General features: G+C 32.6%; 4 protein-coding genes across 6 annotated transcripts; 2 read left to right on the top strand and 2 right to left on the bottom strand.

Moving 5' to 3' along the window:
* Window positions 1-20,666: 20,666 nt before the first annotated feature.
* On the bottom strand, window positions 20,667-22,707 carry LOC132749954 (uncharacterized). Its single transcript, XM_060739898.1, has 3 exons — window positions 22,665-22,707; window positions 21,614-21,758; window positions 20,667-21,062 (listed from the first exon to the last, which is right to left on the bottom strand). The coding sequence occupies exons 1-3, from the start codon at window positions 22,678-22,680 to the stop codon at window positions 20,900-20,902; spliced, it is 324 nt and encodes a 107-aa protein (XP_060595881.1). The 5' UTR covers window positions 22,681-22,707; the 3' UTR covers window positions 20,667-20,899.
* A 5,031-nt stretch (window positions 22,708-27,738) lies between these two features.
* LOC132749955 (receptor-type tyrosine-protein phosphatase F-like) lies at window positions 27,739-59,717 on the bottom strand. Of its 3 annotated transcripts, none has more exons than XM_060739899.1 (22): window positions 59,372-59,717; window positions 53,963-54,143; window positions 52,922-53,052; window positions 51,768-51,868; window positions 51,224-51,318; window positions 50,284-50,480; window positions 49,679-49,757; window positions 49,161-49,266; window positions 47,303-47,386; window positions 46,440-46,589; window positions 45,206-45,322; window positions 44,154-44,233; window positions 43,268-43,334; window positions 42,122-42,318; window positions 41,503-41,572; window positions 39,627-39,778; window positions 38,948-39,017; window positions 37,992-38,092; window positions 36,747-37,383; window positions 36,092-36,245; window positions 32,058-32,183; window positions 27,739-27,939 (listed from the first exon to the last, which is right to left on the bottom strand). In XM_060739899.1, exons 1-22 carry the CDS (start codon window positions 59,566-59,568, stop codon window positions 27,834-27,836), a joined length of 3,198 nt encoding a protein of 1,065 aa, XP_060595882.1. In that variant the 5' UTR covers window positions 59,569-59,717; the 3' UTR covers window positions 27,739-27,833. The 3 variants fall into 3 exon arrangements, with proteins under 3 accessions (XP_060595882.1, XP_060595884.1, XP_060595885.1); XM_060739902.1 differs by lacking the exon at window positions 27,739-27,939 and adding an exon at window positions 34,478-34,512; XM_060739901.1 differs by lacking the exons at window positions 27,739-27,939; window positions 32,058-32,183 and adding an exon at window positions 30,751-30,971.
* A 13,008-nt stretch (window positions 59,718-72,725) lies between these two features.
* On the top strand, window positions 72,726-94,494 carry LOC132749956 (probable ATP-dependent RNA helicase DDX31). The gene is made up of 18 exons (XM_060739903.1): window positions 72,726-72,906; window positions 76,353-76,463; window positions 77,522-77,655; window positions 78,390-78,465; window positions 79,415-79,526; window positions 80,361-80,470; window positions 81,183-81,224; window positions 81,582-81,646; window positions 82,324-82,443; window positions 83,805-83,911; window positions 85,032-85,294; window positions 86,330-86,503; window positions 86,945-87,093; window positions 88,126-88,227; window positions 88,536-88,617; window positions 89,830-89,932; window positions 92,502-92,691; window positions 94,301-94,494. Exons 1-18 carry the CDS (start codon window positions 72,811-72,813, stop codon window positions 94,419-94,421), a joined length of 2,157 nt encoding a protein of 718 aa, XP_060595886.1. The 5' UTR covers window positions 72,726-72,810; the 3' UTR covers window positions 94,422-94,494.
* A 6,876-nt stretch (window positions 94,495-101,370) lies between these two features.
* Window positions 101,371-107,786, top strand: LOC132749957 (ubiquitin-like protein 5). Its single transcript, XM_060739904.1, has 5 exons — window positions 101,371-101,394; window positions 102,610-102,676; window positions 104,446-104,529; window positions 104,908-104,945; window positions 107,363-107,786. Exons 1-5 carry the CDS (start codon window positions 101,391-101,393, stop codon window positions 107,404-107,406), a joined length of 237 nt encoding a protein of 78 aa, XP_060595887.1. The 5' UTR covers window positions 101,371-101,390; the 3' UTR covers window positions 107,407-107,786.
* The last annotated feature ends 1,688 nt before the right edge of the window (window positions 107,787-109,474 follow it).

Genomic DNA, 109,474 nt, shown 5'->3' on the forward strand with positions numbered 1-109,474 from the left:
TAAGGTGCTCAAATAGGGAACTTATGTGGCATAGTTTTGCCATGTACAATTTCTCTTTTTTTTTGCTGCATGGCAGGTTGAAGAAGATGAAAGCCTAGAACAGGAAAATTCAAGGACATTGTACGAAACTGTTTGCAGTGTTTTTATAGCTCTATAGTGTTTATTTTGTCGAGACAAAATTGTTTTGAAAACAATGTCAGTCACTTTAATCTGCTATGTTCGCAGCCTTTCACTCTGTAAAGGCCAAGTAACAAGACATATGGCAAATATAAAAGTGTAATTACAATACTTAAAAGTTTTGTTTTTGTTCACCTTACATTCATTGTGACTGTCGCTTTGCCAGAGCTTAGTGACTTGTAAAAAAAAACAGGATAAAAATCACTGTTTGTTGCAATTTCATCTTTTACGTCATTTTATACCAGCACACAAAAACATAGTACATTTGAGCCAGGTCATGACATAACCAACATAATGGGTTTGCGACCAACATGGATCCAGACCAGCCTGCGCATCAGCGCAGTCAGATCAGGATCCATGCTGTTCGCTTACAAACCCTATTACAAGTAGAGAAACTGATAGCGAACAGCATGGATCCTGATCAGTCTGCGCAGAGGCACAGGCTGGTCTGGATCCATGCTGGTCGCAAACCCACTATGTTGGTTTTGTCATGACACGGCTCCTTTTTATCAGTCATCCACCGTAAGGAACCTTAGTTACATAAAGTGCTTGTTGTTAAGTTACGTTCTATAATCATGTATATAGTCAAATTGTTATACTTTGTCTTCATTGAAATATATTCCTATGACATCATTTTGCATCAGCATCGAGTACAGATAGACGTGTTAGTATTAATGTTGACCCAGTTGATAATAATATGAGCCGCGTCACGACAAAACCAACATAGTGTGTTTGCGACCAGCATGGATCCAGACCAGCCTGCGCATCCACGCAGTCTGATCGGGATCCATGCTGTTCGCATCAGTTTCTCTACTTGCAATAGGGTTGGTAAGCGAACAGCATGGATCCTGATCAGACTGCGTCGCAAACGCACTATGTTGGTTTTGTCGTGACGCGGCTCATATTGTGTTTAAAAGGCTTGCATTTTTAATTTGATTTTTGACATTTATCATGTCTTCACTCCAGGATACAGATGACAACATGTGTGGTTGGTATTATTGTCTGTCATAGACTAGTTTAGAGAAGAGAGAGAGAAAGAAAGAAAAATTGCCATTTTTAGAATTTATCTGTTTATTGCATTGATATAGATATATATGTATGTATTAAATTATGTTTATATTTTTATGACGAGTATTATTTTGTGATGAATATTTTTGCTATATTGTATTTAAGAGAATATTTGGTGTACATATCCATTATTGTTAGAGACATGCATTACTTGTTAGGATGATCTTTAAGCAGCACATTTTCAGATTTTTATACAAATCTTCATGAATTTTAAGAGACGTCCATGGCCGAGTGAGTGGTTTAGGGTGTTTACTTCAAATCACTTGCCCCTCACCACTGTGGGTTCAAATCGCGCCAGGAACAATGGGATTCTTTCATGTGAAGAAGCATTTCAGCTAATTTATGGACAGTTAATGGTTCTACCTAGGTCCTGGCCCACTTATGAAGTCCTCCTTCATCAGCAAAGCTTGAAAATTGCCTTTTATTGTTTTTAAAAATCAATCATAAAAAAGTGTTTTAATAATAAAAATAATGTTAAGAAATATATTACTAAAGTAACTTAAGTTGGCATAAGATGATAACAGTGTATATAATTAATTATAATTAATACTATTAGTTGGCAAGTGCTAATCTGTTTCAGTTCAGTAAGGTTAAACCATAATTATCAAAAATTGACAAACATACTTATAACTAAAGACATGTAATTTTTTTTTAAGATTGTAATTTTCAGATGTAACTCTCATTTTTTGTGTACACGCATTTGTGTTTTTATATATAGTAAATAGACATGTTTAAACATTACTGTTTTAAATGGCCTAAAACTATTAATGATGAAATAACTGTAACAAATTTCAAAAACTCTCCGGTCAAGTTCTTTTCATATTATTATAGTCATGTTTGGGGAGAGTATTTTGCAAGATATATCTCTGGTTATTTAAGTTACATTATTTATGTAACAACTTAAACAGAACAGCTATTTCAGAAGGTCGATGGTTTAAGGGAGAGTTATTGTTCCGAGCAACCCTTGTCCTATTTGCGCATTGTTGTTTTTTGTGTCCAATTTGGTTTCTTCATAAGCACTGTTATTTTGGGTATTCATTGGTTTCTTCGTAAGCACAAAAAAATATAACAGGTCAAAAAATGTAAACAAACAGCTAATTCATATGATCTCTGAAGTTTTTCTGAATCAAACAAACTCTTTACTTATCATAGATAAGGTAGTTATTTTAGATTATAACTTGTGTAGATTTTTAGGCTTAGCACATTTTAGTACGGTAGATTCAACTGTTCATGAGATTTTGTAACCATAGAGTTTCTAATATTATTGTTTTTTTATCACAGTATTTTGCATAATACCTTGAATGAGATGAATTTTTTGGGTCCAGTCTAGTTTGTTTTCAACCTGTTTGCTGCCTCTACAACATTGTTGACTGGTTCCCTCGTATAACTGTATTTTTTTAAGACTGGTTCACCTGTGTCATTAGAATATGATCATGACTGGTTATTAATTTTACAGATTTTTTTTTTTAAGGAGATTTTTTTGTAAGGAGATGGGGGGACAGATGATCTTTATTGTGATTTTGGTTATGAGTTTGGACATAAGAAAAAAATCATTTTTATCTGAACTTTGTTCATTTTCTTCTGTATGTGTGTTTGAGTATGTTTACCCTCGCCACTGGAAAGAAACCATATGGGCGAGCATCATTTTCTTATATTTAAGTGTATATTTTTATATATTCTACATACATGTACCTGAACTTAAAATCTAAGCATCCATGTTCTTAAGTACATTTCTGTAATTCTTAGGAATATACAAAGGAAGTATCCTAGTATACATCTCTTGCAAGGTAATGGTATATTTCAATCTTAAAGGGACTCCACTGAGGTCTTCTGACATGATGGGACTCCAAATATTTTTTCAAGATAAATATTCCATTTGATGTAGGTCTAGACCAATAACTTTTAAGTAAAGTTTCAGATCATTTGCTTACTCTGTTTATTCAGAATAATTATTCTAATTGAGAAAAATGACCCAAATTTGAAAAGCATTGCAATGCTTTTCACTCAATTTAGGCTAAGAATAGTACAAAAATATGATTTTCAATTCATTTCTTAGTATATATCTTAATTATCGTTTGCTAATCATTTTTGTTTTAAATGCCCAAGCTGATCTAAACAAGATTTGTAATTTGAGTGACTTTTTTGCGGGGGGTGGGGGTGGCTTTTTTCCTCAATGGAGTTCCTTTGAAAAACACTTGTTTCCACATTTTTTTTAATGCACCCACTCAACCCCTCCACCACCACAAAAATGTTATTTTACCATATCTATGGTTGTAGACTTTTGTGTTAATATTATGTTTAAGCCAGCATTATTTTTCTTTCTTATGTAGACAACATCAACAAATACTTTTTTATAAAACCATTCAACTGTTAGGATGTGTTTTGTGCAATACATGTATTTATGTTTCTCAGACTGTTACATTGTAAAAGTAATGACATTTTCTAGTCTTGGGTTTCATACATTGGGCATGTTCACTAACTTGACAGCTTTATCCCTGTTCATCGGGTTGCTGCAATCCATGTTTTGAAGGCTTTGTAATTTGACAGCTTTATCCCTGGTCAATAGACTGCTCCAATCATGTTTTGACTTCCTTGGAGAGTATTTTAATTATGCTTATGGTAGCCAATGGTATGTTATAGTCACTTGGAATTATTCTGCCCTCTCAGGTACCCACATACATAAATGAAAGATGTTGATATTGAAAGATGTTTATTTTCCCCTTACCATTGTCTTGATTTAACTGCAAGATTATATACAGTTCCAACACTTAGTATCAGGGTTTTTTCTTGCCTACAAGACAGTTTTCTGGTCCTACTCAAAGTTACATTTATTTACCCTACAAAACAGTAAACAGTAAACCCATCTAAGTCAATGTAACATTTATTTGCCTTAAAAGATGGGTATACCATTCCATATCATAGTATCATATTGTTTTGCATCATATTATTAAAGGGGGGATTTACCCGTCCCATTGACTGTTACCATTTATTTGCCTTATAAGGTAAACCTGTCCAGCTGATAGTTCAACATCTACTTATCCACTATCCAACTCACTGTACCATCTTTTTGAGCTACAAGACCGTATACCCCTTCATCTCATAGTACCATTTATTTGCCCTATAAGATGGGGTCATCTTGTAGTATCCTTTGTACTTATTTGCCTATGAGGGTTTTACCCATCAGACTCCCTGTACAAATCATTTGCCTTAAGGACAGGTATGTTCATCCCTTTCATAGTATAACTTACTTGGGATATTTAACTCACTACAGTGTTGGAGCAGTACCTACAGACGCTTGCAGAAATCATGATCACAAAATAGAAAAATATCCCTTTTTAAGCCGATTTTTACATCTTTCATTCATTATCGTATAGAATTCAGTGTGAACAGATGAATAAGGCATCTTAAAAATGCATTTCGATGGGTGAAAAGGCAAGATTCTAAGCATCAGCTCAATCAATATTAATTTTTTAAGTACATATCACATCATATTCAACAACTAAAAAGTCCATATTTGTATATTATTAAAAACATATTAAATATCATAATTGATATTATAATGATTTTCTTACATTTTTTTTCTTCTCTTTTCTGAGGTGTGAGGTTGAAAAAATTAATTTTGTCTTTTCTTTTTTCATTTTTAGCTAGTCTGTATCAAAGAAAAAGTTTAGCTCATAAAGTCATTGTGCAAAAACTTTAATCTAGCCCATTATTCAAACATTTTAAAGGTATCAATATGAAACTTGGTGTACTTGATTATCATGACAAGGTGAAATTGTCCACAAGGGACATAACTCTGAAAGGAATATTTTGTTAGTTATGCCTCATTTTAACTTAAAATTTTTAACAGATTAACACCACATGTAATGCTCTTGCCCTTCTTAAAAGTCTAGATTTTAGCTCTGTAGATAAAAATGATAAGTATATGTATCTATTTGTGAATTCTAAATACCTGTTAAGTAAGTCTTACTGTAATGCTTTCCCGCCCCCAAAAAAATCTTACATTGGCCAATATCGTAGCAAATCGGTTAATTCCGGAATGTTATTTTTTCAAAAACTTGGGCATTTTACTATTAATAGTCACTCATCCTTTAACGCTATGTACTAAATTCCAGTTATAAACAGTTAAAATTTATTGTTGAATGCTGATGATTGTGAAAAATAACGTTCCAGAAATGACCGATTTATTACGATATTGGCTGATGTTTGAATTTTTGGGTGGGAAAGCATTGCAGTAAGACTACCTTAATGTTAGAAATGTCACAGGGAGATACAATGACAGTTCTGGCTGCAATAGGGTTTAAAAAGGTACAATGTAAATTAGTTGCACATCAGTTTAACTGTTGGTGTGGGGATTGTTTTAACTTTGAAACACATGTTCATAGGTTCATACATATTTTTAAAAGATTTGTACTATGTACATGTATTTATGTTTAAAATAATTTATTGATTTTTTTTTCTGTACATTTGTGAATTTTTAATGGCATTTAGTTATGTTTTGAGTGATGTGATTTGAATGTTATTTTTGAACATTGTATTGCTGAATTGAATAATTGTTAGTTAATTACCCAGGTACCTTTTTAATACAAAAATTAAACTGCCAGTATAAAGACGTGCTAGCATTTTGGCTGGACCATTGGTTGCTCAATTGAAAAAGTTGTAAAGCTGTAATTTTTGATAATACATAATGTATAAGTAAACATTTTAAAAACTAGGGCATTGTTATATTTTCGTTATCTAATTTGAAACTCTAAAATCAGATATTATTGTAAGGTCAAAGTTCTACAAGACCAACTGTACATTTCATACTGATTAAGATTAGATTTTCTACTTTCCGTTACATCTGTATCATAGTTAGATATTTTGCAAATATTTACAAAAATATTTTAAAGCAGCACGCCTCCAGATTCATGTTAAATTTCATGAAAATTTTGATCATGTATTTGACAGTAAAATATTGTGAGGTGAGCAAATAAAGTTATTTACATATTGCAATTGGCACTTACAATCCTTGCAAATAACAAAAAAGAGGTCAAAAATTGCAAAAAAGCCCTTACTGCGTTAGTAACGCAGTAGAAATATGGTGATAAAATACTGCAAAATCAGTCTTAAATCACAAATAACATGTAAACTTTAACATTGTTCTTGATTGTTTTTACCATTCTTGAAATATTAGACCATTTTTCTCAATTTTCATTTTCTTGAAATATTTTGGCTCATCTGGAGGCGTGCAGCTTTAAAGGCCCATTATCCCCCAGAAATGCTTTAAGTGTTATATCTCCAACAGCTTTTTAATTTTTCATGTCCAAAACCTCGAGTTTCCAGAAAGTTACTTATTGGCCACAATAGGTACACCATCTTTTGCTTTTGTGGCTTTTTTTGGTAATTTAAGGACAGTTATAGTGATTTAGTATTTTATATGAAAGTCAAAATACTATTTTGTTTAGATTTTGTTTCTTTCATGACAAATAATTTCACATTTAGTGCTACTTTTTTCATGTGATAAGCATCTAACATGAAATTAAATTAACAGGACACTAAAAATAAAATTATGTAGCTAGACTTAAATTAAAGCATTTCTGGAGCATAATGGGCCTTTAATTAAAAGTGTGTATGAATTTAGAATTATTGTAACAGAAGTTTTGTTTTTAGAAATCCTGTAGTTTTGTTTGTGAAATTGACTTTATGTATTTTTTCATTTGGACAAGTGCTAAAGACCACTTATGAAGAAAGGTCCCCATTTTATTTTTGTATTATGAACATTACCTAATGAATAGTGTGGAATAATTATCCTTTTTTTGGAGGGAACATCTTTAATGCCTTTCTGTGTATTAGTTAAAGGGACATTGAGCTTCAGAAATCAATATTTTTTTTAATTTTTGAGAAATGTCAACATGTGTTTAATAATGTTTTAATGATGGATTTCGAGCGTATGAGATGTAACAGTTTTAACAACTGAAGAAAGTAGCACAAATGTGCAGTAATGAGTTGCAAAGGTGGCAAAATGTAAACAAATTAGTTTTTTGACTTCCATACAAAATACTTTCTCACTGTAAGTATACTAATTGCAAACAGAGCAAAAGAAGCTAAAGATTTTTCCTAACTATATGGTTAATAAGTATTTTTTTAGGATACTGTAACAAGATACCAAAAATAAAAAAAGTTGTGGAAAAATAAAAATGATAGCATTAATGAAGCATAATGGGCCTTTAAGTAGTACAAAAGGAACCCCGAGAAGAACCATCTACTTCAACTTGCTGGATTTTAAACCACAGTGTGGAGAGGCAATTGAACTGACTAGTCTTAACTGTTTAACCACTGAGGCCCTGATTGAACTGTAGTCTTAACTGTTTATCCACTGAGGCCCTGATTGAACTGTAGTCTTAACTGTTTAACCACTGAGGCCCTGATACTCTTATAAAACAAGATCAATATTAGTTACACCTGTAAATAAAGACCATCAAAAATAAGAATCAGGCTCTATGATTAAAGACGGTCCCCCCCAAAAAAGGATAATGATTTTAGAAGGAATTCGGAAATGTTTGAAATGTGTGAATGCTTGTTTGCCTTTAGATTAATTAAATTATGTTTGTACAGAAACTAGTTGTTCCCTGTTCAAAAATAAATAAAAAATGATATTTAAAGTTTTATAGAGTTACCTTTTTAATGTTACCTTTAATATGATATGACAAACATCTACTCTACGAGAGGAAAAAAGATGACAGTATATCTATATCCCCTAACTCAGCTAATAACTGTTTGAGCGCAAAAATCGCTTCCATTAGTAGGGAGAAATCAAATTTGTAAGTTATCGTTGGTTGGTCGTTGATAGGAAAGACGAATAATTTCCGTGACATTGAATCTAATGGTCATTTTACGAAAGACAGTGGGGACAATTCAACTTCATGAATTCCCGATTACAGCTTAGTGAACTAACGATTTCAACTTCATGAATTCACGATTTCAACTTTATGAATATATTATTCACGATTTCAACTTCACAAATTCACGATTTCAACTTCACGATTTCAGCTTCGTGAATTCACTATTTCAACTTCACGAATTCACGATATCAACTTTATAAATTCACGATTTCAACTTCATGCATTCACGATTTCAACTTCTTGAATTCACGATTTCAACTTCACGAATTCACGATATCAACTTTATAGATTCACGATTTCAACTTCACGAATTCACGATTTTAACTTCACGACTTCACGATTTTAACTTCACAAATTCACGATTTAACTTCACGATCATGTTCCAACTTCTACTGGCCTTTCAAAAATCATGTGAGATAAGTAGTCAGTCACTTAAGAAATTGTGTACTGTCTTCTGCTCACTATACACGTGTATATTACATTTTAATTTTCTTCTACAACTTTTGTCAAGTCAGCTTTCAAGTGGTTTCTTTGCTTCGTGTTAAGGTGTTTAAGTTAGGATTTTATTTGATTTTATAACCTTATATACTGTAGTTAGTTGGAGCTAGAAGTTGATCTATAGAGCCACTTACCAAGTCTGATTGTAATCAATGTGGATACGTGGCACCGCAATGAGATCGACCATATCAATGCAAGTCAAGTGACACACCCGCCTGCCCGAGCACAATCATGAAATTAAGTCTTATGGCACCTCGATCAGCCGGAACATATACATGTGTAACATCAAATTCAATTCTAATGGTCACGTGACATCTTGATCGGATGTAAGTCACGTGACACCTTGATCGGCTCGGACTCTGTAAGTCACGTGACAGCTCGAACGGCACGGGCTTACACCTTACATTTCGATCGAACCGAACATATAAGTTTAAATTGTTGTAAGTCACGTGACAGATTAATCGGTTCGAACATATATTTACAAATTTGTATTTATAAAATGTATGTTGATATATTGACCTTGAGGTCTCCGATCCCCTGATAAATTAACATTATTAAATACCATTTAAACTAATTATATGTGAATTTATTAGGTAGATTCCATTAGTAATTTCGAGTGTCTCCAAAAACCATTTCAAATAGCACTTGACGCCTATATTAATAAAAATCTATTCGAAATCAAAATAACAAAAGATTGAATTAAAGTAAATGCGGAGAGGGCTTGCATAATAAGTAGAATGAACATCAATATCTAAAAGAATCAATATTTACAAAAGGAGGTAGTATATTTATAAGATCGAACTTAATCCACGACTAGCAATGTAATAATGAGTGAAGGGGTTCAACTAATCCCGTTAATTCCTTTTACTTTATACTATTTTTCATAATGCTTTAAAAGGCGGAAAATTAAAATTTTGATATGACTGAATGGCGGGTCATTCTTATCATAACTGTGTTCGACACCGGAAAGCATTTAACATGAAAACAATAATAGAACGAGAAACAGATTATGGTCAATCACAAAAACAAATATAACCCAAGTGTTAAACATGATTTTGAAATTAAAAGTGGAAAATTGGTCGAGGCCCGGATAAATAAGTATGTTATTTGAAACTTTTACCTCTATTCGTTTCTCACGAATTCAATTATAGTCTCACTTGAATTGCTGATACTGATCTTGACCCACGTTACGGTCGAACCCAGACTCGAACCCAGACTTTTTGAACCATCCTTTTCTGATATCCCAACAATTGATCCATCTCGGTTTCGCAAGTAGAAAACTTCGGAAAAATTATTTTTGGTATAGTTTTTTTTAAAGGATTAAGTAATAACATAGCATTCATTTATGCCCTGTGCGTAACTCTAGGCCTTGACTATCCCAACTTAACGACCCCACACGTTGTTTCATGGACTTTAGGTCTTATTGATGGGGAATGTTGTAGAATTAAATTAAAGTCATCCGTTTGATCTTAGTTTTCTTTGTGAAAAGCTTTTACAGCATATAGAATGATGGTTGTAATAACAATGAAGATTTGAATTTACAATAATGTTTAAATTATAAAAATCCCTTTTGTTTGGGAAGTAAGTGGGAAAAATTTTTCTTTGTTGGGAGGGGTGAGAGAAAAATGTTTTTCCTGTTGTAATTTTAAGAAACAATGTCCCTTTGTAAAAAATAAGAGAAACAATGTTCCTTTGTTGAAAGTAAGAGAAACAATGTTCCTTTGTTGAAAGTAAGAGAAACAATGTTCCTTTGTTGAAAGTAAGAGAAGCAATGTAGCTTTGTTGAAATAAGTGAAACAATGTCCCTTTGTTGAAAGTAAGAAAAACAATTCTCTTTGTTGAAAGTAAGAGAAATAATGTACCTTTGTTGAAAGTAAGAGAAATAATGTCCTTTTGTTGAAAGTAAGAAAAACAAAGTCTCTTTGTTAAAGTAAGAGAAACAATGTGCTTTTGTTAAAAGTATGAGAAACAGTGTCCCTTTGTTGAAAGTAAGAGAAACAATGTCCTTTTGTTGAAAGTAAGAGAAACAATGTCCCTTTGTTGAAAGTAAGAAAAACAATGTCCCTTTGATGAAAGTAAGAGAAACAATGTCCCTTTGTTGAAAGTAAGAGAAACAATGTCCTTTTGTTGAAAGTAAGAGAAACAATGTCCTTTTGTTGAAAATAAGAAAAACAATGTCTCTTTGTTGAAAGTAAGAGAAACAATGTCCCTTTGTTGTAAGTAAGAGAAACAATGTGAATTTGTTTAAAGTAAAAGAAAAACAATTTTCCTTTTGTAAGGGAAGGATACAAAGTGTGAGAATGGTTACAATGGTAAACATGGATAGCCTGTCAAAGAGTTTTATATCCCCAAACGGAACTTATCCCTCGTTACATCAAAGTATTCTCAGGCACTCGCGACATTTCATACTGATTTAAGTATGCTATTTACATATTTTGATTTGATGGGGGATTTTTTTTCTGTTAAAAATGAAAGTGTACCAAAACGATGTTTAGTAGTTGTATTGGATGTTCAATAGATTGTTTAATTGTTGTCTGTTTGCTGATTTGTTTTGCTATTGCTGTATTTTTGTTTAAACATATTCATGTATTATATCAAGATACATTTCTAGGAGATTAGCACAACGAACATACATTTTATACAGTTTCATGATTGAATATAGTGGATTAGTGTTGTTTTTGTTTTTGTTTTTTTTTTGTGGTTAGTTGGTTAGTAGAATTTGTTTTGATTAGTTTGTCCGTTCTTCGTATATTTCTTTGTTTGCTCAATCATTCATTCATTCGTTAGTACGCAACAGGGATACTATTTTTTAAAATATAATATGTTTCATACGTTATTATATATAAGAAAGAAGAGAAAAAAACGGGAAAATAAAAGGTTCGTGAGTTTATAAAAAAAAGTTTTAAAGCAGCATGCATCCACATGCATAATAATTTTCATGAAAATTTGGAAAATGCATTTCAGGTAAAATATTGTGAAGTGAGCAAAGAAAGATAATTTGCACGTTGCAAATGGTACTTACAATCTACGTAAATTACAAAAAAAGCCAAAATATGAAAATATAATCTTTATTGCATTAGTCACGTGCGTAGAAATATGGTGATAGATACTGAAAAATCACACATAACATGTAAATGATTACTTGAATCTTTAATCATTTTACTTTTTAAACAATCTTAATACATTTTGCTCAAGTTTTAGTTTCTTAAAAAAGTTTGGCTCATCTGGAGGCGTGCAGCTTTAAACGTATTAGTACTGAATAACCAGAGTTGTTTAATCAATTAATTACGATCTAAATTTTTTTTCACTTGGAAAGTTAAAATTTATGATTTGCATATTAACAGTGCACTGAGTTTAAGGAATGAAATATACTTTATAAATCTTTTGCTGTGTAAATCAGTCAATGTATTTTTTTCTCTCTCACAAAACAAAAAAATTAAGTATGAAAAAACAATGATGAGTTTACATAAGTGTGAAATATAGATACCTGTCCGTCACGTGTTACATTTTTAGTTACATTATTTAAGAAAGATTTATCATTTTACAATAAGAAAAAATTATTACATAGCAGTTTAAACAAATAATGGACCGCTATATAATAATTTTCTTCTTTCATATCCAGCCTTCAAACGCACTTTCATTACGTACAATGATTTAAGATTGCGTTGTTTTCTATGGGCTATGGTATTTGCCAGCTTGGTTGGTGGTAGACTATTTAACCGCCAAAACAAATAATTAATTATATTTAGATACAAAGTCACCCTTCCAGGGCCTCAAAAGAACAATTGTCATCTACCGAGCCAGTACGTAATTTGGTTTCCACAAAGCAAATATTCACTGTTCTCTCTGATGTCTTTATGAAACGCCTTAACGAAAAGATAAACATTTAAAAGTTTGTTTGTAACAATTGCTCTCTTATCAAATTCGGATTTGCATTTTAAATCTTCGATTTAATTTCGATTGTTGATTTAAATGCAACTAAATCTTGTCGAGCACGTAGCGTTGTGATTCATTCGTGAAGAAATGATATCGTAAAGTTTTAACATTTCGAACTAGCCCTAGAAATTGGACTTTTGTTTTGTTTTTATTTTTGTGAAGTTAAGGAGAATTTTTTTTTATAAAGAGTGTTAAACGTGTGGCTCAATACCAGGATTATTTTATGCACACAAGGCTCGTTCATGAATAAATTACATCACAAAAAAGATTACATTTTCTTGCTAGTTATCCATGACGTAAATTGTTCAAAATATGAATCAACAATTGTATAACACAATGGACTACAGAAGACCGAAGTCCGCCCCTCCGGAAAACTTTAAAACGCGAAATCTTGGACACAGAAGTCAAGACATCTCTAAAAAGGATAATATAAGCGAAAATTCTAAAGGCGATTTCAACACATTACAAGATAGGATGAATAGATTTCACACAACAGAACGCATGCTGCATAGAATGAAAGAACGCAGACGAACGGAAGCGGAAATTGTTGTAAACGAAACACCATCCGGGCTACTCGCGATGGAGCACCCTTCAAGAAAAGTCAGTCCTTTAGAATTAGAAAATGTTGTAGCTAGGGTGTGTCGGCCAACGGCTTCATATTCGGCCAGGATTTCTTGCAACCGCCGGATAAACGCAAGGGACATTTATGTTCCACCTAAAGTAGTTCGGTGGGAATATTACAGCCTGGAGCATGAAAGATTTAAAGGTAACCGTTCTTTGAACGATAAAGCAATGAAAGCGCTTATAAACAGACTCTCCAATTATGACTCCGAGCGTCGGCCGCCGGAATCAAAGCGCTGCAAAACTCCCGACGAGAGAAAACGGCTGGGTCCAGTTGCAAGTTATCGATGGTTAGGTGTCAAGAACTGTTGATATACAAATGAATTGTTAGTACTAAGATTCTTTAAAAAAACCATAAAAGTTTATAGAGAATCTGCTTTTCCATTATACATGTAGCAAAGCATATAACCAGTAGCAAACGTTAAGTTATAGAACGGCACAAAAATGAGCTACAATCAACAACCAAACGCACATCAGCATTAAAATAAAATATATCGGAATTGTTTTGTTTCAAAACTAAATGCAAAACCTTTTAATGTGAAAGTTTTATCAACTTGTATACTTGAGTAGGTGGTTAATGTTTTGGTAAGTGCTATATATACATGTACATTTAAACTAAAATTTGCAATATATATCTGGAAACTATATGTGAAATTACGGATTACCAGAAGTAAAGTGCCATAAAATTGTTACGTCTTTTTTTGGATTTTTAGAATACTAAAATTTAAAAATTTTTAAAATCTACCCAAAAATGTTTATATTTAAAGTTTTTATTTTTCCCTTTTGAATCATAATACCCACTTAATAGTTAATAATTAATACAAGAATTTAAACTCCCGAAGTTTGGAAAGTTCCTGTTTTAAACTTTTTGACCCTTGGGTTTTTAATGCGAATAAGGGACATGAATGGCTTTTTCACAATTTTAGAAATAAATTAAAATTTAGTACTATTTTGAAAAAAATTGAAATTTTATTTTTAACAATATTGCCCAGATTTAAAAATATGAAATCTTTTTTTTTATATACTATGAATAATAAATGCTTCAAATTTCGTATAAATTTTTCTAAAACTTGTATGTGTTTTTAATTATTTTTTCCCTTTTTAATTTTCGTTTAAATTTTCTTTTAACAAAATTCCATTCTTAACTCTTTTTTTTTTTAAAACGTTTCGCTGAATTGAAGTCTAATTAGCATAATGGTAATTTTATAAAAAAAATTTTCGCGTTTAATTAAACCCCACTTTTTAAAGGTTTAGAAGGGGGGGTTTTTTAAAAATTTTGGTTGCAGAAATAAAATAATGTATTTATTAAATGAAAAGTAGGAAAAAATGGAAACTCAAGATTTTTCTAGAAATTCTATAAGAACTTAAAAATTTCACTACCGAAATTAAAAGGACGAAACTTAATTCCAGCTTGATTTGCGTTACTTTAATTGCGTACACACCAAAACCTTTCCTTGTTAATTATTATAAAGTAATAGCATAATTTCATAGTCTGGCCTTTGTATAGGGGACGGACGGACAGCGCTCTGTCCCTTTTCTCGTTTGTGAATGCGCGTATGTGGTCGCGCGGACACTTTCCCGAAAATCTCTAACAAAATGGCAATATTTTCAGAAGTGTCTTAGTAGTATTTCCAAATTAAAATATACATAAGTGTTTATGAAATTAAATTTGTAAGTGCTGACCACTAATTAATTACGTATTTGGATTTTTTACTAGATGCAGGGTCTTTCAAATAAAAGACCCTGCTAGATGTGACGATACACTGATTTAAGGTTAGCCGTTTAACTAATTTAAAAGAGAAGTGTTATATATGATTCGTTTGAAATACTACAACCCTACAGGACAAAAATAATTTCAAACAAAAGTTCTATAAAGAATTAACTTATAATTAGGATTTTATAAATTCCTAGACGCGGGAGAAAATGATAAAATATAACCTACATATTACATGAATTATGACAAAATGGAACGCATTTATAGTACTTCGTATACTATAAATAACTGCACGAGACATGAAAAACTTCTTTAAAACGCAAATATTTTGTCAGCATTTTAAGATTGTAAAAGCATAATATGCACACTTTTTTCACAACAGAGGATATATATTCAGAGAGTAATCCAAGCTATCGTCTAGCCTCCCTAGCACCGCCTTCAGCAGTATTTAACATTGAGATGAAATGATGACATTTTGACTTTAGAAACATCCGTACTCGACAGCGAATGCAGCTTTTGTGCCCTACCGGGCGAATGGACCCTCAATAAACACAGACTTCGTACAAACCACCTTTCAGATTTCCTGCATTTTACTTTTTCCAAGACCGTGGAGGAAAGTTGGGGACAAACACAAAGAATTCAAATTTTCAGTTTTCTTATATTTAATAAAATGAGCATCTTTTATTACAAAATAATTCATCAAAGAATAATGTAAACTTTTATAATATAAGTTAAAAGAGGACGGATTATAATGTATAACATCACAGAAAAATTGTACAACATTAAAAATACCTCTACATGCATTAACAGTATCAATGTGGCAAATAGTAAATCTTGTTTTGGCAAAAAAAAAAAAAGTAATCAAAATGTACTAATAGATATCCTGCAGAAATGCCCTAGGGTCTGTTGGTATTATTTGATGACACTAAATTACTCGCACTGACAAAACACTTGTTCACTTTCAATAAGCTAACAGTTAATCACACACACTAAATCACATGCACTGAGGCAACACTATGTGACAGTATACTGGCACTGAATAAATCACATTGACAGCACTAAGTTCACTTTCAATATACCAACACTAAATCACTCGTACTAGGTAGGCATTAAAGGCCACTACTAAATCACTTACACTAGGACAGCACTATATCACTTAAACAAGCAGTTTATAGAAAGACAGCTTAAAAGTAACATGTAATCTTTCACACTCCTTGCTTAACAGCTTAACTGTATACCTGTATAATATTCAACACTCATACTGAGACAGTAAGATACAAGACCACTAGGTTTATTACCCAGTAAGTTACCGGACCACTAGGCCAATCACACAGTAAGTTACTGGACCACTAGGCCAATCACTAGGCCAATCACACAGTAAGTTACCAGACCACTAGGCCAATCACACAGTAAGTTACCAGACCACTAGGCCAATCACACAGTAAGTTACCGGACCACTAGGCCAATCACACAGTAAGTTACCAGACCACTAGGCCAATCACACAGTAAGTTACCGGACCACTAGGCCAATCACACAGTAAGTTACCAGACCACTAGTTTAATCACACAGTTAGTAACCGGACCACTAGGCCAATCACACAGTAAGTTACCAGACCACTAGGCCAATCACACAGTAAGTTACCAGACCTCTAGGCCAATCACACAGTAAGTTACCAGACCTCTAGGCCAATCAAACAGTAAGTTACCAGACCTCTAGGCCAATCACACAGTAAGTTACTGGACCACTAGGCCAACCACCCAGTAAGTTCTTGGACAACTAGGTAAATCACCCAGTAAGTTACCGGACCACTAGTTTAATCACACAGTTAGTAACCGGACCACTAGGCCAATCACACAGTAAGTTACCAGACCACTAGGCCAATCACACAGTAAGTTACCAGACCACTAGGCCAATCACACAGTAAGTTACCAGACCACTAGGCCAATCACAAAGTAAGTTACTGGACCACTAGGCCAATCACACAGTAAGTTACTGGACCACTAGGCAGTAAGTTACCAGACCACTAGGTTAATCACACAGAAAGTTACCAGACCACTAGGTCAATCACCCAGTAAGTTACCAGACCACTAGGTCAATCACACAGAAGTTACCAGACTACTAGGCCATATATATAAATCTTTCAAACATTTGTTTTAACTTTCTTGTGTAAAATTTAATGAGGTTTATGCTTGTTATACATCTGTTATAAACAATGAAAAATCTATAAATATAAAATAATCACTGACATATTAAAAATGAAATAGCTGTAATTTGCATATTGCAAAATAAATGTTAAGAAATGTGAGAAAAAGAAAACAAACATGCCATAAAACTACTAGAACAGCATATATATAGATAAAACTTTATAAAATGTATAACACAGAGGAACGAAAGCTTTATAAAGCATGACTTTATCACATGACTTAAATATAGTACTAAAAATAAATATCTGTAAAATACAAATAATCAGTGATGGATATATGCTCCCCAACACATTTCCAACACAGCTCACAAAAAATTGCGAGACTTCATGAAAAAGCTGAAAAATGAATTTTTAACCTTTGCCCTTAGTGATCTTAACCACGCCACTTTAACCTTGACACTTTACTCTTAATGACTTTGACCATTTCACTTTAACCTTAACCATGTCACTTTACCCTTGATGACCTTGACCATATCACTTTAACCTTAACCATGTCACTTTAACCTTAATGACCTTGACCATGTCACTTTAACCTTAAATACTTTGACCATGTCACTTTAACCTTAATGATATTTTTTGCTTATTCGTAACAAAGTCATACGCGCTATTTCGTATTCGTTCGTCAGCACGTCACATTCTCTGATAGTATCAGCGATTTGCTGAACAGAAGCACATAAAAACATAAAAATACAAGACTGGAACCCAGGTTTATCGACGGGAAGAGTTTCCATAGAACAGTGACTACATTACCAGATATAAAAGTGAACATTATTGAAACACACATGGACAGACAAACTATCGACTATTATGCTCCTACATAATTTTTTTTCCTTTTGGGGAGCATTATAAATAATCAACAGTAAAAGGCATATCACAGCAGATTTTATAATCTTAAATGCACACAAAAAGAAAAAACAGGAGCAAAAATCGACACAAAAACCTGTATGAATTTATATCTACATTTTAATGACTAACACAGTTATGTTTTTATGAACTTGCAAAAAAAAAAGGGAACAGAACATTAAAAAATTATGTTGATGACTTTGTAAAGTAAACTTGTTTTTTTCAAGTTTTCTAGTGAAATGAGATAGAAATGTATTGTAGAGTCCTAATTATCTGGAAACAAATTATGTCAATATATATCCATGAATTTCAAATTTTTCAGCGACTTCATTATACTGCATCACAGCAGTTTTAATGTTAAGTAATTCATGGCCAAAAAACGGAAAGAATTTTAACATTCATTACAAACAAGAAGCTGTTAATAACAAAGAACCACAAACATTAAAAATATTTAAAGAAAAAAAGGTTTAAATACAAGAATCTCTGAATGAAAAACATGATTTTTTACCCTCCTTTAACACACCAGCGAATAACAAAAAGTGTTCTACTCGTATTAACATTCAGTAAAGTAAAATATTTCATTTTCTTCACATTCAATTAAGCTACATTGACAATAAGTGTGAGAATAAAATCAAAGCAAGCACTTTATTCTACATTGTCTAAAAATATCTCAAACAAAAACCTGAATCTAATATTCAAATCCAAAACCTAAACAAAGATCTACAATAAAAAAATCAAAACCATTTTGACCCACTGAGGTAGATTCAGACACGTTTTATTTTATCCTACAATTCCGTGTTTTCTTGAAAATTTGATAAAACTTGGTGTAAAATATTGTGCACAGTAATTTCTAATTTGATGTGTTGTTCTTCATACCTTCCTTGATTATTTAGTTAATTTCTAATTTGTACAAGTCAGGGGAAATAACTCAGTTCTATAATTTCACAAAAGCTGAAGTTTTTGCAAAGAAAATATTTTTTTCATTGTACATGTGTTACAAAAATATAATGTCTTTAAGCCTATGGCTGCCAGAACTGTAAATGTAAAATTCTACTGCATTTGCCTATGAAGTTTTTATATAAATTATGTAATAGTTAGATGGTAAGAATTAAACTATTCAACACAGCTCTGTATTGAGCGACATACAAGAGACTGAAGCTATTTAATTCTTTTCTTATTTGTGACTTACTAACTTTGTCAATGACCTACTTTTTATATGCTTGCACTTCATTTTTTCAGATAGACACAACATTGAAATAAATGGTGAAATAAACGCTTTTTGAAAACAGGTTTTTTTACTGAATGTATTTGTGTATAATTCTGACTGAATGTATTTGTTCATAATTTTGAATGAATGTACTTGTGCATAATTTTGACTGAATGTATTTGTGCATATTTTTGACTGAATGTATCTGTGCATATTTTTTTAATGAATGTACTTGTGCATAATTTTGACTGGCTATTCTTATGCATAATTTTTAATGAATAAATTTATGCATAATTTTGACAGAATGAATTCATGCATAATTTTGACTGAATAAATTTATGCATAAGTTGGAATTAATGTGTATTTGTGAATAGTTAAAACTCAATGTATTTGTGTGAAATTTTGAATGGATGACTATTAGCATGATTTTGAATGAATGTAGTTATCCATGATTTTGATTTGTTGTCTAGCATGCATGCCTCTTTGTAACTGAATGTATTTGAGAATGATATTGACTGGATGTCTTTAATGCACAAATTTTACTATTCTCTCATGCTAAGCACGATTCCAAATGAATATCTTTAATGCATAAGTTTACGTGAATGACTGTGCAGCACAATGCATAACTTTGGCAAACTCAGAGGCTACATCATCCATTAACAGTTGAACCAAACAAACATGACTAATTACATTGTGAAAAATAAATGACTTTAAAGAATTCAATACAATTCTACAAATACTTTTGAACAGATATGAAAATGAATATTCTACAGATAAATGCTTTTTATTTCCAATTTATGTACAATTGAATATCCCCTAATAATGCTTATATCAATACAACAATAACAACAAAGTAAACATTAAGAAAAAAAAACAAAAACACCAAAACGAAAAAAAAAAAAAAAAAAAAAAAAAACCCGACATGGTTTTTCCTCATAAATTTTACATCAATATGATATAATATAAAGGCTGTATGATATGTGAGGCATTTCTTATTAATGTTATATAGAATATATATGATATTTATTTAAGGCAACTTTCCATTTCACAATGCAACAATTTTAATGCTTTACTCATTTAGACAAGGGAGGTAATTCATTTCATGTCATGCTAGCAACAGGGGAGGTAATTCATTTAATGTCAAGCTAGCCATGTTGGGTTACATATAGAGGATATTGAATAAGTGTCGGTTCAATACTGAATTTATTGCAGGAGTTGAATAAAATCCTATTATGCAGGTCTCTGATGAGCATAATATTGTATTCAAGGAGTTCAATAAATTCAGTAAATGAACCTGCACCAATATAATATTTTATTTATCACATACCCAAAATAAAGACTGTTTTTATTTATAAAGAATCATTTTTACATTGATGTGCCTGAATTTTAATGCTAACATTAAAGTGTCTTTGCATTATGTTTCTATAGCATCAATGGCGTCGCATCAAAATATATGCACGGCCGTGCAATACCATTTTTACAGAGTTGCACAATCGGCACGGGTATGTGAGATATTATGTCACTATCTTGTTTACCATTATCCTGAATATTTAAAATGCATTTGCCCTGCTTAAAATTTGGAACAGTCCATTCAAAGTTTAACGGATTTCAATATAAAATTACAAAAGCAGAGCTACCAATAGTACTATAGAGCCTGGTCAGACTGTACAGATGTGATGGCTGGTCTGCATTAACCGGAGAACCAATATAGGTGCAATCAGGCTAATGGTTGATCAGACTCCTTAGATTATCTGACATTCTGTAGTGCACCAAGATCTGGTGAGCCGTTTATACCCCAGGACTGTTGTAACAACATTGAGTCCGGCTCCTTGTTCCTCTGGTGTGGGCCTACAGCAGACCCGCCTAGTTTGTGCGACTTTCCCGGTGACCCGCTCATCTTCCTTGTAACTCTATAGGAAAGACAATCAATTATCTATGCAATATGTCAACTTTCCCTGTTACTAATTACCGCAAAAACAATTATAGATATACAGTGAATCATCCAAATTAAAGTTAATAGAAAAACAAATTAAAAGAAAAATATTTTTCTAAAGTACATGTAGGTAATACACATCATTAAATTGCCTATATTACAATAAAATTATGACAATAAATTTTTTAATTTCTAGTTTCTAAAGGCAAAATAATAAAAGTTAAACTCCCAATATTTCGTCATCCAAGTTTTATTTAATAAATCAATTTCTGTTCTTAAAATATGGAAAAAATTATCTTCCGATAAATACTTATAATTAAAGCCTACATCGCGCATAGTCACAGGGCTTTATTCTCTAATTGCAACCTCAAGAACCACCATATATACCAGATCATGTTTATTTTCCGTCTGCCAAGAAATTGAACTATCATTTCATTAAATCAAAGGCGTTGTACCTATTTCTTTCTATGGTCATAAAGCCCTCTGTTTCAGTAATATAAATGTATACAATTTTCTTTATAACAGTACCTGTCTTTGTGATCTTTATTCAATGGTATACCAAGATCTCTTCGATTTTCTGGAGGAATCTGGAACTGTGATTGAGGTTTGAAGTCTGTTTGAGTATGAGACCTTGTGAGAGCTTCCACACGACGAAATGAAATACTGTTATCACCTGAAATAACCAAAATATTGAATTAGAAAATTCTCACCTTACATTGAAAGTATTGAATTTCTATTGTTATAAACTGAAATGAAATACTAACTGAAATACTGTGTAATCAATTGAAATATCGAAATATTGAATTTATACTGTTATCACCTGAAATAATGAAATACTGTTATCACCTGAAATAATGAAATACTGTTATCACCTGAAATAATGAAATACTGAATGAAATACTGTTATCGCCTAAAATAACGGAAATACTGTTATCACCTGAAAAAATGAAATACTGTTATCACCTGAAATAATGAATGAAATACTGTTATCACCTGAAATAATGGAAATACTGAATGAAATACTGTCATCACCAAATCTAATTCAAATCAGATCATCGTTTTTCGCTCCGTTACTCTTTGCTACCTAGCAAAGGGTAGTGGAGCAACAGTTAGAAAATGATTTTATGAGATTGTGTTATCATCTGAAATAATGAAATACTGAATAAAATACCATTTTCTCCTGAAATAACAAAGGACTCAAACTGTAAATTATGCTACAACAATGCACTCAAAATTGTTATCTATTTCCCATATGATGTCAACAACAAAAAAAACACAACAAAACAAAAAATGATGTCGGGAAAATTATTTCAATGTAGTTCACAATATCTTTATCAAATCTGTTTTTTATTAGCAAGATTAGATGGAAATAGATATTAATGTTTCTTGCATTTAAGTATAATAAAGCAAAAGTTTATCTTTCAAATGCTTTGAAATTATCACTCAGGTTTATCGGCTTTTGTGATAATATTCCTGCGCATTTGAACTTGAACCATGAATTATTCTACATAGATGCCCTCAAAAATTATAATCTTTTTCCTAATAAGAGTATTATGTAACTACATGTATAAAACTTTACCTGTTAAATCTCCCATCAATGTTGTATTTACACGCTGAAGTTGCCCTATTTCCCCAAAATTTGGAAATTTTTTTGGTTGAAGTAACCCCAAGTTTGGAAAAGGGGAATTGGAAAATTTTTTTGGGAAGTTTAATGATGAAACAGGAATTATCAAACTCCCAAAATTGGGCTGACGGGCCGGATTTTGGAGGTCATCCGGGGACTTTTTTTAAACCCCTTTATTGGTTTTTTTTTTGAAAGTTTTTTCCCCGCGACCTTCTTCCCCCTGGGTCTTTAAAAAATTTTTTTAATTTTTTTTATTTTATATTCGCTAATTTAATATATTTTTTTTTATCAAAATTGGGCAGCAATTCTGGGATGAAATTTTTATCCCAAATTTGGGCTGCAAATTAATGAAAATTTTTATTACAAAACTGGGAAAAAGGGAAAAAAAATGATATTTTTATCAAAAAATTGGGGCAGCTTTTTTGGGAGAAATATATTTTAAAACCAAAAAAAGACAAACAAATGTAATGATTTCCCTTTTTTTCAAAATTTAAAAGGCCCAAAATAAAAAGCCTTTTTTTTTCCCCAAATTGACCCGCTTAATTTGGGGGTGATAAAATTTGATCCCAAAAATTTACAGCTATGGGAAAAAAATACATGTAATTTTTTTGATTTAAAATTAACCAGCAAATGGGATGAAATTTTTTTAAATTGGGCAAATAAATTTTAAAATTTTAGCAATAAGGGTGGATTCGGTTTTGTTAACTATTTTAAAAAGGGAAAAACAGTAATTAAAAGTTTTTAAAGACGGTTTAAAAACATTCATATTTTAAAAATAAAATTTTTTACCCGAAAAATTTTGGGGAAAAAATTTTTCCAATTTAAAATTTTTTCCAAGGAAAAAAATTAAAAAAGGGAAAAAAGACAATTTTTTAAAAATTTTTGATATAATCCCTCATTGTCTAATTATTTTAAACACTTCTAATGCATAGATGCCTAGAATGTGTTTTCACTTTCAAAATAGTCCATTAAAATTTTTTTAGCTAAAACCTATGAATAATCAACAGTAAACAGTTATAATTTATATCAACAAATTTTAATACATGGTTGAAATTTTTTATGTCACATAATAAAAATGGTCTTCTGATTATGTTTTGATTAATCTGCCCTCACATATAAGCACAATCCAAATCTGTTCAGAAACTGCATGTATAATATAAATACAAATCACCACAAAAACACAGCACACTTGATCTTAAAGCAAAACAGCTTACATTATCATATTAATATTTATACACATACAATATTATATTTATTTTTTATTATTTACCCATTTCATTAAAAAAACCCCTGCATGTATGTAAAAGTTTACTTTTTTTGGGGTAATCGGGGACATTTATATATTACTAATTATACATGGCTACTGTCCCAAATTTTTGAAAATTTTAAATTTTTTATTTTTTCTTTGAAAAAAGGGGGGGTGGTTTGCCCGCATTAAAATTTTTTTGTTTAAAAATTTTTGCCCCAAATTATTTTGGTCCCCTTTTCCTTTATATAAACCCTTATTTTTGGGAAAAAAACTGTTTAAAAATAAGGCCATATAATTTTTTCCAAAAACTTTAAAAACTAAAAAAATATCCCATTCTGTACAATAAAAATTGTTTGTACCTATACATTAAAATTTTAACCCCACAGGAATTTTAAAAATTTAACTAAATATTAAAAAAATAAAAAACGGGAAAAAAAGAAAAAAAAAATGGCCATTTAAATTTTTAAAAAAAGACCCAAAACTACTTTTATTTAATTTTGGGGTTTAATCATTTTTTGGTTTTAAAGTGAACCCAAAATTTTTTTTAAAAGTTTACTTTTTTTCAAAAGGGGAAAACCCCGAAAAAAGGTCCAGGGCTTTTCCCCCTGTGGGTTTTTTTAAGGACTAAGTGGAACATTAGTCCCAAAGTAGCCCAAACCCCTTTTTTAGCTTTAAAAAACGGTTTGAAAATTTTTTTTTTCGATATTGTGGGTTTGAATTTTTCCCGGGGTTTGGGAAAATTAAAAAATTAAAAATCAAATCTTTTTGGGTGAGACTTTAAACAAGGTTTCCAGTGTAAAGAGTGGGTTTTAAAACTTTCCCTGTTAAAGAAAAACCCGGGGAAGCCCTTTTGGAACTGGAGGGATTTTCTGTTTCTGTAAACCCTTGGAAAAAATTTTCCCCTTTTTGAAAAAATCTAAAAAATTGATAAAACCCCTTCTGGAGGAAATCGCCCATATGGGCAAAAATGGTTTGGCGAGTATAAATAAAACTCAAAATTTCACCCCAAATCTGAGTCAAAGTTGAAAAATCCAACCCTTTAGTTTAAAAATTTAAATGGGGAGACCTCCAAAAATTTGGAAAAAAATTGAAAAAAATAATTTTTAAAAATAGATTAAAATATACAATAAATGGGTCCCTTGTGGGGTTAAAAACATTTTTGGCTATCAAGAAAATTTTTTCAAAAAAGCCATGGAAACAAAAGCCTGTTTAAAAACCCCTTAAAAGAGTTAAACTTGGGCCAAGGGAAAATTTTCTCATTTAAATTTTTTAAAAAAAAACAATTTTTTCTTTATTAGGTAAAAATTTTGGTTAATTTTTTAAGTACAGAAAAAACAAAGATATGTTTGTAAAAAATGTATGCCCCCCATTTCCCCGCCAATGTCATGTGAAAAAGGTTATTATGCATGACTTTCTGACCCAGTGATCAAAACAATTAATAAGGGTTATCAAGTATCTACTGGTCATAATGACCTTAACCTTTGATCCCTTGACCCAAAAACTCAATAGGGGTCACTGCTGGTCACGGACCCAATCATCATACAAAGTTTGAATTCCTAGGCCTAAGCGTTTTTAGTTAATTGATTGGAAACCCCATTTTTTTTTTTTTTGACATACAAGGTCAATTTGACCCTTGACCTTTGACCCCTTGACCCCAAATCAATAGGTAAATCCTGCTTGTCATGACCAATCACCATACCAGTTTGAAGTTCCTAGGCCAAAGGGTTCTTAAGTTTATTGATTTGAAAGCATTTTTACCTACAAGGTCAAATGTGACCCTTCAAAACCTTTGACCCCTTAAACCCCAATATCAATAGGGGTCATCTACTGGTCATTGACAATCACCAATACCAAGTTTGAAGTTCCCTAAGGCCTAAGGGTTCTTTAGTTATTGATCAGAAAACTGTTTTTACCTAAGAGCGTAAATGTGACCTTGACCTTTGACCCCAAAATCAATAGGGGTCATCTACTTGTTCATGACCAATCACCAATATCAAAGTTTGAAGTCCCCTAGGCCTAAGGGTTCTTTTCCCGTTACTTGATCGGGGAAACCGTTTTTACCTACAAAGTCAATGTGACCTTGACCTTTGACCCCCCTTAAACCCCAAAATCAAGTAGGGGTCATCTGCTGGTCATGGACCAATCACCATACCAAGTTTGAAGTTCCTAGGCCTAATGGGTTCTTTTGTTAATGATCAGAAACTGTGTTTTTAGCCAAGAAGGTCAATGTGACCAGTTTGACCAATTGACTCCCCTTGACCCCAAAATCAATAGGGGTCATATACTGATTCATGACCAATCACAATACCAAGTTTGAAGTTCCTAGGCACCTTAAAGTTCTTTAGTTATTGATCAATTAAAACGCGTTATTGCTTACAAGGTCAATGTGACCTTGAACCTTTGACCCCTTGACCCCAAAATCAATAGGGGTCATTACTGATCATGAACCAAAATCACCATACCAAGTTTGAAGTTTCCTAGGCCTTTAAGTTCTTAAGTTATTGATTGGAAACCGTTTTTGCTTACAAGGTCAATGTGACCTTGACCTTTGACCCCTTGACCCCAAAAATCCAATAGGATCATCTACTGATCATGGGGCCAAAATCACCATACCCCCAAGTTTGAAGTTCCCTAGGCCTTAAGGTTCTTTAGTTATTGATCGGAAACCGTTTTTGTTACAAGGTCATGTGACCTTGAAAATTTGACCCTTTGCCCAAAATCAATAGGGGTCATCTACTGGTCATGAAATCACCTTTACTAAGTTTTGAAGTTCCTGGTTAGGCCTTAAGGTTCTTTAGTTATTGATCGGAAAACCGTTTTTGCTTACAAGGTCAATGTGGACCTTGACCTTTGACCCCTTAACCCAAAAAATCAATAGGGATCATCTACTGATCATGACCAATCACCATACCAAGTTTGAAGTTCCTAGGCCTAAGGGTTTACTTTAGTTATCACTCGGAAACCATTTGGTCTACGGACCGACGGACCAACGGACCGACGGACCGACTAGTGCAAAGCAATATAGCCCCCTTTTCTTCGAAATGGGGGCATTAATAAGTAAAAGAGTGAACTTATTACTGACAATAATATTATACAAAGTACATGTATTATTTTAAGCTATCATGATGTAGTTTGAACAAATTAATCTACAGAAATTTTCTTGTTTTTTTCTTTTTTTTTTTTTGTTTCCTTTTTTTTTTTTAAAAGGGGAAATAAAGGCTTTTAATTACTACAAGAAAATGTTGGATTTTCTAAAACTACAACATTAAGAAAGTTAATTGAAAATTACAAGGAACAGCATGGAAAAACTAAAGATATGAAAATATTTTTATACCATACTGTTCTTATTGAAGATAAGTCATTTATTTTATAATTTGTACAGATTACAAACTAAGCTGATGTGCATTAAAGGATTACTAGTCCTTATCTAGAAATTTAACTAAGAAGAAAGTATTTGTTGCTTTTCTAAATTTACATGTAATAATGATTACAAACTAAATCTCAATCACATAATATGTTTTCTTACACTATTTATATTTCATTACACTATTAACATATATCAGATTATGTAGAGATTAATTATTATTTTAGTATAATAATTAAGCAAATATTAAATATATTAATGAGATAGTCAATTAGCGTCTGCCCGCCTACCAGATTAGAATACATCACAGATACCATAAAATTCCTACTAAACACCCCTCTCCTAATAAAAGTCCCCCCACCAAGAATCCCCCAAGATAAAATCCTTTTTTAACATTAATATGAAAACCAATGCTTAACAGTCCAAGCATATTTACAATGATTTTTGGATTTAGGACCTTATTTAAAACTGTGTTTTAATAAATGCCCAACCCCACCCCCTTTAGATAATGTTAGGTTAGAGGTCCCAGGGGGCGTTTAATAGGAATTTGACGGTATATAGGTACCAGCCTTGTGTCGGATTCTTTACGCACTACAAACGGTCGAATTGTTTTATGTCTACAAAAATAAAAATATTAAAACAAAAAAAAAATTTAAAAAGGGGGATTTCAAAAGTATTAAACATAGCATAAGTTACCAAGACATTTAGACAAAAATGCCAAGTTTCAGATCACTGACAGTGCCAAGTTCAATTCAATTCTGATTCTAGTAGAAAATTAGATTTTAAATGTCACAAAAATCTGACAACAATGTCCGAAAAAAGGTTAATAATCCCTCACCACAGCGTAAAACTTGCATATAAATATAGAAACAGATGAAACCTAATAAAACAAGAATAAAATGTGTTTTCCAGATAAATAAACATAACATAATTATTAAGAGTATCAAAAATCAACTAAAAAAAAAATAATAATAAGAAAAAAAAATCATAGATTTTATACAGAAGTACCATGGAAAATCAGTTCAAATCACCATAGTTATATAATCTAGTAAAAGAATTCTTACAGCCTTAACCAAGGTTCTGAATGTTTCGTTTTTTCAAAGACTTTGATAAAGAAATGGTGTATAACTTATAATACAGCCTACCTCTCATCTGCAGACTTGACGCTAGAAACAGTATATTTTAAATAAAATTATATAATAAAAGTTTTTATAAAATAGTACATTGTATAAAATAAAACAGATTATCACACACCCGTGCCGATTTTGCGACTCCGTAAATATGGTATTGCACGGCCGTGCATATATTTTGACGTGACGTCATTAGCGTTACACAAACATATTGTAAAGACGCGCTTAATGTTAGCGTTATACTACAGGCGCGTCAATGGAAATTTACTATTATTTCACTTTAAATGGTCTTTTTTTGGGCATGTGATAAATAGAATATTAAATTCGTGTAAGACCATTACAGAATTTATTGCACTCGTTGAATAAAATAATATTATGCTCGCCAGAGGCTCGCATAATATAATTTTATTCAACTCGTGCAATAAATTCAGTATTGAACTTACACTCATTCAATATCCTCTATTTATTAGAACTTTTATCTTATTTAATATAAGCAATCTTTTCAATAAAAACACAAAAACTTTTCTAAGCTTTTAGCATTCTTAGCTTTCACCATTATAAGTCTCCTTCAAAAAAAAAATAACGTTTATAAAACAAGAAATGATGAAACATCCGTTTTTTTTTTTCCGTTTTTTTTTTACAAAATTTAAACAATTCTAATATATTGACGCTGTTTGTTATTCATGCGTAACAGTATACAAAAATTTCAAAATTTTTCCAGTCCTAACTTTCCATTAGTGTATATCAATTAAAAATCAGTCAGGGAAATTTTATTGTATCTAACAGGTCCCTCCCCAAAAAATTCAAAAGTCTATAGATTGAAAGCTTTCTCCAGCTCTTGTTCAAAGTCATGTTTTTGTTACATATACATACCGACATACATGTTTTGAGCAATATAGACTCACTTCTTCAAAGAAGGACAGAATAACTTTCATTAAGATATAAAAAAAATGCATTTACTTACACTGATAACATTTATTTAACTCATTATTTCATTAAAAGTTCAAAATTACTCTTTTTCCTTGGACATAATACATTTATATAATTTGCTTGAAAAAAAAAAAAAAAACCTCTCTAAAAGCTCAAGCAAAATCATCTGCGAGTATAGTCACATAAAAGGGTGCAAGTGCTTTCATAGTATTCTTTTAAAATTTCATGCCATTAAAATTTATATAAAAAAATCTCACTCTATGCTCAATTTATGAGCTGATCAGACTATTGAACTCTTAATAAAAATCATGATGAAAACCAGACATATTTCTGGCCATTAAACTGTTTCAATCAGTCCAGTCTGTAGGTCAATGCAGTCTTAACAGACCCTATAAAGTCCACAGTAAATAATTGTTGCCTAATAGTAAAGTATATAACACTTACAACATAATAAAAACATCAAAACTCCATTATTCTGATTAAAAAACATACAGTTAAACTGTTAGTATACAGCCATATGATATCACTTTATATACAAGATATCAAATTATCCTCATGTATATAAACAAACAAAACTATTCTACAGTAAAACCACGTGCTTGAAGACCAATTGTGGTAAGGAATTAACATCTTTTCTTCACAGCAAAGGTCACTTGGTGATATGGTAGTTTTAACTGTATAGGAGGCTCTAACTGGTGCCTCTTACTGTACAAATGAGTAAATAAGTAGACATCTTCCTATTATTAAGTTAGCTGGATAGATCCCATCACAGCCATGAAAGAATTCAAAGTCCCTTGCATGTGAAGCAAATACACAGTATGGAGGGACAAATGAAAGTCATTTGATGAATGAGCTTCGGTCCCCCACCCCCCATCTCTAGGAGAAATAAAAGTAGCTTCCCCACCCCAACCTCCATCTTTAGGAGAAATAAAGGAGCTAAAGGAGCTTCCCCACCCCACCCCCATCTCTAGAAAAAAAATAAAGGAGCTTCCCCACCCCGCCCCCATCTCTATGAAAAATAAAGGGAGCTTCCCCACCCCACCCCCATCTCTAGGAGAAAAAAAGGAGCTTCCCCACCCCTCCACTTTCTCCACCATGTGTATACATGTATAATCAGTTATAGTATTTGAAATGTTTTATTTGTGAACAAAGAAAGGATACTTCAAGAGACCACTGCAATGGATCTCCCAGAGGTGATCTAATAAGACAGGTTTGGAAGAAATATATCAATACAATCATACATAGTCAATATAACATTGTTTTCCAAATCCATATCTATTTCTAATATTATAATATCTTTTAACCTCTGAAATGATCAAATTACAAATTATTTAAATCAAATATAAATTGACAGAATTGTGCAGTGTGCAAACTAAACATTTCCCCCTTTGAAGCATAAGATCAAAGTTGACTTTATATGGCTGTAAACTATCAGAAATGTATGTCCGTATGTGTGTCTGGCTATATAGATCACTCTGCTGCATGCAACATGCAGTTACCTCTTGCGTTCTGACCAATGTTCAAGCTGCGTCATAGGCACATCAACAAGTACCTCGTTCAGCTCCTTTAACGGCTGTAGGAGCCGTGACCTGTCATAATCGGGGAATCATTAGCTTGTATAGAAAAATCAGCAGGAAAACATGATAAATGTTGCAAACATTTTAAACAACAACAAGAAATGAGAAGTTCGGGAATCATGCATGTCCTGGGGTGACCTACACCTACACAACATGCAAACAACAACAATAAACAACAATAACAACAACAACAAAAACACAGCAATGCCCCTTTCATCTCTATGCTTAATATGTGATGACATGACATGAAATGTTAATGATTTGAGTCATATAAACAAATTTCTTCATAAATTTTCAAAAAAAAAAAAAAAATTCTTTTTTAAATAATGATGATTTTTGTATGGTGTTTATACACTTGCCAAGCCTTTCAGATAATCATATAGGGTTTTTCAATATGTTCAAAATGAAAAACTTCAACAATTATGTGCTTAAAGACAGCTATATATATATATTAAGTAGTTAAATTTTCGTACAAAACTTTATAGTCCAAAATGTTACCCCTGTTAGCTCCCCTCCTCTGTTCACTGAGTCACAAAGAACTTACTTCCTGTTAAACTTTTAAAACCACTTATCAATGTTACACACAAAAGAGTATCACTGTATTATATAAGTATAACCACTGGTCTCTGGATTGCCGGTCCAGTATGCTAACCGGCAATCCATAGACAAGTTGTACGACTCCCGGCTGTGGTGTGCCGATTTTTTGTGAAATTGAGCCATGGCATTTGATGAAAATAGTTCTGTGGCAGTTTTGCTCAGAGCCTATCAGAAATTTAAATGACATTGCAAATATAACAAAATGTTTATTCCCAACTTCCTGTTGAGTGTTGACAGTTCACAAATTTATCATTTAAAAGTCAGGAAAAATCAGCAATATGCTTAAAGCAGAATGCCTCCAGATGCGCCAAAATATATCAAGAAAATTTAACTGAAGAAAATTGTACTATCACACGAGGGAAGTAAAAAGCATGGCAAGTGTTCTTTGTGAATTTGTTAAACAGTGGTACATATACATTTAGACAGATATACATATATATAAGCATAAATGATGAAATGGCAAAGACATAGCGTTGTGTTTAACATGTGCTCGACATTTACCTGTGTGAAGATATATAAGTGTTAGTCCTTTGTAAAAACTGTGAAGGGTCAATAAAATAAGTGCTGTCAGCAGGGTTCGATATGGCATTAGGGTGAGCAAAAGGACGGGTATAACTCTCAGAAACACTGTAAAAAGAAAACATTTGAGCCGCGTCATGACAAAACCAACATAATGGGTTTGCGACCAGCATGGGTCCAAACCAGCCTGCGCATCCGCGCAGTCTGATCAGAATCCATGCTGTTTGCTTACAAACCCTATTACAAGTAGCGAAACTGATAGCGAACAGCATGGATCCTAATCAGACTGCGCGGATGTGCAGGCTGGTCTGGATCCATGCTGGTCGCAAACCCACTGTGTTGGTTTCGTCATGACACGGCTCAATTATATTTATACATATTTAACACAGTTTTCAACCCTCATCCTGCAGAATATCTTTAAAGTGTAAAAAGTAACATATTTGGCTGACAGTCTTATTGGTTTTGTAAAATTAATTATATATTGTGATTAAAATTATTGCAGAATGCCAAATATGAAAGATTTTTTCACTTTATTTTTTGAAAGCCGAGATGGGCATGTGTGTCAAATCATCACCAAAACCTCGGCTAAGAATAGAAACATAATACATATATTTTGCTCCGGAACATTTTATTCTGTTAACGTCTATATCATTCATGTATATTAATTAACTACTAAAAAAAGTCAATGTAACAAATCTATAAGGATGCGACCAGAAGTTTATGAAGACATTAAGTACTTCATTTTAATATTTTTATAAAATATTTCATCAGATATAGCTTTATACACTTGCATAGTCTTGTCAAGTTTTAATTTTTGAACAGTCTGTAAAATATCAATATATCAATGGTGGTATCAAGGTGAAAATTTGAAGTTATTCAGTCAACAGTGTAAAGCCTGGTCAGACAGCATGGATGTTTGGACTGGCCTGTGTCCTGGCTCTATACTGGTGACAAAGCCTAATCACTTTAAGTTCCGGCAGGGTAAGGGTTCAAAACATTGAAACATTGAACATTATAAATAACATGCTGCAATATTACATTGTATGCAAACCTAATTGGTAACATTTTTTATCAGTTAATTATATATCAAAAGAGGAAAGAGGCATAAAGAAGTGGCATTGCCATAAAGGATCAAATTCATACATAAGATTTTACATGAATATATCCTAGTTTATACTAATTTATTTTAGTCTGACTGTGTCTGAAGCTGTTATGTGAAGCTTATTGAAACACTCATGAATTTGTTCCTGGAACCAACCAGTCCTAAGCAGCAATGAATGTAAAGTTTCTTGCTCATGGAAACAATGGTTTACCCACTACAGGGTTTGAAACAATGTGGCAAGCAATTATTAGATTACTAGTCTGACGCGTTAACCTCTTTCCCATGCTGCCACTCAAATGTGTACATTTTGTATACTCAGATTGAAACTGATTAGATTATATACTATTATACTATTAAATGGAGTAAGATTTTAACCCATACCTCTCTTCAATATTTCAGACATAAATGGGGACTGAGTAGAAGTTACTTTTACTAAGACAGTCTGAGGTTCCTCACAAGAATGCATTATGTTATTTTTATGAATCAAACTCAAAGCATTTGGAGGTCATCACCTAATCAACCAATCACCTTCAGATCCTACTGTAGAACACATAATGGTAAACTTAAATGCACCAGGGCAGCAAAAGAAAATTTTAAGTCTTTTTATTTTATTAGCCTTATCACATCTTTTCATTTTATCTGTTTTATCTGTTATAACTTTTGAATTACGGCATGACATTTCAGTGGTATACATTTTGAAATCATATGCATGTGTATGTATATATATATGTACATAATTTCACAAGTAAATGGAACACCTAAAAGAGCCAAGTTATGACAGCGATCATCACAACAAAAATTGGACCACATGCTTGACTATTCTCAGTGCTAGCTAGTGAAACAATCAACAACTACAAGTAGGTATTTTCCTAGTTCACAAAGGGGGGATAATTTCATAAAATAATTCATGTAAGAGTTATGGGTCTTGGTAATGGACCTCATGTAAATGCCTTCAATTGTAGGAAAGATCATCCGATTAAGACAACTTAACCTTACCCATGAATTTTCTAAATTCAGGGCTATAATTCTGTAAAAATATCCATTCTAGAATTAAGGGTCTTGGTGCATAAATCTGCAAAATTTATATATGATTCCAGAGACATGTGTGAAGTTTTTTTTAAATGAATATCTTCAGTGAAGAATGACACATAAATTTGCATGCAAAACTTTAACATAGTGTCGGGGCCAATGCCTAAGTGAGTAAAAAGTGAGCCCCACAATTCCTCAATTATATTCAAACTAAAAATATAACACAACGTTAACAAGCACTTTTAAACATACAATACAAACTATTATATACCATAATCTTGATCCCCATTTATTCCTCATTCAAAACTGATATAAAGCAAAACAAATTGTTTAGACATTTAAATATTTCCTGGCGATTATCATAATAAAATTGTTTATAGGAAAATGAAAACATTGATAAAAATTTGAGTTCAAATAATATGTAGTTATTATTTCAACGTATGTTTATTTCCGTATTAAGCACAGGCACGAGTATCAGACCTGGCAAGAAAATATGACCACATGGATAAAAAAACCTCCGTGTTCATCAGAATGACAGTCAAACTATTAAAATGTGCTTCATCAGACAAAAAACTTGCTTGCAATAAATTTCTTATACAAATCATATCAATAAAGCATTTGACAAACAAATATCTTGAACCCATTGAGATACACAAATAAAGCTTTAGACAGACAAATATCTTGAACACATTAAAAATTAAGACATACAAGTATAGCTTTAGATATACAAATAATGTATACATAATATTGAGACATACAAATAAAGCTTTAGACAGACAAATATCTTGAATCCATTTTGACATACAAGTAAATCTGTAGACATACAAATAAAGTATACATATTGAGACATTATAACAAATAAAGCTTTAGACAGATATATATCTTGAATGTATTACCCATTTAGACATACAAGTAAAGCTTTAGCTATACAAATAGTATATGAATTACATATTGAGACAGTCATAAAAAAAGCTTTAGAAATATAAATATCTTGAATCCCTTGTGAACAACAAATAAAACTTTACACATACAAATATCTTGAACCCATTTAGACATACAAATAAAGTTTTAGACACACAAATAGATAGGACTTATTCAGTAATTATAGTTTAAGACAGGTAAATGACTTGAGCCAATCAGCAGATATAGCTTTAGACATACAAATAAATTGTACTTATTTAGTAAATTTATCTTTAGACAGACAAAACATTCAGTAAAACAGCTTAAGATATACAAATATTTTATACCCTTTTAGCTTTGTAGCTTTCTACAGACAAATTAACAATTCAGTAATTGAAGCTTTAGACAGACATATTAACATGTAACAATTCAGTAATTGAAGCTTTAGACAGGCAAGTGAACACATAGCAATTCAGTAATTATAGCTTTGTCCAGTAAATATAGCCTTATACATACAAATAATTTATTGTCAAGCAATATTGAGACATACAAATTATTTATTTCAATTTGTTAGTTATAGCTTTAGATAGACAAATGATACCTATTCAGTTATTATAGATTTAGACAGACAACTGTTTTATACACTCAGTAAATATAGCTTTAAACAGACAAAAAGACAGATCATTTAAATATCTGTTTAGTGAATATTCAAAATAAAATACCAGCACATATTATTTCAAATTCAATCACAATATTGTATTATTTTCTTAACTTGTGAAACAAACCAAGGCTGTGCTTTTAGTTATTGACAAAATAGAAATTATATAAGCATATAAATATATGACAGAAGACGGAAAACAGAAGCACTTTTTTTTTTGCAACTTAAATAACCACTTGTTTATAAATGTGACAAAATACGTAAAAAAGTGAATTAATTGAATAATTATCTGAGAGAGGATAGATTGTAAACCAATTAATTATATACCTTTTAACTTGAGACAGCCAATCGGAGTCCATCATATTACCATCTTTAGAAGATCTTGGACTAGGAACTGTACGCGATCCCCACGGTGACTCATTCTGGGTGTAACCTTCAAGGTATTTTTGACTAGGGGGTGCTGGTTTTGGCAAGGCTGCTTCTATGAAAATAAATAAATGAATAAATAAATATTAATGGCGGTTAATACAATAATATTGATTTTGTGTTATGTATGGAAGTCAAAATACTACTATGTTTACATTTTGTTACTTTTGTGACAAATTATTTCACATTTCGTGCTACTTTTTTAGGTAACAAGCATTTAACATGCTCTTATACCATTATTTAGATGTTATATATTTAATGTTTGCACTTTCTAATAAAGTAAAAATTTCCTTCGTTTCTGAGGCATAATGTGCCTTTAATGAAGAAAGAGTTTCAAAAGCTATTAAGAAATCTTTACGGAACATTTCATGTTAATTCATTAGCAAAGCATTAACTTTTGGTCAAATTGTCTTCATTTTTCGTTTTTAATTTGCATGTTTGATAAAAAGCCAATGAGCTGTTAATTAACCTAAAGATTCAGTGTGAAACAGCAAGTCTGACAAAAATGAGTTAGAAATAAGAAGGATACTTTTCCTATAGTTTTCTCTGTCCTTACCTTTAGCTCCCTTTTGAGCGTCTTTATTCCTATGTCGTCCAGTTGAGCCTCGGACGTGACTTGACCGCTCTCTTGAACCGTTAGTTAATAACCTTGAATCTCTTGAATTTGAATTGATATTATCATCACTTAATCTAAGATTCCTACCATCTCTAGTAACACTTATTCCTTCTTTGTCATTAATTATAGGTTTTGGTTTCTCTAGATCATATTTATACGAGTCAGGCCTGTCCCTGTCAGTCTTGTCCGACAGTCTGTTCTCATTATCTACCCTAAAAGCACTAGATTTCCCTTTTCTTAAATCCTGAGAATTAACTGTGGTCCTTGATCTCTCCATTTTATAGCTATTATTCAAAAACGGCAAGTCTTTCTCTGGTTTACTGTCTATTTTCTTTCCTGTCACATTAGCTTCCAGAGTCTTAGAACCATTTGTTGTATTTTCTGCATTTTTATTCTGCATTGAAACAGTACTTAAGGCAACTGGTTTAGGTTTAGATGAAGGTATAGAACGTTCTGGGCGAACCACAGTCCTTGGTGTTTTTGGTTTAGGGACAGGCATTGGCTTATTGACTTCAAATTTTACTTCAGCAACAGGTTTCCCTATTGAAGGACTTGGCGTAGACCTGCTTACTGGGCTCTGGAAAAAAAAAAAGTTTTGGAACAACCTCCCAGCACTTAATTTATACAAAATTGATCTTAGTTTCATTGTGTAGGAATCTATAAGAATAAAAGCACACTCCCCAACTCTCCCCTCGACCAACCAGTACTTAGCACAATAAGTGTTTAGGTTTTTAGTTCAAGACCAAGGTTTCCATTGGTGTTGCCAAGATCCTTTGGCATTATAATACTTTAAGAATTATAACATAGTGGCAGCCAACCCATATAGCTTAACCGGTTAGAACCCTAGACTTGTAATCTTGACATAATGGGTTCGATTCCGGAGATGGCCAACATAAATCACCAATCAGTCTTTCGGATGAGACTTAAAATCTAGGTCCCGTGTACAAGTGCTTAAACACTTGGAATGTTAAAGAACCAAGAGAAGCGTCTGGAATAAGAGCATCTTTCTGTATCTTGCACTATCCTCCAAAAATATAAAATGACTAAATACTCTTCTGGAGGACTCGCCCATGTGGGCAACCGGAAGCAAGTTAAATAAACTCAAATACTACTACTCATAGTGGCAGTTAATATAACATTATAAAATACATACAAAATAATATGCTAGATTAGGTAAAGACTCACTGGTTCAGATTGTTGGGGTGGTGTGGGGTCTGCAGGCTTCTCAATAGGCTTTTCTTGTACTTGCCGAGGTTCCAGTACAGTGGTCACCACACTGCTTGCTCCTGTAAATAGAAAATTATCTCCATTTTGATTTAGGACTTAAAAGATCATAAGAAACTGAAGTTACAAAGTTCACAAGACATAGGGGCTGCATAATGTAATAGGAGGCCACAAAAATCACAGTGTAATTCCCCCCCCCCCCCCCCCCCCACATTTCAATCATATTTCACATTTCAATCATATTTCACAGATTTCACATTTCACTCATATTTCTCTTTTCACTCATATTTCACATATCAAATCATATTTAACATTTCAATCATATTTCACTTTTCAATCATATTTCATATTTCAATCATATTTCACGTTTCAATCATATTTCACTTTTCAATCATATTTCACTTTTCAATCTTATTTCACATTTCAATTATATTTCACTTTGCAATCGTATTTCACATTTCAATCGTATTTCACATTTCAATCGTATTTCACATTTCAATCATATATTACAGATTTCACATTTCAGTCATGTTTCATGTTTCCATCATATTTCAGTCACATTTCAGTTTCTATCATATTTCACATTTCAATAATATTTCACATATTCCACATTTCAAGCATATATGTCATTGTCTATAGTAGTCCTGAACTTTTGCAGAATTTCTCAAATGGACTTATCCACCTCCAATTTTTGGAAACCATTAATAAAAAATTTAGGAATATCAAGATGGAAAGTAAAAGTTTACCACCCAACAGTATAGTCTCAGCCTTGTCACACAGCATGGACATGCAATCTGGTCAGGCTCTATACTGTTGACAAAGGCTTATCACTTTTGGTTCCAGCAGGTTAAGTGATAAAGATATCAATATATATTTTACATTGTGCAAGGTGAAATATAAAAAAAACAACTTAGTACCTGACTGTGGCCTTGAATCTTGATTTATACTTGAACTGCTTTTCACTCTCTCTTTAGCTGTCCCTACCCTCTGTAAAATACATTTAAGTGATTGTTTCAAGAATTATGATATCATATCCAAGAATTTATTCTCATTATAGTTACCAATATAAACTTTCTTCTATATTGCCAGAATTAAAGGCCACTCCCCATCCCCCGACAGAAAAGTGAGTGTTTTTTTTTTCTTCTTGTACATGGATCCCACAAGGAAGGTTTATGGGCATCAGTAACTTTTTAAAAACTGGAGATAGAATTTTAGAGAAGAACAACTTGGGATAACTTGCATTATCATGGTACCCTTTGAAAAACCACTTCTGATAAAAATTCTAAGAAAAAGAGGGGGGCATACCTACAAAAAATATGTATAGCTTTCAGAAAAATGCCCCTTGTCTAACAACTTCACCTTGTCATGATAAGCAAGAATTCCAATTTTCATGTTGATACCTTTTAAAATGTTTGAATAATGAACTATATTAAACTTTTTGCATGACAACAACAACAACAACTACAATGACAAGGACGCAGCTCATTAAAGCTTCGTCGAAACAGACAAACTAAAAATAATAATTTATCAAACTGCCATCTTTATAGTTGTCATTTCAAACAGATACAATAAAAGATGGAATAAAACATAAAATACCTTCACTGTTTGCTTAGCACTTGATACCCTTCCACTTGATTTTCTCCGTTTCTGACTTGGCTGACCAGTCGGAGTTTTAACGCCTTCTTTCGTAACCTCTTCAGGACTCTCCTTTTTTGGAGGCTGATATAGAGGTGGCCTGGCTTGGTCATCTGTAAGTGAACAGTTTAACTATCGGTGATATAACAATTTTAACTTTCATTCTGCATTTATCATATTGTCACCTTAGTGCAGTAATGGTTTAAGTGCTTCTAAATTTAATAGGAGTTAACCAGTTATTGCAGTAAGATGATGTAACATATAATGGGAGAACACATCTTAATTATCATAATTATACATGTATGTGTATCATTCGGTGAGTTCAAAGGCTCCAACAACGTGGCTGAGTGGATAAGGACTTCAAATCATTTGCCCCTTACTGAGGCAGGTTCAAGTTCTGTTGGGGACTTTGTATTCATTTATGTGACAAAGCTATCCAGCTAGCTCGCAGAGGGTTGACAGATCTATTCAGGTGCCTGAAGTTATGCACGGAGGGGCACCTCAGGTATCCTCAACAATCCCAGCTGGACGGAACCTTTATCACTTTTACAGTTTCATGCTAAGTGAAGACCTAAGGAAGAAATCTGTGGGTTCAAAACCTGCTCAAAATATTGAATTCTGTAATGTGTAGATATTTCTTAAACTACATGCAACATTCAACTGCAACTCCATTACTTCAAGTAAGTTAAATTGAAGTTTTACTGAGTGCTCAATATTTGACATTTGACGTCTAAAATCGTTGGAGTACTCGAAAGATAGATAAATCAAATATGATTCATTAAAGCGGCATGCCTGAAAATTTGTGTTAATTTTTTTATAATGAAAACTTAAAAAATGTTCAAATGAATAAAAGTGTTGTTACGTATACAATTTAAGCCATTTCATTCAGCCTCTGGGACTCAAAATATGATTTGACAAATTATGCAGAAAATCCCTTAAGATTTAAAAAATGATCACCAGTAACTATATTTTTGTGATCAAATTATTAATTAAATCATATCATGTACTATGAAATATATTGTGAATTATTATATATTTCTTAAACTTAAGATATACAGTAATAATATATGTCATATGTTGTGGTTCGAATCAGAATATCGGTCCCGAAGGTACCCCAGGTTGTTACCCGAGGGACGGATATTTCGATCTGAACCACAAATGTATGTCAGATATTTTTTCCTGCATACTCTGCCATATTCTTTCATATTTAAAATGGTTAACCTCAGTAAGATATTTGTTCATGGAAGATTATAACAATTCATCCATAACTATTTTCTTACAATAATGTATGAATTTACAACTTTAATAACAATGACAATATGACATCATCCTTAGCACATAGTTCCCTTCTAAAATGACATTAATTTGAGGTGGTTCATTCATAAAATACTCTAAAATGACGTTGTTGTATAATATGCGACTCATCTGGCACCCCCATGTAAGATAATATTTCCGGCATGGGTAAAATTAAAGGAAACGCCAGTCTGCTTTGCAAGAATACAACCTTTGCACAGCAACCCTCTTTGATAGAAGATATTTTGGTTGTTGTTGAGAGGTGCTGCTCTAGAAAGGAGAAATATATTGTGAAGTCATCTTTTGGGAAGAAATGATATTGTTGTTATAAAGAGGTTATTTCTCTACAGAGGGTTGGTCCTCCCCAAAAGATGTTCCACTGTAGTTTCTGATTTCTTTTTTTTTTCCTAATTTTTTTTTCTGATTTTTTTTTTTTTCAAGATTTATTCAACTCAGCTGGAAGCATCCTGTTTTTATACAAACATGATATACAGTAAAAAATAATCAGATGTTTATGCTCTTTAAACAATATCAAATTACTTACATTCATCTTTTGACGTTCTTTTCTTTGTTACTTTACTTTCGAATTTCCCCTCGCTTGTTAAAGCAACAACCTAAAATTATATGTCAAAGTTTTCACCTGCTTAACTCATTAATTAGTACATGTTATCTAGTATATTGATCCTACTGTTGCTTTACTAAAGACAAATTACTATGTTCATATTTTTGATCTTTTTTCAAAGTTCATATATTTCATAATTATCATAAAAAAAATAAAATAAAAAAACTTCTCAAAAGGAAAAAATATTTGCAATTGAGTTTGAAGGAGATTAATTTTAAGATTTAAAATCTAGGTTACTAATATTTTTGTAAGGTTTAGGTGTTACTGTATATTGTTTATCTAAAAGAAAAACTAAATACACATCTGTACAGATTGACTAGGCTCTATAACGATGGTAGCTCAATTTTTGCATTTTAAAATTAAAATCGCTTTAAAATTAGAATGGACTGTTCCAAATTCAAAGCAAGGCAAATCCATTACAAAAATTTAGGAGGTTATAAGAAATGTTAATACGCCCAAGCAGAAATGGCAGACTGGTCTGGCAACTACTCAAATAGGTACACCAATTTTTACCAATAGAACCGAAAGAATTGTAACTTACAACAAAGGCATATTCTGTATCTGGTACAAGTCTCCGTACAGGGAGATTCAGATCGTTTCCCGAGTAGATAATCTTGTCGTTCATAATGACATCATATCTATTAAGTCTACCAAGTGGTACCTCCGGTGGTCCCCATGATACGTACAACTCGTTACGTCCTATTACATTAACATGAGGCTTGGACGGGGCATGTGCACCTATATAAATATAAATAATTAAATGGCATAAACCCTGCTAGATATATAAATAATCAAATGGCAAAAAACATGCATATATAAATAATCAAATAGCAAAAACCCTGCATAAATATTTAAATAATCAAATGGCATAAACCCAGCATAAATATTTAAATAATCAAATGGCATAAACCCTGCATAAATATTTAAATAATCAAATGGCATAAACCCTGCATAAATATTTAAATAATCAAATGGCATAAACCCTGCATAAATATATAAATAATCGAATGGTATTGTAAAAAGAGGAAAAAATCTATTTTTAGCACCAGTAACCTTGACCATGCCCCAAAGCCTGGTCTATGCAAGCTGTCTATATAATTTCTATTTATATCACACTGTAAGGTCGGACACATTCAACAGTAGACAAAGTATGTACATGTATATGGTCAAATTAATTCTTATTTTTCTTTCTTTTTTTAAGAGCCTTGCAACTGGTACATTTACATGTGGCTAAATTTAGACATGCTTTATTTTGTACTTGGCCTTGATGTAAAAATATACAAGCACATACTCTTTTACAAAATGATAAAAAAGAAAAGCATGGAAATAGTCATGAGATTTATTTTGCTGTTATTTCTTTTATAAGTTACATGTTTAAGCTACTACATGTATCATGAATGTTTTTTTTATTGTTTTGTTGGCTTTTAAGGTCAAACCCCACACTGTAGAGGTCATATGGGGACTTTCCCTTTTTACTGCTAAATGAGTACCTCAGGTGTGCTTCAGTGCATTTCCTAAGGCACATATCAGGCACCAGAGTAAAACCATTAATCTTTCATAAGCCGGCTGAATAGTCCATTCAGGCATTTTTCGGCAATGTTGTAAAATATATTATAAATGCTATTGTCACAGGTTATGAATATGTATAAAACAAGATTGACATAGAAATATCAGAAAATGAGTATACCTATTTCTGAAGTTGTCCCTGGTGTACCTGACCTCTCCCCACGACCTTTTGCTGTGGCAGCACATACCTTTATAATGTAAGATAGAAATTATGATAAAATCTCACTTGTAATTATGACTATTATGGTGAACATTTTGAATGCAAAATTTATGAACTGTGAATACACATGAGCATGCTTTTCATAAATTTTAAAATATGTGAATATGTTAATATGTGGCAGTATGGTCGAGTGGTTAATGCAACAGACTAGTACATGTAATTTAAAGACCTCTAGTCAGCAGGTTTAAACCCCGTCAGGGGCAAACCGTTGTTTCCATGAGCCAGAAACTTTGCACTCATTGCTCAGTACTGACTAGATCCAGGAACAGAATCGAGAGTGTGTCTACAAGTTTATTGTTCCCTACACAAACCAAAAATTAAATCTGAATTTTAAAATAGTAGGAAAGCACTCTAGAGTGATAACAAAACATTTCTTATTCATCCTAGTTTGGTGAATGTAGCTTGCAGTAAATAATCTGTATTTTTAGGGAATATAAATATGACAGCAGATTATCTCTTAAACATCAGATATAAAAATTGTTTCTTTAATTGGTTTTTACGTCACACCAATACAGTATAGGTTATATGGTGACATCCCAGCTTAACTGGTGGAGGAAGATCTCAGGTGCCCTTCCATGCATAATTTCAGGCATGAACGGGCATCTGAGTAGAACCATTGATGTTTCATAAGCTACATGTAACTAGATAGCTTCCTCACATGAAAGAATCTGAAGTCCCTGTTGGGATTTGAACCCTCAGCATTGATGGGCAAGTGGTTTTAAGTGAACTACCTTATTCACTTGTCAACGAGGCCCCTATAAAGATTGTGAGTAATCACATAACTTACCTCAATGTAATAAGATGTGTTTGCACTGAGTCCGGTCAGTATAATGCTGTTGTCCATAGAATGCTGTACCTCTTTGTCATCTAGTAATATAACAATCATATCTATCACTATATATCTTTATATGTTTGTTAAAGGGACTCCATTGAGAAATTTTTGATATGATGGGACTGGATTTTTTTTTTGTTTTATAAGATTTGTGTACAATTTGATAAAAGTCTAAAAAAAAATCTGTGTGCAAAATTTCAGGTCAATTACTCACTTATTTTTTTCTTTTCAAAATAATAATTTATTGTGCAAAATGGCCCAAAAATGAAATTTTAGGTCTAATTTACCATTATCTGTGAGCAAAATTTCAGGTCAATTACTCACTTTGTTGTTTTTTTCAAAATAATAATTAATTGTGCAAAATGGCCCAAAAATGAAAGCTTTTAGTTTAAATCAGACTAAAACTAGCATTAAAATTGTTTTATCATATATTTCTTACTTATCTTTTGCATATTTGTCTTTGAAGCCCAGTTAATAAATGTAACAATTTTAAATTTAAAGTTATTAGATTTTGGACCTCAGAAGACCTTCTTGAACACGGAAGACTTTCATATCAAATTTATATCTATAAATAATTAAATGCAAGGAAAGTGTAGGTATGAATTCTGGTAAAATTTAGATTTCCTCTTGAGCAATGATAATGAAAATCATTGAAATACAAAGACCTGTCATTTTATAGAAAATGTAATATCTCTGATGCTTCGTTCCCCCCTTCCCAACACCCCAGCACTGGGGCTTTTGTGAAATTCCATCCTTAAAACTTAAAGAATTGGAAACAAAATGATCTATATCAGACTCACACTTAAATCAAGAGATGCCAATGCAACATTCCAATTCTAAGAATGCAACAATTATGGCTACCTTTATAATAAAAGAATTTTATCCAAAGAGACATTATGTACTTCAGCCAGTTTTCATTGAAATCTAAACATAATAAGATACTCTTGAGTAAACTTTAAGATGAAATTCTTAAGGACATGATGTTACTGATGAAGAAGAGCACTTACCAATAAATATATAATATCCTTTGAGCGTGCCATTAATGTCCGACGGAGGATCCCAGCCTATCTTTAGTTGAGTTATTGTAGCTCCTAAAACACGAACACTCTGAGGTGGCCCTGGAACTGTAAAAAAAAATTAATTTTATAAAAAAAATTTTCATTTGATATAGCTATAACATTTTTGTAAATTTCTCAAAATCAAAGTATAATGCAAGCAGAAAATGTTTATGCAAATATAGCAGATGTCACACTGATATATAACAAACACGTAGGAAAAATTTCTGAGCACAGTTTTTTTAAAATCCATAAATCTAAATCAGTTGAATGATTTTTATGCTCTGAAGTCAAAAATAAGTAACGGTTATAGTTAAACCATTAAAAGGATATTCAGGCAAAATAATGACAAAAATATTAAAATGATCTTTTGTACTCAACTCGCGCTAAAATGACATTTCTAAAAGTTTCAGCATGAATTTCTCTTTGAATTCTATATATTTTGGATTTGAAACATAAATATATCTATACATGTATATGTTATAAAAAATTTAGACGCCAATAGAATCACCAAGTAGCTTTAAAACAAGTCAGGTGACTTGAACAACTCCTTGAAGTTACAATAACAGATACTGTGGATATTGTATGATTGAAACAAGTAAAAATTATTCATTTGACATGTACTTTAACGTTTCCAGAGTTCACTGTGACAACTATTGTGAAATCCTAGCACTCTAACCTGACCCATGCGGGTCAGGTTAGGAAACCACCATTTTATTCTTTATAAATTATGGTGAAAAGTTTTGTTCCTTTGATTGTCTAATATATTCATTTTGAGGGCATTTACAGAATTAGGAATGAAAAAATTCAAAACTAAGAAATGAAAATTTTGCCTGTGTCTCCCTTTAACGTTCTATCAGTTTACTTAATCACTTTTTGTTAGAAACGATTGTAGTTCCTAGTAGAGTCCTGCAGTACCAGGATATCAGAAAAGCAATTAACTATTTCTCCACATGTGTCTGACCATATAAGTCCAGATAAGCCCTGGGGTCAAAATTGGCCCGGCCCCAGGGGTTCATTGATTTCCCTTATATGGATATAGTAAAAAAAAACCAAAAATCTTCTTTTAAAAAACCCAAAGAGCTAGAGCTTAGATATTAAGCATGAAACATCTTCTTATGAGTGTCTTCCAAGTTTGTTTAAATAAAAGCACTGGGGTCAAAATTCTTATAAGAAACAAACTTACCGGATTCATCAGTAATTATTGAAACAACATCACTAAACGGGCTCTCATCCCCTTCAGTATATGCACGAAGTTTATAGATATATGGTGTATTCGGCTGTAGACCCAACACCTCACACTCGCATTGCTTACCAGTATACACACATTTTGTGGCTGAAAAAATTATGTAATACGTGTTACACTAGTGATTTTTCTCACTTTCTCATATGAAAGAATCCAAAGTCCCTGTCAGGATTCAAACCCACAGTGGTAAAGGGCAAGTGGTTTGAAGTCAATAGCCTTAACCACTCGGCCACAGACTATTCATGAAACTAATAGAATGTCTATGTCAAAGTCTGATGGGTCAAAATAACTTAACCCTTCTTCCAAAGGTTAATTACCAAATAATATTGCAGCCACTTGGCACATGTTGGCCACATGCATACTTGTGAACACTCCCACTTTTAGTGAGAGACTCCCACTTTCTGCAGCCATATTTTCAACGATTTTTCTTAAAATAAGGAGTATTTTCATAATTTAAAGAAATCTCCCCATTTTTGATGTCAGAACTTCCTTCTTTGTTTATTGCAAATTCTAAAATCTCCCTCTTTTTGAAGAAAAATCTCCCACTTGATCATCGAAAAAAGCTCACATGTATGCACATGTTGCTAAGGAATTTAGCCGCATCTGAGTTCATAATGAAAATGTTATATGTACAAGAAACAAATGTTTTTGATTTTTAATATACAAATTAGAATTTTACCACAACTTGTTACAGTCATGATTCATTGGTAAAGAAGTATGCAAACTAAATAAGAAAAACAAATCTTTTATTTTCAATGGAATATTATTTCTTTTAAAATATTTTAAATATAAAACAAACTTACCATCAAAAAGCTGATATCGCACTTGAAAGCCACTTTTGGTAACAATAGGATCCCATGTGGCCTTCACCATGTTAAATGATATTGCTGAAACAAATAAAACATAAAATTAGTGACTGCAATATGTGATTACACACCCCTTGCTGTCAATAAAAAATTAGGTGTGTCAAGTTTAGAAAAAATGCTAACCGTTTAAAGGGCGACATAATAACCGTTTTAAACATTTAACCAACCAGACTACTTAATTCCTTAGAATTTTAAAAATTCCTTAGAATTTTAAAAATTCCTTAGAATTTTAACATAAACTTTGTTTCTTTATGACAAGATATGCCATTTTGTTTATATTTTGTTGTACTCAAAATGATTACAACACATATATGAATATGGAGTAACTTTATTTACCACTAGGGTCGTACCATATTTCGATCAGATCGGAAAAACACATCGTTAAGTACTTAAAATACAAACAATGGTCATATCTTGTAATAAAAAAACTAAGGTAATATTTAGATAAATTTCAAACTTTTCTAGGCCTTAGTCAAATACTAACTCGGTTACCAGTTATTGAAATTTCTAACCGGTTGTTAGCTAACCGGTTTCAGCTAAAAACCTACCGTACCCATTTAAACAGATAAATATGACACCCCTAAAAAAACAGGCCATTGCAGCCTGCATGTCCATGAGACGTCACCAGACTCTATACTATTACTTTTCTTAGATTCTTTCATCTTATTTGACATTCAAAGGAAAATAAAAGTCTATTTCAGTAAAATTATGATTGAACATATGTCTGACAATCATAATCCATTTAAAAATGCTCACTGATGTACAATTATAACCAAATCTGAAAAACAAATGTCAACAGGTAGACAATTTGTACTTTTGATTTCCAGAACCATCATAAAAGTATATAAATAATGTACAGTGTTTACTGTTATATCTTTAAATTTACTTTATTCAGGTGATCTTTTAATCAATATATTTGTATAAACATCAGGGATTGAAAATTCCACTGGTCTGCTTGTATTAACCAGTAGACATCTTGCAGGAAGAGTAAAAAATCACTGTTTTGTTTTTTGGGTTTTACGTCGCACAGACACAGTATAGGTCATTTGGCGACGTTCCAGCTTTACTGGTGGAGGAAGACCTCAGGTGCCCTTCCTTGCATTATTTCAGGCATGAACGGGCACCCGAGTAGAACCACCGACGTTCCGTTAGCTAGCTGGATAGCTTCCTCACATGAAAGAATCCAAAGTCCCTGTCGGGATTCGAACCCACAACAGTGAGGGGCAAGTGGTTTGAGGTCAACGACCTTAACCACCCGGCCACGAATGCCCCTAAAAAAAAAATCGTTGTATGCTCCTCCGTAATATAAAGCTAGAATTCTACAAAATCATTATGTTTACATTTCAAGATGAGAAAACAAAGCTTGTGTTATAGGTTATGTATAATTTGCGCACTTTATAAAGAATTTTGATCCCTGAACAAAGTCTTCAACTCATAGCATTAAATTACTATTTGTTTACATGTTTAGTTTCTTAGGGTAGGTTTGACTGAAATAACGTATCTGTTCTGTGTATTCACGCAATTGTGTTCGAGGTCCTTATCCGGAGACTGACAGAAAGGGCCGCAAAGTTGCGATTGATAACAGGTAAGTGACTTTTACTGGATATATTATAATCAAAGTCTTCTAATCCTAGCTTTAAATTACTTTTTGTTCCCATGTTTAGTTCTTAGCATAGATTTGACTGAAATACCGTACCAGTGTTCTGTGTATTCTTACTATTGTGTTTGAGGTCCTTATTCGAAGACTGATGGATAGGGCCGAAAAGTTGCGATTGTTAACAGGTAAGAGACTCACCATTAATAATTGGAGGACTAGGTTTAGGGAGGCGTTTGAGTATTTCTAGGGTAATTATTGCTTCTTCCTTTAAATCTGCATTCACATCATCTTTCACTTCAACACTCTGAAACAAAACATTGTCAAATTTTATCTCAATCATTATGAAATAATTACAATATACATGTATGCATGTGAAGAGGGCGGGACAGTGGGAATCTTACAAACAGTGAAGCAATATCCCCTGAAATTCAATCCCTAGGGAGGCTATGCCTATAAACATCAAGGTGAACAAGACAGTCATGGTTGACATGACGATGTTCAGATGCTCTATTCTTTGAACAGTTGCTTTAAGAAGTAATTTACAGTTTTTGAACTTTTATATATTGAATTTATTTAACAAAGAAGTATTGCACAAGCACATCATACAAAGAAATGAATTTATTCCATGTATGATCGATAATTGTTGTGCTTGTCAAATACATGTATTTTAAAATAAGAGAACTTTACAAATCAATGAGAGAAATGTGTATACTTACTTTTAGACTAGGAATCACATGAGGGTGTTCTCGCAAGCGTAGACAACCTTTAGGTTGACTGGCAAGTGTACGTAATGTCCTGAAATAATAGTTAATATTCTCAATAATATCAAAAGGTAGTAAAATCACTAACAAAACCTCAGACTTCCTAAAAATGATTTATACATATCATAAACTGTTATCACAAAAAAAGTTATTAAGTTTATTAAAGAGCAAAGCAATTATCTGTTTTTTTCATGCCTATTTATTGACCTAAATATAAAATAAAATTTTACATGGTAGCAGTGATTTAATTGCCCAATTAACTGAACACTCCTTTTGGTTCAGTTGCTTTTTGGCATTTATCAATATATTTTGTATGTAAGTCAAAATACTACTTTGTATACATTTTGCTACTTTTAATCATAAATAATTTTACATTCAGTAATCCTTTTTTCAGGTGATAAGCATCTAATTTAAACATTATAAAACTCAAGTTTAGCCTTTTTTAAGACAAAAATTATTTTTTGTTTATAAGTCAAAATTTGCCTTTAATAAATGTATTACCCCTGATCAAATTTTAATAAAATTTTTATTTTTCATATCTAAAAAGAATGTGAACGTACATTGCAGCAAACCAGCCTGTTTCAGCATCCTCTGCATTTAGGAGTGTGGACAATGTCCGTAAAATATCTTCCGAATGAATATTGCCGAGCAGACGCGAGTGACCTTCAGAATTTGTTGCTAGGCAACTAAGTGCAAAGCAAGCATTTTTGCTAGCACCTGTGTCACTGCAGCTCAACATCTTCGCTAGGCACGATATCTGGAGAAAATATTTATAACATGATACCTTGATGATTATTAAGGTATAAATAGTAACTAATAGATAATACAAATTAAAAAGCTGTCAGTCACAAACAGCCTATGTGACAGTTAAACAAGGGCCATTAAATTTACCAAGGGGCATACTTTTGTAAAAAACAAAGTTATGGCTCTTGATCAGTGACCAACAACAATGAATCCTCATATATGTGTAAAATTTCAAGGGCAGTCCAGATCCTGGACTTGAACATGCAATGTTAGTCTGGAATTTTTTCATTTTACAAAGCGGTAGAGCCACATTCCATACAAATTACTATAGCAACAGTTATTACATAATAACATCTATACATGATGCTGCTTAGCAATCAATTCGATTATGACTAGCAGGCACGTTACAAGAGAACTGTTATTCCTAAATCAAATTATTAATAGCACCCAGAAACAGATTGACTACATTCTACCAACTGAATAGCTGTTCCAGTCATTGTTTTGTGACAGAAAAAGTGACAAGAGCTGTCCATAAGACAGCAAGCTCAACTATTTTCACTACATGACAGTAAGAAAAGGGACATAACTCTGTAAAAAGGTTACTGTGATAATCATACAGAACGAGTGTGTGATATAAGCTCTTCCTATTCTTTGAAAAGTTGAGCTAAAAATGATCTTAATTTAATATCACAATATGATAATAAACAATTATTATTGTATACTATAATACAAATGTACTTATTTAGTTGGACATACCATACGTTCACTGTCGTTAAGTTGAAGGAGACGTTTTCTACCCTGATCCATGTCACATAGGCGACCAATAGCAAATGCTGCATTCATGCCGCGACCTTTATATATAACATCATTTTTTAATAAAGTTACTCATACTTTACAAAAACCTTTAGATAAACATTATATGATAGAAACCAAACAAACCAAGAACTCTCTGTTGTTAAATGTACTTATTTTTTTTTTTTTTTGGTTGGGTTTTATGTCGCACCAACACAGTGAAGGTCTTATGGCCACATTCAAGTTTTACAAGTGGAGGAAGACCTCAGGTGCCCACTGAGGTGCATTATTTCAGGCACAAGTGAGCACTTGAGTAGAACCATCGACGTTTGATAAGTTAGCTGAATAGCTTCCACAGATAACAGAATCTAAAATTCCTTACAGAATATGAACCCACAGCAGTAAAGTCAACAACCTTTACCACTTGGCCATGGACGCCCCGTACTTCAAAGCTCTGAGTCTAATAAAGTGGAGAAGAAAGATGAAAACCAAAATAAAATACACAGACCTGCTTCATCTATTCCCAGAGAAAGGATAAGTTTTGACAGGATATGTTGTGAATGTTCATGTTCCAGCATTTTTAAGCAGCCAAATTCAGATATACTCAACCTGTAATGAAAAAGATTACAGTTTTTTTTTAAACATTTATATACATTTATTTCAATTTGATTGTGTTGCATTCTATTAGCTTATTTAAACACATTTGAATCTGTTTCTGGAACCAACCAGTACTATGCAATAAATGTAAAGTTTCTTGCTAGGAGAAACAAAGGGCTTGCTCCTGACAAGATCTGAACCCGTGTGACCAGTAGATTTATTAGTCTGATGAGTTGACCTCTCTGCCACACGTAGAAGATTATAGGTTTGAATATCCTTTACAAATATCATACAACTGTATTTGTTGCATAATCACACAAAGAGTGAAACGATTACTTCCATGTATGCTGAACAGCTTCAATCAAGGTTGTAAATTTGTGTGTCAAATCAAATTATCTGACCTTCATTTAGGTCAATTTCCATCAATAAGTGTACTTTAATTGATTTTGCAGTCTTGCATAGCTAATCAAATTAATGCAGCAATCTACAAATAATCAGATTATTATAATGTGAATTGCTATTAGTCAGTCAAAATGTATGTAATGGTGCAAAATTACAATATTCAGATGAAGTTCATGTGTTGTTTTTTTAGCAAGACATTTTTTAAATTATTCATTCCGAATAAATTTTCAATTTGTTTCTTTGTTTTTCTGGTTTTTACTCCAATTGCATCAAAATTATCCAAAATGAAAGTAATATTAACCATTTAACACTGAAAAACAGCTAAAAACAAAATGAAGACTGCCAATGCACCCCTGAAACCGCAACCTGTATGCCAGTCGAGCTCTAATAAATATCTAAGCAGAAACAATTTTCATCGCAGATGGCACTCTAAGTGTTAATCACAAATATTTGACCTACTTCCTCATTTATTATTAATCAAAAAATTTAATGTTGTTTCTTAATGAATTTAAGACCTAAAATTTAAAATCTCTTATGAAATACTGTCATGAAAATAGATCAAAATGGAAACACAAAGATTGCCCAACATGGCAAAATTGAAAGTGATGTTTTTTTGTAAAAGCTACCTGTTTGCATTGGAGTATGATATATAGATTAGATTACCTTGCTAAAACCAATGCAGCATTGCTTGCAGTCCAGAGATTTTCTGAATGTAGCAGTGCTGTTACATGGTCTAATGTTTGTGGTAGACATTTCTCGTTCAGAATCCATTCTCGCCCCTCGTGACTTTCAGCCTACAATATTCATATGAGCCGATTACGACAAAACCAACATAATGGGTTTGCGACCAGCATGGATCCAGACCAGCATACACATCCACGCAGTCTGATCAGGATCCGTGCTGTTCTCTATCAGTTTCTTTACTTGTTATAGGGTCTGTAAGTGAACAGCATGGATCCTGATCAGACTGCGCGGATGCTCAGGCTGGTTTGGATCCATGCTGGTCGCAAACCCATTATGTTGGTTTTGTCATGACGCGGCTCATTTATGATATCTTATAAACATTTGCATTTTATTCAGTTAATTAAATATTTGACTGACTAGCCTATATCTACATAGCAAATGAACATTTCTACCTGGACAAGTTCACAATATAAATCTTGAGTCCATTTACAGGGAAATCTATAAGACCATGAAATCCATATCTTTATAATGATTTTGATTAATTTTCTGATTTGTGTAAATTTAGATAATTTTATAAGAAATACCGCAATGTTCTTTTTTCTCAGTCTTTTGTGAATAGAACTAGGGCCCTTTGAATTGTGAAAATTAGTGTTCTTTTGCCTTTATTTGTGAATATATCCCTGTTTTATACTGATAAAATTTAGCTATTTAACTGTCTAAAATCAAGACACTGTTGTCAATGACTGCTATCTAATAATTAATTGTGAAAGAAACCCAACCTTTTTGGCTATTGTGAATCAGGAGCCCTATTTCGGCCCCCATAAATAAAAAAAACCCACTGACCTGTGTGAATGTCGAAAGTCCTAAAACTATAAGTTACCATTGAACAAAGTAAAGGTGAAGTTACACCCAACTCCCTCCCCCACCCTGCCCATATTGAAGTGCCTTTAGAATAACAGTGAGTTTATCGTTTAGAATATTGGCTAGATTTATAAAACACAATATAAAATCAAATCCTACCAATGTTCCCATTGTACCTGCGGCATTCATCACACTTTCTGAATCATCAAATGTTAACATACGGGTTAGATCTTGTAGAATCTTCTCACTTGACCCATGCTGTACCAATGACAGAACTCTGGTACAGCCAAACTCTGATTCTGCCAGGGTCCCCAGAATATATGCTGCATTGCCAGCCACTCTGTTCAAATTAGATAACATTTATTGAGATTGACAGTTAGACTTCACTTCAATGAAGAATTTGAAACAAAATCAGGCTGTTGATGATATAAAGCTGGTTTATGATACAGGGGTGAATCATCATAACTGCTCTTGAAAAATCAATACTACCACAGTAGTAATGAGCATACAGCATAAAGATAAACGTCAAGTATCTTAAATACTATAAGGCTATTTTCTAAGCGACTGCACCCGTCAGGCTCACGGTTAAATTGGTTTTTGCGCCAGCAGTCATTTTAGGAGGTCAATGGCACACTCTTGATTGAACATTGCACAATCTACTGAACGATAATTTCTAAAACAGACTTCAGATGTTTGCCTCTCAACCCAGGGATCAAGGGTTCGAGCACTACCAGGTCACTATCCTGTTTCTTCATAATTATGACACCAGTAGCTATCAGTTTCAAGAAACCGACTCAAGACTTGTTCAATTAAGATTTCTTCACAATCCACCTTAATTAAACAATGCTTTAACTTAAACTGTTTTGATATTTTTTTCTTATCGAAGGAGCTATCCCTTCTTAAGTTTAAATTTCTAATTACTAAATAAACAATTAAAATGATATAAATTTCTGGATTAACAAATATATTACTGATGACTGATAACAGAATGCTTACGATGTCACGGACCCTTACAACTAAGCATACTGAAATCAAATGCTTACTGTCAAGGAACCAATGGCAAGTTACCAATCAAAATCATCTGTTTAAAACCATTGTTAACAATCTAAAAGACCAATATTAGCAAAACTGGCCATCATATCTCAAATAAATACAGTGCAACTTCTGCAGTGTGGTTCTCTGTAAAGCAATTACCTTTTTAAAACAACAGAACCAGTTCTTCCCAAGTTCATACCCCTAATAAATCTAACCTCTTTACAGCAATTCCTCTCAGCAACAAGTTAAATCTTTGCCTTCTTTAACTTTAGGTTACATATGCATGTACTATTTTAATTATTAATATGAAAAACATCTAAGCCTTGATTATATAAATTATCAATTTTTTTTTAAAACTTTTACTGTAAAATAAATTGCTTTGTTGAGACATTAAATGCGGTAAAAAAAATCCAATTCTATACAGCTGTATACAAGGAAATTATTAATTGTATATTGTTAAACTATTTTTTTTTTTTATTAAATGCATCTACTTGTCAAACTTACTTACTTTTTCAACAGCTGCTTTTACTAATCTTTTAGTTATGTTGTATATATCTCATAACCTGATTTTATTTGTCAGTAAATAGCTTACATGTATAGCCAATTGTCACTCACATGTATATTCGTGGGCATAAAATTTCGTGGTTTTATCAAAATGATCATTTTCCTGGGTTCATAACGTTGTGGATTTACATTATCCTCGGAAAAGAAAATACAAATACTCTAATGCAAAGTAATCTTACAGCAAGCAATATATCGAATCTTGGCTCTAGCAACTGGGTTATTTGAACGAATAAATCACCTAAAGTTTCTGAAATTCACCAATTATATACAATGTTTAAAGAACCTGTAACACAATTTTTTTATGGTTTTATATCATAAATATGATGCTCAAATTAAGATTTATCAATTTTGTAAGTTATAAATATATTACATAATCAGTTCAATAAAAACAAACGCTTTTCTTAAGCTTTTGACGTTTAGTCTTCTTCAGAAAAAATTGACGTTTTTTTTTTTTATAAATATATTACCAAATTTAACATTTCATGTAAATAAAGCTGCATTATCTAAGCATGCTTTATTTATCAAACTTTTTCTTAACATTAATTCATAGGAAAAAAATGCTTTGCTTTTGAATTATAACTTACATTGTATTATAAATAGATAACAGTGTATGAAAATAATGCATTACAAAACACATTAGTGTTAATATCTTTAATTTTCATTGGTTTCAATAAAAGGAACAATTTATAAATGTATATTTAATGTGTTTGAAATAATACATCTTAGTTCTTTAATGTATAAACATTTACATAGTACTTTGATTTGTTTAATTCAATTTCAAGTATGGCTTCTTCATGTTTTGAATTTTAATTAACTACATTATGTTAATGAAATTTCAATAAACATTTACTTAAGAACCGTTTTGTCTATTTTAATTTGTATAATAAGTCACATGATGTACACATAGTACTTAAATGTTAAATAGAGGTTTTTGTAGGTTGATCTACATTAATCTTATTCTGGACAGTTCTTTTGTATTATAAACTATTTTGAGAATATTTTGTAAATGGGCATTCTTCATGGTGACTCATATTATTCCAATAGAGATAATTCAGCATTAAATATTGGGTATTAAAAGATGCTATTAAATATAATTCAACATTTACAAGCAAATCCTGATCTCTTTTTAACATTTAGTTTTTCCAAGCTGCCTTATAATATAAAATACTTTTTTATTTGGAAAATTTCAGCATAGTAACCATTGTAAAATTGGGAAATTTTACGGAATCCATGATCCTTAATTTAAATTAAAACATTCAATTCTTAGGTGATAGCATAAAACAAGCATACAAATATTGTTGCTTTTTATATAAAATAATAAAATACCAGTATACCTGAAGGCTATGGGCTGGCTGGTTGAATTTTTTTACAATATTTTTAGGGAATTATCAAGCTAGCATAAAATTTTGGGAATTTCAACAGACTTATCAATACACTGCTTTACTAGGACTTTTCAAACTTCCTGTGATTGAAGCTCATGTAACTCAAAGTGTTCTAAGGGAAGACTGCATGTATAAATCCTGGATTCTTATCATATGTATCATGAATGTGAGTTATTTTTATGGGTATATCATTGGAACAATTCACAGCAAGGTGTCAATTTTATTAAACATGTAAACCATTCTGTGCAAGTGAGTTTAATAAAGTTTAGAGACATGGTTGAGTGTACACCTTACAGCAACTGTAACTGAGAGGTCTCGGATCAAATTGCGGTCAGTGCATGAGAATTTTTCAGGTTTACAATGATGGCATATTTAAAACATAATGACAATGCTTCTATTATGTCATTTGGGGGTATAAAGTCAAGAACTGGCTAGCAATCAATTACAGACTGAGAGCTAGTGCTCAGACTAGCATAATCATCTAAGGGAAAGGCAAATTATAAGAGTTGATGATTTTTCAGGTTAAGACCTGGGTAACAATAATGTATACCATGCTACATATATTTGCATTGTAGAACCATGAGCCTAAAGTGTCATGATTATTGTACATGTACATGTGATATCAGGGGTTTAAATTGTATAATAGTTACATCCTTAGCTTTTGTAAGTATGATTCAATGCTATTTTACAAACATTGTATCAGACTATCAGTTTTAAATTTGGAAGTGGCTAACCGTACGGGCCCGTACGGCTAGCCAAAAGTTCTAGCCGTATGTGAGTCACGTACGTCTAGCCAGGACTCACTGTATTGTCTAGCCATCAGCAATTTTCAAAATTATATGGAAGTCGAACATGCATGTTATTTTGTGCCTCATGATTTGTTGTTTTATTTGTATGAAAGATGAATTTTGTTAATTAAGCACATGGATCGAATAAATAATGATCGAAGTGGCATAAATAAAAAGAATTAACATTGAAAAAAAAAAAAAAAAAAACGGTGAAAAGAAAAAATAATTGTATAATTTTCAAATACAGTAGATAAATATCGAACATAAAAGCACAATCAATTAATTAGCTATTACTAAAGCCTACCCAAGCCTACCCAGGGACTGACAATAGAATTTTAAAGTGCGTTTTTACGGAACATGCAAACTTCCCTTATATTAACAAACTTCTATACAGTACTGTCGTTAATTGACGCAATTATCAGAGCCCAACAAAAATAATTTTCTTTTTTTTTGTTTCATTTTAAAGGTGTTGAAAATTAAACTTAATGAAACAAAACGAGGATTATCATAAAAATTTTGTAAACTTTTTCAATTGATGTAATTTCTCTGCAACCAAACGCTATTTTTTCTCAACATCTTGAGATGACAAAGATCGATATTCATACTTTTTTTACTGTAGCCAACACTGAACAAGGCGATTAATCTCCAAAAAGTAAACAATATGAAGACGGTTAAAATCCTCACTTAAATTCAGAAAATAACATATGCATTATCGACTTCCATATAATTTTGAAAATGCCGTACGGCTAGCCAATACAATGTGTCCTTGCTAGTTGTTACGTACGTGACTCACGTACGGCTAGAACTTTTAGCTAGGCGTACGGCTAGCCACTTCCTTTAAATTTTGCAGTGGGACAGTTCAATCTTAGATGTAGGCTGATATTCTTTAACCTGTCAGTTACTAATGGAAAAAAAATCAGCAGCTGCCTTCAAGATGAAACAAAAACACAATCACAGTACAGGCCGGTTTTTTATTATTTACAGGAAAATTCTTTAGAAATCATGATGCAAATTTACCCTGAATTTCATTCAATTAGTTTTTAACCCCCTTTAATATTGGGCTTTAAACCTGTGTACATGTTGTATTTCGCAAATTTCATTGTTTAGAGAAGGGCTCTTCTATCTGTAAAAACTGAAATAACATCCTACAATCTATCTATCTTTCATTAATGTCAAACCATCACGGGGGCTTAGACATGACTCTAGACTAAGTCACTTCAGAGAAAGCTATGAGATACATGTACAAGGGAATCCAGGGAACCAGTCCCTGGCTCTTATTGAAAAGACCCCTTGGTTCTTTTACATGCCAAGTGTATAGCACTGATACATGCGAGGATTACCTGGATTTCTTACCAGTACACCTCTAGTTAGGTGGGAAACACTGAAAGTGTCTCTGAAAAATCCAAAGGGTGTAACCCAGGATCGAACCCGGAACCTCAGGAGTGACAGCCAGTGGTCTAACCAACTGAGCTATCGTGCCACCTACACATTCATGCTTCAAGAAACAGTAAAAAGTAAACAGACACCCTGGAACCTGGTCAGACTTAAAAGGCCAAAAGGTGAAGTGAGTGTAAAGGTGAAGTGAGTGTAAAAGAAAAACAAAAACAAGAATAGTTGCCAGCAGAAGGACAATAACATTTGAGGGGTAGCTCAATGTCATTTTGTGTCACAAATTTTAAATTGTACAATGATTGAGTCTTTTCTGTTTACAAATTCACTTTAGTCTTTACCCAATTAAAGATCTTGAAGAAGCACCTGTTCAGAAAGAATAGTAAATATGGGAATCAAAATTTAACTACCTTGGTGTGTCATTTCCAAGTAAGCGAACAAGACCCCACAGAAAATCTTCTGACCCTGAGTGACACAGAAACGTACTGACAGTTCTTTCTTTATCAGCATGAAGATCGTCCACTAACATTTCCAGAGCTGTGAACGACCGTTTGTCGTTGCACATCAACGTGGAGAAATAATCCTCTTTTTGCCATGAGCATGGCATTTTTATATTTTATCGGGGCAAAAAAGTTATTTTTAACGTTGCATTATATACTTGATTTTTAAATCTAACCATAGCACACACAACACGGCCTATTCATTAGAAATCATCACATGTTTACATTAATTTGGCGTCCTTTGTAACCAAACATGGCGGACAAAATGATAGTCTCGCGAGATTATCAGATTTCGTCCCTAAATCCACTCGCCCTATTTTATCGTGTTAATGAATGTCCGCCAATGAATATGCGTATTCAAGATTAATTTATATGGAAAACATTTATAAGCAGTAAAACAATAATGAAATAAATGAATAAAATGATAAAAAAGCCCATGTGAGGAAGCTATCCAGATAACGTAAATTAATGTCCATGGTTCTACTCAGGTGCACGTTCATGCATGAAATGGGGGAACCTAAGCTGGAAAATCGCCATATGACTTATACTGTGTTGGCGCGATTTTGCCCCGAAATTCATGCTAATTTTCGTGAAATATTTGAAAATGTAAGTAAAATATAGTGAAGTGAACCAGAGAAGTAAATTTCTAAAAAAAAAAAAAAAATAGCAAAAATAGATCTAGCATCTAGCATGGAACTTTATTTATCTGTAATAAAAGTATATCCCCTAGGTACTGCTGCAGTACTGAGAATTATGGTGATAAATACTGCAAAGTCATTCATCATAGTTGCACAAATTTATTAATTTATTATCATGTAAATTACTTATTACATGAAACACGAATTCTTTCAAATTTACGTTTTTTATAAAGCGAGTTTTTTTCTGTAGTTTAATTTACTTAAAATATTAAATTTTGACGCATCTATATAGGCATATGCAGCGGGTCTTATCCTTTTTCATCATTTTATATCCAAACATGGAATACATGTAATTACAAACATGGAATAATTACATCTGAAAGGATATTAGGCGTACGTTGAGACATAAAATAATAATTTATTCAGGGATGCATTTATAATTAAAATATTTATAATTAAAATATATAATTTAAAATATTAAAGATTCCCGATTTTTAAGTGTCAAAATATATATAAGTAAATATAGCTGCTAAAGTGCAATGTAATTAGTAAACTTCAGCATGAGGTTAAATTGAGGTTTTATCCGATGGCATTTTAAGCTCTATATCAGATCTTGTTTTAATCTTGTTGGGTACGTTGTTCCAAATACTGCCTACTGTTTAATAATCATTAGGATATTTTGCCTGTATTTTAAACTTATGTTTTTGACATCCATCCTATCTGTGGAACGCAGGCTTTAAAACTATTTAAAACATTTATTCTCTTTAGCCCATTGTTTTCATTTGGGCACACATATTTTTACATAGTCAAATATGTCTCTTTTCGTGGAATGGCACAAAAGTTTCAGTTAAACACCATGTTGATGTTTAAATATTGAATACTACTTATAATGCAGTCGTCCATGAACATGCACAATCAAATCTAGCGTGCAGCATTGTCAATTTTACCTACAAGACATATTCCTATTTCATAATAATTGTATTGCATTATCTATTAATCACCCATAGAATATAATTTCTAAACTTCTGCGGATGTTTCTAAATCAAACACCATCATTATATTTAAATGACGAGGTTTGATTAAGCCGATGACAGGGGGACATGGACGGAAGCTTGCATAAAGTTTATCTCTACATCACTTGAACAGACACCATCATACTTAGCCCGAATCATTTTTAGTAGAAATCAGTAGTGTTAACAACGTTGCAATTTTTTATTCCTGAAAGTTTCTCTGGTAATTGCTTCCTTTATATACGCAGATATAAAGTTAATGAAAAAAAAAAAATAAACAACATGAAACTTGAAAACATACTTCCTGATCGGGAAACAAGGGGATTTTTCTTCAAGGCTTCCCGATCAGGAAGTATGCCCGCGACTGATGAATTACAAACAAATTCTGGGTCATTCCACATATGTCTTAATCTGACACATATCCTAGAATATTGAGCAAGTACATGTATATAATTGCGTATTAGAATGAACGTACAATGTAGATTAAGGCAATAATATATACATGTATGTTTGTATGGATCGTGATTTCCCTCTGAAACCTTGTGGCGCTTCTGTTAGACCTAGATTTTTAAAAAAAATCTAAAAAAGTTAATTTGTATTAACTAGATTTGCAACGGATATAAAACATAATTTCTGACATTCTTGTTGAAAAATGTCATTTTTTCAATGTCTAAACTTTTACAAACCAAGCTCCAGCAGTAGTGCCTCGTCCAGATCGAGAACCATAAATATACATTTTCATTGCTTATACATATTGCTACCAACAAAAACGTAAATTGAATTTTTCACCCAAGACCAGACTACCAAACGTGCCGCTGCGATAATTAATTCTAAAAAGTTTCTTTTCGCTTATAGCTGCATGCCTCCAGATGAGCCAAAATATTTCAAGAAATTCAATCTTTAGAAAAATGTATTAAGATCTTAAGAAAAGTAAACACATTCAATATCTAATTAATTATTTACATGTTATGTGCGATTAATGACTTCTTTTGCAGTATCAATCACTATAATTCTACTGCGTTACTAACGCAGATGAGGTATTTTTGTATATTTTGACCTCTTTTTTTGTAATTAATGTGGATTGTAAGTGCCGATTGCAATGTGTAAATTACTTTCTCTGTTCACTTTACAATATTTTACTTCTTAATACATTTTCAAACTTTTCTTAAAAATAAGCATGAATTTGGAGGCATGCTGCTTTAATGTCAGTTGGGGTATTTGGGACAATCGGAACATCTCGGCTATTGTTTAACTTTAAAGAACCGAGAAGATGCGATTAGTATTGGGGTCAGATTTTTGTATGTAACATGGCAAGCGATTGGCTGCAAAAGTGCAGGGAAACCCGTACAATTCAATGGGACATCTGGCGATTGGATAAAAATGTAATGTTTAAAAAATGAAAATTATTTAAGAAATTAACGTTGCATTCTTTTCTCTTATGCAAATGAACTGTTTCATAAGTGTCGATGATAGTTTTTCATTTGGATTTTTGCATTTTACAAAAAATTATATGTCAATCCTGTGATCAGCAGAAAATTACATTGAAAAGGGGGATAATCATCTTTGGGGACGTTTTGCGAAAAAACTTTGGTCAACACTATACATGTATAACAAGTTCATTTTAACTTGCTAGGGATGTCATTTATCTGGACAAATTACTTATCTTTAACATGAATACTTAATTTTAAGGTTGGTTTAGTGGTCAATCCTTATATTGTAAGTCTATAGGAAAATCAATGTAGTAGTCTGACCTCTAATGACATTTAGTATACAATTCAAATATACATGTATCTCGTGTAAGTTTAGTGTGAAAATATTTTTAATGCGTTTATAAAATGACATACATATCCACTTTCGTACATTTCATGTAGAAATGGCAGTCTATTTATTCGGCATATTTCTAAAAATCGCAAATGAAAATGCATTGAACCGCTTAATCTTAATTAAGAAATAATATTTCGTGGTTCACAGAAAAAATAGACAAATTTAATGAAAGTACAACGCAATAAATAATAAACCACTTCAGATCACATATGGTAATATAAAGGTATTTAAACAATGATAAACAATGAATAGGTAGAGTTTTAATATGAGATAACACACAATCACGTGACATGACTTTTAATAATGACATATGTATATATATTTAATTTAAAATGTCATAAAAATAAGTACGTGACATAATAATATGCATTTTTGCTTACAAATTATCATAAAAGAATAAGAATAAGCATGTTAGAATATTAAACAACACAAAAGATTCCCGTCCATATACATGTATTTTTTATGGGTTAATTTTTGTCTTTAATCTATATTTTATTGGAAATCTAAGTTCAAAAGTTCATTATAGCCACATACAGCAATTTTATTTATTCATTTTACTTTAATACTATTATATATTAAATCATGTTCAGTATGATCACAATTCTGTTACGGTGTACGTAATCATTCCAGTGCGCACATGATCTGCATGCCTTGTTTGTTCCATTTTACGCCAAATCCCAACAGTATTTCAGTAGTTTCCTAACCATTTTTCCTGGAGAGTTACATCAGTACTAGTCTACCTTCCTCCGCCCTAAACTACCAAAGCATCTCCCGGGGATCGAACCCACGCCAGAGAGGTATCTGTATTAGAAGTCATCGACTCTTACCCCTCGACCTAGGAGGCGGTTATGCAATGGACTAAGTGTATTCAATCTGTTCCACTTTCTATAATTATCTCCTAAAATGTGACGCAGATAGGTCTATGACAGGTACTGTTCTTCGGAGACGTTTCAAGACGGGTATACGGTCTTCCAGTTCTTTTTCAGTTTTCGAGAACTCTTCATGTTTTGCAGCTCTTTGTAAGCACACAATAAGAGGTCTCAGTGATTTTTTCAGGCAAAGCTTGTAACTTAATTTCGAGATTTTTTCAGCTAGTTTTGGAAAATCTTCTGTGGTATTGTAGTCACTAAGTCTCTGAAGTACTTGTATTACACAAGGTCCGATATTTGATGTACTGAGATAACTGCACTCATAATGGTGATAAATCATCATCGTCTTTATCATATATGAAGAATAATGTTTTTTTCTCTGAGAAAATAGAAAATGTTGAACATTTTCATTTTCGTCGTGACCATTTATTATAAATTTTAATATTTGGTAAACCATCCTGTGTTTACATGATAAAGTATTCTTCATGAAAAATAACTCGCTTTCAGTGAATGTAATTCTCCTTGGGTACACCAATAAATATGACCCTGTTTTAATTATTTCGTTGCAAAAAGGTTTCAGATCACAAACAGCAGACAAATCTTGAATGAAAGATTTTGGTAAAATTTTAATAGCTGCCACAAGATCTACTTTTATAGTTCTTGATTTCCAGCTCACATACTGAAATTTTAGACATATTGATGGCCCTCTTGACGGATGTTTTGAGATGAAATAAAGTTGTCTACCAGTATCATCCTCTATATGAGAAAAGTCATTAGTCCCTTTATTCGTTAAGTGATTTGCTACTGAGTCCACTGTCTGTCTAAAATAATGTCCTATTGCACCAAAGTCCGTGTTCGTTGAAGTTCTACTTATCCCTTGCACGCAACCAAGGAGAAAAACAAAGTCAAATTCATTTGGAAAACAGTTCTTGGTTTGCTCATAAATGCTGCCAACGCCTATGATATCTTTAGAACAATAACTAAACTTTCCACCCCTATTTTTAACCTGTCTTTTTAATTCATTTATTTTATCAACTACGAAATCATCATGTAAAACGCTGCCGATTATTTCCTTTACGAGAGATTCTATCCCTCTCCTTATGAACTTGATTTCTCGTTTGTTTATATTTAAGACACACTCTCTTTCATATACACTCTTTAAGTATCTTTCTACATATATGTTTATATTATTTTCAGCATTTGGCATCTGTTCATGTACTATTTCCTCAGATAAGTTGTTTCCCATGTTTTTTTTATCATTTACATTATATGTACTTAAATAGATCAACTCGTATTTAGAGATACCATTTATTTTACAACATGTTAGCACTAATTAAAAATTGTCATGGTATTAAAAGGTCCCTAAGAATTTATCATCTGATTTTTTTTATCCATGTTTAACTTTAACCACTGTTTAATTCATGACCTATGTTTGTTTACTATATAGCAATAACTCATGTATACACAGTCGTTTTATAAACTAGCAATTTTTCGTTTAGCCTTTGTCATATTCGTATAAACTTAATGTTTAAGACACCGAAGCGGCATAAAAATGTTCAGTTTTCACGAATTTCAGATGTATTTATTTCCTCAAATAGGGTGAAACTCCAGATAAATTTTACGTGACCTATTAATAAATTACGTATAAAATAACCACATATGAAATCAAGTTATAGATAATCTGTTATCAAAGTACTGAAGTACAGATTTAAATGGGGTATGCTACATCTATTACAATTTAATTATCACACGGCCAAATGATTTTATCGTTGCATAGAAATTAAATCTATAAGAAAGGACATCACATTAGAACCCTGTTCAGTTATCAAAAATATTATTATGTGTTAAATTTGTTCTATTTATATAATTACGCTATTTCATATTTACTAAATGGTTATCGTGTTCTATTGATATTTTGGGAAAGCAATGCTAGTTCTAATTAAATAAATTTAACTGAATTTACTAGCACGTGTATGTGTAGACTATTCCTTTTAGTTAAAGCCAATTTTGGGTCACACATTAATTAGTGGATGTTTCGACGACACAATCCAACAGAAGTTACTTCCCCTTAACAGTACAAATATAAAGTGCGACGTAATATAGGACACTGTCTAGTGTCTTCAAGAAAATTAGAGTTCATTTGTCTTTTAAAAATTAATAGAACACCAGTCAAAATTATATCATTTTATTTCTCACATGATTATTTAGGAATAGGTCATGTTTTTCCCCCAAATGCTCACACTTTTCCTTTCGATTTTAGACATACATACAGTGTCTATATTAAGAAGTTAAGAATACTTTATATACCCAGGTATTATTATACCCACAGAAATATTGTTAAGTATATCCCATTAATGCAAAGCAAGAATAAGAAGATTTAAAAATATGGCTCCGTATTGTTTTAAGGCTTTCAAATTCAGTGATTCACTATTGTATATAAACGTTTTCAATCTGTATTCATTCCTTTTTTGTTTATTTTTTTTCATGTAATTTATGTGTATACATTTATATATTTTCCTTTGTTACATTCTCGCGATATATGTGTTAAGGAAATGATAATTTATTTATTATATGTATTTTCTTCCATGTCATACCAAAATGTATATACATGTATGTTTTCTTTTCATTGTTTAACGACGATGAGCTTGTCAGCTTAAGTCAAATAAAATATTTGTTCTGTTCTATATTTTGATATACAGTGTATGTAATAAAATTCTTTGAAAAAAACATACAGTGTATGTTTATTCCTTGGCAATGTATGGCAATATATGGCACGTATAAAACTGGTCTCAAGACAGTCTTACAAAATAAAATACCTGGCCAGAACAAGGGCGTAGTTGTATTACTGAACACTAGTCGAATGTTAAAATTTCACTATCAACAAATTGAAAAAAGTGCATTGATTAAAGATCCTGTATGTTGTAATTAGGATGTAACAACGCTTAAGTGGAATTTTATATATGTATATAATTATTCTTCTAAACAATTTCCAAACATCCAAGAATATGTTGAATATGAACTGCAATTAAATATCTATATGCATTATAAGTGTAAAAATATATGCATTCATTTCTTATTGAAAAAATTGACTTAAATTTCTAATAACATCGCATAATATCTTTACAAATAATGCATTATTAATAAATCATTTGGGCATCATATTTATTATATAAAACCATAAAACATTGAGTCACAGGATCTTTAAACAGCTAAACATGGATCAATCTGAAATAACATCCTTTTCCAAATAAAACAGTTTGTCCCATATCTGATTGTTTTGAATAAGAAGGCGGAAAGTAAAACCGAAAGTATATTTACACTTTAGGGTTTCCTAAATGGGTCACATGTTATACATGTAGATCACATGTTAGGTCAGGTGAGCTTTAATTAATGCGCAATAATTTCATTGGCAAAAAGGGTACAGGTGTCTAAATTGAAACAACTAATTAATATTTGAGAAATCAAACTATCAGAAATAATGAAATAGATTATAAGTTATATTTCAGTTATTGAAATAATTATTTTTAGGACGTATGATGATTATAATGAGGCTTCTCCAGTTTAGGAATCTTTCGATACTGTTAATAAAACAGTGAGCTGAACAATCTTTAAAGGAGCCCACTGAGGTCCAAAATCACAAAAGAACGCCAAAAACATCAAAATTGAAAAAAAATTGCAGACTCTGTTTGATTGAACCTGTTTGCATGGTTTGTGGACGGTTCTGGAAAGTGCAAGCTACCGTGCACATGCCCTAGCACCGATAAAGCATACATTTTAAAAGAAGATTTGTTTAAATTTGTGATTCTTAAGTTGATGTATCGGACACTTAAAACAGAAATAGATCATACAAAAGATTATCACAATTTTTTAAAAATCGATTTTTGAGAGATTCTTAAAGCGTTTAAATTCTTTTCACTGTGAGGTCATTTTGCTTCATAAAAAAATATTTTGAGACAAATAAATAAGCAAATGATCTATAATCTGAAATTTTGCGCATAAATGAATGTGTCCAGACAATCAAAGGGTACACCAGTACCAGTCCCGTCAATTCAAACAACGTCAGTGAGGCTCCTTTAAAGTTATTAGTTATAGACTATTCTTTACGATATCTTCATATGTACATACAGTCTACATAGTTTCTTTAATGGCTTTTAAACAAGTATGACATTAAAATAAATGATATATAAAAATAAATACATTTGAAATAATACTTGATTACAATTTGGGTTATCTTATTGCTCACCTTAATCTATTATACTGTCATTAAACCATGTAAATTTGATATTAACTTCATAATATAAAGATAATATTTGTTTACAATTTAAAGATCTTGTAACACAATTTTTTATGGTTTTAAATCATAAATATGATGCTCAAATTAAGATTTATCAATGTTATAGGTTCCAAAAAGCATTATTCATAAATATTCATAAAGATATTACCGAATTTAACATTACATGTAAATAAAGGGAGGTAATAAAATTTTTATTTTCTATAAAGTTTAAGTCAAATTTTACAATAAAAACATGATTGCATATATTTTAATGATTACATATAATATGCACACAAATTTGCTGTGCATATTTTACATATTCTTCGATGTTTGAAAATTGTTTTATTTGCATAATGATTATTATGTACATATATATAATTTCACTTAGTATGGTGTACCACCTTTCCTATTGTCACAGGTTACTGTACAAAATGTACATTTAGGTTCTCATTGACCGCCGTACAGTGACCTACTTTTGGCTCGAAATTCATATATTTGGCTAATACTCCGTGGAAATTGCATGGAGGTAAATTATCACCACTTTGTGCTTCAAAATTAACTCTTTAAGGACATGACTGGTGACATGTCCGGGGTCCGTACTCGACAGCGCAAGCTGCATTTTGTGCCCGAAAAGGCGGATGGATCCTCATTAAGCTTTAACTTCATCATCATGTACCACTTTTTAGCCGTCCGATTATCTCAGGTAGAGCGTTGGACTGTGAATCGGGCGACCCGGGTTCGATTCCCGGACGGCGCAGGTCACTTTCGTTGTGATTGATTATGAAATCCTTTCTACGGTCATTCGCACTGTACCTCTGCTCTGGCATGTACATAAGTTTCTTGAACACAAATATTATGATAAATTTCCCCAATACCCCGCTTAATATCTCATATCATTCAACCAAGACAAAACCATTAATCATTTATATCATTTATTGGGAAATTTTCAAAATATGTAATGAATGAATAACGAACGTAGAAGACTATAGACGGTTGAACTTGGCCTTGGTACTGGTCACATGGGTACATTTAAATTTTGGCCGTGCGCACGTGTTACAGTTCTGTTTCAGTTGATCATGGGAAGTAGCCGCTGGGAAAGTTTGTGGTGTATCAGCAAACTACCAGTCACGGTTACTTCCCCTGAACAGTACAGAAAAGATAGAGGGAGCTTGATGTAGCAGACGCTCAGCTTTATTTTGCACGTGAAATCCTTTTTATGACGCCTGTGAGATTTTTTTTTTCAAGCGTTACTATTTTTATAAAAATGTATCTAACCATCAAAAATACCTTATTTTTATCAAAACTTAACGATTGGTCAATTCTCAACATTTTTTTGATCAACGTTTGATGTTAAATTGCTGGCAGGGTCAATTCTCAACATCGAAAAATGACCCATTTTGCATTGAGATCGGACAAACTGGTAGATGACAGTAGTTTCCGGATAATGTTAAAATATCACATACCCCTGCTGCGTTTGTGACTCCATAAAATGGTATTGCTTGGCCGTGCATATATTTTTACATGACGTCATTTGTTTAAGAGGCGCTAAATCATTTAATGTAAGCGTTGCGCGTCAATAAAAATGATAGATTTTCACTTTAAACAGCCTTTATTTTATATATGCGATAAATTGATTATCATATTCGTGTCGGCTCATTACTAATTTTATTGAATTCGATCTTTAAATAAAATGATATAATGCCCGCCAGAGGCTCGCATATTATAATTTTATTCAACTCGTTCAATAAATCCAGTATTGAACCTGCACTAATTCCATATCTTCTATGATTTTTTTAATTATTTTATACCAAAATACGTCGGCTGTATACGTATTCAGGACGTGAAATGGAACATGTATGCCTTGCGGGCCTCCTGAGACCTTATTTCTTTGGTCAGCACAATATGGTTTATACATCCCTGTAAAAATTTGTCGTCGGACTGTTGCAGCAGCGATTTTGCATTGAGATCGGTCAAACGGGTAGGCGACGGTGGTTTCCGGAAAATGGTGTATTTTTTACGAAAATGCGTAAGCCTTCAGACTGTTGCAGCAGCCATTTTGAATTAAATATACTTTCTAGTTGTATGATTTCATAACATTTTGGCCAGTTCCATTGAAAGGTATTTAAAATGACATTTCTTACTTCAATTGTCAATGCTTAAGAAAAAAAATAGCAAGTTGGAAATAGGAAGTTGGTGTCTTATTGTAAAAATCTGGAAACAATGTGATCCCTTGGAAGCATTAATCACAACAAAATTACATGAAAAACCAGACTCGGTTTAATTGATTGAGTCTGTACATGAGGGATTATGAATAAGTGCAACATCCCTCACGTCCCCTAGCACCGGCTTGAGCGGCACTCAATTCTTAACACTTAATAGTGCTGGCATCAATGATCCCGAAGGAACAGCAAAATATAACAACACTGAAGTAAAGTACAGGGCAACTTTTTCAGCTGCCACACAGCACTTGACATCTGCTGTTTTGCAGTATAAAATCTGGAAACAAAGTGATCCCTCGGAAGCATTAATCACAACAAAATTACATGAAAATTGCAGACTAGGTTTGATTGAGTCTGTACATGAGGGATAATGAATAAGTGCAACATGCCTCACGTCCCTAGCACCGGCTTGAGCGGTACTCAATTCTCAACACTTATAATAGTGCTGGCATCTATTAAACACTTTAGGAATTTTCCATAAGGTTGCATAGTCGTTTGCACTAATTCATTGTGTGAAGTAAACTTTGAATATGTTTCTTCGATATGATTATATATTTTTTTCATTAAAAACTTGGAACTTTCGATAAATGTGCTCTGATTAGTCGCCGGTAGAAACCGGCGACTATATTTGTAACAGTTTAATATTATACCTATGGTAGGAGAAGGCATTAAAATCTAAAAATAAAAGCATAACAATTACTGAACAATTAAAGACTACAATTGTTTTCAGTAATCTCAAAAATTCAAACATACAATAATGTTGCTCAATGAAATGAAATATTCAAATATTGACATCGTAAAAAGCAACTTTACAATTTTTATGAAATGAATTAATGACGTATCCATGTGGATCAGTCATTGAATTTAGGGATGTTTTTCCTTTTTTCAAAGTGTCAAGCGTTGCTATTTTATGATAAATAAATCACGCATGATATTTGAAATGACACTTTTAAATTATCTGGTTGTTTGTATGTTATGAGACCTATTCTATTTTTTTATCTTATTTATTATAAACAGCTTCTCCCAGAATCACGTGACTACACGCAATATGTTACTGTTATAAAATCTATTAATAGTAACAGATGGCTGATAAGACTGACATACAGGTAACTTGTGAATTGTTGGCAGCTGGTTAAAGTGCAAATCAGAGTAATTTTGTATGACAAGTAGGGGCCAGAATCGTATTGGATACACAGAGAAAACTAATAAACAATCTTTGTGTTGATAGCCAATCGCACTGAAAGGCAATTAAACGTTAACTATATCGTATGTAACAACTTCCTCATACTTACCACAAGGCCACCGAGCAGTATTAATTGATATAATTATACATGTAATTATACTTACAATAAAATCGTTAACATTAATCATAATAAGTTATGTAAGCTAACGAAACAGCTCCCGAAAGTCTCGGGTAAATATTGCCAAACAATACTTGCCTATCTAATAATGATAACAGTTTTTTGACAAAATTGCTATGCAAGTTTGCTTCAAATAGATCTATGATCTTTTATTATAACATATACTGTGCTCCTCTTAGTTCACGGTACTTAACACTTTAAAACAGTAAAGAACACAAACAATAAACTTACACTACAAAAACTGTCATAAACTGTATCATTAAGTCATTTTTCTGTTATATGACACAAGGAAACAACAATATATTCAATCAAAATTAGTTTTATTTTGTCAGAGGTAAACCGTGTGTCGGCCATTTTGAAAACAGTACGTCATCATTTACCTCGCGGTAATGGTGTTTTATTTCAGTTTTTTCATGTTTCAGTTAAAATTTCTTTAAGTTATTTTGCATAATTTTAAATATTAAAAGTATTTTTACATTGTAACTCAAAATTTATTTTTTCAACAAACAAGAACATTTAGAAAATAATGATTGTTTCAGACGTATGCACAAATTTAATGGACTATTGTTGTTTTTTGCAGAAGTTTGTAAAATGTTTTTCAGTTTAACGTAAAAATCTATAGATTTAAATTATTTTGCACAAAAACTTTGTTGTTAAGGTGTTTGAATAAAATATGTCAATTCTGACCAATTATAACAATGGTCACATGAAAATATGCCATTACCGTGAGATAAATGATGACGCGGAATTAGTTATGTTGAGTATAACATAAATTTATTGCATAAAACTCTATTACAAAGTTTATAGCATGAAAGATATAATTGTGGCAAGTACATGTAAACGTGTTTATGAATAAACATTACTCAACTTATTGTTCCTATTTTCTTTATACTCGAACCATTAAACTGATATTTTCTTTTAGTTATGATAATACAATCATATTTCTATCCGGCGACTTGATGCTTTAGCATCAAAATCTCTACTTGTTGTTATAGAAGAAGGAAAACATTTAGTAGTGAGTAACCGATATCGGAGCGATATTAGCCGAGGGGATCAGAACATACTTGAGTACGAAGATTCGCACCACAACACTGAAACCACATGTTGATGTAAAGAAAATTTGTTCAATTAATAGTTAAACTTTGACAGTGCATTATGTCTGACGATTTGGACACAGGGATCAGTTTAAACATAAATGTGTCGCGCAAAGGAACACAGTTCGGTGCAAAAACGCGTATAAGTGGAAACCGGGTAATATAATTCATCATATTTTATCTTTTATGAAAAAGAACTAATAAAATGAACACTGTCGGTGAGAACCATAAATTTGATTGTCAATCCCATAGGTACGTGCACGATGTGAATAGGGTATATCTCTTAGGAAAATACAAGTAACATCAGACTACCATAAGTTCTCGTTTTTTCCCCACTGTACACTGTATCACACTTTGGAAATTGTCAAAATATATTGCCATGCCAAAGTTTGATTATGAGATACATGTATTTCATGTATTTTTGTGCTGGGTCAGAATCTCGCTTTTAGAGATGAGATATTGCCCAGACACAAAAATAACACAATATTTCATTGCGCAGTACAAGTAGTTGGACTAACTTTTGGAACAGCTTCCCATGAACATTATTGTCACCTAGTCCTACAACATAAGACGTTTCTGTTCAGACTACGTACACTCCAACGTCTTATCAACTTCTTGAATAAGTTCCTTTAGCAACACGCGCAGCGATTTTGAAGCGCTATATAAACCGTCGTAATTTACTACAAAAACAATATTTTGAGTCAAAAGATATGCAGACAGTAAATTTAAACATCTTTGCATCAATGTGCAGCAAAAAAAATAAATGACTCACCTTCGAATGTAAATAAATCCAATCCAATACAATTTACACCTCTTTCACCGCCATAAACATTCGGCCATTTTACCTGTATACATGTGGGCGGGTTTTGCTAAAGGAACTTATGAAGAAGTCGATAAGACGTTGGAGTGTACGTAGTACTAACGGAAACGTCTTATGTTATAGGACTATATTGTCACCCTGTCTGATCTTGATCAATTCGAACAGTCAGAATTTACATCTGCTCACGAAAACTCTTTAATTAAAGTTCAACTTATTTCTGATAGATTTATCTGATAACTTGTCATGATATATCTGACAACTTCACAAGATATTGGAATGTAAATGGCCGAACATGTAGTCAAAATATATTGGCTTGCCAATTTAAGCTAGACTCTGAGATAGTTTAATTTTGGGTGAGAATCTCGCTAGAGGCAAGATATTGACAGATGCAAAAAAGCACAGTATCTCGTTGCGCAGTACAATAAGTTGGACTTGCCAAACATCATACGAAAAATTATAAAAAAAATTATATACATGTATGATAATGTATTCATCTAATATGTTTGACTACCAGGCCTCGACACTAACTTTTTTAACAGGAGGTAAGCCGGACCACTAGATTTGAAATTTAATTTTAATTTCTTAAAAACCTTAATTTTTAGCTCACCTGTCACAAAGTGACAGTGTGAGCTTTTGTGATCGCTTTTCGTCCGGCGTCCGTCCGTCTGGCGTCCGTCCGTCCGTCGTCCGTCCGTAAACTTTTACTTTAAATGACATCTCCTCATAAACCACTAAGCCAATTTCATCCAAACTTCACAGGAATGTTCCTTTGGTGGTCACCTTTAAAAATTGTTCAAAGAATTTAATTCCATGCAAAACTCTGGTTGCCATGGCAACCGAAAGAAAAAACTTTAAGTATCTTCTTTTAAAAACCATAAGAGCTAGAGCTTAGATATTTGGCATGAAACATAATCTAGTGAGTGTCTACCAAGTTTGTTCAAATAAAAGCCCTGGGGTCAAAATTGGCCCCGCCCCGGGGGGTCATTGATTTTCCCTATATGCATATAGTAAAAACTTAAAAAATCTTCTTTTAAAGAACCCAAAGAGCTAGAGCTAAAATATTTAGCATGAAACATGTTCTAATGGGTGTCTACCAAGTTTGTTCAAATAAAAGCCCTGGGGTGAAAATTGGCCCCGCCCCGGGGGTCATTGATTTTCCCTATATGCATATAGTAAAAACTTAAAAAATCTTCTTTTAAAGAACTCAAAGAGCTAGAGCTTAGATATTTGGCAAGAAACATCTTCTAGTGAGTGTCTACCAAGTTTGTTCAAATAAAAGCCCTTGGGTCAAAATTGGCCCCGCCCCAGGGGGTCATTGATTTTCCCTATATGCATATAGTAAAAACTTAAAAAATCTTCTTTTAAAGAACCCAAAGAGCTACAGCTAAGATATTTAGCATGAAACATGTTCTAATGGGTGTCTACCAAGTTTGTTCAAATAAAAGCCCTGGGGTCAAAATTGGCCCCGCCCCGGGGGGTCATTGATTTTCCCTATATGCATATAGTAAAAACTTAAAAAATCTTCTTTTAAAGAACTCAAAGAGCTATGGCTAAGATATTGAGCATCAAACATGTTCTAATAGGTGTCTACCAAGTTTGTTCAAATACAAGCCCAGGGGTCAAAATTGGCCCCGCCCCGGGGGTCATTCATTTTCTTTATATGTGTTTAGCAAAAACTTTAAATCTTCTTTGAAAAAACCCAAATAGCTAGAGTTTAGATATTAAGCATGAAACATCTTCTAGTAAGTGTCTACAAAGTTTGTTCAAATAAAAGCCCTGGGGTCAAAACTGGCCCGGCCCCAGTGGTGTCATTGTTTTTAACTATATGTGTATAGTAAAAACTTAAAAAAAATCTTCTTTTAAAAAGCCCAATGAGCTAGAGCTTAAATGTTTAGCATGAAACATCTTCTTATGGGTGTCTACCAAGTTTGTGCAAATAAAAGCCCTTGGGTTAAATTGGCTCTGCAACGTTGGGGGGGGGGGGGGGTGGGGGTTGGGGGGCCTATATACAGGTGAGCGACCTCAGGGCCATCATGGCCTCTTGTTTGGTAACCCCATCCGATTTACTTTTGCAAAAGTTGCTTTGCACAGCTTTTATACCGTAACGGGAGACGCTAAATCATGGTCGTTGTACTGACTAGACAGGGAGTCGCTACATACAGACCATTTATATATAAATTAAACATTGTTCGGTGCAACCTATTATTTTATGGGTCACTAAAGACAGAACGTCGCTATATATAAGGGGTCACTAAGACAGCCTTTACAGTACTACTATACCACATGACATATATGTCCTTTCCTCGTAACAATTAATTTTCTTTGGATTGGTTTGTTTTTAGCAGAGAATGGCCTGTGCATGTGCAAAGAGGGTGCCGTTTGAGTAGATTTTGCAATGAGGGTACTGATATGGATATACACCATGCAAATGTTTTTCCCAATTAAGCAATTTTACGAGACAAAATTTTCTCAATTGGGTAATGTACTTTTTCTCATAATTGCTAAGAAAAGGCCTGATAGGTTAGCTGTATATGGAGAACATTTGGCCAGCAGTATGGGCCACTAGCCACTTCTTGATTTTTAATACCATCTGATTTGTCAGTGACATGTAGTGAAGGGATCCACAGTGGCTTGAAATTGAAAATCCCCACTGTCTCTTGCAGGGCTACAATGCACAAATTACTAATGCATAAATGTACATGTATGTCAAATAATCAGTACTTTTTATCGACATTGCCACATTGTTATATAATTTAAAGCTTTAAAATTTGTTTTATTTAAAGGGTCAAAGAATCAAAGCTAGAAGATCTTTGAAACAGTTGAAGACAAAGAACAATGAGGCTGGACTGACACTTACAGAAGAGCATGTCTCACATGAAAACTATCATGGCAAGGTAAAAGGACAGTAATAGTTTATAGTATTAAAAAAAAAAAAAAATTTAACAAAACTTTTTTGTTTAAGATATGCTATTGCTTAAAAATACTGTTTCGTTTTAAATTTCTCCTGCTCATCAATTTATCAATTGATGTGAATTTTTTCAAAGTATATATATATGAGCTGAAATAGATGGCAGCTTGAAGGCTTGTTAAAAACTTTCTAATAACTTTTATAATTAAAAAAAATAAAATGGAACAAAACTTAAAAAATTGGAAATGTGACATGACTAATAAATACTGTTTAATTTTTCCTACTGATATTTTTGTCAGTTGATTTGAATTTTTCAAAATATATGGCAGCTTAAAGGCTTGTTAAAACTTTCTCTTTCTTAACCTTTACCTTGCTAAATTTCCAAAATGGACATGTCAATGTTTCAATCTGGACAAAGCCATTCATCAAGTTGACTGAAAATTTTAAAAGTATATGCTAAACAGAATAGCGAACAGTGCAGACAAATGTGCTGGCTAAATCTTTGTCGGCACTGGTCCTATTGGTAGAAATAGTTACTGACAGCAGGCTCGAAATTTATGAAAAAATTCTTTTTACTATTACAAAGTTCAGAAAATAGTTAATTAGGTAACTGATGCCATATATGGTATCCAATGGAAATACATTATTTAAAGGTTTTCAGAAACTTTATAGAATATTCTCTTACCCAAAAATTGGACGTCTGTATCAGACCGAGTGGTTAAGTTCGTTGACTTCACACCACTTGCCCCTTACCGCTACAGGTTTGAATCCCAATTGGGACTTTGGAGACTTTCATGTGAGGAAGCTATCCAGCTAGCTTAAGGAATGTCAGTAGTTCTACTCGGGTGTTGTACATGCCTAAAATAATGCATGGAAGGGCATTTGAGGTCTTTCTCCAACAGTAAAGCTGGAACCTTGCTACTTGTATCCTGTGCCGGTGTGATTTAAAACCAAATCAAACAAACTTACCGAAAATTATAATCAAAATTTTGAAACGTCTTGTAATGGCTTGTATTTATTGATATTATGGTTTTGTAATGATAGGTTGTTGATGAGGAAAATAAAAGTGAGAAGGCTATCAGCGGTGATACAGGTCAGAGACCAGACAAACAGAAGAAGTCCGGACCTGTCATATCATCCTTATTTTCACATAATCCAGATGTGCCGGAACTACATAGGTGACCAGGTTTTCTAGATGTTTTATTACAGGATTCTTATTCATTTATTTGGCTGTCTGTATATTTGTATCTTGTTTACAAATCATACAAAGATAACTATCATAATTGAAAAATAAATAATTGTAAAAGTGGTTAGCGCATGAGGGAAATAATTAATAAACCCTTTTAGAAAAATAGCACCTGAATATTTTGTCACTGAGCATTTTATTCTGTTATTTTTCATGATTCACATGTGCTTAAAGGACAATTTTTGTTCAAAATCAGGCCTTATATGAAATCACGCATGATATGAACTCATGCATGGTTAGAATATACATGATTTTACAGTCTTTGAACTTTATAATTATGGTATACAGTTCAACTTCTTTATATTGTGAAGCATTCAAAGCTGAGTGGTAAAGGTTGCCTTCTTCAACGTGCTTACCCTTTATTGCTGTGGGTTGGAGTTAAGTCACCCGAGGAAGCTATTGAGCTAGCTTATGAAATGTCTGTTGTTCTACTCGGGTGCCTTCTGTTGCCATAAGAAATGAAAGAAGAAGCCTGAGGTCTTCCTCCACCTACTAATGTTTCAATGTCAACATAATGACATTTACAGAATTGAAGTGGCTTAAATCCAATAAAACAAAAAATCTGGAAACAAAGTGATCCCTCGGAAACAAGTCTAGGATGTTGCATTACTAGTTAGATGTGTACCCTTTACGCAAAATTAACCAAAATTTATTCATTATTTTCAGTGATCATGTCGTCCAGGTTCGAGAATATTTATTTTCATCAGACAGTTTTCAGGAAACACCTTTGCACCCATATATGGTATGATACAAACTATTATTTTAACTGTACTACAAAAAAAACTCATATACATGTATATACTATAATTATACAATGTTGTAGAAAGATTGCTTAAAAAATGTGGCAGGTTTTTTTAAGAAAAGACAAGCTTGACCCGTAATAAGGAACACAGATTCCCATACATAGGTATATGTTCTTTTATTTAGATAAGACATTTTAAGTAAACAGTTTATAGATTTTCAAAAAATTTCTGCAATAAAAGTATTTTACTCAAAGATGAGAATAGTTCAGATATAAGATACAATAAAATGCCTGGTAATCAACATACATGTATATATATATATATTTAGTGAAAAGGTTTAATAGATGATTTCCTTGGTTAAGAGCAGGCTACGAGGGAGAGCATGAGATTTATAATACATGGGTGACTTGTGCCATCCTTACTGATCGTTAATTTCTCTGTGACAATAGATTTCGGGCATTAAAGTGACATGCTCATATTTTCATAGTCAAGTTGAGCTGAATTGACTTTATATTTCAAAAGATTGACTGTCAAAATGGTGTTTGACCAACAGTTGATATTGGAAAATGTTAAGGATAAAATTATAAATCTGCCTAAAATTTAAAAAGACTGACCCACTCTTTTTATAAACTAAGCGTTATACGTAAATTCTAACGGATATTTACAGATATTTCATTTGGATTTGTGTGTTATCTATTGTTTATGTGAACTTAATTATTAAATTAAAAGGGATTATGGCAAAATGAAAACATATTTTGATCTTCACCCGTTCACTCACTACTATATACCCCTGGATGGGCATAATGTCACTTTAAGTCTAATGGTCATTCAGACTCTCATCGCTGATTGGAAATCATGTGAAATTAGAAGTTGGTCGGTTAATTGAGAAATTGGTAATTACATGCATGTTTGAAAATAATGTTATATAAGATGCTTGTCTATTTTCAGAAAAGTAATTTAGAGAAGTTAGGGTTTTCAAAGATGACAGCTGTTCAGCACCAGGCTATACCACTGCTTGTTGCTGGCAGGGATGTACTCGTTCAATCACAGACTGGTTCAGGTATTTGGATAAAGAACGATTTAGATTCTTCTGTTTTAAGCATTATTTATTTAACTATTATCATGCTGAATTTCTAAAACAGACTTGTCAAGCTTCCATTTTGGAACTGTACATCACCAATTTCAAGCATATCAAGACAAAATTTTTTTGTTTAGAAAAACCCTAAGTTTTCTACTCAGTCTGTAAAATTAATTTATAATGTAATTTATTATGTAAATGAAATAATTACATTAAAAAAAAATTGTTTAAATTAAGATGAAAATTTAAAGCCTTCAGTTTAGAGCTTGGTTAGACTGAAGTACAAGCAAGCTCTATACTGGTGGCAAAGGCTAAACACTTAAGGTTCAAGCATGGTTACGGTTTACCTTTAGTGGTAAAAACTTCTAGTCAATCTTGTATAAGGTGACCTCGCAAAAATGATCGCTAAAAATAAGACAACTTTCATATAACTAAATGTGTACAATATTAGTTATATATGGACAAGGGCATTGTTGCTGATGCCAACAAAGATCGCTTAAAATACATGTATATCGGTATACCGGTAAACCGTTACAACCTTAACTTTCATATTACTCTATGTGTACAATATTAGTTATATATGGACAAGGGAAATGTTGCTGATACCAAACTCATTCTTCAAACTGAAATGCCACTATTACACTGAAGTACAGACATACTACTACATTTGTACATATATTGACATTAAAAAAACATTTGATTTATAATTTTTTGAAAATTTTCAAACTTTTGCCTTGATTTATTAATTTTTGAAAATTTTCAAACTTTTGCCTTGATTTATTAATTTTTGAAAGTTTTCAAACTTTTGCCTTCCAGGTAAAACAATGTCCTATGCGATACCCATTATAGAGGATTTATGTAAGATGACGCCCAAAATTCAAAGATGTAATGGTTGCATAGCCGTTGTCATTGTGCCAACCAGAGAGGTAAATAGGACTAAAACTTACAAAAATTTGTCACGCTTGCTCATGTACTTTCATATAAAAAAAGGAAAAAGAACAACTTCCAAGAAATTGGACAGTTTATTATTTGTTTAACTTCATTGATAAAAATAGATTTAAAACACTTTTTCTGTACTTAATTTATAACAGAGTAAGTTTGATTTTGTTGAGACATGAGAGAGTTATCTGTCCCACTTACAGAATGTTGGTTTATGGTTCTACATTGGTGCTAGTATGATGCTGGAAAAAGAAAATCTCACAAAAAAAAATATTTAAAGGAACTCCACTGAGGTCCAAAAGCCTAAAAATATGAAATTTGAATTTCTTGTATAGATCACCTGGGGCACTTCAAACAGAAAAATATACAAAATAAATCATTAAGAATTATCCACATAAATAAACTGCAAAACGTATTTTTGTGCTTTTCTTGGCCCTATTTTGGTGAAAAGCGTTGCAACACTTTTCAAATTTAGGTTATTTTTCACAATTACAATAATGATCCTGAAGTGAGCAAATGATCTGAAAATTTGCACACATGCATTTGGTCTAGACCTACATCAAATGGAACATTTATCTCGAAAAATATATTTCATGTCAAAAAACTTCGGTGGAGTCCCTTTAATGTTAAACGGAGTCATACTGAGTTACAAAATGAAAAGAGAAAAGAAGAAAAAATGTTTTCTTTCTTTGTTTACAGTTAGCTATACAGAGCTATGAGGTTTTTCTCAAGTTACTGAAGGTAATTATATTTCCTAATCATTTATTTCAATTGCATATAATATACAGATTTAATTCTTCACATTTCCTTCATATTTTATTTAATTCTGTACTATAATAATTATCTAGTTGTAACACCCAATCGGTGCTTTTGAATTGTATCATGTGACTGTCCAATATTAGTTATATCCATTACAATTGTTATATTTTGATATTATAGAGGTGTATACATGCAGTTGATATTTTCTTGATTGATAAAAAATAGATACATACAGATTTGAAAAAAAAAATCCATAGGTTTGACTCATAGGTTAGACTGTTGCGGAGTCTAATGATAACCATTGAATCAAAGTACATGAAGTGCTTTATTTTGTTTCAGCCATTCACATGGTTGGTACCTGGCTGCATCATGGGTGGGGAGAAAAGAAAAGCAGAAAAGGCTAGGTAAACATTGTGCTATAGATATAATTGCATTACCAAATTGGGATACAGGGCTTTCTGACTGTAAAGAGAATGATAGAGATCATTCCATAACAAAAGAGGAAATGGCCAATGGCCCTCTATTAAACAAAAGAAGAAATATCAAAGGAAATGGCCCCTTATCCCGATAAAGTTGCATGGACGGTTGCATGTCTTGGCCATCATTCTATCAAGCTTATATATATACATGTCTGTACCTTTTCATGTCACCCCTCTGATTGGTGGAATTTTAACAATTGTAAAATATCAGTTGCTTCAGGGTATATAGAGTTTGATTATCCCCGCCAGTTGTAATGTGTAAATATTTAATATTGTGTATCCTGTCTATCATTGAATTCTTCCTTTTTGACCAGCAGGTCTTACAATAGATTTGAAAAATTGAAAATATTCAGTTGTTTGCCCTTATTTATTATGATTTATGTGATGTGTCAGTCCACACACTGAATTATTGCAGTGTCGGATTAGTAATCCTGCATTTGCTGGTTTAATCTTTGTGCGTGTAAAAATTTCCCCATGATTTTATAGTTATACAGTGAGGAAAAAATCTTGTGAGAGATTTAGTTTGTTCAAGTTTTATGAATTATATATCCCAGTTTGTTTCGGGTGAAAGGGTAAAGTACTTTTATTTATTTTTGTTTTAGATTACGTAAAGGGATAAATATTTTGGTGGCAACACCTGGGAGATTAATTGACCACATTGAGAATACAAAGAATCTGCTACTAGACAGGATTAAATGGTTGGTGCTGGATGAAGCCGACAGGTAACAATCTTTGTTTGATAACGGACAAAACCCCACATGTTAAAACCCTACACCTTAAAGTTTTACAGAGTGGATAAAGCCCCACACCTTGGATTTTATAGAATGGGCGACCGTACACTCAAGTCGGGCCATCCTAGAGCGTCCCGCCGTGATTTTTTCGTCAATTTTTTTTTCAAGCTTTTATTGGTGGAGGAAGACCCCAGGTGCCCCTCCGGGCATTATTTCAGGCACGAGCGGGCACCCAGGTAGAACCACCGACCTTCCATAAGCCAGCTGGATGGCTTCCTCACATGAAAGATTTCGACCCAAGTGAGGATCGAACCTACAGCGGTGAGGGACCAGTGATCTTAAGTCAGCGACCGTAACCACTCGGCCACGGAGGCCTCTTGCTTATAGAATGTACATATCACCACACTTTTTATTACTAATTTGTATAGACCTTTGATTGACAATAAAATAAAGGACATTGTTGACACTTTGAATAATTAATGTTCATTAAGATTGATGAATGTTTACCCTTTTATTTTTATTTAACAGTTTGTAATATTGTATTGTCTATTATCATATTGTATTGTATATTGAAATAAATTATAACACACCATTAATTGTCATGATCAAAAGAACTATGTAAAATAATAAAGGTAACTATGTCAAACATAAGTGAATAATTTGTTTTGTTCTTTTGTTACAAGATCAAAATCATGTGAATTATATGTTTTTATAAATACATGTAATAATTAGAAAGTGTGGGGTTATGTCCACTCTATAAAATGAAAGGTGTGTAGTTTTGTCCATTCTATAAATCCAGCTAGCTTATGGAACGTCGATGGTTCTACTCAGGTGCCTGTTCATTCTGAAAAAATGCAAGGAATGGCACCTGAGGTCTTCCTCCACCAGTAAAGCTGGAATGTCGCCAAATGACTTATACTGTGTAGGTGTGACGTAAAACCCAAACAAACAAACAAACTGACTGGAACTTATTCACCAGCTAACTTAGAGAAATTTACTTCTTTCAGACATAATGCAGCTCCTGTTTACCACATTGACACAACATGTATAAAATCCTACTTATTTTGGCATTTTCTTTTTAATATCTTGTAAGACTTTCTATTTTCTTTGACTGTAAGAGTCAATAGGGAAATTGGATTGATTTAACAAAGTACATCTGCATTTCAATTAGAAAATGTAAATAAATATTTTCAGCAGAAAACAGTGTTATCCAGATTGCATACATGTATCTCTCTAATAATTTCTATGTTTATTTTTTGCAAGCTTGCCTTTTGTCAGCAGAAATTTTACACCTGTAATTGCAATTATAGATGTTAAAACACTTACATAAAAAATCTCATTTTTGTTAAAAGGTTGTTAGATCTGGGGTTTGAACAGAAAGTTTCAAATATAATACAAGCAATAAATAAACAGAACATGAACAGACAAACAGTACTACTATCAGCAACATTATCACATGGTAAATATTTTTAATATTTCTTCATAACCCTAACAATGCAGAAATGAAAGGGGCAAAAACATTTGCCACCATAAGTATAGTTCCCCTTGTGGCTGAGGGGTAGCCTTTAAGGGTTGTGGCATCAGACTTGCAGCTACTGTTTATCCCTACGTGAGCGTAACAGGTGACTAAATGGACTCGAATTACTGTAGTCAATGCATCTTTTTAGCTCCAGCAGGTGATGTGGTTTTGACCCATGTTCTCGAGGTTATAAAACATTTTTTATGAATTCTGTTTCAAATCTCAGGGATTTCATTAGTAAATGTAGGTTCTGTGACAGTTTCTGACCAATCAAATACCTGAGATTTGAGTTTGAGTGTAGAATATTTCTACGTTTGTAACATCGAGGTTAGCCAAAATCATCTTTCCTGTTTCATCGCCATATGACCTAAATTGTGTTGGTAAAGGTAAACAAAACAAACAAACCATTATAGAACCATGAGGTCAATCCCCACGTCTGTGCAATGGAACCATTCTGTGAAACGTCTGCTGCTCAATCATTGTACATGTATTGTGATACTAATATCACTGAAACTTGAGACTGGTTTGTTTCAGATTCAAAGTAAAGCAAGTCTGTTAAATGACTTCAGTAGTGAAAATGTTATTTAGAATCTTCTCTTATAATTAATTCAAAGTGGCTGTATGCCTTTCCAAGTGTAAATGGTTAGTGCATAGGTAAAACTCAAAAAAACTTTACATTTTGCCAAAATTATGTTCAATTTTATATTAAATTATGCAAAAGTAATCTGTAAACGTGACCTATGGAATTTTTTATAAATATTGTTTTGAATGTATCAACTAGCTTATGGAACAGCAGTGGTTCTATTGAGGGATCTGCTCATTTAATAAATCTGGAAAATCACCATATGGCATGTTGCAACATAAACCCTAAACAAAAATAATGTGAAGTTGACGTTTTTGTGTAAAAAGGTTTCAGTTTTTGTATTTGATAAAACGTTAAATTGATTAAATTCAGATTCCTAAGTCATGAACAATATTGCTGTTATTAATTGTAAATTTCTTTTAAATTTGGATACTTGGATGAATAATAGTGCAGAAAAAGAGTGTCACTGTATTACAGGTGTTGAAAAGTTGGCTGGTATTTCACTGAATGACCCAGAAAGAGTATCTGTCACAGAAAACAGATCTTCTAGTAAATTGTACGTGAAGTCTGAGATAGACGACGGCACGAAGAAACACACAACATTAAAAGACGCATCTAAACGTGAAGAAAAAAATGAAGAAAAGTTTGCCTTGCCGGACAGTTTAAAACAATATTTTGTAGTGACACCGTGTAAACTTAGACTTGTTGTTTTACTGATATTAATCCTTACAAAGTGCAAGGTAAAGTACTATTTATTATATTATTTAGTCTATTTATAGCCTCTTCAGACCAATATCAATTCGCTTTCTTTCTTTGTATTGTTTAATATACTGTGTGCCAGAGTGTGTTAGGTTTTCCCTCATGTGTGTGGGTTCAAATTTGGAAAGGTGCTCTGGCTTCCTTCGTATAAAGCAGCTATCTGTCTGGCTTACAGAACATTGATGGGTCTACTCTATTCATGTGCCTGTTAGTGCCTGAAATAATGCATGGAGGAGCATGAGAGGTACTCCTCCACCAGTAAAGCTGGAAAGTTGCCACATGACCTTTACAGCGTTTGTGCAACGTTAAACTGAACCAAAAATGAAAATGCTATTTTGCTGTCTGACAAGGTTGATGTTGATAGTTAAGTGGATTGGTTTATTATGGGCACATTTTCCAGGAGTATTGAGAGATTGATAAAAACGATAGAAATGTATCATTTGGATTTTCTAATAAAATATTGCTTGAAAAAAGAAACATTGATAAAGTTCTGAGTGATAAGGTATAAACATTTATATGAAGAATAATAATATTTTGTTCTAGAACATTTTATTATCTGCTATGAAAATACATGTAATAGTAGATAATGCATCACACTCTTGCCAACAACATCCATATTTAATTCTTTCGTGGTTTATTTTTTTATCTATTACTTAATACTATCAACATATTAATTGTATTACAGACCTTCAATTAAAAACCATTTCACTTCAAGTCCAAGGGATTTTTCTCATTCTATAGCATAGGCTATTTAAGGGCTTCACCAAAGTAAAAATTTTTAAAATCATGCAGTTTTTCCCCAAAAAATTGAATTGATGTCAAGTTTTTCTTTCCACTTTTTACAAAAAATACCATTTTATTTCCTCTCAAAATTAGGGGAAGAGCTGCTTCCCCTACCCCATCCTGTAAAAGAAAGCCCTGAGCCCTTTATAGGACATAACTGGACATTTGAAGTGCCTATGAAATCATAATTTAAATGTACTTATCAAGTACAATTGTCTTGTTTTTAATTACAGAGAGAACTACACAAGAAGATGATTGTGTTTACATCAACACAAGATGGTGTTGAGTTTCTATACAGACTGGTTCAATACTTGAGTAAATGTGAGAGTAATGATAGTGATGTGGAAGATGAGGAACCAGTAACCAGTCTAGATGTTTACCGTCTGCATGGTCACATGGCCCAGAAGGTAACACTTTTTGCATTTTTTGTCTTCCTTTTTCATAAAAGAAAGTTATCCAGTGAGCTGTAAGAATGTCCGAGGTTGTGTTACTACCTGGTTGACTGTGACCTTATATTATGCATTGGAAGCGTTTGGTATTTTTCTTAACAAATTAGGCTAGAGTTTTTTAAAAAAATTAGAAAAAAAAAGATTTTAATCTTGAGCACTTCATCTATTTAAGCACTTCTGTATAGCAGAAGACCTTGTAACCAAACCAGATGAAACATCTTCATTGCAATATCTGGACTTTTATACTTTAAATATTAACATTTTTTATTGAATTGTTTTTAATATTCATTAAAGTAATATGTATGTTGTACAGAAGTTTTTATATACTTTTATATCTCGTATCAGGAAATTTCCATGTAATGGAAACTGTATAAATTACTAATTGATCTTCTATTTAAGGATCGGACGACAGCCTTTCAAGAATTCTGCAGTGCCAAGTCAGGTTTATTATTGTGTACAGATGTAGCAGCAAGAGGTTTACACTTACCTTTTGTAGAATGGGTTATACAGTACACATGTCCGTCTGCTGTCACAGATTATGTTCACAGGTAATGATAATCCCTGACAGATTATACTTGCCTTTTGTAGAATGGGTTATACAGTACACATGTCCGTCTGCTGTCACAGATTATGTTCACAGGTAATGATAATTCCTGGCAGATTATACTTACCTTTTGTAGAATGGGTTATACAGTACACATGTCCGTCTGCTGTCACAGATTATGTTCACAGGTAATGATAAGGGGCTTCCGTGACCGAATGGTTAAGGTTGTTGACTTCAAACCACTTGCTCCTCACCGCTGTGGGTTCGAATCCCAACAGGGACTTTGGATTCTTTCATGTGAGGAAGCTATTGAGCTAGCTTACGGAACGTCGGTGGTTCTACTCAGGTGCCTGTTCGTGCCTGAAATAATGCATAGAAGGGAATCTGAGGTTTTCTTCCACCAGTAAAGCTGGAACGTCGCCATATGACATATACTGTGTCGGTGTGACGTAAAACCCAATTAAAACAAAACAAACAAAGGTAATGATAACCCCAGGCAGATTATTATTCCTCCTTGGTTCAGACTTTAATGTATACAGAAATTATTTTGTCTTCACTCGTGATCAGTCAGTATGTGTCAACTATTTCTGCTATTGAAATCCTGTACATTTTGAAGGATTTTCTTCGAACTTGATGCTAATGATCACCTCAACAAAACTGTGCAGAACCCATGCTGTTGTTTCATCAGGTCAAGGTCACTCTTGAAGGTCAAATGTCACCAATTTTGTGTGGGCTCTATAAATAAATATGTTGTGATCCATGTAGGATCAAAACTTGATAAAACTTGGGTTAAGATGCAGACATCTTAATCACTAGGTCACATTTTCTCTTCAAATTTATATATTTTGGTGATGAATTAAAAAAGGAACACTGCCATATAGCGTGGAATATTTCTTTTTGCTTACATTTATGAAAATAATTGAGAGTGAACAGCTTTTAACTCTGTCATACAAATTTAACCTTACGGAAACAGCCACACTGCCAAATGAATGAATGAAATTTTGAAAACTCCAGAAATTTTGTGTCTTTATTTCAGGGTTGGTAGAACGGCGAGAGTTGGGACGTCTGGAAGCAGTATCATATTTATTTTACCCTCAGAAATACAATTTATAAAACATCTTAATGAGCACCATATAAGGTATACAGTTATTTTATATATTATTCAAGGTTTATTCAATTTAATCTTTCCATTAGGTTATATTCAGTAAGGCTACAGTTCCAGGTATTTATATCTGCATACGCTTATACCTTACACGCACATAACATGTGAATTTTTACTAGAATTTTGAATCTTTATACCTTTCCTCAAATCTTAGAGCATTTTTCCCAGGTTTGATTTTATCGAAATATTTTTTGCTCATCTGGAGGCGTGCAGCTTTTAACTTGTCTACTTGTCTTTTCAGTGTCTAACATTAGTGTCTACAACTTTGTTTCTGTATATTTCAGTTTAGAAGAATTAAAGTTGGGTAAGGTACTAGAAGATGTCAGCAAGTTAATTCCTTCTCTACCAGGTGTAGAAGATACAGAGGTACACAAACTTTTCTACTTGGTTATTGTTAGAAACCATTTATAAGTGTTTTTTTGTAAACATTCTTAAATCTTTTACACTTTATAATATTTTAGTAATTTATATCATTTCAATATTTGGAATAAGAAGTACATCTTCATGTGTATATATGAATATTGCATGGGTTTTACCTTTGTGACCTATATTGCAATGATTCTGATTGGTCTGATAGGTCTGATGAAACCTATATTGTTTCATATCACATGACATTGTTATACAGACAAAGTTATCTGCTTAAGTGTTCATTACTTCATGAAATTTGCATACTACTTCAGTGGTTCATTAGGTGCCCGTTCATGACTGAAATAATGCAAGGAAGGGCACCTGAGATCTTCCTCCACCAGTAAAGCTGGAACGTCGCCAAATGACCTATACTGTGTTGGTATGACGTAAAAACCAATCAAACAATCAATATCATACTGCTTCAAAATCATTTATGATTACACTAAGCAGGTATATGTTGTATACATTGAATTGAATTGAGAGACAGCTATGAGATACAAAGGAATTCGGGAACCAGTCCCTAGCTCTAATAGAATAGACCCCTTGGTTCTTTAACATGCCCAGTGTGTAGCACTGATACATACGAGGATTACCTGGATTTTTTACAAGTACACTTCTTTGTAGGTGAGAAAGCGTCTCTGAAAAATGTCAAGGGTGTTACCTGGGATTGAACCTAGGACCTCAGGAGTGATTGTCAGTGTTCTAACTAAATGACCTATCACGCTTAAGTTATATTGGCTTCTTCTAGTCCTCCTAATTTCCAATTAGACTTGAATTTAAAGTGACATTATGCCCATCCAAGTGTAAGTAGTGAGTGTACTTGGAAAAGGACTTAACAACTTTGAATTTAGTCATAATTGTTTTCTATTCATTATTTTGTTACACATAAACAATCAATAACTCACATGACTCAAGGGAATTTTTATAAATAACCTTTGTAAGTCATAGGTAATGTTCATTAAATAGAATGAGTGGGACATTCTTTTTATATTTTAAGCAATTTTTATATTTTATCCTTATCATTTTTCATTATCAATTATTGGCCGTTCCCTATTACAATAGACAGTCTTTTTAAATATATACACTGTAGCTAATTCAGCACAACTTGACAATGATAAAAATAAGCATAATGTTGTGGTTTTAATGATATATTTATCTGTTGTTGTATAGAGGCAGCCTCCAAAAACTATAGAGGAATCAGCTACATATTTACAGAATTGTTGTGAGCTGTATGTGAAGAATGGGACAGATATGGCCAGTCTTGCTAAAAGAGGTAACATTTTTTTTGTATTCTGAGAACCAGTCTTGCTAAAAAAGGAACCAGTTTCTGTACTTTGAGATTCTGCCTTGCTAGAAGCACCTGACTGGCCAGGAAGTTATAAAACTATTTTCTGAGTGAGTTCTGTGTAAAATCTCAGGATTTTCACTAGTCAGTATAATCATTCTGTGCTGGTTTATGACATACCAGATACCTGAGATCTGAGTTTTAGCTTAAAGAAATCTTTAAAAAAACCTTACACCCTGGCGCTGTTGTAGCAATGGTTAAATAATTGATGGATCTTGTTTTCAATCCCCAAGCACTACATTGGTGGTGTTGGTAGTTTACATTCCGGGTCAAGAAAGGGAGCCACATTGAATTTACCATAGCACAGTTCAGCCACCACATCATTCCTGTTTAAGTTGTCAAGCCATTACCAGTACTAGTTACCTTCATTTTTGCAAGGAACTGATGCTAGAGCAAAGGTACAGTGCGAATGACTGTAGAAAGGATTTCATGATCAATCACAATGAAAGTGATCTGCGCCGGCGGGATTTGAACCTGGGTTGCCTGCTTCACAGTCCAACTCTCTAGCTATTGAGCTTACCTGACGGCTACCCCTAAGCGCTACTCCACATGGATGAGACTTTAAACCAAGGCCCAGTGCACTAAAACTACTTATGTTCATTTATTTGATGACATGAGCTAACCTTCAATGGCTATGCAAACTCTGTGCTGTCAAAACTAATGCTAATATAAAGTCATTGTTGTGTGTAACTTAACTATTTTTTTGAAGTAATGATATTTAAAGTGAGAGTTATGTCATAAATAGAATTAGCAATGATGAATTTAATGCACATATATAGGTTTCTGTCTATTATGTAGAAAACATTGTTATTTAGGCGTGCTCGGGGTTCCTCACAGTATATACAGCATAATATATAAAAGAGATAAAGCCAATCAGAATTGGGGAAATTTAATTCCAGTGCTATATAAATTTTGATATATTCGTAATTGTTGTCTCAGCGTAGTTGTATTATTATAAATCTTGATATATTACTTATTCTTGTTACAGCCTATGTGCGTTATTATAAATCTTGATATATTACTTATTCTTGTTACAGCCTATGTGCGTTATTATAAATCTTGATATGTTACTTATCCTTGTTACAGCCTATGTGCGTTATTATAAATCTTGATATGTTACTTATTCTTGTTACAGCCTATGTGCGTTATTATCAATCTTGATATATTACTTATTCTTGTTACAGCCTATGTGCGTTATTATAAATCTGATATATTACTTATTCTTGTTACAGCCTATGTGGGTTATTATAAATATGATATATTACTTATTCTTGTTACAGCCTATGTGCGTTATTATAAATCTGATATATTACTTATTCTTGTTACAGCCTATGTGCGTTATTATAAATCTGATATATTACTTATTCTTGTTACAGCCTATGTGCGTTATTATAAATCTGATATATTACTTATTCTTGTTACAGCCTATGTGCGTTATTATAAATCTGATATATTACTTATTCTTGTTACAGCCTATGTGCGTTATTATAAATCTGATATATTACTTATTCTTGTTACAGCCTATGTGCGTTATTTTAAATCTTGATATATTACTTATTCTTGTTACAGCCTATGTGCGTTATTTTAAATCTTGATATATTACTTATTCTTGTTACAGCCTATGTGCGTTATTTTAAATCTTGATATGTTACTTATTCTTGTTACAGCCTATGTGCATTATATTAAATCTTGATATGTTACGTATTCTTGTTACAGCCTACGTGCATTATATTAAATCTTGATATTTTACGTATTCTTGTTACAGCCTACGTGCATTATTATAAATCTTGATATTTTACTTATTCTTGTTACAGCCTAAGTGCATTATTATAAATCTTGATATTTTACTTATTCTTGTAACAGCCTACTTGCATTATTATAAATCTTGATATTTTACGTATTCTTGTTACAGCCTACGTGCATTATTATAAATCTTGATATTTTACGTATTCTTGTTACAGCCTATGTGCGTTATTATAAATCTGATATATTACTTATTCTTGTTACAGCCTACGTGCGTTATTATAAATCTGATATATTACTTATTCTTGTTACAGCCTATGTGCGTTATTTTAAATCTTGATATATTACTTATTCTTGTTACAGCCTATGTGCGTTATTTTAAATCTTGATATATTACTTATTCTTGTTACAGCCTATGTGCATTATATTAAATCTTGATATGTTACGTATTCTTGTTACAGCCTACGTGCATTATTATAAATCTTGATATATTACTTATTCTTGTTACAGCCTACGTGCTTTATTTTAAATCTTGATATATTACTTATTCTTGTTACAGCCTACGTGCATTATTATAAATCTTGATATATTACTTATTCTTGTTACAGCCTATGTGCATTATTATAAATCTGATATATTACTTATCCTTGTTACAGCCTATGTGCATTATTATAAATTTTGATATTTTACTTATTCTTGTTACAGCCTACGTGCATTATTATAAATCTTGATATTTTACTTATTCTTGTTACAGCCTACCAGTCAACTATACGAGCGTATGCGACATATCCGCATCAGCTGAAGTCAATATTCCAGATCAGAAATCTTCATCTTGGACATGTTGCGAAGACATTTGGTCTACGAGAAGCTCCGTCAGATATTGGTCACGTTAGTGGTGTGACGCTTCAGAAAGGAAAACGTAAAAATTTCGAACCAGAAAAAAGGTTTTTATATTTATGACTGATTTCATTGTATAAATTTTGGTATATTTGATCAGTTTGGGCTCATTTTAGTTGTATTACAGTAATATGAAAAAAAATTTTGTTTATTAAATGAAATCTATGTATAATTTTATAAAAAGACTGGTAGTATTTCTGTTAAAAAAATATATGTATGAAATTGGTCCTCTTGATTAGAAATAAGGAAAAGAATTGAATTGAAGTGGGGCAAATCATAAAATTACCAAGCAAAAAATATTAAATTGAAAAAAAAAAAAAAAAAAAAATGGAGATTATAAAAATTTTAGTAAGATTTGTCTTAGATCTCAATATTTTTATAGGTCATTGCACATTCTGTATCGATTTCTGATAAAAAAAAAATCTTTTAAGCATGGAATTTTTTTTTTTTAAACCTTTGACACAGGTCTCCTTGAAAAAAAAAAATCAAAGTTAGAGACTCCTTTATCAAAATTTTTTGAGATATATTCTGTGAAAAATGTAAAGTTGGTCTTTTTTATGAGATCATTCATTGCAAGTGAAATATTGTGCTCATTATTATATGTGAACATTTCATATGCTGTAATAAATTGTTATCATTACATATGGTTCTATTTGCACGAATATATATATATTCATCACATACCCATGCCGATTTTGCGACTATAAAAACAGTATTGCACAGCAGTGCATATATCTTGATGTGACATCATTTGTGTTACTTAGTGTAAAGACTTGCTTAATGCTAGCATTACACAATAGGCGCCTCATTGAAAAATGATTCTTTTTCACTTTAAACACTCCTTATTTTGGATAAATGATAAATAGAATATTATATTTGTGTAGATTCAATACTAAAATTGAACTTGTTGCATGAACAATATTATGCTCACCAGAGGCTCGCATTATATGATTTTATTCAATATATATGATAAATTCTTGCATTTATATACCACTTGCCCCTCACCACTGTGGGTTCGAATCCCGACAGGGACTTTGGATTCTTTCATGTAAGGAAGCTATCCAGCTAGCTTACAGAACGTCGGTGGTTCTACTCAGGTGCCCGTTTTTGCCTGAAATAATGCATGGAAGGGCACCTGAGGTCTTCCTCCACCAGTAAAGCTGGAATGTCGCCAAATGACCTATACTGTGCCGGTGTGACGTTAAACCCAAATCAAACAAAATCAACAAATTTATGATAAATTCTCGCATTTATATAAAAAATTATGGGACATAAAATTTCATTATCATGCATGGGCGTTCTACTACACGTAAACAGCTGATCTGAGTGAAGATGAAATATAAGAGAGATACTATATTTAACATACAGGTGTTGTTTTAAACAGCAAAATGTGACCAATGAATCTTAAAGTTTTCAACAAAAATTTTATACTTAAGTTTGTATTGAAGTTGTTGTGACAAATTATTAGTAAAGTAAACCCATCAGAGCAAATATATTGCACATGTCATGTTTATTGGGATGAGAATGAGTGGGTGTGATTGGTAGTTGGGGTTTGGGCGTGCGTGTATTCGTTTATTGCATATCAACATGGTACATGTTTTTTTTTTCACACTATTGCACATTTTTATATCAAATTTGTTAAAAAAATAATTTCAGATTTAAAACAAAGAAGCAGAAGTTGGATGTCTCAGAATACAGAAGTCCCCTTGTTTTAAAATCAAAGCTAAAGGTTAAAGGTCAGGCAAAGAAACATTTGAAAAGGAAGAAAAAACAGTGAAAATATGGGTGCTTTGTTACTGATTTGACAAATTGTTGTTAAACTTTTAATGAAATAAAAAGGAATTATTGCATATTTTGTTATTTTCTTTGTTTTCACATCCTAATATGTTTGTGCATTAAATAATACACTGAATAACATGTGCATGAAATAATACACGGAAGGACACCTAAGGTCTTTCTTCACCAGTCAAGCTGGAACGTTGCCATATGACTTTATATTGTGTCGTTGTGACATAAAAACCAATCAAACAAGCAAACAAACATCCTAATATTTTATATTGTACAAATGATTTATGTAAAACTAGTTGCTACGTACATGTACCTTTGCTATTTCTGTATATCCACTTGACACACGCTCAATTTGAGCCGCGTCATGACAAAACCAACATAATGGGTTTGCGACCAGCATGGATCCAGACCAGCCTGCGCATCCGCACAGTCTGATCAGGATCCATGCTGTTCGCTAACAACTCTATAACAAGTAAAAAAACTGATAGCGAACAGCATGGATCCTGATCAGACTGCGCGGATGCGCAGGCTGGTCTGGATCCATGCTGGTCGCAAACCCATTATGTTGGTTTTGTCATGACGCGGCTCATTTCATTTTCCAAGTACATTTATATGAAAAATTTAAATTGATTTCTTTTGACACTAGGACATAATGTGTTAACACTCTAAAATAACCCATTGGTTTTTGTGTCGCCTCTACAGAAAAGTGGCGCCATATAGGGATCACTCTGTCTGACAATCCCAAAACATATCCAGACTACTCCTCTAAAACTAATGGTGCAATTCTATTCAAACTTTACAGAAATGATCAGTACCAAGTCTAGTTGTGCATATCTTCGATATGTTCCGGTTCAATGGTTTTTGTCAGAGTTAGGGCTCTAATAAATTTTATTTTTAAAGTTTTCCGAGCTACTCCTCTTATACCCCCAATGTGATTTCACTGGAACTTAAAAGGATTGATCTGTAGCTCAAGTACTTGTGCATATAACACCGGCTTAACCGCTTAAATGATTTTTGGTTGAGTGATAGCCCTTTGATAAAAACAATGTTTTTTTTTTTGTGTTGCCAGCTTCACAAGTTTGTCTTGACTACTCCTCAGAAACCACTGATCCAATGTCATCCAAAGATGAAAGAAGAACGAGCAATACCAAGTTTAATTGTGCATATCATCGGCATTTTTTGGCTCAATGATTTTCAGAGTTATGACCCTTGAATGATTTTGACTTTTAACATTTGTCCAGACTATTCCTCTTATACCAACCACTAATGGAATTTCAATGAAACTTTGCAGGATTGATTGGTAGCTCAAGTACTTGTGCATATTTCACTGGTTTTCCTATTGACTGATTTTTTACTGTGTTCAGGCCCTTTAATTATAAACGCGTTTTGTCCTTTTAATGATTTTTGTGCTACACAGTAGCCAGTGAAAAGTGCAGCATGCAATTGGCTATCATGAGGCTGCACATGTGATCATTGATCGCTCTTGTTTTTATATTTTAATAACAGCAAAAAAGCAATGAGTTGATCATTTAAGAGATTTGTGGCATGTATCATGAGGATAAATATTGAAAATGAACAAAGCAGTTACTCAGAGAAATTGCATTGCAATGGCATTTGAGTACCATAAATATTTTAATCGTAATATAGGTGGGAACTACAGACTTCAAATAAGAACTCCTTTGAAAGGGGGACTTGGGCTAAGTGATTGGTTTCAAACAACCTACAGCTAACAACAATAAGTTCGAGTCCTAGGGACTGTAGATTCTTTCATGTGAGAAATCAATGTAGCTAACTTTAAGTACTGAACGTTGGTGGTTCTATTCAGGTGATGGAAATAATGCTAAAGAGGGGCACCTGAGGTCTTCCTCCATCAGTAAAGCTGGAAAGTCTTCATATAACCTATACAGTGTTGGTGGGATGTAAACTGCAACTAAAAAAGCTATGATTAAACAGTCATACATGTAATCTATAAGAAATTAATTATTGTCTACATTTAAAGAGATCATGGCTTTGATCAGTACATGCATTACATCATTTAACCTCAAAATAACAGAATTGGTAAAACTTTTCAAGTCTTAAAACTGGTTTAAGTTAGGCAATATGAATAGTTGTATATCTTGGATATTTCCCACATTGCTAATTTTCTTAATCAGTGACAAGACATTTTAGTTTGACTTTCAAGCTATTGCCAGTAGTGCTGATGCCATTGCTGTCCAGAAACATGTACATTCAGGACAGTATTGTTTTATCATTTTATGGATTACCTTCATCCTTGAACACAACAACCCTTTGGACAAGACCTTTAAGTAGACTGGACTTGACCTTGACTCATTAATTGACCTTGACCTTTAAGGTCAAGTGTTTGAATTTGTTTATATTGGCTATTACTTTTTTTAATTTAAAAAGATTTTTTTCATACATGGACAAAACTATCCAATAGACAAGACCTTCAAGTACTTTAGAAATAGGAAAAATTCAATTGTGGCCCACGCTAGCTGGTGGCTCTTGTAGAATTACATGTTGTACATTGTAGTTCATTGTCTTCAATACTTGAATGTCAAGCTTTTACCAATTAACTTTTAAAAGTGTAAGGAAAGGAAAAATGACTAAATAGTAAAAAAGTTTTAAACTACTAAATGCAGTTAAAAGTTACACATCAAGATATATTTGAGAAACCATTTTAAATTTCCATATTCTAGCAGTCGCCCAAATGACAATTACTTTAGTTGGAGGAGAATCTAGCAGTCGCCCAAATGACAATTACTTTAGTTGGAGGAGAATTACTCCAGGAGCCCCTTTGATCTATATTATAAGTGAAAATAAATTGAACTTGGTAAATCAGCATTCAATTGATTGATAAAAAGGTCAACTTAATGACTTGTAGCAAGAAAGAGTTCTACATGATTTCATTGCCATAGAGACAATGGGTGTACATGTATGTGAACAAGATCAGCAAGATATAAAGGTAGGTATTGTACATATAAATAAAGATTCATGTTATTTCGTCATCATGTAATTCAATTTTCATTTAAAGTGATATTATGCTCATTTTTCATTGTCAAGTTGAGTTGAATTAGCTATATATTTCAAAAGATTACCTTTTTTAATGACGATTGACAAATATATGAAAGTTAGAAATGTTTTATTTACTATATTATTTTTAAATTATACAACCTTAGAGGGTTTGTTTGGTGTGTAATTAAATAATGAATATTGAAAAATTTAAAAAAAGTAATGAAATTTCAACGTTTTCTTTTCTCTTTTCTAAGAAAAGCTATTTGATTTAGAGATAAACAGTATAATATTTACAATGTGTTTTTATATTACTTTGAAAGCAATAAAAAAATATTTATTTATTTTTTTGATAAAACGAATTAGTTATTTCAGGGTACAGTACATATTGCAGCAAAATATATACCCTAAATATGAAAGCTAGATGAACTGGTTCCTATCTCTGTATTTTGAAAATAACGGTACTGAAATTTCCCTCGACATCCCTAGATGAAAAATATTTTAGTGATGTACAACCATAAAATATACCTAAAAATTAGCAGTCTGAGACTCGAGTGAATCTAATGATTGTGTTTTCATATGCACCGCAAACGAGCAAATTTCGTATTTCAATAAAAACAAAATTTTTAAAGTTTTAATATAATCAAAGATATTTTTGTCAACGAGATAGTATCAATTTTATTTTCATCTATTGTTTCCAACTTACTTCTTGCATATAGTTGCAGGTATTCATACATTGCAGGTTTTGAATATGTTTACTAGTCGTTAAACGAGAACATGATTTCGGACAAAGTTTTTAGATTACAGAATTTCCAAAACCTACACATTTTCGCCCTGGACTTTTCGCATTTAAAAAATATGATACTGTATATCTAATTTAAAATTTAATTTAGATTGATATGTTTTGCAGAATTAACAGAAATGAAATCCACATTTCAAATATCGATATAGCCTGGAATCCCGTTGTATCGATCTATTAACCCATAAATCACAACTGCAGTTAAAAACCTTAAATTTCCCTGAATCTTTATTTTGTATCATTTATTTTGATTCTTTTGTCATAAATATTACATGGCAAACATCACTGATTTATAGTTTTTAGCTTTGGAATATACGATTATTTACAGATATGTCAAACAGGTTGAAGAATTGGAAGTGGCTAGCCGTACGGGCCCGTACGGCTAGCCAAAAGTTCTAGCCATACGTGAGTCACGTACGACTAGCCAGGACACACTGTATTGGCTAGCCGTACGGCACTTTTCAAAAATATATGGAAGGCGAAAGTGCATATGTTAATTATGACTTCAAGCGAGGATTTTAGTCAAGAATGTTTACTTTTTAGAGATTAATCGACGTGTTGGCTACAGTAAAGAATGTACGTACTTTGTCATTTCAAGACATCGAGAAAAATAGCGTTTGGTTGCAGTTAAATAACATCAATTGAAATGGTTTACAAAATTTTGATAATAATCCTTTTTTGTTTCATTAAGTTTAATTTTTAAATTGAAAAAAAAAAAACAAACAAAAAAAACACCGAAAATAATTGTTGTCGGGCTTTGATAATTGCGTCAATTACCGACGGTATAGAAGTTTGTCCATCGTCCATCATTAAGGAAAGTTTGCATTATTAAATTATTTTTCCTTATCACCGTTTTTTTTTTAATACTCTTTTTATTTATTTATTTATTTATTCCCCTCCGATCATTATATATTCGATCCATGTGCTTAATTAACAGATTTAACAATTCATCTTTCATACAAATCATAAGCATGAAAATTAAGGACGTTATAACATGCAACTTTGACACTTAATGTTATTAAGATAGATTATACAACGCTTACTCGTATTCAGTTTTTGTGTGTGCAAAATGTCGGAGCATCTTTATTAAAGTGAAGACACTAGGACAAATGCGGAGATTTGATTAAAATCGTCGTTTAAAGACACAAAATAACATACGCTTTTTCGACTTCCATATAATTTTGAAAAGTGCCGTACGGCTAGCCAATACAGTGTGTCCAGGCTAGCCGTACGTGACTCACGTACGGCTAGAACTTTTGGCTAGCCGTACGGGCCCGTACGGCTAGCCACTTCCTGAAGAATTAGGTCACGCCATTATATCGATGCATTGTGAGAATCGCTCATTAAGTCAAAGTTTTGGAAGTCTGGCCCACCTTTATGCTACATTTTCCAGTCAATTAGAATCAAAGATGTCTGTTTTAAAATGTCAGCATAAATTTAGGAACTTTCAACAGACAGTAAATGTGTTTTTAATAAGAACACACTATTTATAAGTCCATTTCTTATCTACAAAGTCTGACGGTACTGGAAACCTGTTTTTGACCATTTTTACGGCACAAAACAAATGCGAAAGATTTTCGTGACACTTTTGTAAATGTTAGCAATCAGTAAATATGCATTTTGCAAAAAAATCGAAAGATTTGTAAATAGATCGATACAATGAATAGCACGATACAATGGGGCAGGGCTCAAGCTAGGTTCAAAATTTAGGGAGAAGTCACTTCTCCCTCCAGCTGATTTAGGGAGAAGTGGGGAGACTTTAGGGAGAAGTGGGGAGATTCATTTATCGATGTTTGTTGTATGTTATCCCAATTATGTTGACTCACTGTTCATATCTTATTAAATGAATTGGATTTGTGTTACAACAGAATATTCAATTTTAATTTAAAACAGAGACATAGATAGCTATTATTATAACTATTGTTATCTATGTCTCTGTTTAAAAGTAGTTTGAAACAAGTAATAAGAATGAGTATCATGTAATGCAACCATTGCATTAAATGAAGATAAAAAAAGCCATAGTTGATTCCTATCATGGATCATATCATGGGTGGATTAACAGTTATTCCCTTCTGATTTATTATTAAAAAGCTTGCGCCGGACATTATATTCATATTCACTTATGTTGTAAAGAAAATGAAAGTAGATAACGAAAGAAACGATCTTTAATTTCACTTCATTTGTAATAAATACAGTGTAATAAGCCGTTAATCTTATCAAATTTAACTCGTCGACAAAAAAGGTTATCATAACTTTCATTTAAAATTACCGTTACAGTTATATGTCGAGCGGTTCCGCTTAATTTTGACAATCATTCGATAGTGAAAATTTAACTGACGTTTGATCCGTCCATCATAAATAATTCAAATTGTTACAGGTAGTTGTATGTTAGCGATTTAATGATTGGTTAAATAATGTCGCCTCGATTAAAACGTGAATTACGATTGGTTTCTCGCACGTATCGGTAATCTCGCCGTGGGCGGAGTCTAATTGTTCCTCGAGCGTCTGTTAATTAGACTTTTATGACATGTTGGTAAACAAACGGATTAAAGACATTTCGCGTTGATTGAGATGCATGACAGTCCCTTTTTCCGGCGGCGAGGGTAAACAAAGCAAACACACACCACATGTTATTCACAGTTATTGTTGGTAATTTACAATAATGGATCAATAAAATCGGGCGACTTCTTCTTCGCTTTCATGTAGGATGTCGGCGAAGTCAGACGGAATTCGGCGACTATTTCGCCCGAATCGCCCACTAGCTCGAGCCCTGTGGGGTTCCACTATAATGAACTTTTAATGTGACTTATGTCCCAGAATATTGTAACTATTATTACTGCTTAGTAACTTACTAAATCTAAAGGTTATAATTAACTAAATTAAAAATTATCTTTAGTAAAGATAATGACCTCGTTATAAATAAAAACAAAACAATCCTTTTCCGCCTCTATTGTTAATTTTTGTATAAATGTTTCATTTTACTATTGATTGAACAAAAAAAAGACAATATTCATCTTATATCTATTTTAAAAATACTACTCTTTAAATGTTTAAATTTCAATAGTTAAAAAGATTATTTTATCATGTATGTACATAAATGATCAACTATCAATTCAAAGTATCAGTCCTTGACACCAGGAACTAAAGATGGGTAAATTCTGAAACAAGTTGTTGTATTTTAGTAGCAGTTATCTTTATTAAGGATTAATGTGTTCTTTAGTTAAAATCTTAGACTTAACACTTGACCTACGACCGGTCTTAGTAAATTTTGCGGGTGATTTTGTGAGCTGATATATGTTAGCCCACTAAGTCTTGGTCAAGTGCTTTTTTCGATCCGATTTAAGTTTATGTCCAAAGTGAAACTATTTTATGTCCGAAACTGATTTAAGTTATGTCCGAAATGCATGATTTGCACTGGAACTCTAATAAAACATTGCTGATCACTAGATACTTTTACTTGACATATATCAAACTCAAAGCTTTAATAAATTAAAGCACTGCTTATATCGCATACATGTATACAAAATCTTGTTAGAAGACAATGCCACAGAAATGTCAGAAGTTCTTGTATTTTCTATGTAATTTAACACCTATTCTGATATGAATAGAAAGACAGTGAAGTTAATTTGTTAATCTTTTCTCGTTTAATTGTGTATAAAAACATAGGAAAGTGCTATTTCTGTGCAAAATTTAAAGCAGCACGCCTCCAGATTCATCCTAATTTTCATGAAAATATTGAAAATGTATTTAAAGGTAAAATATTGTGAAATGAACAAAGAAAGTACTTGACACATTACAATCGGCACTTAAAATCCACGTAAATTACCAAAAAGAGGTCAAAATATGCATAAATAGCCCCTACTGCGTTAGGAACGCTGCAGAAATATGGTGATAAATCCTACAAAATACAGTCAACAATTGCACATAAGATATAAATTATCACTTGAATCTTTAATTTGTTCACTTTTCTCAAAGTTTTAGTATGGTTTTTCCAAGTTTAATTTTCTTGAAATATTTTGGGTCATCTGGAGGCATGCAGCTTTAAACTAAAATATCGTTTTGGTTAAAGTTTGTTAAAATTGGTTCGGGCTAGTGAAATTTGTAAGCTACATGAACAAGCCCAACCTGGCTCATACTGAAAAAAAAATTAGGTGAAGAGTGTGTTAATGGCATATAATTATAAGTTAATACAGTAATACACAACATGTCAAATCGTACAAGTAATAACATTTCATAATTGAAATTTGTCAGTATAAAGTATACAGTAATTATAAGTTCTATATAGTAATTAGTATAACATGTAATGTACGACATGACTAAAATGAAGTGACATCTATAATCATACTGGTTATATTTCTAATTTCAGAACATTGCAAAATGCTAGAAATCACATGCAATGACAGACTTGGTAAAAAGGTCAGGGTGAAGTGCAAGTATCCTTTCAATAAAAAGAAGAACAATAACAATATACATAACTGTATATATTCATTTTTGAAAAAACATCTTTAAAATGCTAGGTCTAGATACAGTGCTTTGTGCTTAAATATTTAATTAACCTCTTGTTGCCAGCGGTCATATGAAGGAATTCCATGTGATTTTTAGCTCAACAATTCATTGTATAGGGTGAGGTATTGTACTCATGCCTGCAAGAATATCAAACATGATGGGCCTGTAACTTTTTAGTGACCTGTTACAGAGTTGTGCCCCTTTTTAACTGTCAAGCACTGAAAATAGTCCAGAGGGTCCTGTGATAAAAAGCTTTCAGTTATTATCAATTGCCAAAAGTAATTTGCTGTAAATTGATGTGGTGCAATAAATTAGTATCTGAATAAGGATATATCTGTACATAAAAAATGAAGACCTGTCTGCCGTGGACACATTAATATTTTAAGACAATAGAAATATTCTTGATAAATATTACAAGGAAAAAGAGAACTAGCTTTGAAAGGCCTCAACAGACGGTAGGATTTAGTTGTACAACACTAATTAGAGATAAGATGTACAATTTTCAAAGCAATACAACACTTGCATTCAGACGGTAATTATGCATTGTAGGAATCATCTCAGGTTTCACTTTAAAAAAAAATTCCCTACCAATTGATCCCTTACATACTTTATTCACTAAATAATTTTTTCTTCTCCATGAGTAATGATTGAAACACCTCTCTTTTTTAAAAGAAAATTTGTTATTTTTATTTTTTTTTTAATGAGCAGTCTGACCGAGACTCAAACCTGGGACCCACGGAATACCGTACTGCGGCTCTACTGACTGAGCTATCCGGCAGCCCACAAACTACCTTCCCTGATTTGAGAACAGTTCAATATCATGACATAATCATTATCGGAACAATTTGGGATTCAAACATACCACAACGTTGAGTCTCCTGAAGAGTTTTTTCAACATCATTTTTACCCCCTTCTACTACTATGTTTACATTTTAGCCCTAATTGTTCTGGAATTTCATTCATTACACCCATTATCAGGAGATAATTTGGTAATCTGTTACTTTTCATTGTGTGAGGTCTGTAGAAATCGGTACAATAAGATTTTCAAAATAGAACATGTCCTATCCCTTACATCTAGACTTAAGGTTTACGAATTCAAGAAATAGTAGCCTTCACACATTAAGATTTCCTTATACATCTTAGTTTTAATTGGTGTTGTACTTAAAAATCCTACTGTCTGTTACAAGCAAGGAAGGTAAATCTTGAACTTTGAATAATTGACTGCTAGGAAAATACCAAGCTTTATGATATGGAATGACTTTAATATTGTGACAAATTTTATCTAAACCTAAGGGTAGAACAATGAAAAATCATGCTCAAAGAACTAAGCTTGCAAAAACACATAATTTTTCATCTCTTCCACTTTAAGCTCTGAATGTTTCAATTAATTCAAGTTATAAATAATTACCAAAGCTTTTCTATGAAATTAATCATAGTTTTCATACATGTAGTTGTATTTCAAATTGATTTTTAAGTAGGCTTTGATTAATATGTTGAAATAATGCCATTTTTAATTTGAATTCTATTAATTGGAAATTGTACTTTGCAATGCACTGAATTTTAAAGAAAAAAAAATCAATGTAAGTAGGCACTCTGGAAAAAAAGTTGTTGCTTATTTGCATTCAGTGCCTTCAGCACTTTGATATAAAATATGCCTTGATACTTGTATTTGCATTTATCCTTAACTCACCATCAGTGAAGACGACACCATAGGTGACCTGAAGAAATTGGTGGCTGCACAGACTGGTACTAGATATGATAAAATAGTTCTGAAAAAATGGTATGTAATTTTATCTTTATAGTTACTGCTAACTTAGCAGAATAAGCAGTCTTGATTTGAACTCTTGATTTACACCTGCTTACAGTTGCCATTTATAATGTTTGATTTATATGATCAAAATAAGACCCAAGAGATTAGACTATCCTTTGACAAAATGGTTAGGATGTGATCTTGTATGATGTTTCTCAAACAAGTTTGCCTGTTATGATGGTCAATGGTACTAATCTGGTGTCCGCTTGTACTGTAGTTTAAAACTGGAGGCCTGCTCCTTTAAGGGAACATTATTATATTGAGATGATTATATAAATAATCATACATTTTCATTTCATTTTAATTTTGATATGCATGATTGAAATAATTATTCTTTTCTGTTTTCAGGTACACAATTTTTAAAGACCACATCACCCTTGGCGATTGTATCCTTTCTCACATAATTGCTCATTTTATCTGTTTAGGGATCAGGGTGGGGAAGAATGTTGGTACATTTAATTTTGTCTGTAAAACAAATCATCTATGGATGTTATTAGAAATTTGGCAATGTGGGTTGTATTACCTCCCCACCTCTTCAAGTGGCTGTTACATGTGTTTTTCTTATAAATTTTTATGCTACCATAAAAAAATTGGGGGATGCATATAGTTGCTGGGTTGTCCATCAGTCCGTCTGTCTGTTTGGGCCAAGTGAGGAACGAGACATTTTGGAAATGTCCAGATGAATACAAATTCTAATTATACCCCCACAAACGAAGTTTAGGGGGGGTATATAGGAGTCAGCTTGTCGGTTGGTCGGTCGGTCCGTCCGTTCGTCGGTCCACATCATGGTTTCCGGACGATAACTAGAGTTTGGAATGAGGTATTGTTATCAAACTTGGTATATAGCAACCTTATGTGGAAACTCCGGTTGGTATTGCATTTGGACCCTCTGGGGTCAAGGTCACCGTTACTAAAAATAGAAAAATGGTTTCCGGACAATAACTAGAGTTTGGAATGACATATTGTTATCAAACTTGGCGTATAGCAAGCTTATATGAAGACCTGGGTTAGTATTGCATTTTGGCCCCCTTGGGTCAAGGTCAAGGTCACCGTTACTAAAAATAGAAAAATGGTTTCCGGACACTTACTTGACTTAGGAATGAGATACTGTAATCAAAGTTGGTGTATAGCAAGCTAATATCAAGACCTGGGTTGGTATTGCATTTGGACCCCCTGGGGTCAAGGTCAAGGTCACCGTTACTAAAAATAGAAAAATGGTTTCTGGACAATAACTAGAGTTAGGAATGAGATATTGTTATCAAACTTGGCATATAGCAAGCTTATATGACGACCTGCGTTGGGATTGCATTTGGGCCCCCTGGGGTCAAGGTCACCGTTAGGAAAAATAGAAAAATGGTTTTCGGACAATAACTAGAGTTAGGAATGAGATATTGTAATCTAATTTGGTTTAAAGGAAGCTTATATGAAGACCTTGGTTGGTATTGCATTTGGGCCCCCTTGGGTCAAGGTCACCGTTACGAAAAATAGAAAAATGGTTTTCAGACAATAAGTAGACTTAGGAATGAGATATTGTAATCTAATTTGGTGTATAGGAAGCTTATATGAAGACCTTGGTTGGTATTGCATTTGGACCCCTAGGGTCAAGGTCACTGTTACAGTGTTACTTAAAATAGAAAAATGGTTTCCGGACAATAACTAGAGTTAGGAATCAAACTTGGTGTATAGCAAGCTTATTTCAAGACCCCAGTTGCGATTACAATTAATTGAAATATTTCTTTGTACACAGTTGATAGTTTGTGTTCAAATTTTTCTTCAGACTACTTTTTTTCAAAAAGTCAAAGTTGCAGGTGGGGGTATTAATCACCTTCAGTGATAGGTCTAGTTAAAATTTAACATACATATTTTTTTTCTTTAAATAGCAACATAACAGTAATTATGTGGCTTAAGGGACAATAGGTAACTGTTCTTTCTCTTTGATGTCATTCATTCGGTAATGCTTTTATGTGGCTATTTTCTTTTGTGTGGCTAAAAAGAACAATAGAGAGACCAATGGAGTAGCCACATAATTACTGTCCCGTTAGAACGCCCATATGTACTTCCCAAATTCGTGTCTGACCCATAACTTTGTTATTTGAAGTCGGATTTTACAACTTTTTCACAGAAAATGATCACCATATTGAGACGACTTGCAGCATGCAACATTTGGGTCGCTACCTTGAAGGTCAAGGTCACAGCATGACCTTGCAGCGAAATCGTGTCCAGCCCATAATTTTGTTATTTGAAGTTGGATTTTACAACTATTTCACAGAAATGATCACCATATTGAGATGACTTGTTGTGGGTCAACCAGCACTTGTTTTTTTGGTGGGTGGTGGTTGGATGGAGGTTTACATACACAACCAACAAAGTAGATGTCACATGACCACTTTCTGACTTTACTACATTCTGTTAGCTAGCTGGATAGCTTTCTCACATGAAGTCTCTTGAGGGACTTGAACCGACAGAGGTGAGGGGCAAGTGATTTGAAGTCCACAACCTTAACCACTCAGCCACAGATGCTCTTTCCTATAAATTGGTCAAAATCACTTTCGTTTCAACAGCTATTTCTTTGTCAGATTTCTGTTGAATTTCTCATTGTACGGTTGTTAATTAGATAAAAAAAAATTAATAAACTTACTAAAAACAATGAAATTCTTTTTAATGTACCTTTTCCCAAGGGTGTACTTTCTTTTGATTGTTTTAAATTTTTTATATACATGTATATCATATATTTACATTGTATAAAAAATATTCTCTTATTTAATCACCAAATTGGACAAAATATTTCTTAACTAAAGTGTAGATGAAATACACGATGGAATGAACTTGGAATTGTATTACCAGTGAAAAATAGAAACAGTTGAAACAGTGATCTACAGTAGTACCGTGACGCAAGTTGCTTTGACATTTTTTGTTATAAATAAATATATGAATAAACAGCAAAATGAAAAAAAAATCTTGGATATTGTGTACCACAAACATTATGGAGAGCAAGTGATTATATCTGTATAAAAGCAACTTTAATTCTGGGATACATGGGTTTAATTAAATGCAGCACATGGGTTGCATCCAGCACATGGGCTAAATGCAGCACATAGGTTAGATGCAACACATAGGTTGAATGTTGCACATTGGATAATGCAGAGAATTTATGTACAGTTATGTTATCATTTTACATTGTAGTGAATATATGATATGCCATTTTGTAAATAAAGAACATAAACATTTCAAGGTTTGTTTTCAATTTACAAAAATCCATTGTTTACATTATACATGTATATTGTTAAAACAAGGCCATTTATATAGAGAATATTTGAATAAGTTGAATAAAATATCTGGCGAGCATAATATTGTTTTTTTTAACGAGTTCAATAAATTTAGTATTGAATCTACATGAATATAATAGTCTATTGATCACATATGTAGAATGAGAACTGCTTACAGCTGAAAGAGTCAATTTTAATGTTGTCATGTTGCTATCTGCAAACTATAACATTGATCAAAACATTTTTATTAGCTCACCAGAGCCGAAGGCTCGGGGTGAGCTATTAGTTTCAAAGGGGGATACTCTGGCGTCCGTCGTCATGCGTCAACAATCGTCTTCTTCTCTGAAACTACTGGGCAGATTTACTTCAAATTTGGTCTGTAGCATCCTTGTGACAGTCACACTTGAATTTGCTCATGTCATTTCAATTGGCTCCTTTTAGAGGTCTCTAGGGCTAAAAATAGAAAAAAACCTTTAGACATCTTCTACAGAACTAATGGATGGATGATCACAAAACTTTGTCTGGATCATTCTTGGGTAGTCTTTTATCAAATTTGCTCATGTTAATTTGATTGGCCCCTTTTAGGGGCCGCTAAAGCTAAAAATAGAAATACCTTTAAACATCTATATCTAGAGAACTAATTGATGGATGATCACCAAACTTTGTCTGTATCATTCTTGGGTAGTCTTTTATCAAATTTGCTCGTATTAATTTGATTGGCCCCTTTTAGGGGTCTCTAGTGCTAAAAATAGAAAACCCTTTAAACGTCTTCTTCTACTATAGAACTAATTGATGGATGATCACCAAACTTTGTCTGTAGCATTCTTGGGGTAGTAGTCTTCATAATATCATGTTTGCTCATATTATTGTAATTGGCCCCTTTTAGGGGTCTCTAGTGCTAAAAATAGAAAAACCTTTAAACGTCTTCTACTATAGAACTAACGGATGAATGATCACCAAATTTTGTCTGTAGCATTCTTATGTAGTCTTTTATCAAGTTTGCTCATATTAATTTAATTGGCCCCTTTTAGCGGCTGCTTAAGCTAAAAATAGAAATACTGTTAAATGTCTATTTCTACAGAACTAATTGATGGATGATCACCAAACTTTGTAGCATTCTTGGGTACGCTTTTATCAAATTTGCTCATATTAATTTGCCTGGCCCTTTTTAGGGGCCACTAAAGCCAAAAATAGAAAAACCTTTGAACATCATTTCCTACTGAAATAACTGATAGATGATCACCAAACTTTGTAGCATTATTAGGTAGTCTTTTATCAAATTTGCTCATATTTATTTGATTGGCTCAAATTTAATATCAGAAAATATTGACAATGGATAATTTCCAACACTGAAAAGCAGTTGTTTCTGGTGAGCAACTCCGGGCCATCATGGCCCTCTTGTTTCATGGTGTATTGTCTTTATACTTTTGACAAGACCATCAAGTACAGCAGACCATCATTGACCTTCATTCATAAGGTCAAATGTCTGAATTGTGCTTGATTTTTGCTATAAGTAGCTATAACTTAGTTATTTTGGAATGGATTGTCTTCAAACTTAACAATCTTTTGGGATATACATTCAAGTTAACCAGACAGACCTTGGTCTTCTTTCGCAAATGACATTGACCTTGAAGGTCAAATTATTGAAA

Source organism: Ruditapes philippinarum, unplaced genomic scaffold (genome assembly GCF_026571515.1).
Source record: "Ruditapes philippinarum isolate M1 unplaced genomic scaffold, ASM2657151v2 ctg1783_1_1_1_1, whole genome shotgun sequence".
Lineage (NCBI taxonomy): Eukaryota > Metazoa > Mollusca > Bivalvia > Venerida > Veneridae > Ruditapes > Ruditapes philippinarum.

What these genes read in the sequence shown, in the direction of transcription:
- LOC132749954 (XM_060739898.1), bottom strand. An exon ending in AATAAAGATCACAAAGACAG is followed by an intron (nt 21,063 to 21,613) that starts GTACTGTTATAA and finishes TCTTTCCTATAG; the next exon opens with AGTTACAAGGAAGATGAGCG.
- LOC132749956 (XM_060739903.1), top strand. Translation starts at nt 72,811, where the DNA reads ATGTCTGACGATTTGGACACAGGGATCAGTTTAAACATAAATGTGTCG. An exon ending in ATGGTCACATGGCCCAGAAG is followed by an intron (nt 86,504 to 86,944) that starts GTAACACTTTTT and finishes CTTCTATTTAAG; the next exon opens with GATCGGACGACAGCCTTTCA. An exon ending in AATTTCGAACCAGAAAAAAG is followed by an intron (nt 92,692 to 94,300) that starts GTTTTTATATTT and finishes AAATAATTTCAG; the next exon opens with ATTTAAAACAAAGAAGCAGA.
- LOC132749955 (XM_060739899.1), bottom strand. Translation starts at nt 59,568, where the DNA reads ATGCCATGCTCATGGCAAAAAGAGGATTATTTCTCCACGTTGATGTGC. An exon ending in TCTGGGAATAGATGAAGCAG is followed by an intron (nt 51,319 to 51,767) that starts GTCTGTGTATTT and finishes TTATATATAAAG; the next exon opens with GTCGCGGCATGAATGCAGCA. An exon ending in GCGATATCAGCTTTTTGATG is followed by an intron (nt 46,590 to 47,302) that starts GTAAGTTTGTTT and finishes TAATTTTTTCAG; the next exon opens with CCACAAAATGTGTGTATACT.
- LOC132749957 (XM_060739904.1), top strand. An exon ending in AAGGTCAGGGTGAAGTGCAA is followed by an intron (nt 102,677 to 104,445) that starts GTATCCTTTCAA and finishes ACTCACCATCAG; the next exon opens with TGAAGACGACACCATAGGTG. An exon ending in CCACATCACCCTTGGCGATT is followed by an intron (nt 104,946 to 107,362) that starts GTATCCTTTCTC and finishes ACTAAAGTGTAG; the next exon opens with ATGAAATACACGATGGAATG.